This window comes from Gobius niger (genome assembly GCF_951799975.1).
Source record: "Gobius niger genome assembly, chromosome: 13".
NCBI classification, from domain to species: domain Eukaryota; kingdom Metazoa; phylum Chordata; class Actinopteri; order Gobiiformes; family Gobiidae; genus Gobius; species Gobius niger.
The window spans coordinates 30691950-30811182 of NC_136864.1; the positions used below are offsets into that span (position 1 = coordinate 30691950).

At 42.8% G+C, this 119233-nt stretch overlaps 6 protein-coding genes across 6 annotated transcripts; 4 read left to right on the plus strand and 2 right to left on the minus strand.

The window, feature by feature from the left end:
• The first annotated feature begins 10038 nt into the window (after nucleotides 1-10038).
• On the plus strand, nucleotides 10039-13480 carry penka (proenkephalin a). Its single transcript, XM_079569040.1, has 3 exons — nucleotides 10039-10256; nucleotides 11368-11514; nucleotides 12792-13480. The coding sequence occupies exons 2-3, from the start codon at nucleotides 11368-11370 to the stop codon at nucleotides 13350-13352; spliced, it is 708 nt and encodes a 235-aa protein (XP_079425166.1). The 5' UTR covers nucleotides 10039-10256; the 3' UTR covers nucleotides 13353-13480.
• A 14912-nt stretch (nucleotides 13481-28392) lies between these two features.
• retreg1 (reticulophagy regulator 1) lies at nucleotides 28393-49814 on the minus strand. The gene is made up of 10 exons (XM_079569527.1): nucleotides 49559-49814; nucleotides 47997-48091; nucleotides 45281-45411; nucleotides 37355-37395; nucleotides 36276-36387; nucleotides 35458-35542; nucleotides 33444-33554; nucleotides 32811-32881; nucleotides 30233-30395; nucleotides 28393-29163 (listed from the first exon to the last, which is right to left on the minus strand). Exons 1-10 carry the CDS (start codon nucleotides 49714-49716, stop codon nucleotides 28748-28750), a joined length of 1383 nt encoding a protein of 460 aa, XP_079425653.1. The 5' UTR covers nucleotides 49717-49814; the 3' UTR covers nucleotides 28393-28747.
• Nucleotides 49815-51414: 1600 nt separating this feature from the next.
• On the plus strand, nucleotides 51415-59621 carry rnf182 (ring finger protein 182; the record flags this gene model as incomplete). The annotated part of the gene is made up of 3 exons (XM_079569528.1): nucleotides 51415-51522; nucleotides 58048-58203; nucleotides 59160-59621. 3 exons carry the CDS (start codon nucleotides 51415-51417, stop codon nucleotides 59619-59621), a joined length of 726 nt encoding a protein of 241 aa, XP_079425654.1.
• A 9519-nt stretch (nucleotides 59622-69140) lies between these two features.
• Nucleotides 69141-94441, plus strand: ranbp9 (RAN binding protein 9). Its single transcript, XM_079570146.1, has 14 exons — nucleotides 69141-69768; nucleotides 72442-72553; nucleotides 74905-74957; nucleotides 77718-77885; nucleotides 81705-81727; nucleotides 82729-82913; nucleotides 83221-83333; nucleotides 84626-84734; nucleotides 87576-87709; nucleotides 89600-89744; nucleotides 89959-90077; nucleotides 91672-91823; nucleotides 92760-92871; nucleotides 93701-94441. Exons 1-14 carry the CDS (start codon nucleotides 69552-69554, stop codon nucleotides 93829-93831), a joined length of 1773 nt encoding a protein of 590 aa, XP_079426272.1. The 5' UTR covers nucleotides 69141-69551; the 3' UTR covers nucleotides 93832-94441.
• A 5455-nt stretch (nucleotides 94442-99896) lies between these two features.
• Nucleotides 99897-106624, minus strand: nol7 (nucleolar protein 7). Its single transcript, XM_079569529.1, has 8 exons — nucleotides 106390-106624; nucleotides 105707-105767; nucleotides 104523-104578; nucleotides 101993-102018; nucleotides 101871-101913; nucleotides 101579-101694; nucleotides 100270-100347; nucleotides 99897-100026 (listed from the first exon to the last, which is right to left on the minus strand). The coding sequence occupies exons 1-8, from the start codon at nucleotides 106515-106517 to the stop codon at nucleotides 99959-99961; spliced, it is 576 nt and encodes a 191-aa protein (XP_079425655.1). The 5' UTR covers nucleotides 106518-106624; the 3' UTR covers nucleotides 99897-99958.
• A 1713-nt stretch (nucleotides 106625-108337) lies between these two features.
• Nucleotides 108338-111378, plus strand: epdr1 (ependymin related 1). Its single transcript, XM_079569438.1, has 3 exons — nucleotides 108338-108600; nucleotides 110277-110485; nucleotides 111169-111378. Exons 1-3 carry the CDS (start codon nucleotides 108371-108373, stop codon nucleotides 111360-111362), a joined length of 633 nt encoding a protein of 210 aa, XP_079425564.1. The 5' UTR covers nucleotides 108338-108370; the 3' UTR covers nucleotides 111363-111378.
• Nucleotides 111379-119233: the final 7855 nt, after the last annotated feature.

Genomic DNA, 119233 nt, shown 5'->3' on the forward strand with positions numbered 1-119233 from the left:
ACCTTTTAAGTAAAGGTGTTCGTGACCCCCCGCCCGGTTCACACAGTGAAAAATAGGAACATTGGCAAGCATAATTCTTAAAAAACAAAGAAAAAAACAAATGGCGAAATAAAAACTAAACTAAACTACAATCGAATAATAATAATAATTATACATTTTATTTATATTGCACTTTACATTTAAACGAAACCTCATAGTGCTACAACAGAAGATAAAAAATAATGGCCCTCTGGTAAAATTGCACACACATGGTACAATAAAACTTTAGATTACATGCTAATGAAAATATGTATACTTTATCTAAATGATCTGGCGACCCCCAAAATTTGTCTCGCGACCCCCTTGGGGGTCCCGACCCCCAGGTTGAGAACCACTGGCAAAAGCTATAGCCAAATAAATTACTTTGTCCTCAGTGATCAAGTTACAGTCAGTAATTATTCTTTAAACAATACAATATATATAGGCTGATCCATATGACATACTAGCTCGGTACATATCAGAGAAACAACATACTACTGATTGTATAATTATTAACTTTAAAAAATGTTTTATATATATATATTTTATTGAAAATCATGCACATAAACATTAAAAAAAAATCACAATTGCAAGAGGTTGAAGGCTTTCCACTGCCTTCACTTGCTTCAGTCAAGAGTCTCAAGTAGAATCAGACTTGCAGCTGTCGCTGTGTGTTTCTAATGATGCAAAATCATCTTCATTTATTATAGACTCTTTGCTGGTACAACCTGGAAAGAAGAAGAAAAAAATCTTGAAATATTAGTCAGTTTAAACAAAATACATTCTGTAAAAATGCACATTCTGATGACAAATTTTTCTTTACTGTTTGAAAGAGAAAATTCCAAAACATGAATACTCATGTAGCTGCTTTTGCCTTTGTTTGATTAGATTTTTAGAAGTATTTTAAGGTTGGACGTTTGAAAATGTAGCACAATTAAAAAAACGTTAACATTCCTTGTCTGATGAAGGGCGCTTAGCCCGAAACATCACGTTTTTGGTGTGAATAAACATTAAAAATTAAAATCTAATTATGTAGTTGTGCGGACTTCCTTCACTGCATTTGTAGAAGTTTTCATATACCTTTGCTTATAGTAAGTTTGGAAGATGATGACCAGTTGTTTCCACCATTAAGTGCTGGCATTTTTTAGCACTGGTTAATTTTTCAAAAAAGACATGCACTTATGCAACTACAAAGAAGCTCATCACTAACATGTAAATAACACACATTAATTTGATGTTATTGACAATAGATTTTAGACTATTTAGCCACCTGGTGGCAAATGTGTATCCTGATTTGTACCAAAATAGAGTGAATGCATCATTCTGAATGCTATTCTGTTTCAATGCTGTGACATCACTTGCAAGTCCTAGACTTGATTCCTGGAGGTGGGGCTGTTCTGTGTTACCCTGGCAAAAAACAGACTGCTGTGTGCACTCAAATCATTTTGAACTGCACAACAGCCTGGGGACCATGGCCGAAATGTTCTCTTTGATTTGGGAACCAACAGAATGAGGAGGGAGGGCAAGACTCTCAATTACATATTTTTAGAAACTTGCGCTCCCCTCTTACTGATGTGGAAATGACAAACCTGGAGCAACCTCATGCAGTACAGTAGAGAATCTAGTGGACAAACTCCAAATCCAATCTCCTCGATTCAGAAAAGACGTCTGCCTGTCGTTGCACACACAAAAAAAACATTCAATACTAATAATATGTTTACTGCAGATGACAAAACTTCTACTACTACGTGTGTTGTCTAATACAGCAATGACCGACAGATATCCTGCATCCAGTGGTTTAGGTAAAGATGGTCAGGTTCTTGGTTTAATCTTTGTTAGACATGCTTTAGTCTTGAATAAATCTGTTTAGACCCTAATGTAGAGGTTCAGGACTGGATCAGTCTTAGCATTATTAAAAAAATCCGAAATGAAATCCTGTCAACAAAACCTATATGAGTGGGATCCCCGTGTCGTCACGTACGAGGCAAGAAAAAGCTCTTCAAGCTCAGGAAAATCAGCTGTTTGACCACCAGTCACCAAAACATCTGGCGAAAATCGTGGAAATAAACAATAACAGCGATCCTCCCTATAAGGCTCTAGCAAAAAATATACTCACACGCAGCCTACAGCAAGTTATTTCCAGAGCATATGAAATACGACTGAAAAATCCACCTATGTTTAGGAAGCTGGTAAATGAACAGGACACGATTAAAAACAACTCACCTGTAACTCTGCAAAGCCGTGCGGCCCAGAGGTGGGTGCGCCACTAAAACGGGTCCGTGTGGAAATGTTATCATCCAGACTATAAATGTGCTTTTTGGGGGGGCTAACATTTCTGTAACGAAACACCTTCCCAATTAATATCACAGTCTTCACATAATAAATATGGATATGTGATAAGGAAAACGGTACCATACCCTTAATCCTTCAGGCAATGCAAGTGCATTAAGCAGTTTTTGTTTGGAGTCACAGTAAAAAATGTCCGTAGAGAAACGTGCAGCTTCAATTCATTTGCGCGGAACTGCAGTTTTGCCGCCGGAATTGTGAAGATCACTTCATCTTGAGGGGGAAAGAAGAAGGTATGGTATATTCTGTTATCACCGGTTATTTGCACATGACATTTGTCACACTAGGTTATTATTATATGTATTAAATAACACGCAACGTGTCTATTTAGCTGCGATCACAGAAAAGAAATGCCACCCGTGCTTTCTAAGAAATATTTGCAGACTCCTAATGTGCAATAGCCTAAATTAGCATAATCATTTTACAAAAGCACTAACAATACGGACCACAGGCTATCCTCAGCCCTATACACTTCATTGAATAAATTAATATTACTGTATTGCTGGAAAAATCTAATTAATAATAACAAGTACTAGCTAAACAATGACGCACACACGCACGCACACACACGCACACACACACACACACACACACACACACACACACACACACACACACACACACACACACACAAACACACGCACACACACGCACACACACACACTGTTATGACATCATGTGCACACCCTCTACAGCAAATTTCAGTTATATATTATCTTTGGTGTATTAAAGAACAAAAAATGACAACACTGTCCATTCAACATGTTTTTTTTACTCTTATTTACAGAGTCAATATGGCAACAGGTTCAACAATAAAAAAATGTGTGGAGTGCAAAGCATCCATGCATGTGGCAACAAAGGCATGCCCAGTGTGCCACACAGTTCAGCCACAAAAGCTAAGGCTGAAAAAAAGATTACAACGTTTTAAAAAAAAAGAAGACGACTGGGTCTGTAAGAAAAAAAAGAACGTCACTACAACCCATGTACTTGATGAGGCGTCTTTGATTGTAAGTGTGCAAGAATCAAAGTGTCATTTATAAAGTTCATCTTTTGTTGTTGTTGTTTTGTTTTGTATTTTTCAGGTGGAAAAGTTAAATGCCCTGGGCTGTAGGGCTGTATTGTTGCTCGCCAGACGCACACGAAATGACTCCAATTGGAAGGCGTCATTAATTCGCTCGCAGTGGAATCCATCCGAACAGGCCAATAAGTGTCTTGACAGGATTAAGGCCCTATTTAAAGTACTTGTTGATTGTAAGAATATGAATACAACCTTTTTTTGTTTATTGTTATTGAAAAGCATTTTTTACAATCACATTTTTATGTTAAGATTGGGGCACCAATGCTTCATCACCATCCAAAAGTGCCGCTATGCAGCCTCCTGTCATGGTGGCCATGTCGGCTCCTGGCCCAGCTCATACTGATGTGACTCCTCCAGCCAAGGCAGCTTCACCTGGCCCAGCTCATGCTGATGCGACTCCTCCAGCCAAGGCAGCTTCACCTGGCCCAGCTCATGCTGATGCGACTCCTCCAGCCAAGGCAGCTTCACCTGGCCCAGCTCATGCTGATGCGACTCCTCCAGCCAAGGCAGCTTCACCTGGCCCAGCTCATGCTGATGTGACTCCTCCAGCCAAGGCAGCTTCACCTGGCCCAGCTCATGCTGATGCGACTCCTCCAGCCAAGGCAGCTTCACCTGGCCCAGCTCATGCTGATGCGACTCCTCCAGCCAAGGCAGCTTCACCTGGCCCAGCTCATGCTGATGCGACTCCTCCAGCCAAGGCAGCTTCACCTGGCCCAGCTCATGCTGATGTGACTCCTCCAGCCAAGGCAGCTTCACCTGGCCCAGCTCATGCTGATGCGACTCCTCCAGCCAAGGCAGCTTCACCTGGCCCAGCTCATGCTGATGCGACTCCTCCAGCAATGGTCACAATTTCTGGTAATTTCTGTGAATTATGACTGTTTTAAATTACCAATTGCAATGTCCTATCAATTATATGGTTAGGAATGCTCAAATAAACCAAACGAAATTCTAACTAATAACAGCCCAGATATAAAAGCCACCTCCTGCACCCTTAATACATCCATAGGTAGATCTCGAGTCTTGGCCAGTGAGCTGACGTAATCACATGGATTAATTCTGAAATAGAATACCATGTTAAATTCTTTATCTATTTATATATTTTCACATCCATTTTCTCAACAGTTTGTGCTCCAAAGACGCGGGCAAAAAAGAAAAGAGTGCGATCTGCCAACACTGCTGCGCAGTCTTCTCCTGCTACAATGGTGAACGAAGAAGGTATTTTTCATGTGCAAGCTCTGTTGTAGCCTGGCAAGCCATTAAAAACAAAACATTAAATGTGCCATCAAGTTAAACACTAACATAAATCTGTATATTTATTGGAAATTAATTAATATTACATCTATTTTCTCAACAGTTTGTGCTCCAAAGATGCTAGCCAAAAACAGAAGAGTGCGATCTGCCAACACTGCTGCGCAGTCTTCCCCTGCTACAATGGTGACCGAAGAAGGTATATTTCATGTGCAAGCTCTGTTGTAGCCTGGCAAGCCATTAAAAACAAAACATTAAGTGTGCCATCCAGTTAAACACAATTAATATTATCTATTAATCTCTATATTTGCTATCCCTTAACATTAAATGTATTCTGTCAACAGTTTGTGTTCCTAAAAAGCGGGCAAAAATTAAAAAAATACAATCAGTGAGTGCTACAACGCCACCTTCTCCTGCTACAATGGTGACCAAAGAAGGTATTTTAGATAGATAGGTCTAAGAAGTCTTAGCGGACTGGTTTAGAGTGTCTTCATTCTTGCTAATTCCAATTTCAACATCTTTGTATTTAGCCTTTTAAATGTTAAATGTTGAATAGATACAAAGGAATGCCTTCTTTTCTTTTCAGAGTGCAGTCACAAATATAGTGGGGAGTTCTACCCAGTGAAAAGGGTTTTGAAGCGGAAGAAAAATAAGGTTTGATTCATGTTTCAACTATTAAGTTAATATTAATAAATTTACTACAAATAAAGTGTTTGTGAGTTTGACCACAGAGAAAGCACATTAACCAGATGTATAATGTTGTTAATCATTGTAAACGATTGGATACTAAAACGAAACACTATAAATTACATTGTTTTTTGTATATTGCATGCACATTAGTAGTTAACCAGTAATTGGCCATAATAACCCATTTCTTTTTCTGTTTGATCCCCCTCCCTAACCTCAGGGACATCAAATGGAATTGGTTGAGTGGGAACCCTGCCAAATGTGGTATGTGACATCAGATTGAGATTTACATAATACAAGTGCAAACTTTTGTTTGTGTTCCTTTGCAACGTTTGGGTAAATGAAGCAAATTAAAAAAGGAAGCTCCAAGTACAGAGATAATACTGATCCAGCATGTCATATGATTTGTATACAAATTAAGTGCCCTTAAGGTGCATTATAGTTGGTAAAAACATTCCCATCCTTTTAGTTCAACAAGGACTTTCGGAGCAGCACAGAGAACGCCATGATAAATGTAATGAAATGCTAAGGCTGTGATTGTCTCCTGTACAGTTTCACACACTGAGCTTGACATTTTGAAATAATACTTGTCTTTTTAACCAGACTTTAGAGCCAAGCAGCAAAACAGAAAATTGTATTTATTTTTTGAGGAAATAATTGTCTATCTTTTGTTATGATCACAACCCAACAACACAAAATATTATGTATTCGTAAGTAGTAGCAAAAAGGGTAACTATATGGGTATCAGATCACCAGCATAATACATTCCTGCAATTTTAAGTGTGACATGGATTTGACAGGTGCTGTTTCAATAATTGGATTTTAATTCAATTGATCTAGTGACCCTTAAATTGTCTCACAAATCCCATTAAGGATCTACACTTCATATTAACAACAAGTGGTCTACTTTCAACACGTAGTGTTACATAATGGAAAATTTGAAGATAAGATTTTTTTATCTGAGTTATGATGCAATGCTTGAACAATACTTTTTTTCCCCGAGACCTATACTAAAAAATGTGTCATCTACTAGAACCATAAAACAGAACAATAATGTTGTTGTTTTTTCCATTAATTACTTTTTTTATTGTATCATTTATTTGAGCTTAAACAACCATGTCACTTCCTTTAATGCGGTCCTTGGACCCAACAGGCATCAAAACCTTTTTTGCAGCACCTCTTTCCAATACTTATATTATTTTAATAGCAGTCTTACCTAAATAAAATGTGTTCAATACTATAATGGTATAGTTTACCTGAGGTGTGTAATTTTATGTAGCATTTTATAAAAATTGCGTGTGTATAAAAGCTTGCTTTGTTTCATTATACTGCATTACAACTATGTACAGGACTAAATGTAATATTTTCTTTTCTCTTTATAGTGGGAAGAAGTGGCCATTCGAATGGATTAAGCACAAAGTCAAGGATTCCAACACCACATCCAATCAATGCATTGGTTAAACGTTTTTGATTTGTTTAATTATATATTTGAAATTCTGGTTAAAAGTATGGATCTACACCATTTACTTTGATTGTTATGTATTGTTGATTGTTCTTGTTATTAATAAAATAAAAATAAATATGTGAAAAGCATTCTATACATCTGTCAATTGGTGTGTGTGTGTGTGTGTGTGTTTTTTACTTTTTATTGTAGGATAGATTAGTTATAGATTTCACACATTATTTTCCCATTCGCGCATTTGATATACAAATAACCTACACATGGGGGCGCTGTGTGGCCAGAGGGACCAAAATTACGATTATTATTATTATTATTATTATTATTACATATTTTGATGTCTAAACGCTCGTCCAAGTTTGGATTTTGATCAACAGTATAAGTGGACAGGTTTGAACAGAAATCTGGAATTAAAGTTGCGCGTATCCAGGGTGACGCACATCGATCACGTGACCCAACATGAAGCACGAGTTTTGAACTGCTGCACAGCGAAACTGTTGTTTTGTTAATATCCACTCTGCTTAAATGGCTCTATCACGTTGTTGGATTCAGTTTCACAATTTCTGGATTGATGGCTTAGATGTGTGGCGGTATAAGGCCTCTCTGCTGTGCATTGGAGCATTGGAGCAGCATTGTTTTGGATATGAACTACAAGTGGACGTGATGATGGCCAAGAAAACATCGGATTTTTCTGCAGGATTCTGCTTGAGCGCACTCATTCGGCTTGACATCTAGGGTGAGTTCCCTCATGTGTGCAAGTTTAAACGTAAATTTGCTGGTGTAATAATGAGTTAATCAGGAGTCTGTTGTAGCTGTTTTGGTGTCCTTAGGTTACTTGCGCGTTACGCGTTACGCACAGCTGAGCCAAACTCGTGGCACGCAAGCACATTGGTTTGACCGCTATTATTATAATTTATTAATCTTTTTATTGGCGTTGCACTGGTCTGAAGCACCAGAGAGGCATGTGTGCACCTGCAAACTGTCAGGTTTACTGTTAACGTGGCTGTACTAACCTGGCTAACGCCAGACTGCTGTGTGCGCTCCAATCATTTCGAACCGCACTTGTGATTTTAGTCTGGCGTTAGCTATAAAAATATATCACTACAATTTGCTTTTTAATTCAGGAACCATCAGCGTTTTTTTTTCTTTTTTAAAAGGGAAACAATTTGTGTTTCAATACGAGACGCGCAGATGTGTAAATTTTGCGACAATTACACATTTCTGCAGGCGAGACACAAATGATCAATGTAACTCGTAAATCCAAGCACGTGAAATACAAATACACAAAAATAATGATTCAAAGTTACACATTTCTCACTAGATGTTTGATTATATGTGCAATTAAGTGGCTAAATTAGCTATAATATTGCATTATGTCCCCCAAAAAGTCTAAAAGTCCGCCATTTTTTATTTCCAAACGACGGAAGTAGTTGTTAGTCACGTGACCCCAATACAAATTGATGGAGGAGTTAATTGCGACTATTCCACAAATGAAAAGCTTAAAGTGTGAGATAGTTCACATTTTGGTGTGTGGACCACTGTCACATTGTCACAGTCTCGTGTGAGACTGGGTTGCCTGATGACACCAGGCCAATAGATGCACTTTTTAACTGCATTTTAGAATCAAATCCTGGATGGCAGAAAACTTTCTCCAGCTTAACCAGGACAAAACTGAAATGTTAATCATCGGCCCAGAGAGAGAGACTTTTACCCAAACTACAGTCACTGTCTGTTAATCCTTCCTCACAGGTGAAGAACCTGGGTGTGATTTTTTTACTCTGAGCTGACTTATATTCCACACATTAAGAATATCACAAAGATAGGTTTTTACCATCTAAAGAACATAGCCAGGGTCCGCCCCATTCTCTCTCGGGCCAACACGGAGACGCTCATGCATGCTTTTTTCACCAGTCGTATCGACTACTGTAATGCCCTGCTTTCTGGTCTTCCCAAAAAGAGGATCTCAGGTTTACAACTTTTACAAAATTCAGCAGCTCGTGTCCTGACGAAGACCAGGAGGCGGGACCACATTACACCGGTTTTAGAATCGCTGCATTGGCCCCGTGTGTATCAGGATCGATTTTAAAGTTCTTTTAATGGTTTTTAAATGTCTTTATGGTCTTGGTCCTTCTTATCTATCATAACTGCTTTTACCTTATGAACCTTCACGGCCCCTTCGCTCCTCCGGCAGGGGTCTCCTAGTTATTCCTAAAGTCAACAAAAAGACTCATGGTGAGGCGTCTTTCCAATATTATGGCCCTCGCCTCTGGAGCCACCTGAGGAGGAGCTCAGGGCTGCAGAGAACGAGAATGTTTTTAAGAGCAGCTCAAGACCCACCTTTTTAGCTTAGCTTTTAACTGACCAATCTATTTATTTCATCCTAATATATAAAATATATATATGGGAGGTTGTGCCAGGCGTATTGTTTTAAATGTTGCAATCTGTAAAGCCCTTTGTGATACCTTTCGGTGGTCTGAGGGGCTGATGGCGCAGACTGGTTGCCTCGCTTCCGTCAGTCTACCCCAGGGCAGCTGTGGCTACAATAGTGGCTTGCCACCACCAAGCATGGAGTGAATGAATAATGCAATGTAAAGTGTCTTTGAGTGTATAGAAAAGTGCTATATAAAACCAATGTATTATTTTTATTATTATTATTTAAGATAAATATTGACAGAAATGTACCCTGGAAAAGGCTCAAGGTCCATTGAAAAGTGACCCAAAAGACCCGACCCACCAGTTGAGAACCAAATTTGACTCCATTCGCCTGCTTAATTTTTCCAAATTTTAAGAACTGATAAATGCACTGATTTTTTTGCATTTGAGGCAAAGGACACAAGTTCATTTTGTATAAAATGTACAATTTAGTTTCCCAGCAGTCCGGATAGAAGAGGCCTATGTTGTGACCCATTTCTTACAGTGTGTGTGATTTGGGACCATGATGGTAAAGTGTTCCTTGAGGTGGTCTCCCTCATCAGATCATGACTGTTGTAAATCGTTCTTTGTTTAAACAGAGTGAAGGAACACGCTCGTCATCCTTTGACAGAACCAGTAATGACGGTGTTTCTCATGATGGAAGTGGTCGTGCGCCGTTAGCCCCCGGTGCGAGGGGGAGGGGGGCGGCGGGGGCGGCCGTCACGCTCGCGCCACCTCTCTTTTCTAAACAGCCCTGACGTCACCTCTCCAAAGTCCTTAAAAGTGGTCCGCGCGCTCCTCGGCTCGTACAACGGGCTGGCGTTCAGTAAACCCACCACCCCGCCGTCAAGGAAGAGCCAACCCACCGCCCACTGCGCCCGCGCTGCCCGAGGAGAGCGCCAGCTCCGGAGCGACACACCGTGAGGCTCTTCACCCGTGCGTAAAGTCTCTCCAACCGGACAATACGGACTCCACCGGGCTCGAGGCGCAGCAAGTACGATCTTAGAGGTGAGCTTGGGACTCATGCCAAAACTCTTTCTTTCTGCGTTAATCCTGGTGCGCTGTAGAGAGGGGGAAAGTCAAAGAAAAGTGGCTCAGGCTTTGGGAGAAATGTGAAATAATGATGTTTGTATTAAGACGTTAATCCTTTGTTAAAACACACACACAGATGCGTTAGTGTGATTTTTGATGCAGAGATTCTTCATTTAATTCATTGACACTGAAGTGTTTTTTTTACAACATAAATATGGCTTGTCAGATGTGGCACCCACCTGCGGCTGTGCACCCTGACCCTAACCTGTTCTAATCTAACTTTGAATCTATATCACATCATATTGTGTTTAACTGGATACTAGAGAAAACACTTCCATTTATCAAATGCGTTATGTTGTTTTTTTCCTGATTTGTTGGGCGCGGTTTCCTTCTTTATGTTCCGTGATTCTCCAATAAAAGGCCATTATTGTGATGAACAAAGACAAGCACAAAAGAGCCTCTGATGAGCGTCGTGTGTGACAGACGGGATTCTGACAGAGCAAAGTCGACATGAAAATAACAGACTGCGCTCCAGCCAGCAGCTCCACAATACACGCCATACACGCCACATACACCACACACGCAATACATGCCATACACGCCACACACACCACATACACAATACACGCAGTACACGCAATACACGCCACACGCCATACACACTACATACACCACATACACCACACACGCAATACACACCACATACACCACGTACACCACACACGCCATACACGCCACACGCCATACACACCACATACACCACACACGCCGTACATGCCATACACACCATACAACCAACAACAGGCCAGAAAGCATCTTTCATGTTGAGCATTCTTTTGCTTTTTTTGCTTTTTTCTTTCAAATCACTGTGGTAAAGTATTTTGCAGACTTATACAACTGGCCAATTATTGTTATATTCATTTTTTTTTCCTGGACATTTTGCCCATTTTCCATGTTTGGTCTAGGAATCAAACTCAGGACCCTCACTGAGCAGACGATGCTCTGAACGGTCGCAGGGGGGCTGCGCGGCTTCTGGAAACCACATTCGTATCATTTCTTAATGATGTCTGTGTTTGTCCCGGTGCAGATGGCCCTGGTCCAGAGCAGAGCCGTGTGGACGCTGGTGCTCCTCTCCGGCCTGTCCCTGCTCACCTCCTCCTCCGCTGACTGTGGCCCGGAGTGCGCCCGCTGTGTCTACGGTCTCCTGGGGCAGCAGTCGGCCCTGCCCCCTCTGGTGAGTCCCACACCGCCGCAGCCAGTCCCCGTCAGAGCTCCTCCTGCTCTGAACACACCGGGCAACTATGGGACGTAGGAGGGGTTAGAGCCACTATGATATTTCAATCAAATCCAAGATAATAAGTCAGTTTCCTCTTTTGTGCATCTGTACAAATGCAGACAGCCTTGGGTGAGCTAAACCGTGTGTATTTGACATCGTCAGGGCGCTCACGTCACACATTGTCCATGTGACGCACACATTTCACCTTTTAAAAGTAAAGAATGTATGTGTTTGTCGACTTATGCCCTTAAGGACCTATGCCAGACAATGAAAGAGGAAACCACTCAATTAAAATGTTGGTTGAGGTACAAAGTCATCCCCGATCTTCCTCACATATTTGTAGCATCCCAGTTCTTCACAGGAACATGTTTATAGGCACATTTCACGGTCACTTACACAAAAATGCAAGAAAACTAGTTCATAAAATTCATGAAACACCGGGGTAGGCACCATCAGATCAAATACCTGTTAAAGTTCTTTAAAAATGCAGAAATACTGTCAGTATTTCTTACATTTCCTAGCAGAACATCCCACTACGTCATACATAATGTAAACCTCTTCAACACAGCCATTTGCTGCAGCGCCGTCGAACATGCTCTGCCTTTCATCAACCTTTTACTCAAAACAAAGTTCATGACAAGGGTCAGTTAATCCAATCTACTGCCTTTGGAAAAGGCACCATGAAATTGTCCATTAGTTTGACATTATATTCGTGTATAGAGACGCCTTTGAGTCTCTTTCAGGGAAACTAAAGTCTTGATGTCTGTGTAGTTCAAATGAGTGCTCCCTGTGAGTATCATGACAGCAAACGCATTGTTGCCATCTGCACTTTATTGTCCATTACGCACAGTCTTAACAAGAGCACGTCTCCACAGTGACATTACTAAAGTTCAGTCTTGTCTGCAGCTGTGAGCCAACTATTACCAAAGCTCATTAGAGTGAATGGGGTGTCACAGGCGCCACTTAATGCACCTGTTACATTTGGACGGGTTTACAATACGGCAAACCTCACCCTGGGAACACTCTGGGTTAGGCCCAACTCCAGTGCAGTCGAAGTACAGTGGTTAGTGCTTCTTTTTTATAGCTCATTTCAAGTCATTCCCACCAGTGCCATGGGAGGGCGCTGCTCTTCTGACGTTCGTCCTCATGTGTGTCTGTCCAGGTCAGACCATGTGCAGGCTCAGTGATCTGATCCGTAGGTAAGGGTCAGTGTGTTGAAATGTGTCTGTGTGCAGGCCTGCTCCCTGGAGTGCGGTGGCGCGCTGGACGCTCAGACTCTGCGTTCGTGTGGGGAAACACTGATGGAGAATGACAGCCAGCTCCCCCTAGAGGACAGCCCACCAGAGGAGACCTCAGACCCTAAAGACGAAGAAGACACACCCGAGCACCTCTTAGCCAAGAAATACGGCGGCTTCATGAAGCGCTACGGTGGCTTCATGGCACGGCGTTCTCCCTCCGCACCAGAAGGGGGCGCAGAGGAGACCGCGAGCACTGACGGCCAGGAAAACATCCGCAATGAAATCCTCAGAATCCTGAACGCAGCCACGGCACGTGGAGAGAGCGGCGCAGAGGCAGTCAAACGCTACGGCGGCTTCATGCGGAGGGGCGGGGCCGACACACAGGGCGACGCCCTGGAGGCCCTTCTGGGGCGGGGCCTGGAGAAGCGCTATGGCGGCTTCATGCGGCGCGTGGGCCGGCCTGAATGGCTGGTGGACGGCGGCAAGAGCGGAGTGTTCAAGCGCGCCTGGGAGAGCGGCAGCCCACTACACAAGCGCTACGGCGGCTTCATGGACTAAAACAACCTCTTCCACTCACACACACGAGCCGGGGCCGCTGCCGCCAAACCTCTCCCCAGTCTAACACCGTCACTACAGTCACTGCCTGAGCCTCGTCCGGTCTGCTAAACATTACTGACATGAACTTTAATACTCATCATCAAAGATGGGCTGTTTCATTTCCTGTCTAAACTTGGTCCTGTAGGTCAGCACTGTAGAGTTAACTATCTTACAAAGTCCAAAGGCAGCGGATAACCAGCAGAGGGCAGCAGATAGTTTGACTTGTGTTTCCTCTGACTACCTTCTTCTGCTGAAGTATTTACTGAATCATGTTCTGACCTAAACTGCATTTAGCACAACACCATTGATCTGTTGGTAAGTAAAAATGGCGGCTCGCATACTGTTTTTAGCACTAGGATTCCCTCCTCATGACTGCTGGGTCAATCCATTCAAACACAGAATTATCTGAAGTTATGAAACATGAAATATTACTGCTGAAGTGATTTCCCCTAAAGTCATGCACTGAGCTGTTTACAGTGTGTTAGCCTTGAGCTTGAATGTAACCCAACAGTTGCTAAAACAGTGTCTGGATCTCTGGATTCAGGGTCCTGTGAGTGTTCTCGTCACACACATGTTCACGTCCTGCTTCATGTGCTGCTAACCGGCTGAAGGTGCGTTGGTGGCAGCGGCCGCTCCTCTGTCCACACTCTGCCGTGTGCTTTGTTCTCGTGCCTCTCATCACTCCAAGTGGTCGGAAACACTATTACTCACCACGTGTCCACATAACAAATCATATTTTGGCTAATGTTTTTGCTCTGTTATCATTTTTCATTGTGATATTATTTAATAAAATGTTCTGTTGATTGAGAGGATATCCATGTTGTCTTGTTTGAAACATTAGCCTTTATTCTACTGTACATGAGTGTGTACATTTAACCAGGTGAATGCAGGTCTCGTTCACACTTTTAACGTCAAGTACCACCTCCTGAAATATCAGCACCAGCAGGCTTAGATCAAGACCCTTTCAGGAGCAAGCTGAGTCTAAAAAGGGTTCGAAATGTGAATTTATTGGACTAAACAACAATAGATGTAAATAAGGTGACCACCTGTCCCTCCTTTTCGTCACACCTCACAGCCATTTAGATCTTTGTCCCCTGTCCCACCTATTTAGATAATGTCCCACTTTTTCAATCAAGTTAGACTTAAATGAGAATGACACATTATCTATCAGTGCTTCCCATGATTTTGAAGTCATTAAAGGAATTGTTTTTCTGGATACTTTTACTGCAAAGTGCCCATAATGGTCCTGATGAAAGTAAACAAGAGGTGCTACATGAAACGAGGAAGGGACAAACGAGGAGGTATCCGGGGAAGACTCATAGCCAAGCCACACATGCCTCTATCCCTACTATTGTTCTGGCTAATGTACGTTCACTGGAGAATAAAACAGATTAACTGCTAAGCTCTCCCCAGAAGAAGGTGGAAGACAGTTGTGACGCGGAGGGAGCTGCGCAGGAGGTAGAGGAACGAGCTGACCAGTGCAGGACACCACGCTCTGAAACAGGGACGGTGCACCGTTTCAGAGGATCAGAGGAGACAGAGGGCAGCCAGCTGAGTCATGTGGTTCAGTCGCAATAGTTTATTTTACATGGATGGGAGAGAGAGTGAATGGTTGGTGGTGGAGGGAGGGGCTGATGGCGCAGACTGGTTGCCTCGGTTCTGTCAGTCTACCCGAGGGCAGCTGTGGCTACAATAGTAGCTTACCACCACCAAGTATGGTGTGAATAACTAATGCACAAAATTGTAAAGCAACGTTGAGAGGTTGACAGGTTAAAATCACATCAGTCTCATTATAGTGGATTGGGCTAAAGCTCCTGGACTCAGAAGTGGAGCGATGACATCATCACTTAACAAACGTATGGAAAGGTTTTGACATTTTTGGGGATTTTAAAATATAATTCAAAAGAAAACGAGTAATGAGAATGAAGCAGGACATTTCATCTGTCGACCCACACAGCCATAAGTCAGTTACTTAAAAGATGACCTTTAAAAGTTCATGCGTGAAATAAAAAGTGTTTTTATAAGATCAAACTCCTGTCAGTGCAGGACGTTCCTCTGGTGCAGCAGTGTGCACCATGTGGAGACGCCTGAGCTCCGCCTGTAGAGATCACGTCCATCATCAGCTCCGCTCTTCGCCCTTTGTTCACTTCAGGATGCTCGGCTTCTTCCTCTGCTCTTCAGCCAGAGCTCTATTGGCGGAGTCGGACTGGATGGATTCTTTTGCTTTGAACAGGGCAAGAAATATTTATTTATACAAAAGAGGCAAGTCAACATTAATTATACCATTTCATACACGAGGCAACTCAATGTGCCAGAGAAAAGCAAACCTGCTACATTCAAAATATATAGTATGATATTCATTTTGTACAAAGATAATGTACAATGCAGAGCAGACCTAAGTCCATTGATCTTAGCGTCTTCTATGGTTTATATTTTACAAACATTTCATTTTACTCTCCCATTCACTCATTCTGTGACTTATGCACCAGATACATCATCAATCCGATATATGGATTTTGGAGGATCGGTGTTATACGTCCAGTCCTGGACATAACGCTGAGTCCTCGAGCCTCAACGGATACAAAACGCTGAGGCTATATAACGAAAGAAGACCTCATAAATGAGCTTCTCCTGTATCATAAGCGTTTTATTCTGGATATATTTTTTTAACTGATAGAATGCCGTCTTCGACACAGATTCGATTTGGATATTGAATGTCAGATCGGGCTCTTTCGGACACGGTCTTTAGTTTTTATTAAAGACGCTGCCTCAAGATGTTTACACGCAAACATCATTACACTGGATCGTTCTTACCTTGGTTTGATTGAACTTCTCTGCTGAATCATTATGTTGGATCTGATTCTAAAGCACCCAGTTTAAGCTTCACATGCACACCCTCCTATAATTGCTTTCCGTCCTCATCATCATATAAAAATCCTATAACATTCCCATTATTATATTATTTTTATGGAGAGGCAGGAATCAATAGTGTCCGACATTTCAGAGCTCCAGCAGTTTGATTGGATATGGTTCATAAAGTTCAAATGGACTTTCTCTCCTACATGTTTCCTGCTTAGTTGATCAAATACCACACGTTTATTATAATAAAGATGCGTAAGGACTTTACGACTGTGAATGAGACGGTGGTTCCCGGAGCAAAGACGCGAGTCGTGACTGAGCTGGGTTAGACAAAAAAAGAGAGACTTTTTTTGTCTGTGTCTGAGTCTGTGTTTCTGATGGGCTGTGGGAGTGAGTTCCAGAGGGTGGGGGCGGCAATGGCAAAGTCTCGGTCCCCCAAAGTCCGGAGTTGAGTGCGGGTGATGGGAGTGAGGCGGTCGGAGGCGGTCAGAGGCGGTCGGAGGCGGTCGGAGGCGGTCGGAGGCGGTCGGAGGCGGTCGGAGGCGGTCGGAGGCGGTCTGAGGCGGTCGGAGTCGGCTGGGTTGGTGTTGTTGCAGGACTTGCACTTTGCACTTTGCTACTCCACACATATCGGAGTAACTTTGGCCACTTCTTTTTCTACTGCCGCAGCGCTCCGATCTGTATTTGGATTGTGTCAAGTCACAGATCAAACACTGAATTGACCTCTGCATTTTCAAAGTCACACTTTTTTTTATAGTTTGGCAGGGTCTTATACACCGGAGCGATTAATACGTGATTGTTTTTCCTTTTTTTATTCAAATATATAATTTCACATGCCGCTAGAGGGCACTGCAGGCTAATCAAGCTGCAAAAAGAAAGTTTGGAGTGAGTGAGACGCGGAGGTTACTCTTAGAAGAAAAAAGAACAAAGCTAATCACGGGCTAAAAGCTCGAGCCACAGCCAGAGGAACGAGTTTGCAAATGAGAGCTTGAAAAACATGCTGCCGGGAGAGGCTTGTCAACGGTGCAGTGGTATGTTCCTTATGCTTTAGTTATCTGAACTGTTTATGTGACGTTATCATACCAGACACCTATTCAGTTTGTTGTTTAATGTGCTACGTTTGCAAACCGTCCGCTTATTCAGCCTGTTGTTTTATCTCTTTAGGCATTTTATGGCTAGTGCGTCTTATACTCCGGAGCGACTTATATATGTCGTTTTCTTCTACATTAGGCATATTGTGGCTGGAGCAACTTATAGTCCGGAAAATACATTTTGCCGAACGATGTGATATCGATACCTTTTATTCCAATATGGCTACTATTTTAATGACATCATGCATACTAATGAAAGCGCGGCGAGCTGTACATGTGCTAACAAGTGAGAACGGCCACAGGTTGGGATAAACGTCTGTGAACCATCAGTGTTTTCCTGACAGGGGAATCACAGTCTATAGAGGGCAGGGGTATAGGCAAGTTTGCTTGGTGGAGGGACGATATTGTAAAAAGACCAAGGGCTGAACCTGAAACTTTTAGCCAAAAGTAAAGCACCATTTCCTACAATTGCCAGTGCTATGCATAATATATGACCTAATTTGGTGTTCTGTTTGGAAAGTTTTAAGTAATTGACAGTGTTTCTCACATGTTTACAGTACCCCCTGCCTTAACCAAATACACTGTGTTCCAAATGATTATGCAAATGACATTTTTGTCTGATTTTCTAAACTGTCAACTCAAATGAGAGTCAGCATAATTTTCAAGTCTTAACTGGTTGAGGATCATTTAAATGTGGTTGAAAAAATCTCCCAGTGATAACTTTTTCAAAAATAAACAGTAAAAAAAAATTCAAATGTTCCAAATTATTATGCAACTCATCGTTTCAATACATTTTAAAGCTTGTAATTAACTGAAAATGGTCATTTGTTGAATTTGTAGCATTAGGAGGTCATATTTACTGAAATCAAAAGCTATTTCAATCAACAAGCAGCCTCAAAATTCTTAAATCCATTAAACTTGTGAGTTTTATGACAGTTTCTACTTGAATTTCTTTGCAGGATGTTAGAATAGCCTCCCAGAGCTGCTGTTTGGATGAAAACTGCCTCCCACCCCAGATTTTTTTTTGGTTGAGGCTCCAAAGGTTCTCAATAGGGCTGAGGTCAGGGGAGGAGGGGGTCCACATCATGAGTTTCTCTCCTTTTATGCCCATAGCAGCCAGTGATGCAGAGGTATTCTTTACAGCAGGACATGGTGCGTTGTCATAATGAAGATGATTTTGTTAGGGAAAACACGGCTCTTCTTTTTGTACCATAGAAGAAAATGGTCAGTCAGAAACTCCACATATTTTTCAAAGGTCATTTTCACACCTTCAGGGACCCTAAAGGGGCCGACCAGCTCTCTCCCCATGATTCTGGCCCAAAACATGACTCCGCCCCCTCCTTACTGACGTCACAGCCTTGTTGGGACATTGTGGTCATTCACCAACTATCCACTACTCCATTGATTTGACCATCCAGGGTTTCACGGCCTCATCAGTGAACAAGACTGTTTGAAAATGAGTCCTCATGTATTTCTGAGCCACTGCAGCCGTTTCTGTTCATCAGCTTCAATGAACCATTTAGGGGAGGCCGGATAGAAGGTTTTTGCACAACTGCCTACACCTGTTCGGGAGACTCCAGAGGCACCAGCCGCTTCAAATACCTGTATGCTGCTTTGTAGCCGCTGTTCTATTCATCTGATGTATTTGTATTTGGCAGAAACTGTCCTCATTGTGCCTTTATCTGCACAAACCCGAGTGTGCTCTGAATTAGTCACAAATCTCTTAATAATACAATGATTAAGCTTAATCTTTCAAGAAATATCGAAGGTTTTCATACCTAGACCAAGGCGTTCAACTATTTCACACTTTTCATCAGCAGAGAGATCCTTTTTCTTTCCCATATTGCTTGAAAATGATGATCTGCTTAATAATGTGGAACATCCTTTTGCAGTAGTTTTTCCCTTAACTGGACTTAACCTGAAAACTAATCATCCCAGGTCTCTGAGATTAATGTCAGTGATTCAAAGAGCCCTGAGACACAATACCATCCATGAGTTTCATCAATTTTTCTTTTTTTACCTTCTTGACACAAAAATACAATTTGCATAATAATTTGGAACGGAGTGTACACAAAAAACCAAAAAGTTACAAAAACAAAACAAAAAAGTGAATCAAAAATCGTAGATCAGTTTTGTCAGTTTAGCTTTTAAATGAGGCGTTACACCTATTAGATTAGGGCAAAGCAGAACTGGAGAAAATGTGCTTGTTTAGGTTAAACTCTAAAACGATTAAAGCACCTCTGATTTCTATAATAATAATTCTCAAAATCATCTTGAGGGCCAAAGGTTCTATGCTGGAGGGCCGGATTTGGCCTCCGGGCCTGACGTTGCCTACCCCTTATATAGGGGTAGGTATTGATGCTAATGTGGCTAGTGCTAACGTCCGCTCACTAATGCTAATGTGGCTAGTGCTAACGTCCGCTCACTAATGCTAATGTGGCTAGTGCTAACCTCCGCTCACTAATGCTAATGTGGCTAGTGCTAACATACGCTCACTAATGCTAATGTGGCTAGTGCTAACCTCCACTCACTAATGCTAATGTGGCTAGTGCTAACGTCCGCTCACTAATGCTAATGTGGCTAGTGCTAACCTCCGCTCACTAATGCTAATGTGGCTAGTGCTAACATACGCTCACTAATGCTAATGTGGCTAGTGCTAACATACGCTCACTAATGCTAATGTGGCTAGCGCTAACCTCCGCTCACTAATGCTAATGTGGCTAGTGCTAACATACGCTCACTAATGCTAATGTGGCTAGCGCTAACCTCCGCTCACTAATGCTAATGTGGCTAGTGCTAACCTCCACTCACTAATGCTAATGTGGCTAGTGCTAACCTCCACTCACTAATGCTAATGTGGCTAGTGCTAACCTCCGCTCACTGAGGCGGCACCTGCTGAAACATCATCATTGTTGGTGAAGACTTACCTCTGCAGTGCAAACATGTCGCCTTTAGCAGAGTCGCGTCCAACAGCAGTAACCCAATAGAACTGGGAAGGCCTTCAAACGTCTTAAATAGGTCTTAAAGCTCGTGTCAGTCACAGTGAGAGTTATGATGCTGCATTTGCAGCCACTGCTGTGGGGTTTAAAATACTTCATGTTTATGTCCCAGCGAGCTGTCTTTCTCTCTTGTTTGTTCATGCACATCTGGACTCAACGTTGACCAAGCGCGTATAATGTAAGTGAGGAATTAAGAGCCAATAGTAGAGGGCAGCAATGTTAAAGGAATAGGCCACCGTTTTTACATACTAAAATATGTTCTTACCTCACTTTAGTCGAGTTAATATATCCCCGTCTGGTCTTTGTCCGTGCGCTCTGTCAGGCAAACGGAGCACATACGCAGCCTCTCCCACATGTCACATAGCTCCGAAAAAGCTCACGATAGAAGCTACCAAGCTCTTCCACGTGTTCCCTATTTAAATAAAGTTACTTGAAGTTTTTTCATGCGAAGTATATTTACACAGAAATGTAACGTGTCGATTTTATAAGCAAATAAAAAGGGGGACTATATTGTGAGGCGTAATGATACGAGGAGCAAAACGTCCGCGCAGTAACTCCTAAAGGTTATTGACGGAAGTGAGCGGGGGAAGTCTTTAGGAGTTACTGCGCGGACGCTGTGCTCCTGTATCATTACGCCTCACAATATAGTCCCCCTTTTTATTTGCTTATAAAATCGACATGCTACATTTCTGTGTAAATATACTTCGCATGAAAACACTTCACGTAACTTTATTTAAATAGGGAACACGTGGAAGAGCTTGGTAGCTTCTATCGTGAGCTTTTTCGGAGCTATGTGACATACCGCCATACCGCCTTTGCTATGCCCAATCCCGTCAGATCTTGGAAGCTAAGCAGGGAAGGGCCTGGTCGGTACTTGGATGGGAGACCGTTTGGTAACACCAGGAAGCCTGGGGTGAATGTGGTGTGTGAGTGAGTGGTTGGTGGTGGTCGGAGGGGCCGATGGCGCAGACTGGTTGCCTCGCTTCCGTCAGTTTACCCCAGGGCAGCTGTGGCTACAACAGTAGCTTATCACCACCGAGTATGGAGTGAATGAATAATGACGACAATGTAGCGCTTTGAGAAACTTGTTAATACAGGCTTGTAAAGCGCATTACAAGTGTAAGGCATTATTATTATGTGGGAGAGGCTGCGTATGTGCTCCGTTTGCCTGGCAGAGCGCACGGACAAAGACCAGACGGGGATATATTAACACGTCTAAAGTGAGGTAAGAGCATATCTTAGTATGTAAAAATGGTGGTCTATTCCCTTAAGCATTTGGGCCAAACACTGTCACAGTTTAAAAATGTTCAAACTAAGTATTTTCCTCCCCCTACATGTTCCAGCCATGTCCTGATGTGTAGAATGAGCTCAGACCTGCTCACCACAACTGCCTCTGAAATCCTGCACTGTCACTCAGAAAATTGTTAATGCAGGTCCGAAGTGCCATCATGCACAAGCTTAATATAGAAGCTGCAGTTACAAGTATGACCTGAGGTGGCAGTAGTGAGCATAAAATGACCAACTTGCCTATAGTCTTTTTAATGATACATAAGTCATCAGTGAGTCAGGTATTAGTTAGTCACTTTTTATGCTAGAGAAGGGGAACAGTGTACATGAAAACCAGTCGTATAGAAAGTAGCCATGTTAAAAAAGGTTAGAATTTGCTTTAAAATCATGATATGTCATTTTGTTACTTGCTGTACAATATCGTGAGCCATGTATCGTGAATCGTAACGGATCGTGAATCACTCAGAGGTTCCTAGTTGTGATAAATGACCTCCAAACTGGGTTAAATAACACACCATAGGTTTGTTAGCATGCCGTTAGTTAAAAACAAAGGCTAGTTTTTATTTAAAGACAGATGATTCCCACAGCACCCTGTAGAGGGCGCTACAAGAACATCAACAATATTCAAACTGGCACCGTTCTTCAATATTGTAGGTATTGATTAGAATTGTAATGGTAATTTTTGGTTTATTCTGACTAAATGTTTTGAGATTTTTGAATGATTGAAGCTCTTTGAATATCTGCTTTTCTGTAGACCGTCAGCTCCCCGGTGTAAAACTCACTTGAATAGTTACCACAGGCTTTGTCCCGATGATGATTAGAAAAACACCTTATGCACTCTCACAGGCCAGCGTCTGCTGTGAAGAATCAATACTGTCCACTCTCACAGTCCGGCCGCGGGCATCCCACGGCTGTACCGACTCAGCCGTCATGGTCTTTCCCTTAAATGATTGCATCCCTGGGGCACACTAATTCTGAGCTTACAATGGAATATCTGGAAACTCCATCTACCAGAAAAAGTCGACATGAGCGTCATGAGGTTGTTAAAGAGGCTGTTTGTCTTGACTTCATTAAAGCTCACGTTTTACAAACATAAAAGCTCTGGACAAGAAACAATTTCTCATGCCCCTTCATCTGAATCCTTCAAAGATTGGAACAGCTTTGTCGCCATCTACAGGACAAATGATTCTGTGCAGATTTCCTCTGCTGGGGAATCCTTTGTCTGTATCAGAGTATCAGAGAAATACAGTGGGTTGCATCCGCTTCTTTAACTTTTCGACATTTTGCCACACTATGGCCCACAAACATACATATATTTAATTTACATTTTATGTGAAAGACACACACTAAGTGACACACAATCGTGAAGTGAAATGAAATTGATACATGATTTTTAACTTTTTATAAATAAAAAGCTGAAAAGTCTATTAACCTTTCCTTTTAGTGCAAACAATTGCCTTCAGAAGTTTCCTGATGATTTCTGAATGATCACATGTTGACCTAATGACTAAATTGGTGTTTTCAGGGTGATGTGCAATGTTACTTTTACGCCAAACATAGCGTTTTGCGTTCAGGCCAAAAAGTTTATTTTGGTCTCATCTGACCAAAGCACCTTCTTGACATGTTGCTGTGTCCCCCATGTGGCTTCTGGCAAACACAAAACGGGACTTCTCATGGTTTCTTTTTAAAAATGCCACTCTTCCTTAAAGGCCAGATTTATGCAGTGTTCGACTAGTAGTTGTTCCATGGACAGTTTCCCCCACCTGAGCTGTAGCTCTCTGCAGTTCATCCAGGGTCATCATAGGCTTCTTAGCTGTGGTCAGTGCTGTCCTTGTTCGGTCAGTAAGTTTAGGAGGACGGCCGGGTCTTGGTAGGTTTACTGTGATGTCAGACTCTTTCCATTCCTGGATGGTTTATTTAACTGTACTTTGAGAAATGTTCAAAGTAACTTTTTTCAGTAACTTTATCCTGGACTTGTCTGGTGTTGTTGGACTTCATGATGCTTCTGCTCCACAATAGCAGACCTCTGGATCCATCACAGAGCAGCTGTATTTGAACTGACATTAGATTACACACAGGTCGACTGTCTACACAAATTAAAAATAAAGTCAGTTTAAAACTATAACTAACTAATCGTAAAGCCGAGTACATTTTGTAAAAGTAGCTCAGATGGTGGCACTATTTTAACATTTGTAAGTAAGTAATTAAGTAAGTGCTTTATTGTCATTGTACAAGCGTACCACTGTGGAGGACGGGGAAAGGCCGGCTGCCCTCAGTCTCCTCTGAAATGGTGCACCACCTCCTGGGTTTGTCCCTGTTGCTGAGCGTGGTGTCCTGCACTGGTCAGCTCCCCCACCTTCTCCTTCATCTTTCTGCTGCAGCTCCGTCCGCTCCATAACTGTCTTTCACCATCTCCTCGTTTGCCCCTTTTTTGTTTCCTGCGGCTCCTCTTGTGACGCCTCACTGTGCTGCAGGTGTGGGGGCTCTCGGTGCCTCTTCAGTGTCTCAGAAGAAGAAGATTGTAGGTCTCAAATGGGTTTAACTGATAAGTTAGCTTTTGTTTACCTTTTAAAAGCTGCTTTCTTGAGGACTATTTTGGACTCTCAAAATAAACAAATCCACCAAACCTCCACATATTTTTTTTATTTTATGAAGTTGTTTGAAAGATGAGTTATAAGAGTTTCTTTCATGTTTACCAGGGTTTTTTTCTACTCTGACAAAAGGAGAAACGGTTTTGATTAGTTTACTAATAAAGTGAATGTTGAAGTGATCCTGTCCTTGGGTTTGGTCCGTTTTGCAAATGTGGAGAATGTAGTGGGAGTTAGAAGAATCTGAGTCAATGAGTTGTGAAGTTGGACTGGGCAGTTTTGAGAGCGGAGTTACTGTATATGTTATGTGAATACAGCATGTTTGAGGGCTTGGGACAGTGAGACCGGATTTTTTATGGTGCCTTTTTTGTTTTTTGGGATGTGTGGAGATCTGGGGTGTACCAAGGACAGAGGTGGTGACAATTGTATTTTTTCTGGTCGTTTTTGCTGGGGTATAAGTTGTTTTCGTTCGTAATCACTTGTTTCATGATTTGCAAACCTGTATTCACCTAATACATTTTTTACAATCATGTTCATTCCTATGTATACTTCCAAGAGTTCAGTAAGGTCTTGGAGAATTCTTTTCATCTCTGTTGAATTTAATAATAATGCCTTACACTTGTAATGCGCTTTACAAGCCTGTATTAACAAGTTTCTCAAAGCGCTACATTGTCGTCATTATTCATTCACTCCATACTCGGTGGTGATAAGCTACTGTTGTAGCCACAGCTGCCCTGGGGTAAACTGACGGAAGCGAGGCAACCAGTCTGCGCCATCGGCCCCTCCGACCACCACCAACCACTCACTCACACACCACATTCACCCCAGGCTTCCTGGTGTTACCAAACGGTCTCCCATCCAAGTACCGACCAGGCCCTTCCCTGCTTAGCTTCCAAGATCTGACGGGATTGGGCATAGCAAAGGCGGTATGACCTTAATTTACACTCCCCAGTCATCACAAGTCTACAAGGTGCCACACTAATCGCATTGTTTAACAGACGGCCACTACAAATGCAATCAGATTACACTGGGAGCAATCCAATCCAACCGACCACCACCTCCCGGGCCCTGGCGGCATATTTGTTCATCTAGAGTTGCTCTTTTGCCTGATCTGAGAAATTAAACGGCAACAAGGTGTCATCACACTTGTTGATGTCACTTTTTCTCTGGCATCATTACTATTGATTAGTCCCCTGCTCTAAGTTACATCAGTCCAGATGCCCAGTTCATGTGATCTCTTATCCTCCATAAATGCACAGCATAGGACACAAAAGAGGACTGGACCAGTTCAGTTCACTGGAGACCGGTTCATTTAGGGAGGGGCAGCCCCCGCAAGTTTGTGTTTCAAGTGACTTTAGGGTAAAGTGGTCTGGGTCATTATGAGTGGCCAAGGACATTTATATTCATGTGGAAACAACCTGACAAACTGAGCTTTAGTCCTGCATCAAAACACCTTTGTATATGCAGAGCGCTCACCTACAAAAATACGTATACAATTATTCTACATTATGCCTTTTACATTGAACAGCAATAGGAAAAATCAAACACAAATGTTTTATTTTATTATTTATAAAACAGACTGTAATATAGCCTATCTCTGATAGGCCTCTAGGCTCCATCCTTACCGAAGTGTAAAAATCAGCGTTGCCATGTGATGTATGTTCACTTTATTCCGTTGGGTCCAAAATAAAAGTGGGAGAAACGTGACCTCGCTGCTGTCATTTAGGCAAAACTAAAGAATGTACAGTTGTGCAAATCAAACTTGAAAACTTGAGATAGATTACAGACATAAATGAGGAAAAATATATCATTTTATTGAATGTTTCCACATCAAAATGACATGATCCCTTCTCTTTTCCCGCGAAACCGGTCCATTTTGCAAACCGCTCCAGACCCCATGGCTAAAGTGGTCCGAGACTGGAGCAGTCTGGACCGGTTCACTTTTGGCTGTCGAAACACCCACAAACCACTCTGGTCCATTCCAGTCTGGTTCTGTCGAAAAGCCCCTTTAGCAAATGATGGTCCGGTTGCTCAGGGGCTGCTCCCCTCTGGCAACAGGTCCAGACACAGGAAAGAAAAAAAAAAAAAAAAGAAAGAAAGTAGAACCTCAATTCCTTTTAAACTTCATCATTAAGATAAAATCTTGTTATCATGAGTGTCAATCAGTCTGTTATTATATGGGAAATCTCTCAGACGGCGGCACACAGGGTGGACATGGGTGAAAGTGGAAAATTCCCAAATCCTGGCAATCCAAACGTATCAGAGTTGTGCGAAGTACATTAGCAGAGGAAACTTTAGCGCTTGCCGATGGAATTGAAAGAACTCAGCAGATTGTCTGGTCAGCCACCAAAGAGCAGCTCGCGAACTGCTTAACCAAAGAGGGGCCTCCTGAGAGCTCTGAGCGAAGGTTTTTGCAAACTTAAAATGTAAATGTACTTTGTACTGCTGTGTTTGCTTATTTTAAGATCAAATGTATGCTGTACATTCTGGTTTGTTGTTATTTTATTTGTACAATGCATCTTTAAGTGTTCTGTTATGTTAGAAGAAGTTTACTTCAAAAGAAGGGGGAGATTGTTTTGTTTCTCCTACAGCACAGTGCATGAGGTTCACAGTACCGTGTTATTACTGTGGTTTTGGCGGTTCACATGTGGTACTGCAGTGGTATTCACCTGTGTGTGTAATCCATTATTAAACCAAGTCTGGTTAATGAGTCAACAGCGAGGACTGAAGCGAGGGGAGGAAAAGGAGCACAGGGGCATTTTGTGGCAAAGAGAGAGACACATCTTAGTGAAGGCAAGTTAGGATATGAAATAAAGGTCCAGGGAAAGTGTCTGGACAAACCAACGGCTGCAGAGCTTTGTGTCTGTGCAGAAAGAGATGACATCACCAAACGGCAAAAGATGAAGGTCATCCTTCTATCTCTGGACGCCGATGGATGGATGTTCAGGAGTGAGATCAAGTTGGTGTCGTTCGACTCCAGTCCAGTGGAGAAAACAGAAGTGTGTGTGTGTGTGTGTGTGTGATTAAAAAGTGGACAGAAAAAGAAAGGCATTAGTGACTAATGTGTAAAAAAGTAGTATAATCAAAAAATCACATATATCATATAATTATCATAAATGTCCCATTTGCATAAGCTGCTCGTAGCAGCGATCCTATGACCTCTGACTGATAAGAATACTTTGAAACTGCATTCACAGAATACTGAATACTTGCCTTATAATGGATTTTGTCCAATGAGAGAACTGTATTCTGAGAATACTTTATATTCGTGTAAATGTGGCATATTATAAATAACAGAAAAACTTGTTAAACGCCTGTTAGGAACTTAATCACTCTCTAATACGGCGCAGCGGTTAGCGCTAGCACTTCACAGCTAGAATGTCCTGGGTTCGATTCCCACTGGGACGGGGCCTTTCTGTGTAGCATGCATGTTCTCTCCATGTTTACCCTGCCACTAAAAACATGTACAATAGGCCAAGATGAATGAGGGTGGCTTTGAGAGCTCAAGCAGGGGACGACGGATGGAAATCATCCCAAGGCTACAATCTGACGTGGCGTTATTACATGCATGAGTCCCAGTGCATGTGAACATGCAAAGATCCACAGCCCTGTTTATTTACTTATCAATGCTATGATTATGAAATTGAAATGTAATGATTGGGTACTTCAGTGTATTCCTTTGATTTTCAGAAAGTAACTGTATTCTAAATACCATCAAATGAAAGTGTAACTGTACAGTTATATATACAGTTACTTAAAATGAGTATTCCGTTGCTACACAACACTGTAAATAAAACTATAATCTATATATATATGATAATCTATTATAATCTATAAAACTAAAACCTGTGTAAATCCTAAAACTCCAGGGCTGAAATGAGGCCCTGTACTGTGTGCATTTACACGCAGCACATGGGGCACATGGGGCACATGGGGCACGTGGAGAACGTGGAGAACGTGGAGTACGTGGAGCACGTGGAGTACGTGGGGAACCTGGAGAACCTGGAGCACATGGAGCACGTGGAGAACGTGGAGCATGTGGAGAACGTGGAGCACGTGGAGCACGTGGAGCACGTGGAGCACGTGGAGCACGTGGAGCACGTGGAGCACGTGGAGCACGTGGAGCACGTGGAGAACGTTCCTCAGTGTGACGAACAAAAATGAAAGACATCTGTAGTTTCTTTGGTCGCCCGTGTGGAATCATAGGGCTCTGACCAACATGTGGTACATTTTATGTCACTATACTTCTTTTAGCCGCTGTATCTGCGCACATAGATACACAACACAGTATGGACAAAGTAATTCAGCCCTTTACTCCGTGAAAGCAGAAGAGAGTGGCAGTTTGAACAATAGTAGTGAGACAGAGGCTCAAACATGCATGAATGACACAAAACATAAACAGTATCTTTCACAAGGAACAGCATTAGAACATACAGCAGTTATAAAAAACATGATTCAGCAGAATAAGGAGCCCTTGAACGCGTTTGAATGTACCCTTTGTAGATTTGACAGAAAGTGTGTGAGAGCGTGTGCTACTGCCGTCGGAGGAGTCTGGAGATGAACCCGTGGACAGTGTGTCGGCCGCTGGGCTCTGGGCTCTCCTCGGTCTCCTGTTGGACCAGACCCAGCTCTGTCTCACACTGCTCCAGCTCAGACTGATCCAACAGCTCAAAGTCCTCCACGTCGCTGTCAGAGTCCTCTAGACGCCCAGTGCAGAGGCCCAGGCTGCTGCCGCTCAGGCCCAGGGCGGACTCCATCCTCTGCTGGATCACCGCGGACACCAGCTGCCCCCCCAGCTCCGCCAGGCCCATAGCGTCAGCCACGGAGGGGTCAGGGGCGGGGGCAGCCAGGTACAGGTTGTCCTCATCACTGCTGTCGTTTGTCATGCTGCCATTGTCCAGCGAAGGGAATTCTGGGAGATGGTCAGCCAATCCGTCTCTGTCCAGCTCTGCAATGCAACATAAACAGACTAATCAAACAAACAAAGTTTTACTGCAGGCTACAAACCAAACAGGCCCTCGAGCAACACATCTCCGTCATCCAGGAGGAGGAATCTGTCAGCAGCTTGTTTCTAAGATTGTGTCTTTTCGGTCAGGATTCAAACTCATGACCATATCATAGGTCTGGGGGGACAGTGTGAACAGAGCGGTCAACGCCCCCTCCACAGAATAAATGTTAGGCACAAGCTGTAAAGTACCGCAGCACACAGGGAAGGTTCCACTTCACCAACGTAATGAACAGCACCAGTGACAACTTTATTTTCACGTGATAGTTCATGTGATAGTAATTGTTTGGTAACCTGTTTGTCACAGGTCACCAAACAAATACAATTAGAAGGTGAGAGTAAATGAGACCTGCCCGTTTGTCCACATGGGTGTGATCAACACGAAACAAAGCCATAAACTGTTGTGCACAGACTTCAAGAGACCATTTACATGATGCTACAGAACGTGTGTTTGCTCGACTGCCTCGTCTCTATAACAGCACTGTTGTCTGTGGTTAACAGTGTAGAAGAGTTTCAGAGCAGAGACTGTAAGAGTTAAGCTAAAACCGCCTGCCTACTAAGGCTAAAACGTTTTTAAAAACTGAGATATGTTCTTGCAACTGCAGTAGTCCCTTTTAATCCGCTTAGAAAGTCGACATGTTTAACTTTGTGTGACTATACTTGGATCATGTAAAAGCTCATGTAACCATATTTAAATAGGGCCCCGTCTGGAAGACCAGACAGTTACGCATTAACTTGCCTAAGGTAAGGTAAGAACATACCTCAGTATTCAAAAATGGTGGCCTGTTCCTTTAAGGTGAAGAGTAAGTTTGCTCTTTGCATTCAGAGCTGTTCTCTAAACACAAGGTGCTTCTACAGACGAACAAACATGAATAACATGTTTAAAAAACGAAATGTTCAATCCGTTTAGTCCTTTGTTGACTGTGATCTGCTATAACAAGGTCTGTAGCTGGAAAGCTACACAAAATCTCTACACAAAAAAGGAAAGGGAAGTGCTTGAAAGAGTCCTTACCTTCTGATTGGTCGGTGACTGGGGTGTGTCCCTCTGAGAGGGGGGTGTGTCCTTCTGAAAAGGGGGTGTGTCCTTCCGACAGGGTGAAGGCGCCTTCTGTCCAGCTGATGTCTGAAACCTCAGTGTCCGACACACACAGGTCCTGACACTGACTCAGGTCCACCTGAACAAGCACAAAGGGGTGATCGAGGCGTCCAGACATGGGACAGTTCAGACGGACAGATATAAAACTATATGAGGGTCATTTTCATTAAGAATGGACTTCTTCTGGCCTGTTAGAGCATCACCTGGGATGAAACCCAGCGTCTGTTACATCTGTGCCTCTAGACTTCAACCTGTCATTGACTGCAGAGGATTTACAACCAAATATTAAAAAGGAACAAGTTTGATTTATAATTTGTGCTTTGTCCCATTACTTTTGGTCCCTTAAAAAGTGCTCACATACAAACACTTCCTACAACGTTCATCCGATTTGGACGTAAATAGCCTCAAATTAAAGCTGAACGTCTGCTGTTTGACTACATATTTTTTGTTTTATTTCAAATCCATTGTGGTGGTTTATATGGACAAAAACATGAGAAATGATGAGAAATGAGTGGATGTCCCGACATGTATGGACCTGACTATAGATCGTGGTGTGCGTGACGGCGGGAACCAGATATTTACAAACACTTTATAAAAAGACTTTTGAAACCAGAATCAACTTATATTTTTAAAAAGTATGTATTTTTCCTAAATGCCGGAAGAATGAGAGATAGATTTTTTTAGAAATGTTTTTGTTACTTTTTACAAAGTCAGAAATTTACATACACTAACATGACTATACCTTTAAACAATTTGGAAAAGCCCAGATGATGATGTCATGTCTTTGGAAGCACAAGTCTGGTTCATCCTTGAGTGCAATTTCCAGACACTTGAAGGTTCAGGTTCATTGGTTCAAACTATGATGTAAATGTCCAATCATCACAAAGATCAGAAAGAAGGCGGGTCCTGTGTCCCAGAGATGAACGTGCTGTGTCTGAAATGTGAAGATCAACCCCAGAACAAAAGCAAAAGCTCTGGTGAAGATGCTGAACCTGGTACGAGTTTGTCATTATCCAGAGTGATACTTTGACTTTATGTTTGACTGGATACTTCATTTGAACTTTGAACTTATTTTGCTGCGGGACGGACTATTGCTCTTCACAAAATAGATGACATCATGAAGAAAGAACATCTCAGACATCAGCCTGGAAGTTAAAGCGTGGGGCAGATGGATCCAATGGCTACAAAGTGTTTTGAAGTGGTCGTCTCAAAGTCCTGACCTCAGTCCAGTTGAAAACGTATGGGCAGAGCTGGTGACCTACAAATGTGTCTCAGTTACACCAGTTCTGTTTGGAGGAATGGACCAAACTCATCCAACTATTGTGAGACGCTTGTGGAAGGACATCCAAAACGTTTGACCCACGTTATACTGTGCCGCCCGGGTAGTGCTTGGTTCGATTCCCACCCAGACAGGGCCTTTCTGTGGAGTTTGCATGTTCTCCCTGTGTCTGCGTAGGTTTCCTCCGGGTTTCCCCTACCACTCAAACATGTACAATAGGTTCCCATCTGGGACCAGGACTCCCCTGTAAAAGAGATTCTTAATCTCAGAGGGACTTTCCTGGTTAAATAAAGGTAAGAAAGAAATAAGATGTATTCATGAAATTCATGAAATGTATACTTTTGGTCACCTAAACAAAAGTAACAAAAACATATCTAAATATTCTATCTCTCATTCTTCTGGAATATACCAAATAGAAATATTTTTTTCTTTTTATTCTAATTGACCTAAAAAATAAAATAAAAAGTTAATTCTGGCACTGAGAAAAAAATGCAAATGTGTGTTTTTATAAAGTTTATGTAAACATCTGGTTCATGCTTTTAAATGTCAGTCATCAGCTTTTGCACTGAAGAAGTGATTTGGTTAAACACAAAATGTCCTCTGAATCATATCCATATTGAAACTCCAACAGGACCCATCATTAGTTTGGAAACACTTTTTATATTTTGGCTTTTCTTTATCATCAACTATTTCCATTGTGTGATTCTCATTGAAGACATTGAACTATAAATAAACACATGAGATTATGGAGTAAACAGAAGAGGGTCAAGATGTTCCTTTTGTTCTTGGTCTTTTCTCACTGAGCTTCGTCAGGTCATTTCTGTGACAAGATCATGAAGCTCAATGAGAAAATGTTGAAAGTGCAAAGCAGTAATCAAAGCAAAAGGCGGATATTTGGAAGAAGTGAGAATCTACAATAATCTTGAAATAAAACCAAACTTTTGACCGGTGCTGTATGATAACTAGTTACTTTGTACTTTTACACTTTAATACATATCAATCCTGGTGCAAAGGTGCAGCACAATCAAACATTCTTATCAGATAAATCGTCTTAACTGGCACCACACACGAGGAACAAATGACTTAATGCTTAGGGAAAGGCTTATCTGGCCAAACCTCCACAAACTAAACACATACAGTCTGTAGACCTTTCTGACACATGTTTGCAGACGCCAAAGCATCAGGTGTGTGTTCCACTGCAGACGTGGGACAAACCTGGGGCAACATGGAGGACAGGTCTGACTCTGCAGCGCGAGCTTCTTCCTGGGGCTGGGACCGGCCGGACACTGGAACACAAGCACAGCACAGTCGCACAAATGCAAGGATATCACATCGTTTACAGGGACACACAGATGAGCACCATATCCTACTGTATGATGGCTGTCTGTCATTCCTGTTTAATATTAAATAATAATCATTAAATAATAAGTGATGAAAATAAGGAGAATAACTGAATAACATTACTGGGTCTGGGAGATTTACATTTTCAAACATCTTAGCAGAAAAATAATGACATGTTGCTCATATTGAATTTTCTGGAATTTATTTATTTCATGTTATAGAATTCTCTGTGAGAAAACCTTTTTGAAAGACATTTCCAAAAAAGAAAATGTCCAAACGCTTTCCCTGATCATTATTTGGTGATTGGATTCAAACAAACCTGACACATTCTGACCAACTGACCAACATCACGCACCTGTTTTTCAATACTTTCACCACTTTTGGAAGTAAAATTAAAATGAGGAAATAATGAGACCATGTATATTCATATGTGCTGGAAGAGATGACTTTGAACTGTGTGACAGTTTTTATTTCATGCGAATGACAGAGAAATAGAGAGATAGTTACTGTGGTTCTCTTTGATTCTGTGCAGAAAGTTAACGAGGCCGAGGTCCATTTTCTGCAGAAATGGCTCCAGGTCCACAGAGGAGAGCAGGGGCCACAGGAAGATCCCCAGGACTGGACACACAGCAGCACACAAGCAGAGCATTAGACACGCTCACACGCTCACGGTAGAAAGGGCTACATACATTCTGTAATGGCTTTAGCCTTGTCATCCATTGAAGGTTAATAAACGGTCATTTCAGAAGTTTATTTTTGAGAGCGAAGCAGCTGGTGTAACCGCCCATGGGGGGGTTTCCTCATGTACTTTAATTTCTGCATTAGGAATAGATAAAGCTCTATAACTTCCTCCTACCTCCATCCTTACGGTTCCTTATGGCATCCTGGTTTTGGTAAAACTACTACAATTGCTGTATTCAGTAGATAACATAGATATGTGCTAGCCTAGCACTAGCCTAGCACCACTAACTCTTCAAATACAGTATAAGGACTGCATGAATAAAAAAAATAAAAGAAAGTGTCCAGAAATCAACAACACTCTGGATAACTAGGAAAGAAGGCGGGTCCTGTGTCCCAGGCCGTATGTCCAAAATCCTGAAATATCCCTATAAAGTTTGTTTGTAATCTTTTTTTAGTAAAGTATTTTTTACTGTGCGTGTTATTCTGGCCAATCAAATCCCTTTCTGGGTTGTGACTCGTAGTTGCTTCATATGTGCGTTTTGGATGGTTACTGAGAGGTCAGACAGTGGAATTAGGAGTGTTTTGGTTTTGGGATGCAAAGTCACGTTTTACTTTCTCTTCTGACTCGTAGCCATTTACTGACACATAAATAATGTGTGTATGGCGTTAGATTTACGGCATAAGTCCACACGCGCTAGAAATAGACATACGCGCAGTTAAATTTAATTGACATGCATGTAAACTACTCTCCATGTGCACTTTGAACGTCCTACGTGCGTATATTCAGTCCCACGAGCTCTAAAATAACACGCGTGTGCGTGCTCCTGATGTACGCGCTGCGTCTGTGGCCTGTACGCTACAATTATAACAACACACTGCTGTGCGCTCATTGGGGGTGGAGTCTATGTCTCTGAAGAACACACTGCTGTGCGCTCTTTGGGGTGGAGCCTATGTCTCTGAAGAACACACTGCTGTGCGCTCTTGGGGGTGGAGCCTATGCCTCTGAAGAACACACTGTTGTGCGCTCTTTGGGGGTGGAGCCTATGTCTCTGAAGAACACACTGCTGTGCGCTCTTTGGGGGTGGAGCCTATGTCTCTGAAGAACACACTGTTGTGCGCTCTTGGGGGTGGAGCCTATATCTCTGGAGAACACACTGCTGTGCGCTCTTTGTGGGTGGAGCCTATGTCTCTGAAGAACACACTGCTGTGCGCTCTTTGGGGTGGAGCCTATGTCTCTGAAGAACACACTGCTGTGGGCTCTTTGGGGGTGGAGTCTATGTCTCTGAAGAACACACTGCTGTGCGCTCTTTGTGGGTGGAGCCTATGTCTCTGAAGAACACACTGTTGTGCGCTCTTTGGGGGTGGAGCCTATGTCTCTGAAGAACACACTGCTGTGCGCTCTTTGGGGGTGGAGCCTATGTCTCTGAAGAACACACTGTTGTGCACTCTTTGGGGGTGGAGCCTATGTCTCTGAAGAACACACTGTTGTGCGCTCTTTGGGGGTGGAGCCTATGTCTCTGAAGAACACACTGTTGTGCGCTCTTTGGGGGTGGAGCCTATGTCTCTGAAGAACACACTGTTGTGCGCTCTTTGGGGGTGGAGCCTATGTCTCTGAAGAACACACTGCTGTGCTCTCTTTGGGGTGGAGCCTATGTCTCTGAAGAACACACTGTTGTGCGCTCTTTGGGGGTGGAGCCTATGTCTCTGAAGAACACACTGTTGTGCGCTCTTTGGGGGTGGAGCCTACGGAGGACCACGTATGGAGAGATTACATTGAACTGCTCGTGTGTGTGCACTGATGCTGTAATCTCCTCCGTGTGTTGTGTGTCTCCGTACTCACCTAAAGCGTAGGAGATGACCACTCCTGGAATGTAACGTCCCAACACAGCGAAAAACGTGCACATACTGCAGACCAAGAGGCAAAACTGGAACACAGTCAGAGCACAGGTTAAGGGGAGACCATCTTGGAAATGAAATGTGTTACAGTGGTCCCTCATTAATCGCGGGGCTACGTTCCTAAAGTAAGCCGCAATAAACGAAATCCACAAAGTAGTCAGCTTTATTTTTTACAATTGTTATATATGTTTTTATTATCTTACCACACTCTTTATACACTTTTCTCCTTAAAGGAATAGGCCACTGTTTTTACATACTGAGATATGTTCTTACCTGAGCTTAGACGAGTTCATGTGTACCTGTCTGGTCTATTCGCGCGCCCTCAGTCAGCATTAAGCCTCTCCTCCTCTCCACTATAGCTCCAAAACCGGTCAAGATTGAAGCTTCCAAGCTCTTCCACGTTTTCCTTAACTACCAGGAGTAGTTTAAATCCGCGCAGTAAAGTGAAGATATAACTGTGTAGACTCCTAGTATTACACCTTACAATATAGTCCCCCCTTTTATCCGCTTAGAAAATCCACATTGTTTAATTTTGTGTAATTATACTTTGTAGTGGAACACGTAACCATATTTAAATAGGGAAAACGTGATGTTCTGTGTTAGGCCTTTGGTCTGGTTCAGACGTGCTTTAGTCCTGCTCTAGCCCATTCAAGAGTCTGTCTTGGAGATTCACTTCATTTTTGTTTTGTCTTTGGTTCTATTGTATTTGTTACAGTCTTATGACCCCCCACCGCATGAATGAGAGTCGTGCATGTTCCTCACCTTGCCTGGGTGCTGCTGTCTGAAGGCGCACGTCTCTTTGAGCAGCAGCTGGAGGGAGGGCATCTGGAGCACCAGCCCAGAGGAGCACTGCTCCGAGTGCATCATCTCCCAACTGCACACAAACACACACATAGGGCACATTAGACTTCTGACAAGTTCCCATGAGGTGTGGTTATTCAGTCCAACATGTCCAGAGGGCTGTATGATGGAGCAGGTCCTGGAATCTGGATTAGTTCCTCTGACCTGGGTCGACAAACCCAGACATGGAGCCTCAGTGCTTCTACAAAGTACATTATCAGTGGGTTTTAGGGGGACCATACATCCCTAGAATTTCGGGACAGTTCCGAAATCCTGGCTCCTGTCCCGAATCCCAAATTGTCCCAAAAAATATTTTAGAACTCTGAAATGTCAGTTTAGAGGACCGCCACCTGTCCGAGCCATGAGAAGGTTCCCCTTGAGCACAGTGGAGCACAGCCTGGGGCTCCTCTCTCTCCCTGTATACACACACCGCGCTGTATTTACGTGGCTTAAGCATAGTCAGCCTCACACTCTTTGGTTGTTGTTTATCAAGTTCCTCCTTACTCAAGCACCATTGGTTATTTTTATCGGGTGGGAGTAAATGTGCCCAGCACCGCATTCAAGGCTTGTGCCCCGTTGGCCTCGTAGATGCCATAAAAACAAAGGATACATTTGGATTGAAACAAACTTAACAAACTTCTGTGCCCTGAGATGAGACGGACTGCAGACAGAATGAAGCCTGAGAAGCTGCAATGACCAGTGGCGTAGCAAGGGCACCAAGGGGCCCCAAGCAAGAATATCGGTTGGGGTCCCTCTGGTGGCTGCTCGGTGTACTGCACACTGGGAGAGAGGACATCATTTGGGCAGGAGCTGGTCACCTGACAACTCCCATAATGCAGTTCTCTGCATAAGTTTTCCTCAGAACAGAAGCTGAGGTTCTTTAGGTCATGAAGTGTTTCAATAAACTGGTTTCAGTATTAGAAATATAACCTGGTGTAGCCATGAGTAAAACAGTCTGTCCACTGCTCAGTATAAGTTACCATTAGCGAACCATGACTCACTAAAGCAGCAGCAGGATGGGGATGAACAGCGCCACGGAGCACTGGTGGAGAGAAGATGTAACTGCATCACCAAAATCATTCGGATTGTATATCACGTGTTTACTGCAGGCTTCTGAATAACAGGTTGGTTAATTGGGGCCCTTGACTGTTGGGGTCCACAGGCAGCTGCCTCCCTTGCCTTAAGGTGCGTACACACCAAAAGCGTCCACGCCTCCAACTTCCATGTTAACCCTATGTAGAGGTGCTTCAACGCGCTCCGAAATGCAAGCAAAGCTGTCCGCGCGTATTAAGCGTAGCAAACGCGAGCGGATGAGGAAAGACGCGCGTCAAAGCCAGGGAGAACAGCGCGGTGAGCGAACAGGGAGGCCGCGCCCACTGCTTCATGCACTCAAGTAATGATGATGTGATTTCGGTGCGCGTTCGTGTCAAGTGCTTTGTTGTAACGTAAAGCGTAGACTTCCAGGAGTTCGCCAACATAAAGCTGTTTAACCAGTGGCCGAAGCAGCAATGAATGACATAAACTGAGCGTCAGATCTTCTGTTCTCGTAGCCTTTTTTGAAGGCTGTATATGACTCCAAAGAAAGGCTCAGCCCCCCCCCCCCGCCTCAGCTGAGCGGGACAGAGAGACGCGCACTTCTCTATTTCTCTGCTTTATTAAAATCGACTATTATATTCACCATAGCCCTTTTTGTTAAACTGTAGTAAAATGCAAAGAAAAGTGGAGTGAAGAGATTTGACAGGGCTCATAGTAGACATTATTTCACGCAGCTGTTTAGGTTTTTTTTTTTCTTCCGCATTATGTTGCGCTGCTGCTGCTGCTCACGTGCACTTGTAAACAACTCCTCGTGCTCGGCCACGGCTCGGTTCGTTTGTGTAAGTGTGAGCTCGGGCCGTTTGGGGCATCCAGGCCTTTCCTCAAACGAGCTAGAGAGTGGCAGGTTCGGATGTCAAGTGTGAGTGCGCCCTCAACAACCGGTGGCCAGACACGCCTCCTCTGTATGACGCTTGCAAAACTTCACGCGCCAGCAAACAGGCGTTTGTCGTGAGTGTGAAGTATGTGAAGCGGCGTTGTTTGGCGTCCAACGAGAGGCAGATGGGCCGTGGACGCACATATGGTGTGTACGCACCTTTATGGTAAGCTACGCCTCTGGCAATGACAGCATAAGCTCCAGAACATGGAAGTGTTTGCTAGACACTTTGGAAAGCACTAACGGACATTAGCCTGGAAGAATCACCTCTGTAACAGAACTTCAGAGACATCCATCTGTGAAAGTTCAGCTAAATTCTGCTCAAAACTGGGCTTTCATTATTGTGCAGAGGGAAGTTCACAAAGCTTATTATCTTTACATTGGACTGTCGTGATAAATGATATAAATGATACAGTCCAACGATACACTATATATTTCTATGTTGCTGTTTTTTGTTTTTGTTTTTTTTTGGGGGGGTGAACCTCTAGCATTCATGGTTGCGTTTTTTCATTAACCACAGCCGCTGCTCAACTTCCACAACCTACACACTCCGATGGAACACCACGGATTATTACATCCACAGAGCGCACTGCACAAAATACAACTTCAAATGTGAAAATGTGTCCATACTATTAGTTAAAAAGTCTAAAATGATAAGAGCGCTCTGAGACAAAGGATGAGTCTGTTCCGCTCAGGCTTTCATGGACTATAAAGTAAGCTTCATAGATTTGTCTGAGGGCTTATGTGGCTGCACTCAAGGTACCTCGGATTAAGGTGAGTCTGTAAGTTTTAATGTTTTACAAATGTAATAGACTGCCATTTGTCCTAACAGAAGTAATATTACAAAAATCACAAAACATAATAAGAATTTCATTGTAAGCTTTGAATCTTGAATCTTTTATTCGACCAAAGCATCTGGACATTTTGGTCACAGTTTTAGTAAAAAATGATATTTTAGGGGTGGAAATGAACACTGCCGTGAACCCTCTGTCCTCATGTCACACATGTCACCAGAGCACATGAACATGACAGCATATCCTCTGCCTGCTCCGACACGGCTCCGACACGGCTCCGACACGGCTCCTCTCACAGGCCACAGGGAGTTCAATACCACATGTTGAGTCTTGTTTCTTGTTTCTTTTATATAACACAATATATTATTTACTAAAAGTCATCACACAGCTGATCCCTAATATCCCTGCGTGATGATTAAACCACTTCTTGACAGTCGGGAAATGATTTTGCTGAGGTTAATTAGAATAATGAGAGGAGATGAGTTGTGAGTAAGTAGTAGCGCTGGGTCCCACTAAACGACACCAGTAAGGTATCGACAAATAGTTTACGTACTTCTGGTATCGGAAAATTGTCTTTTATGGAATAAATATTATAACAAAAAAATAATATTATTGTTCTGTTTTTTGGTTCTATCTACGATGACAAATATTATCGTATAGGTGTCAAAAAAAGTATTGTTCAGGTATCAGTATCAGAAACCAAGTTTTACCAATATAGTACCAATATAGATTTTAACAGTACCCAGTAAGTACTCCTTACATGAAGTGAAATTGAAAGGCTGGATATAAAAAATATTGAGTGTACATGTAGTACATGTAATACACGTATGCAGTACATGTGGCGCTGTCCAAATGTAGCTCCCGTCCCGTGACAGTGTGACTGTAGTTCCACTGGACCCGGAAGCAGTGCGGTGACATCAGCTCTAAAGGCATTCTGTTTTCCAGGTGACGTCACAGTGTTCAGCTGACCCGGCGCAGAGCGCACAGATCAGGGCTAAAGTTAGAGCCAGACAGCTGAGGGGCCGCACGCTCCACATGAGGAAACACTGCTGCAGTGAGGCAACAGGCATTGCACAAGTGCAGCGGATCAACACACCGCCACACAGGCCTTCACTGAGTCTGCTGCTGTTTTTCACTGAGGACCAAACGTCTGCCCTTGTTATCACAGTCACATCAGTGTGAAAGGCCTGAGTCATGATACATATCACATCGATGAGACAAAAGTCTGTCTCCAACAATCAACCAAACATTTGGTCTTTCCAATGGTCAAATGTTCTCCAAAGAGCATGTGACTGAAACCCAGCCAGCACATTCCATTTCATTAAAGCACATGCCTAACTTCAACGTAAACATGTCAGCGATACCAAACATGTTCCACACAGACAATGCTATTTTTGTAGTGGGTGATCAAATTAAAGCAATTGGAACAGGACCTCATGGAGCCTGGAGTCAAAACAAAGCAGCGACATCTCCATGGAGACGAGCTGGTGATGTCCCGCCCCCAACAAAGTTAGGAGTCATGTCACTCTCACTCAGTCATGTGCTTCCGTTCATGAGCAGACGTGTTTCTCCATCATTAACACATTAAAAGCGGGGGGGCACGGATGTGTAGGATTTAGCATTTACACTTTTACATGCCAATCCTTGTCTAAAGTAACAGATATATATTCAGTCATCATGTCTGACATCAAATACAGAGTTCTCACAGTTTGAGATGTTTGATAGTTAAATGCTTACGGCTAAAGGAAAAATACAGCCAACATGCTAGTAGCCAACATGCTAACTGTACACAAATCTTCTTTTCATTTCTATGTGTAGAACTAAATATGTCCAGGCCAGGTACCACCTCATGAAATAATGGACATCCAAGCCTATTAGGCCACCAGGCCTAGATCAAGCGGTCTTGTAGCACCACAAGCATTAAACTACAAACACGTTTGGAAAAATAATATGCATGTAACTCAATTGTACATTTTTAGTTCAATACAAGTTGAATCAGTCCATCAGTGAATCAGTCTCAATCAGACACCCGAAAGACACGAGTGTTTCAACTGCTAAAAATACCAGGACAAACACTTATCTTTGACAACAGGCCAAACATTCCTGTGCCGTTGTTTTGATAACAGACCTTAATAGCATTGTCACTGCAGCTGTTCATCAGGAGCGTCTGGATCATGGCAAGTTATTGACTTAACAATCACTTATTTGCTCTTTTGACACAGCAGACACTTTCAGACACATGGTCACACTTACTTATAGCGCTTTACATCAAGGAACCACTCCACTCACACTCCCCTTCACACACAAGTGTCGACCCTCAGCTCGACTCTCTGCATCACCATCGCCCCTAAACACTGTGACAATGTAGTGGAGTGTTGGAGTGACCATACCTGGCTCCGGCTCTGAGGTCTTCAGGCAACATCTCTCAAATTGTCAAAAATCAAAAAACCGTGGCTCCTTAAGTTGTTTCCAACACACAACTGTCCCTCAGTGTTTGTGTTCAGAGCCACGCCACTGTATTTGAAGGGGGCCATGCTAAAAATATAACACTCATTTCAACAGAAGGATGGGACACCTCCAGCCCCCATCCTCCACCCTCCACACACATGACCCGACAAACACACCTCCTCTGCCCAATCTTCATCTCTGCGGCACTCCTCTTCAACGAAAGACAAACATTTATTATTGATCCATCTACATTTATACATTTATTTATACGTTTTTTTTTCAAATGCACAAAACTTTGACGAATAGGTTTCAAGGATCTGTTTATGTTTTTTTTTTTTTACCAAATCCTGTGTCTTTTCTTCAGGGGAGTCCTGGTCTCAGAGGAGAAACTACTGTAGATACAATATGTTTGAGATAAAAGACACTAGAGCCTGGAGGAAACCTGTGGACACACGGGAAGAACGTCCAAACTCCACACACTAAAGAACGTCCAAACTCCACACGCTAAAGAACGTCCGAACTCCACATACTAAAGAACGTCCAAACTCCACACGCTAAAGAACATCCAAACTCCACAAACTAAAGAACGTCCGAACTCCACATACTAAAGAACGTCCAAACTCCACACGCTAAAGAACATCCAAACTCCACAAACTAAAGAATGTCCAAACTCCACACGCTAAAGAACGTCCAAACTCCACACGCTAAAGAACGTCCAAACTCCATACGCTAAAGAATGTCCAAACTCCACACGCTAAAGAACATCCAAACTCCACACACTGAAAAACATCCAAACTCCACACGCTAAAGAACGTCCAAACTCCACACGCTAAAGAACGTCCAAACTCCACACACTAAAAAACATCCAAACTCCACACACTAAAGAACGTCCAAACTCCACACACTAAAAAACATCCAAACTCCACACACTAAAGAACATCCAAACTCTACTGCCTAAAAAACATCCAAACTCCACACACTAAAGAACATCCAAACTCTACTGCCTAAAGAACGTCCAAACTCCACACACTAAAGAACGTCCAAACTCTACACACTAAAAAGAACGTCCAAACTCCACACACTAAAGAACGTCCAAACTCCACACACTAAAGAACATCCAAACTCCACACACTAAAGAACGTCCAAACTCCACACACTAAAGAACGTCCGAACTCCACACACTAAAGAACATCCAAACTCCACACACTAAAGAACGTCCAAACTCCACACACTAAAGAACATCCAAACTCCACACACTAAAGAACGTCCAAACTCCACACACTAAAAAACATCCAAACTCCACACACTAAAGAACATCCAAACTCTACTGCCTAAAGAACGTCCAAACTCCACACGCTAAAGAACGTCCAAACTCCACACACTAAAGAACGTCCAAACTCTACACACTAAAAAGAACGTCCAAACTCCACACACTAAAGAACGTCCAAACTCCACACACTAAAGAACATCCAAACTCCACACGCTAAAGAACGTCCAAACTCCACACACTAAAGAACGTCCGAACTCCACACACTAAAGAACATCCAAACTCCACACACTAAAGAACGTCCAAACTCCACACACTAAAGAACATCCAAACTCCACACACTAAAGAACGTCCAAACTCCACACACTAAAGAACGTCCAAACTCCACACACTAAAGAACGTCCAAACTCCACACACTAAAGAACGTCCAAACTCCACACACTAAAGAACGTCCGAACTCCACACACTAAAGAACGTCCGAACTCCACACACTAAAGAACGTCCAAACTCCACACACTAAAGAACGTCCAAACTCCACACACTAAAGAACGTCCAAACTCCACACACTAAAGAACATCCAAACTCCACACACTAAAGAACGTCCAAACTCCACACACTAAAGAACGTCCAAACTCCACACGCTAAAGAACGTCCAAACTCCACACACTAAAGAACGTCCAAACTCCACACACTAAAGAACGTCCAAACTCCACACGCTAAAGAACGTCCAAACTCCACACGCTAAAGAACGTCCAAACTCCACACGCTAAAGAACGTCCAAACTCCACACACTAAAGAACGTCCGAACTCCACACACTAAAGAACATCCAAACTCTACTGCCTAAAGAACGTCCAAACTCCACACGCTAAAGAACGTCCAAACTCCACACACTAAAGAACGTCCAAACTCCACACACTAAAGAACGTCCAAACTCCACACACTAAAGAACGTCCAAACTCTACACACTAAAAAGAACATCCAAACTCCACACACTAAAAAACATCCAAACTCCACACACTAAAGAACATCCAAACTCTACTGCCTAAAGAACGTCCAAACTCCACACGCTAAAGAACGTCCAAACTCCACACACTAAAGAACGTCCAAACTCTACACACTAAAAAGAACGTCCAAACTCCACACACTAAAGAACGTCCAAACTCCACACACTAAAGAACATCCAAACTCCACACACTAAAGAACATCCAAACTCCACACACTAAAGAACGTCCAAACTCTACACACTAAAAAGAACGTCCAAACTCCACACACTAAAGAACGTCCAAACTCCACACACTGAAGAACGTCCAAACTCCACACGCTAAAGAACGTCCAACTCCACACACTAAAGAACATCCAAACTCCACACACTAAAGAACGTCCAAACTCCACACACTAAAGAACATCCAAACTCCACACACTAAAAAACATCCAAACTCCACACACTAAAAAGAATGTCCAAACTCCACACACTAAAGAACATCCAAACTCCACACACTAAAGAACGTCCAAACTCCACACGCTAAAGAACGTCCAAACTCCACACGCTAAAGAACATCCAAACTCCACACACTAAAAAACATCCAAACTCCACACACTAAAGAACATCCAAACTCCACACACTAAAGAACATCCAAACTCCACACACTAAAGAACGTCCAAACTCCACACACTAAAGAACGTCCAAACTCCAAACACTAAAGAACATCCAAACTCCACACGCTAAAGAACGTCCAAACTCCACACACTAAAGAACGTCCAAACTCCACACACTAAAAAACATCCAAACTCCACACACTAAAAAGTATGTCCAAACTCCACACACTAAAGAACATCCAAACTCCACACACTAAAAAACATCCAAACTCCACACACTAAAAAGTATGTCCAAACTCCACACACTAAAGAACATCCAAACTCCACACACTAAAGAACGTCCAAACTCCACACGCTAAAGAACGTCCAAACTCCACACGCTAAAGAACGTCCAAACTCCACACGCTAAAGAACGTCCAAACTCCACACACTAAAGAACATCCAAACTCCACACACTAAAGAATGTCCAAACTCCACACACTAAAGAACGTCCAAACTCCACACACTAAAGAACGTCCAAACTCCACACGCTAAAGAACGTCCAAACTCCACACGCTAAAGAACATCCAAACTCCATCCACACACAACAAAACATGATCCATTTAAAACTGATATACAAGGTTCTTCATCTTATCAAATGTAAAGATAATTCTCCACACAAGCCATTATGGAAGAGAGTGAATATGGAAGAGTGCTTGGGAAGGTGAATGAGTTTGTGAAGGTTGTCTATTCTGACTATTGTAAACCTCTCATTTGATCACCATATCCACCATCTCTGTAAAACCTCATTGTGTCACCTCAGGAACATCAGTGATGCTGAAAGGCTGGTCCACGCCTTTGTCTCTGACCTACTGTAACGCCCTCGTCCTCGGGATCACGGGCCGGAGCGTGCAGAAGCTTCAGCACATCCAGATGTGCGCTGCCCAGATACTGACAAGGAAGCACAAATCCGACCACATCAGTCCCTCCACTGGCTCCCTGCCCTGTAGAGAACAGAGAACAAAATCTGCCTGCTGACTTTTCAATGTCCGCACAGCCACGCCCTGACCTCTTTGACAGAGCTGCTGACCCCTCACACCACCATTCGCCGTGTCCAGTCCACTGATTCTAACATCCTTAGCCGACCCACGACAAAACGGAGCACAATGGGGGACAGGTCTTTTCAGGCTGAGGAACGCCCTGCCCGAACACCTGAGGGCGCCGCATTGAAGAAGCGTCTGAAGACATTTTTATTCAGAAAGGCTTTCTCACTTGGATCTTAAAATGTTAAATGTTTAAATGTTGATCTTATGCTTTGTACTGTTTTTAATCTTGACAAACTTTGTGATTTTGCTTGAAATGTAAAGTGCTGAATAAATAAAATGTACCATTGTTATTATTATTATCTTTAAGGACTGAACCTATGCACTTTCCGGGGCTGGGGAGCAGGGAAACTCCCCCTGCTCCACTGACTGGGAGCAGGAGCTGGAGTTGGATCAGGTTCAGCGGTTCCTGGAAGTAGCACGTGCTCCAAAGCAAATGGGCCTGACTGGAGTTTCACAACAGGCCACTGTGGTTCAATCCCACCAGGCCCTGCTGTTGTGTCATTGGGCAACAGTGTGTAAACACACACACACATGACGGAAGAAGGAACTTTTATTTATAGCAAGCCTGCTGTCTTATTCACAAGCTTATGTTAACCATAGCGCGCGTTATTGAATTCAAATCCCACTGTGGACTCCACCAGGCCATCAGGAAACGGTGACGGTTTAGCTTGAGCACCACCTAGTGATATTTTGAGGTGTTACTGTAAGACACTTGAGTGCATGAGGAGATGATCAGGCACACACAGGATCACTATGGCCGGCCCTGTACACATTACTGTCCCCTCTGCATCGCTGGAGGAAAGACCTGAGTGTACGGTCTGGCTCCTTGTCCTACCTCCTGATGATGGGCGTGACAGACAGGCCGACAAGCAAATCAGAGGTACACGTGCCCGCCAGTGTCACAACATGGCACGTAAAAACAAACAAACACACAAACCTGGCCCAGAGGACTGAGAAAGACTGCTCTTCTGCTGAACCAGCGGTGACCAGAGGAGGACAGATTCAGCACTCTCTTTCCATCATTTATATCATTCTTTGGGGAATTTTTTCGGCCTAATTGTGTAGCGATGCAACACAGGAAACTAGGGTTGGGCGATGTGCCCTTAATTGGCAGTTGACAATGTTTACAGTGATCTCTCATTATAAGCATTTTTTAAAGACCTTTACATAGCTGCATGTTATTTATGTTAAGACAAATGTGAGAGTGCAGGATAAATGCATCTAAACTAAACATCATCTGACCCAAATGTATCAAAACTCGTGCGTAAAAGTCTGAGAGGAGGACGACTTATTCAAGGCATCATCTGCTGCTCAATATCAAGGCTCATATTTCACTGATACAAATGTAAGTCTGAGCTTATTATTTGCATTTTCCCAATTTTAAAATTATGTTTAAGAAACAGGGACAATATTTAGCAGTTTGCTTCGTAGCCTACGTTTTTGAAGCTGCTCCACCCAGTCCGTGCGCTCGTAGCCTCGTACCTCCTGCATCACGTCTCTTCTTTTCGTCTCCTCTCTCGGTCCCTCGTGAGAATATCCAAAGCCATGTGCTCTCAGATAGCTCCCATGTGAGATCCATCACGGCACTTTAAAAGTGTTTAGTCGTGATGTTTTACGGCTAACACATCATGTCTCTGGCAGGCTACTTAAACTAGTCCCTTTTAAAGGAACAGGCCACCGCTTTTCCTGACATATGTTCTTACCTGAGTTGATACGCACCTGTCTGGTCTTTGTGCGTGTCCGTGGAAGAGCTTGGTCGCTTCTAACTTCACCCAATTTGGAGCTATAGGAATATACTGGGAGAGGCCAAATGCTAACAACATCTTTGGTCATTTTGCATGACTGAGCGCACACACAAAGACCAGACAGGTGCGTATCAACTCACCTAAGCTCAGGTAAGAACATATTTCAGTATGGAAAAAACGTAGCCTGTTCCTTCAACTTTTGTACATTTTGCCATAATATGGACCATAAACATAAATGAATTGAATTGAAATTTTATGTGAAAGACACACACTAAGTGACACACAATCGTGAAGTGAAATGAAATGTATGATTTTGAAATGTTTTGAGGCAGCATCACAATGGTTGCTCTCCACTGTGGTGCTATAGACTGTCCTCAAACTAGTGATTTTGAGATGAGGCCTCATGATGATTCCTTTGTTCTTCTGCCCCCGTATGTGGACAAACAAGTGTATTACATGTAATGCATGTGTGTATTATGAAGCAAATCTAAAGCCTTTGAACCTTTGATGACGTCACTGACCCAGTGCGCTCTGAACCACGATTCGCCTGGACTGAGCTCAAACTTCGAAGCCTCCACACAGAGCGTGACATCAACATCACTGCCTAAAAGCATGATGAAAAAATGGAAATTCACTCACCATGTTGCATCGCCCGAGGAAACTTAAAAAAAACACAAACACACATTATCAAGTGACCAGACGACAGCAGAGTAAATCCTCGTGCTCTCAGAGTGACACCTGTGCGACTGGACCAGACGGTGGGAGTGAGGACGGTGACGGCCATCAGGAGGGACAGCACACTGATGCTGCTCGCAGGGCCCAGCGCCGCCAGCCTGTGCAACAAACATCCCATTAGGACCAGTAATCATCATCATGTCCCTATTAACTGGCAGCATCTCTCATTATAAGCATTTTTAAAGACATTTACTTTATATAAGCTGCATATTACTAATGTTGAAATGGGAGAGTGCAGGATCAATGGATCTAAACTAAACAGGATCTGAAGAGAGTCATGGAACACGAATTTAGCAACAGAAATGTGGTGAAACTTATTCGGAGCTTCATCTGCTCCTCGATATCAAGGCTCATATTTCACTAATACAAATGTAAATCAGAGCGTATTATTTGCATTTACTCAATTTCAAAGTTATGTTTAACGGGACAATATTCAGCTGTTTGCGTCGTAGCCTACATTTTTCAAGCTGCTCCACGCGCCGCCCGGTCCGTGAGCTCGTAGCCTCGTACCTCCTTCTCTTCTCTTTCTCTCTCTCAGTCCTTCGTGAGATTATCCAAACCCATGCACTCTCAGTGAGCTCCCATGTGAGATCCATCATGGCACTAAAAGCTGTTTAGTTTCCATGCGAAAAGCAAAGCGAGAGCGTCTTTTTTTGAATTATGGTCTTGTCTCTAGCATGCATATTATTAGTTATATTCATGATTTAATTCACAGTGCAAGTCCTGCAAAGTTGCACGGCATCACAACGGCGGCTCTCCATCGTGATGTTGCTCATCCATCAGGTGGTAAAAAATACTTTCTACTGTTTAACCAATGAAAATGGAGCCAGTCACCCACATACGGCTCAGTCACACTGCCAGGTTAGGACGCTATGGCATCACTGTCAGGAGCCAGGATCCAGTTTGAGCAGTCCAGCAGTGAGCAGTAGGTTTGTTTTGTTTTGAAATAGAAGTTGCATCAACTTAATTGGTCAATGAAATTAATCATAATATTTTTACAACAGAACCCTATGAACATAACTCAAATGAAGCGTCTAGATTTGAGGGGGAACAAATAGCTTGTTCAATACACACGCACACACACACGCACACGCGCACACACACACACACACACGCACGCACGCACACGCGCACACGCACACGCACACGCACACACACACACACACTCGCGCACGCACACGCACACACACACACACGCACGCACGCACACACACACACACACACACACGCACACACACACACACACGCACACACACACACACACACACACACACACACACACGCACACACACACACACACACACACGCACGCCCTCACACACTCTGCTTTTAACAGTCTAGGCACACACTGGGATAATGTGTAGCTACTTTGGAGGTACATAATAATAATAATAAGATAAGACCTTTAGGGTCAGGGTCTTATTTCTTATTACATACAAACTCATTATTCCAGCGCTCTCTACATGACCGCTGTGACACAGTCAGCATAAGCTTTACCTAAATAATCCCCAGCAGCGGAGTGAGCTGAGTCAGGCTGCGTGAGACTGATGTGTCATGATGCTCACCACAGAAGTGCGCTCAGAGCGGCCAGCACCGCGCAGGTCCGGTATGGTCTGCTCCAATCCACCAGCGGCCCCATGGGCCAAAGAGGTCCCAGCGCCGCCAGCCGGGGACCTCCTGCCACGGGCCGGGCTCCAGAGCGGGGGTCCGCCGGTGTGTCCATCCTCCGCTGCGGGGAATGCTCTGAGGACCGTTTTTTCTCTGGCTCTTTCAGAATAAAAGCGGAACTGTTCAGAAAGCTGCCGTGGTTGTGCTGAAACAGCGGCTATCCGGCCTGAAAGATGGACTTTAACTGGACCACAGGTCCGACAGCGGGGCTTGCTCCATTTAACACATTCTTTCTTAAGTTAGTCGTTTGTCATGTCAGGGCTGGAGCTTGTACAGCCTACTCTAACCACACGGGGGCGCAAGTGTTCTGTCTACTGATCCGCTTTGTTTCTGTAGTGGTTGTATTGTATCATTGTAGTGATAGGCCTAATCTTCAGACATGATCCCTGTGCACCTTCCCCAAACAGGTGTCCTGGCTGCTGAGACATACTGCTGCCATGCCTTACTTTATACTATAGATTTATATACTTTACCCTCTATACAGCCCACCATTCATCCCCAGCAGAGGAGTGGTTGAACAGGCTCATACATATTAATCATGCAGCACACACCTCTATATCATACCTGTTTTTACCCTTTCTGCCAGAGACTTGCGAACTGTCGCTGAACTTCACATGTTTTAGTCCTTGAAATTTGATGAAATTAAGGTTTTAGTCTCATTAACTACTTTTCATTAAGTTTTAGTCTCATTCTAATCGGCAAAAAAATAAATAAATAATACTTCAAACGTGCACAACATGTTTACATATTTCACGTTCACTTTTACAAGAGGCTGCATGAGAAACCAACGTTGAGTCAGAGGGCGGCATGTGAGAATTTGAACTTAGTTCTGCTCGACTTTCTCCTATTGTACATTGCTCTATGATGTATTTTGAAAAGCTGGTAATCAGTAGAATTATAATAAATCAGCAGTTGTTTGTGAGGTCCAAAGCAGGACTAAACCTCATTGTTTGCCCACCTGAAATATTTTTCCAAATAGCATCTTTCAACCATACGGAGGAAAAAAGCTGAAGTAGCCCATAGTACAGTACATTTACTTCTGGTCATAGATGGAACAAAATGTTATGTGTCAAAAAGGACACTTCACTTTAGGAATTCACTTCATCACTACTTTCTCCGCGTGCCTGTTCCTTATGTAAACTCATTCCCGGTCAGTTATGTGGCAGGCCTCATAGTTGTGCGCACTAATTGGAGCGGTAACAAAAGAGAGAGTGGACACAGGGCTTTGTCTCCACTGCACCCGGACTGTTCTAGCACTCTCTGCCCCGCCATAACCAGACCCTTCCTGGACTCTCACATCAGGGGAACGTGCTCTTCTCTGGAGGCTTCTCACCCACACGCAGGCAGTACGCTGACAGACCGGAGGGAGTGCAGCTGACCACTGCACACAGATGTCCCGCAACCCAGATTTACAACTAAATAAGGTCTGAAACAAGACGAATGCCGAGACTAATCCAGGACTAAAGAAAGGACTGGACATGGTCAAAACCGGGATTATGACCAATCTTAATCAGAAACAAAAGGACGCCTAAAACCTTGACATTGGACAGGACATATCCACAATCAGAACTAAATCAATCTACTAAAGCAAGACTACATCGAGGCTGAACGCGGCCTAAACCAGGATTAAGAGTCTAAACCAGAGCATGGCGTAAATCATGGATCTAAACCAGGACTAATCTGGACAAAGCTTTAACCGAAGCAGGTCAGACCTAGGATTTACCCCCAGGCCATGGCTGCGACGGAGGTGAGCATGGAGGAGCTGGAGTGTAAGATCTGCTACAGTCAGTACAACCTGAAGAGTCGTCGGCCCAAACTGCTGGACTGCTGCCACAGCCTGTGCTCCAAGTGCCTGCGCAAGGTGAGCCACACTTTACCCTACACCGAACCCATCCAGGACAGTCTACACACAGGGCCGATCCTGGCCAATAAGGTGCCCGGCTGGGTCCTCTTTACCCTACACCGAACCCATCCAGAACAGTCTACACACAGGGCCGACCCTGGCCAATAAGGTGCCCGCCTGGGTCCTCTTTTCCCTACACCGAACCCATCCAGGACAGTCCAAACACAGGGCCAACCCTGGCCAATAAGGTGCCCGCCTGGGTCCTCTTTACCCTACACTGAACCCATCCAGAACAGTCTACACACAGGGCCGACCCTGGCCAATAAGGTGCCCGCCTGGGTCCTCTTTACCCTACACCGAACCCATTCAGGACAGTCCAAACACAGGGCTGACCCTGGCCAATAAGGTGCCCGCCTGGGTCCTCTTTTCCCTACACCGAACCCATCCAGGACAGTCCAAACACAGGGCCGACCCTGGCCAATAAGGTGCCCGCCTGGGTCCTCTTTACCCTACACCAAACCCATTCAGGACAGTCCAAACACAGGGCTGACCCTGGCCAATAAGGTGCCCGCGTGGGTCCTCTTTACCCTACACCGAACCCATTCAGGACAGTCCAAACACAGGGCCGACCCTGGCCAATAAGGTGCCCGCGTGGGTCCTCTTTACCCTACACAAACCCATCCAGGACAGTCTACACACAGGGTTGATCCTGGCCAGCAAGGTGCCCGCCTGGGTTCTCTTTACCCTACACCGAACCCATCCAGGACAGTCTACACACAGGGCCGATCCTAGACAGTAAGGTGCCCGTCTGGGTCCTCTTTAGCCTACACAAACCCATCCAGGACAGTCTACACACAGGGTCGATCCTGGCCAATAAGGTGCTCGCCTGGATCCTCATTACCCCACACCTATCCCGACACCTAGCGACTACTTTAAGGGGTCAATGATTTATTTTCTTTAAATTTGAGTTGTAAAAATACAAACTTTCAGCCATTTCCCCCCAACATAATTGATTCAGTTCAGCTCAATTTTCCCATAAACTGGCACTCATTTTATTTAAGTTTGATGTTGAGACATAGCAATTTTATTAAGCTGTCAATCGTTGTACACTGCGTTCCAAATTATTATGCAAATTGTATTTTTGTGTCAAAAACGTAAAAAAAAAAAACATTAATGAAACTCATGGATGGTATCGTGTCTCGGGGCTCTATGAATCACTGACATTAATCTCAGAGACCTGGGATGATTCGTTTTCAGGTTAAGCCCAGTTAAGGGAAAAACTACTGAAATAGGGTGTTCCACTTTATTAAGCAGATCATCATTTTCAAGCAATATGGCAAAGAAAAAGGATCTCTCTGCTGATGAAAAGCGTGAAATAGTTGAATGCCTTGGTCTAGGTATGAAAACCTTCGATATTTCATGAAAGATTAAGCGTAATCATCCTACTGATAAGAGATTTGTGGATGATTCAGACACACTCGGGTTTGTGCAGATAAAGGCACAATATGGACGGTTTCTGCCACACAAACACATCAGATGAATAGAACAGCAGCTACAAAGCAGCAGACAGGTGTTTGAAGCTGCTGGTGCCTCTGGAGTCTCCCCAACATCAAGGTGTAGGACCCTCCAGAGGCTGCAGCTGTCCATAAAACTTCTATCCGGGCCTCCCCTAAACTGTTAATTGAAGCTCATGAACAGAAACGGCTGCAACGGGCTCAGAAATACATGAAGACTCATTTTCAAACAGTCTTGTTCACTGATGAGGCCGTGTGACCCTGGATGGTCAGATGGATGGAGTAGTGGATAGTTGGTGAATGGCCACCATGTCCCAACAAGGCTGTGACGTCAGTAAGGAGGGGGCGGAGTCATGTGTTGGGCCAGAATCACAGGGAGAGAGCTGGTCGGCCCCTTTAGGCCCTTTTAGGTTCCCTGAAGGTGTGAAAATGACCTTTGAGTTTCTGACTGACCACTGTCTTCTATGCTACAAAAAGAAGAGCCGTGCTTTCCTGAACAAAATCCTCTTCATGCAAGACAACGCACCATGTCCTACTGTAAAGAAAACCTCTGCATCACTGGCTGCGATGGGCAGAAAAGGAGAGAAACTCATGATGTGGACCCCATCCTCCCCTGTCCTCAACCCGATTGTGAACCTTTGGAGCCTTAATAAAAAAAAATCTATGAGGGTGGGAGGCAGTTTTCATCCAAACAGCAGCTCTGGGAGGCTATTCTAACATCCTGCAAAGAAATACAAGCAGAAACTGTCCAAAAACTCACAATTTTAATGGATTTAAGAATTTTGAAGGGCTCCTATGGTAAAATATAACTTGACTTGTTAAGATTTTTTGATTGAAATAGCTTTTGATTTCAGTAAATATGACCTTCTAATGCTACAAATACAACAAATGACCATTTTCAGTTAAATACAAGCTTTAAAATGTATTGAAACGATGAGTTGCATAATAATTTGGAACAGTAGATTTTGAGGTTTTTACTACATTCATTTTTTTTAAAAAAAATACTGTTATCACTGGGAGGTTTTTTCCACCACATTTAAATGATCCTCGACCAGTTAAAGACTTGAAAATTGTGCTGACTCTCATTTGAGTTGACAATTTAGAAAATCTTAGAAAAATGTCATTTGCATAATAATTTGGAACGCAGTGTATAAACACAAACACTTTTTATAAATTGAAAATTTTATTTTGGTGCTCCAACACAATATTTGTGTTCATTTGTTATTTAAACCAAGAACAAGTGCAACTTGGCATTTCACATTGATTTTTAGAGAAGTGGTTCCAAAACTGTGATATACCCCAAGGGTGCGCTCAATGATTCAGGGGTACGTGAAGAAACTAAGACAATGATCATCTGATTTTTGACTTGAAAATAATATGGGAATAATATTTAAGCAAAAAAGAAGTAAAGAAAAAAAGACCACCATATTGAAAAAACAAACAAAAAACGTAATAATTGATACAAATACAAATAAAAATTACAATACAATATTTGCTGATAAAGCATTTCACTTCCTGAAATACCCTTAAAAGCTCCAGTGTAAAAATGTGTACATTATTTTAACAAACCCAAACACTGAACAACTGAAATGACTAAACCTCATTTAAATCTCCTGATGTAAATTGTCCAGCTTGTCCACTTTCAGCCAACATCATCCTCAGGATTTTTGGACGACATTTGACAGTTTTTCCCTAAACGTTGTCTTGAAATTACTGTTGTAATTCGCTAAATAAAACACAGAAATTTGTCATAATGACGGAAATATAATTCAAACCAAAATAAATAGTAACACCAGACATGGAAGAAACAGTGCAGGTCCTCTGTCTGTGAGGTCAGTGTCGGTCTTCAGTTATTACTTCTCGTCTTCATAGAGAGAATGTTCTCTGCATTTATTTATTTTTTTACTTTCTCTAGCTCCACACGTTTTAGAAGAGAAAAAAAAAATACTTCAAAATGACTGCTTTAAAATAAATGTGTAATGTGTATGTAACCAAAGGTGTACTGTTCAAACATAAATGGACGTGTACAAAACTTGGAAAACTCATGCAGGCAATTTAGTAAAGCCAAACTGTTTCAGAGAGTATCAAAGATAAAAAAAAAAACTGACAAAATTCAAAACTCTGTACAGGTAATGAACTAAATATTAAGTACTGTCCCATACGAGGGATTGCGATTTCGTCACATCCGGTATAAAGGCAAAATAACAGGAGATAACAGTCAGTCACCAGTGGACTAGAAAGCAATGTCCACCAGTTGCTGTGCCATAAACGGTCCTAACTGACAGTCTAATGAGTGCATAAAGAGCGAGGAAGGCCTGGGTGAAAGCACTGAGGCTGCAAAACAAAAAACACAAATGACCACCCCAAATGTCCGTCAGCGCTGGTGTGAGGAGTCTTTCATCTGCTGCCAAAGCTCATCAAATCAGTGTAGCATATACTTCTATTCACACATGTTGTTGTTGTTGTGGTTAGCATTTTAAGTAGGAAGATTGTCATCTGATTTTGAGTTGTTTACTTTTGACTACTTTTTGAAGACTTACCAAGGTGACTTTCTAATTTCTTCAAGTTGATTTATGAGCTTAAAGGGGCTAGATGCAAGTTCATCATTTTACACTCACTACTGCCACCTCAGGTGTTATGCGTAACTGCAGCTTCTACATTAAGCTTGTGCATGACGGCACTTCAGACCCGAATTAACTGAGTGACAGTGCAGGATTTTAGAGGCAGTTGTGGTGAACAGGTCTGAGCTCATTCTACACATTAGGACATGGCTGGAACATGTAGGGGGAGGAAAATACTTAGTTTTAACATTTTTAAACTCTGCATAGTCCCTTTAAAGATAACTAATGAGTCATGTTTTGAAATGTAATATTTATTATGGTGGAATCATGCAAAGAAAAACATTAGTTTTGTATAAACAAGTTTGGCTCTTAATTTTGGAAAAATGACTTAAATGCAGTACCTCGGAATGGGTAGTAATGAGTAACATTTACTACTGCGTAGTAAAGGTATCGCAACAATGTACACTTAATCTTTACTTGTGTTGCCTTGCTCTCACTCTGCTGCCACATACAGTAACTCGGGAGTTTTTCTCTCTTCAGTCGACTCTCTAAACATAGACACTGAACTGAAATGTGCCGGAAAATAACCTTTTAACATTTACATGTACATGAACTACAAAACTGCATGTTTTTTCAGCCATTAAACTGACACCAGCATCTACTTGAACATTTATTGTGAACTGCCAGTCGTGGAAAACAAACGCCACCACACGTCCAGAAGCTCTTGCCTACTGGACGCTGCGCATGTGCCGGAAATACAGAAGTAAACAATAACAGCGATCGGTCGTATTAATCCAAAAATATGGGTCTGCTGGTGAAAAACATAAGTTCAGCTGATGTTCATTTGAATCGTTCATGGGCCCTCCCCTTCCTTCTTCTGCCGCCCCTGTAGGCACTGATTCAGCTGATGGTTCCTCGTGCTGCCCCCTGCTGCATATTTATGAACACATTTTTTTTTAAACACTTCTAAACATATTGTTCTGATAATCGATACATATTTAAGATGAGTCACGTTTGAATGGTATGAGCGCAACTCCATCCATCCATCCATTTTCTTCCGCTTTATCCGGGGCCGGGTCGCGGAGGCAGCAGTCTCATCAACTTAAACCAATGACTGATCAAGCTGCTATGAGGTTTTTATACAGTATGATCTTTTCCCATGTAACTAACTGTATAACTAGTTGGTCCTTGACAGGTGTAACAATTCTAAAACCAATTGAAAGACTTAGAAAAAGGCACTAAAAATCCATGATTAAAAAACAACAACATTTAGTTGTATCAATAATATCCTTTCTAACTTATTGAGCTTTGAAAATGTAATAACATTTAAAAACGGTTGTCTTATAAAAGCTCCACCATCTCTAACAAGATATTGAATACAGAACAACTGCCTCGAGAACTACTTGGGCCATAAGCACAGGCGACTGTGAGGAAAACCTCGTTTGGTCAAAATGTCCTATAAGGCTGGGTCCAGTGGAACAGTCTACCAACTACCGTGAGGGAGACCCTAGCTTTAAATGAGTTTAGTTTATTGGTTTATTTGTTATGGACAGTGCATGTTAATGAACAAGCCACACCGGATTGAAGCGTTGGGCTAATTTCATCCAGTGTCCAGCATGCGTACTCATTCATCCTGGCCGATTGTACATGTTTTTAGTGGTAAAGGAAACCTACGCAGACTCGGGGAAAGGCCCCGTCCAGGTGGGAATCAAACCCGGACCTGTGAGCTGTAAAGCACGAGCACTAACCACTGTGTCACCGCGCCGCCCTTAACTTTTAAATCATTTAAAAGTCACTTAAAGGAGTGGCAGATCAACCCAAACTTGTTCTTAGGGCTATGTGCAATGCACCACAGCTCTTTAGTTACTGTATTATTTTAAGGATAAATAGATCTTAAGATATAGCAATCTTAGTGTAATGTATGTAAACTTTTGGTTTTATAAAGAGTAAAACAAAAAAAACATGTAAAAATGTATATCTCTGATATAAATATATGTTTTGAAATTCTAATTGACCTAAAGATTTTTTTTTTTTCTTCTGGTTTGATGTCAGACAGTGAGGGAGAAAATGCAAATGTGTCTGTTTTTGAACGTATGGTTCCCGCTGAATATTCTACTGTCCAATCTGCACTCTATATTTAGCACATATATTCTTGATAAATGTCCCCCAGAGTGTTGTATTAGGGATTGCCATTGCAATTCAATTTACCTTAAACTGCATGGGCATACATTTGTGGACATTCCATATCAAAGGCCAGAATCCAGTTATAACATTTTAATTCTGTACAGGCGCAGTGAAGAAGCCATTGAACAGTGTTCATTCCATAACTTTTACATGACGTGAAATGTTCTTTTCATAAATCAATGTTGCAATCGTTATGAGTAAAACCAATACTAGGTTTCCTCATGTTAGAGCAAGCCTATTAGTGACTATTACTATTACTGTTATAAAAACAAATCTCTGTTTAGATCCTGGATGTGGGTGATGCTTTACCGCGCGAGGCTGTATGTCCCTTCTGCCGGTATCCCACCACCCTCAGGGGCGACTGCATGAGTGAACTCCCCGACAACCGCCACCTGCTGTCAGCTCTGACCATCCACGGACCGGCCCAGAGGAACCTACAGGTAAACCATAGCACCATTAAAGACCAGCCCAGGGGAACCTACAGGTAAACCATAGCACCATTAAAGACAGGCCCAGAGGAACCTACAGGTAAACCATAGCACCATTAAAGACCAGCCCAGAGGAACCTACAGGTAAACCATAGCACCATTAAAGACCAGCCCAGAGGAACCTACAGGTAAACCATAGCACCATTTACAGACCAGCCCAGAGGAACCTACAGGTAAACCATAGCACCATTTATAGACCAGCCCAGAGGAACCTACAGGTAAACCAGAGCACCATTTATAGACCAGCCCAGAGGAACCTACAGGTAAACCATAGCACCATTTACAGACCAGCCAGGAGGAACCTATAGGTAAACCAGAGCACCATTTACAGACCAGCCCAGAGGAACCTACAGATAAACCATAGCACCATTTATAGACCAGCCCAGAGGAACCTACAGGTGAACCATAGCACCATTTATAGACCAGCCCAGAGGAACCTACAGATAAACCATAGCACCATTTATAGACCAGCCCAGAGGAACCTACAGGTGAACCATAGCACCATGAAAGACCAGCCCAGATGAACCTACAGGTAAACCAGAGCACCATTTACAGACCAGCCCAGAGGAACCTACAGGTAAACCAGAGCACCATTAAAGACCAGCCCAGAGGAACCTACAGATAAACCAGAGCACCATTTACAGACCAGCCCAGAGGAACCTACAGGTAAACCATAGCACCATTTACAGACCAGCCCAGAGGAACCTACAGGTAAACCAGAGCACCATTAAAGACCAGCCCAGAGGAACCTACAGGTAAACCATAGCACCATTAAAGACCAGCCCAGAGGAACCTACAGGTAAATTGTCAGGCTTGAAAAGGATGTTCGGTCACTCATCTATCCACAGCTCCACAAATAATTAACAACGTGTTATCATTCTGAAATGCTCTTCCTTGTCTCACCACAGGTGGCCACCGAGCTGCTGCTCAGTCCTCGGGCGCTCACTTCTCTAGTGGGACACAGCTCTCCTCTAGCCCCCTCCTTGTCCTCCAGCTCCTCCAGCACCACCTTCTCGTCGCTCAGCAGCTCTCCCAGCTTTGTGCTCATCACTATCATGGAGCCACGACCCGGCCCGCACCCCACCTCCAGCCTGGACTCTCTGGTATCCATGTCCCGCAGCTGGGGCACACAGCTGTGGCAGAGCTGGGCCCGTGTGCTGGTTTGGGTTCTGGGACTACTGTACTTCAGCTCACTGCCAATAGGAGTCTACCTGCTCCTCCTGCACAGACCCACCATGGGCGTCCTCATGGTCAGCCTGGTGCCTGCCAGCCTGGCTCTGGTCATGTGCTACGGCCTGTGCCAGTGCCTTTGGCATGAGCTGCGGCACTGCTTTATATCCAACACCAGCCTGACAGCTACACAGGCATGACTATGGAAAGACTCTTGTTATACTGACAGTTTCTTATATGTTGGGGCACAAGTAAAATGCTGGTCTGAAATCGCAAGTAGTCATATAATACGACATGCCTACATGCCTATAGACATTTAGTACATATTTATAAGGGTCCACCACCCTGGGCAGTTTTCTCTGCCCACTGCTCCAGACAGGATGCTGCAAGGGCACTGTGGGTCAAATGGAGAGGACACATTTTATTAGGACAGTAGTAAAAAGTACTTTTCAGAGAAGAGAGCTTGCTGACAGAAGCTCACAACACTGGTTGGTGAATGTTGTGGGTGGACACTGCTCAGCCTCCTCAGGCCAGAGGCCAGGCCTCTCTCTCTTCTCGGGTCAAGTAAGTAAGTAAGTAAGTAAGTAAGTAAGTAAGTAAGTAAGTAAGTAAGTAAGTGCTTTATTTGTCAATGTACAGCAAATGGCATAGATCAGATGTTGGGTTGGTCCTGAGCCGCTGCGATTAAGTGCGCATGACCAGCATGTTTTTGGAGGTAGGGGAAGAAGCACTGCCTTCAGTGATCCTCTGAAACGGGGCACCCCCTTGTTTCAGAGCGTGATGTCCCACACTGGTCCCACACTCCTTCACCTCCTCCGTCCTCTTCCTTGTGAGCAGCTCCTTCTGCGTCCACCGCCTCCTCTCGCTCCTGCTCATCTTCATCTTGGTCCTCCTCCTTCTCCCCTGGCTCCCCTTTGTAAATGCTTGTGCTTTTTCTTACTCTGAAAGTTCAAATATTGACCAATTGATGTATAAGCCGAATGCCCATCTCGACTGCGCATGCGTGAGTCAATCAGGCTCCTAATTTCTGCCCAAACAAACCACTCAGCCATTGAAATGTGTGAGCGAGTCCTGGTAGCGGAGCATGAACACTGAAGTATATAGAGCCATAACCGTGAATTATAAGGCTTACGGGCATCGCCACTTTTTAAATCATTTAAATTCGTCTTGAAATCGCAGGGAAAAGTTTCAAAACGGTGTCAAATTAGTGATCGATTAGCCATGTTGTTCACCATCAGATCACTCGTCAAAAATACAAGTCGATTTAGATGGATTTCTTTGGTCACAATAATAATAATTAAAAACAAGATTTCGTATACTGTCCACCTCCTTGTTGACAAAAAAGAACTAATCTACGTGTTTATTTCTCATTCCAGTTTAAATGTTCTGAATATCGGTGACTTGAGGCCACAGTTTCAGACCCTGGACTTTGTCCAACAGTCGCTCTCGAGCGTCAGAAATGTTTTTCTCACATAGTTTTTCCCAGTGATGTACCTGAACGCGTTCATTGAACGAAAGTTCATGAACGCGTTCATATTTTGCAGCAGCGGTTGTAGCCGAAAGTGTGGTCTGGTCCGTGAATATTAAAAGACCGGTCCGGACCATTACGGACCATGACCTCTAGGGGCGCTGTGCACTGGTCCGAGTGGTCCCTGATGGTCCCTGAGATGGTCTCTAGGTCCCTCGAATGGTCTTTGGGCTGAATTAATGGTCCTGTGTATTATGTGTGGCAGGAGTGGAGTCCTAATAGGTCTATATCAATATTTCTCATTCATATTGAGGAAAACCAACGATTTGTTTTGGGAAGATTTTTTATTTGAAAATCATATTCTTTTTCCGGATGGTTTTCGACATCATCTGTTTCAAACATTGCTCTATATTCAATCCAACCAACTGAAATACGCAAATTTGCGACATTAATGATCTTTTTTTAAATTGTACTCATTACGATTATAGACCACATCTACTGACATTCTATAAGTTGTTGTACATATTACGTGGCCTAACGAGTTACGTGCATGACGGCGATGTCAAGGGTTCGAGGTTCGAAAATGACTTAAAGTGTTATTTTTGGTTTCAAAACACAGCATTTTACGGTTTATGATAATGATTCTTAGCATCATTGATAACTGTACAGTTTTTAAAATGATGAACGAATGAACGAATAGTGCAATGTAAAGCGTCTTTGAGTGTCCAGAAAAGCGCTGTATAAAACCAATGCATAATTAATTTATTGAAATAATGTTACACTCCCCTTTTTATACACTTCCCCTTTCATCTTGCTTTACATTTCTGGAATTACATAGTGCAGATGGTCGATGGTTTGATTTCCTGTGTAGCTCTATGAATTTATTTGTTTATTGTGACAATTAATGTGATCTTTGGATGATTTTTTGCTGTTTGGTAATTAGCCTAAACTCATATAAAGTTAATACACTGAATAGTATTTGCTCCCATTTTATAAGTCCCTACTAATAGATCAGTAGTTATCAAATTAAACAGGTTAATTCACTGTTCTCTTACCTCTGGACATTGGACTGGACTCTGCACTAGAGAATTACAGGAGTCACCTTTGGGGATGCTGTTCACTAGTCCGCCAGTGGTTTGTAACAGACCGTGGTCCTTGAAGTGGTCCTTGGGCCCATGCAAGAATCAGGGACCACTGGTCCGAGTGGTCCGGACCAGTCAGGGACCGGTCCCTGAGATGGTCCTTGGTCTGAGTCAATGGTACCTGTTATTTATGACTGGTTTCTGCTTCATACAAGCATAAGGGACCACTGGTCCGAGTGGTCCGGACCACTGGTCCGAGTGGTCCGGACCAGTCAGGGACCGGTCCCTGAGATGGTCCTTGGTCTGAGTCAATGGTACCTGTGGCCTGTGACTGGTTTCTGCTTCATACAGGCATCAGGGACCACTGGTCCGAGTGGTCCGGACCAGTCAGGGACCGGTCCCTGAGATGGTCCTTGGTCTGAATCAATGGTAGAATGGTAGCCTACATGTTACTTATGACTGGTTTCTGCTTCATACAGGTATCACTGGTCCGAGTGGTCCGGACCAGTCAGGGACCGGTCCCTGACATGGTGCTGCTGATCACGTGGATCACGTGGGTGCTGCTCTGCTCAGCGAAGCTCAGGCCAATTTGCGCTAATAACATATAACAATAATAAAATGATTCAAGAACTTGTAAAGCCACCACTCCGTTCCGGTTCATAACATTAATCCATATCTTGTGGGACTGCGGAACTATCGCAAATACTCCTGCTCGTAGGGCTCCATAGGTAGAGCGCAGGGCTCACGCGTACAAGATCGGTGGATCGATCATGTCCCCACCTCTATTTTTTTTTTTTTTTTTGACTGGGAACCCGCTGGGAAAAACATTAATGCTGATCCGTATATTCAGTTTATTTGGACATTATAAAAACTGCACAGTTATCAATGATGCTAAGAATCATTATCATAAACCGTAAAATGCTTCTGTGTTTTGAAACCAAAAATAACACTTTTAGTTATCCTCGAACCTCGAACCCTTGACATCGCCGTCATGCACGTAACCCGTTAGGCCATGTAATATGTACAACAAGTTATAGAATGTCAGTAGATGTGGTCTATAATCGTAATGAGTACAATTAAAAAAAAGATCATTAATGTCGCAAATTTGCGTATTTCAGTTGGTTGGATTGAATATAGAGCAATGTTTGAAACAGATGATGTCGAAAACCATCCGGAAAAAGAATATGATTTTCAAATAAAAAATCTTCCCAAAACAAATCGTTGGTTTTCCTCAATATGAATGAGAAATATTGATATAGACCTATTAGGACTCCACTCCTGCCACACATAATACACAGGACCATTAATTCAGCCCAAAGTACATTCGAGGGACCTAGAGACCATCTCAGGGACCATCAGGGACCACTCGGACCAGTGCACAGCGCCCCTAGAGGTCATGGTCCGTAATGGTCCGGACCGGTCTTTTAATATTCACGGACCAGACCACACTTTCGGCTACAACCCCCTCTCATATTTTGGGCGAACGTGAACTGAACGCACTGGATTACTGCCTGATGAACGAAACCATGAACGCGTTCATTCTGGTGTCTGTGAACGGCATTCCCGTTCTTTTTACGTTCGTTCATTATGGTGCCAGATTTCTTATATCTGTGGTTTAAGACCGCGGATCAGTGAATATAATTATAAAACCCCGCAGCGCCGTCAGAGTTTACCAGCGGGTCTAAACTCTGGCGGGTCCACGGTGTAGCTCGCGCTAGCTCCGCTCCGCCTCCGCGCCCACGGCCCGACTGTGTCCAGTTCTGTGGCGCTGAACTCTGCTGTTTATGGCCCTGGCACAGGCCCTGGCACACGGGTAACCAGCGGGTCTGCACGCTGCCCGTAGCAGCCACAGTGTGAGGTTACGAAGCGAGATTCCCTTGTTTAACGTCTGTCTCTCCAAATCCTGTCTGCTCCGCGCTGCCACTCATTTGCATAAAGTCACAATGCGGAGTTTTTTAACTACAAATTAGCTCCTAAAACATTTTTTTTTTCACATGATAAATTAACAAAATAACACAAATGCAATTGAATATCTGTAGCTTCATTTTCCACTAAGAATTTAAAAATTAAACTTAAAAAAAAAAAAAAAAAAAAAAAAATATGATTAGCAAAGATATCCAAAATCCACTCTGAAAACAGTGACAGGCTGACATGAAATAGCTTTAACACTAAGTGAGGAGGCCATGATATTTTTGACTCATGGCTGAAGTCAACTTTCTCCAGCTCTCCCAAGGTTGGCAAAAATGCATCTCAAAATACTTCAGATTATGTGTATATGGAATTTAAGATATGGAATTTAAAAATATTTCCCTGAGAGAGGAATATATTGTACTTCTCACCTTTTTCATGCCTGAATAATAGCTCGAAGCAAAAAAAAAAAAAAAAGAAAAAAAAAAAAAAGAACTATGAACTAGTTCATTTTTGGAACCATGAACGAACTATTAAGCATGAACAATTATGAACTATGAACGAACTAGTTCATTTTGAAATTTGTGAACTGAACTTTGAACTATAGGAAATGAACTTTCCCAACACTGGTTTTTCCAACTATGTGAAGGACTGGTCGTCACTTTGTCAGCAGCTCTACATATGAACGGTCGTTCAGTTCTTTCAGTCTGTCTCTCTCCGTACGCAGCCGAGGTTGTAAAAATAGACTCTATGCTAATATCGTAACAAGCTCCACGGTGACGACAAAAGCACTTTATATCATCAACTTTCCAGCGGTTAAAACGGTCCAGATCAGAGCTTTCTTCATTGCTTTACGCTAACTATCAATACTGTTTGGTAGCCGAAATAAACTCCATTACCCATAATGCAACGGGCGACCTGAGATGGGCATTCGGCTTGGCCATGTTTTTGGAATCCATGTTTTTAAATATTCCTCCCTTTAGATCAACAACATGCCTTTTTGTGTAGGCTAGTTGTAAATACTAGAACTGCCTCCGTTGTAATAAAGAAAATATGCCTATGACAAGTTCTCTATGAGTTTTCTATTGAAATAAAGATTTTCAAAGTTAGCCAACTGTCTATTTTCTATATTTAAGTTTAAAAACATCTCATCTTCACTATATTCTGTATCTATAGGTAGAAACATATTGGTCGACTACACACTATGCATTTCCCTGCTATTAAGGGATAGGTCCAATATTTTTTTAAAGCCCCTCCCTGGGAAAACCAGCCAGTCCAATGGCCCAAGTAGGAAGTCCACACTTATGCGGGCCTACTGTATATCTGATATTGATTGCCCCTTATATTTATTCATTGTTTATTTTGATATTTACTCTGATTTTGTTAACTGCGGGCCAGTATAGCCAAACATGTCAGGTGTAATGCAGGGCATGAATGTTGACTAGAAAGATTTGTCTGTTCTGGAGCATTTGGAAGTTTCGAGTAGAATCAAATAGACCAGGGGTCTCCAACAGGCTTAGATGATTCAATCTGGCCCCTGGCTTGTCGAGCACAAATTCAAACAAACAAAGAGTATGTAGGGGGGGAAAGTAAGTCTCTAGCCCAAGGGTTCCCAACTGAACAGCTCGAGGTCCTCAAACTTTTCTTTCGTAACCCTCAACATATGTTAATTTTTTTTTTTTTTTTTTATAAATAACCAGAATGCTCACTCCAGCCACTAGGGGGCAGCTTACATAAAGAAAGGTAAGAATTCCACACATGTCCACCAGAGGGCACTGACATAAGAAGAGATCGGGATATAAACAGCACATTATAAACAGTGGACAGTCTGCCCCTGGGCGGCTGTGGCTACAATGGGCGGCACGGTAGCGCAGCGGTTAGTGCTCTCGCTTCACAGCTAGAAGGTCCGGGTTCGATTCCCACCAGGACGGGGCCTTTCTGTGTGGAGTTTGCATGTTCTCCCCGTGTCTGCGTAGGTTTCCTCCGGGCACTCCGGTTTCCCCTACCACTAAAAACATGCACAATAGGCCAGGATGAATGATGTGTGTGAGTGAATGGTGGTGGTCAGAGGGTCCGTTGGCGCAGACGTGTGTAGTCGCGAAAGCGCTTCTGACAGTCTCCCCCAGGGGAAACTGAAGCTACAAACGTAGCTTTCCACCACCGAGTATGGAGTGAATGTACAACTGTCTCATGTAAAGAGCTTTGTGACTATATGTCTGTGAAAGGCGCTATATAAATAAAGATCTTCTTCTTCTTCTTCTTCTACAATAGTAGCTTACCACCACCAAGTGCTGAGTAAATGAATAATGACTACAATGTAGCAGAGACTTGTGGCACAGGCTTGTTAAGTGCAATACGTGTAAGCCGAGGCTACAGTCCTGTCAGGCTCATTATTATTCATGTATGGAAAAACTTTTCCTCAATAGTATATTCCCAATCAAAACATATTTTACTGAAGCTTTTGTTTATGGACCCCGGCAATACACTGCCGATATACTTTGGCCCCCAGCGAAATTAACTTGGAGACCCCTGAAATAGACTGCAGTTCTTATTCTGTGTAGGTCTGTGTACTGGTGTTGTATCAAAGTACTAGTGTGCAGTGTTGTATCCAAGTACTAGTGTGCAGTGTTGTATCAAAGTACTAGTGTGCAGTGTTGTATCAAAGTACTTGTGTGCAGTGTTGTATCAAAGTACTTGTGTGCAGTGTTGTATCAAAGTACTAGTGTGCAGTGTTGTATCAAAGTACTTGTGTGCAGTGTTGTATCAAAGTACTAGTGTGCAGTGTTGTATCAAAGTACTAGTGTGCAGTGTTGTATCAAAGTACTAGTGTGCAGTGTTGTATCAAAGTACTTGTGTGCAGTGTTGTATCAAAGTACTTGTGTGCAGTGTTGTATCAAAGTACTAGTGTGCAGTGTTGTATCAAAGTACTTGTGTGCAGTGTTGTATCAAAGTACTAGTGTGCAGTGTTGTATCAAAGTACTTGTGTGCAGTGTTGTATCAAAGTACTTGTGTGCAGTGTTGTATCAAAGTACTTGTGTGCAGTATTGTATCAAAGTACTTGTGTGCAGTGTTGTATCAAAGTACTAGTGTGCAGTGTTGTATCAAAGTACTTGTGTGCAGTGTTGTATTAAAGTACTAGTGTGCAGTGTTGTATCAAAGTACTTGTGTGCAGTGTTGTATCAAAGTACTTGTGTGCAGTGTTGTATCAAAGTACTAGTGTGCAGTGTTGTATCAAAGTACTTGTGTGCAGTGTTGAATCAAAGTACTTGTGTGCAGTGTTGTATCAAAGTACTAGTGTGCAGTGTTGTATCAAAGTACTTGTGTGCAGTGTTGTATCAAAGTACTAGTGTGCAGTGTTGTATCAAAGTACTAGTGTGCAGTGTTGTATCAAAGTACTAGTGTGCAGGTTGTATCAAAGTACTTGTGTGCAGTGTTGTATCAAAGTACTTGTGTGCAGTGTTGTATCAAAGTACTCGTGTGCAGTGTTGTATCAAAGTACTAGTGTGCAGTGTTGAATCAAAGTACTTGTGTGCAGTGTTGTATCAAAGTACTAGTGTGCAGTGTTGTATCAAAGTACTTGTGTGCAGTGTTGTATCAAAGTACTAGTGTGCAGTGTGTTGTATCAAAGTACTTGTGTGCAGTGTTGTATCAAAGTACTAGTGTGCAGTGTTGTATCAAAGTACTAGTGTGCAGGTTGTATCAAAGTACTTGTGTGCAGTGTTGTATCAAAGTACTTGTGTGCAGTGTTGTATCAAAGTACTTGTGTGCAGTGTTGTATCAAAGTACTAGTGTGCAGTGTTGTATCAAAGTACTAGTGTGCAGTGTTGTATCAAAGTACTAGTGTGCAGTGTTGTATCAAAGTACTTGTGTGCAGTGTTGTATCAAAGTACTTGTGTGCAGTGTTGTATCAAAGTACTTGTGTGCAGTGTTGTATCAAAGTACTAGTGTGCAGTGTTGTATCAAAGTACTTGTGTGCAGTGTTGTATCAAAGTACTAGTGTGCAGTGTTGTATCAAAGTACTAGTGTGCAGTGTTGTATCAAAGTACTAGTGTGCAGTGTTGTATCAAAGTACTAGTGTGCAGTGTTGTATCAAAGTACTTGTGTGCAGTGTTGTATCAAAGTACTTGTGTGCAGTGTTGTATCAAAGTACTTGTGTGCAGTGTTGTATCAAAGTACTTGTGTGCAGTGTTGTATCAAAGTACTAGTGTGCAGTGTTGTATCAAAGTACTTGTGTGCAGTGTTGTATCAAAGTACTAGTGTGCAGTGTTGTATCAAAGTACTAGTGTGCAGTGTTGTATCAAAGTACTAGTGTGCAGTGTTGTATCAAAGTACTAGTGTGCAGTGTTGTATCAAAGTACTAGTGTGCAGTGTTGTATCAAAGTACTTGTGTGCAGTGTTGTATCAAAGTACTTGTGTGCAGTGTTGTATCAAAGTACTTGTGTGCAGTGTTGTATCAAAGTACTAGTGTGCAGTGTTGTATCAAAGTACTTGTGTGCAGTGTTGTATCAAAGTACTAGTGTGCAGTGTTGTATCAAAGTACTAGTGTGCAGTGTTGTATCAAAGTACTAGTGTGCAGTGTTGTATCAAAGTACTTGTGTGCAGTGTTGTATCAAAGTACTAGTGTGCAGTGTTGTATCAAAGTACTAGTGTGCAGTGTTGTATCAAAGTACTAGTGTGCAGTGTTGTATCAAAGTACTAGTGTGCAGTGTTGTATCAAAGTACTAGTGTGCAGTGTTGTATCAAAGTACTAGTGTGCAGTGTTGTATCAAAGTACTAGTGTGCAGTGTTGTATCAAAGTACTTGTGTGCAGTGTGTTGTATCAAAGTACTAGTGTGCAGTGTTGTATCAAAGTACTAGTGTGCAGTGTTGTATCAAAGTACTAGTGTGCAGTGTTGTATCAAAGTACTAGTGTGCAGTGTTGTATCAAAGTACTTGTGTGCAGTGTTGTATCAAAGTACTAGTGTGCAGTGTTGTATCAAAGTACTAGTGTGCAGTGTTGTATCAAAGTACTAGTGTGCAGTGTTGTATCAAAGTACTAGTGTGCAGTGTTGTATCAAAGTACTAGTGTGCAGTGTTGTATCAAAGTACTAGTGTGCAGTGTTGTATCAAAGTACTAGTGTGCAGTGTTGTATCAAAGTACTTGTGTGCAGTGTGTTGTATCAAAGTACTAGTGTGCAGTGTTGTATCAAAGTACTGATGACATGATGACCACTGGAATGAGTGAGCCGCTCTGGACCAATCAGCGCTGAGCACAGCTCTCCAACAACAAACAAAAGATAGAGCTAACTGAGTCTGGAAAGGGGACAGCCGTTTACTCCCGACCAGCGCTATCCATCCGCCTGTGGACAAATGTTCAGCTGTTTCGCTTCGATCCACCGCCACAGTTCGCCTTGTTTACTTCAATCTGAGTGTCTGTCTTTGTGCTAGCTCATGTCAGTCTCTGCCCTTTGAGCGATCGCTATACCTTTACCACATTAGCTAGGTTAGCTCTGTGCTAACGGTGGCTAGCGAAGGCTCTGCCCATTCTCTACCACATTAGCAAGGTTAGCCGTGTGCTAACGGTGGCTCGCGAAGGCTCTGCTCAGTCTGTCTGCGATAAAAGCTGACAGTGACGGGGACACTGGCCTCGGGCTTGTGGTGACAAGCTCCGAGAGGTGAGTGGAGTGGTAAAGATGTCAGGACAGTCATCGGGCTGTGGGTTCCTCATGTCCGTGGTAGTTCACGGAGATTCAGCCCTCAACGAGCAGGAAAAGGAGCTCAACCAGCGACTACGGAGTCTGTACCCCGCAGTGAATGAGAACGAGACCCCGCTGCCTCGCTCCTGGAGCCCCAAAGACAAGTTCAGCTATATCGGCCTGTCCCAGAACAACCTCCGCGTCCATTACAAAGGTATGACACACATGAATAGTTTATTGAGGCTAACGCAGTTTAAGCCTGACTGTTAGCTGTGACAGAGGAGCAGGCTGCTGCGTCAGGCCTCTGTTCTCTGGGTAAACAACATCACATAACACGGTTTGGACTGGCCCGTGTCCTGTGTCCTGAAGGGAGGGCAACCATGGATGAAAAAACTACAAAATATAGCATTACGTGCATCAATTTGTACAAGGCACATTAAACACTTTCGTATATTGTATTTCGGTGAGAAGTGCACCTTAAGCCTCCCTGTCCGCCAGCAGAATGAAATCTAATGGTTGAAAGCACTTAACCAACACTGTGGACGCAGTACTAATGTTGGAGTAGCAGCACTGTCATGTGCATGTTCTTAGTGAGGACATCAGGGCTGTAGAGAAGGCCACATTCTCAACCTCGGAACACTACAAGGTTGTGTTTAGAGCTAGCGTTAGCTGTGCCAGGACTGCTTTACTGTAATGTTGACCATCACTGGCCACTACATCATCTTCTTCTTAAACTCTCCACCAACAATACTCATTATATGCCATATGCCCTTCCTGTTGAACCCTGTCTGAGGGGGTGCAGGGTTCCATCCAAGTTCCCACCTAATTCCAACTATATCATATCTTCATATCATTATCTTTTTGAAACCTCATAGATGTCACTGGTCAGCAAGGAGGCATGATCACCAAGGTATTCACTGGGAAACCTGGGGCAACTTTAACCCCTCCCCAGGAAGGATCCAGGAATCATCCTCAACAGATGTCCAAGATTTCCCAAGCTCTTCTCTATTTGATTATTTGTCTGGACAGAGCATGGGCTTAGTTGCCCTGCATTAGAACCTGGCATGGGCCATTGATATAACAGTACAAATAATGTTATGTTATCATTCTGGGATTGTGGAGGTTTGCACCTTGTTTTGGTCAATCACACTCACCAACAAAGACACAAAACAGCAAACTTTAAACAAATCAGTCCATGTGTTTGTGATCTCACAAAAACAGCAAGAAGTCACTTACAGTCACAAATGCACTCTCATTATTAGTGTACTAGTTACTGGTCGTAAGGCAGGCCAGGTGTCTTTCCCAAGGCACTGGGATTTGATCTGTCAACCTGCTGATCCGCTGAAAAATGCTCGAACTACTCCGCTGCTGTTGGGGGCTGGCCGCCCTGTCAAAGTGGTAGAAGAAGCACTAGGAGGGCTGAGTGATTAATCAACTTTCAATTTATAATTCTATGAATGAGAAAATCGATTAGAGAAATCACAGTAAGTCAGGTCAGTACAATTCTATAGTCAACTGTGACCTATTTAAATAACTAATTTCAATTATGCCAGTTGGAAGTAGGAACCAAAGGGAAGTGGATTCAAAAAGTGCCTGCTCCTGGATTGTAGCAGGATCTAGTGGAAAAGCATAACGTAGAATGTGGACTATATTTAAGAAGCTATGGGAAAAGCCATCCGTGCAGAGTGAAACCTCTGCATTTCTTCACAGGCAAAAAGCAAATTACATTAGAAACTAAATCATTTGTCCTTTTTATGAAAGAACAAATATGCTTTTTATGAGTGATTTAAGAATTTGTGGAAGAATGAGCTCTATATAAACTGATTTCAGAGGTCATTTGGCTCAGCCTCCGGGAGAAGTGCTGCTTTGACCAGTTACCACAGCAGGCTTGAGATCAGCGGGGACTAAGGACACCTGTCTAATGCCAACTACAAAAGAGATTTGTTTGTGTGTGCATACGTCATTGAGTTTAGTACCACGGTTTCTGCATCTGAGCCCCTCACAGTGCACACTCCTGACACCAAGACAACTACATCAGTTTCACTAAAATCAAACCACAGACCCTTCATGTGTCACAGCACCACCCACCAAATCTACTCTTTAAGCCAAGATGCACGAGGGCACACGCCTTTTGTACCGGAAGTTCTCAAATCACATGAATCCACAAGAAAAGCCCTGAAGTGTTGTCAGCTCTGTCATGTCCAAAACAGTCGGTTACATTGCCACATTCTGCATTTAAAACATGTGCACGGTGCCACACACCTAATCCATATGACACAGGACTTAACGTGTAATGTGCCGGTACCATATAAGGCTAGTGAAAAAGCGCCGCAGTTAAGCTAACAGACTCAGCTGCTACAGTGGCAATAAATGTCTGAGCCAAACTCTCACTTTGCAAACAAGTGCACGGATGCACATGCTTTTTCTGGAATGGGATTGGCCAATAGACCTGCCAATTAAAAAGCACAACACAATTATCAAGATGGACCTGTATGAAGATTTAATTCAAGTAGGATTGTTTGTACCTGCCTAATCTCAAACGATCCACTGCCTTCATGACATTCCTGGTTAACGGGCCCACCTGTTGTAATACTGGCACTCAAACTATGTTGTTGTTGAAATGAACAATACACACAAATGAATATAAATTACAACAAAACAAACCATGGGTAGATGAGGGGGAAGCACACAATTATTGCATTACAATTGTTCTCCGTACTTATGTTCCATTTTAAACTCTATTATATATTTATGATTATTTGTTATTATTTTTAACGTACATAATTGGTTATTAAAGCAGAGGCAGCAGTAATAGTATTTTATTCTTGTTGTTGTGGTCCTGCGCCAGTGTGAGAAATGGGGTTTTTGATTTTGTCTTGTCACTCAGGTCATGGCAAAACTCCTAAAGACGCTGCGTCAGTGCGAGCCACACACCCCATCCCTGCAGCCTGCGGAGTCTACTACTTTGAGGTGAAGATCATCAGCAAGGGCCGCGACGGGTAAGACCCCTGCCTCTTTCTGTTCTGTTTTGGATCATGAGGAGTAGGGATGCACCCATCTGATACTGACTGGTATTGGATATCTCAGCTGATCCTGGAAAAACTACAATACCGGCTATCGGTTCCAAATAGCTGATACTGAACCGATACCTGTTTTGGCTCTCACCGTTTTAAAAGCGCAACTTTCACTAACTTAATCTAAGAAAAGGCCGTGCTCTACCTCCACAAATGTGTTTTTTGAGCAGCTCAAAGAAGTGTAGCTAGCAGCAGCATGCTAATGCCAACCACAACTCAGTGTTAATTTAGGTTATGATTAACTGGTATAACTTATTTGTAAAGCACAAGTTGTAATGATAAGATCACTTAATGTTGTGAGTTGTTTTAAAGTGGACATATGCAAAATCGACCTTCTTTGAGCTTTAAACCATGTTAATGTTTCCTTGTCAAAGACGGACCTGGAGCAGTATTTCACTGCATTCACTTAGTTTGGAGTATTCCTCTGGCTAAGCTGTCTCACTTAGCTGTTTCTTCTTCGAAGGTGTCCACACTTCGTTCTCTATTTTCTGGATACAATTGCGTCATTGTTGAAACAAAACTCCACATTTTAAAAGCCTATAATCCAACATGACGGTGCTGAGCCGTTCTGCTCAGAGTTTAAACCATGGCGTAAACTAGACTTCAGTGTGAAGTTTAGTTTTTGAATAGGTTATTACTACAGCTGCCAGCAGGAGGAGCCCTAGTCAAGGTCTTCACCAACACATGTTTCTGCTTTGCTGGAAAAGAATGGATACAAAGTACATTGCGCTAAATATGAATAAAGGATAATTACAACGGGGTATTTGGATCGAACCAAAAATCGCTTACCTGTGTTTGTAGCTCCTCCAGTGTGTCAGTGTCTGGCACAGACTGTTACTAAGCTGCTCCTCTTCCTGAAATCAACTCTTTAGCTTTAAGCTCTGTTTACGTCTTAATTATTACAGTTTAATCACAATCCACCTTTTGTTGAAAGTTATTAGCCTTGTTCAAATGTAAAACTATGCGCATCAGAGGTTACATGAAAGGAAAATTCTCAGTCATTTACAGTATATTCTTAGCTTTGATGGAAAATCAAGCCGTAATGTAAGTCCAAACGCAGCACTGCCCCCTCTCTGTGGCCTCTTGACTCCTAAAGCAGCTACGACACTTTGCATTTTCGCACAGCAACTTGACAGCCTTTTACTGCATCTATGGCCAACATAATGCACTCTCACATTGGAGCTGAGCGTGCATGGATTTGGATGAAAAGGACGAAGCCAGGACAGGGACTGGGTGAACTGCTGAATATTGTCCTCTTCACCCTTTGTGTGTCTTAAACATGTAGCCGAAATAGAGGAAACGCAAATGACAAGATCCAATTTGGCATTTCTAATGTGAAATAATCGCCTTAATACCTGAATAAGTCGTCCTCTTTGAGACCTTTACGCGCGAGTTTAACACATTTGTTCCAAAATTCACATTCCATTATTCTGTTCCGAAATCATGTTTAGTTTAGCTCTTAACATAAATAATTGGTATATCGCATTAAACGCCTAAAAAAAAAAGAAGCGTATGAGAGATGAATTAATGGGGGATAAAAATGGCTCATGACAGATTTTTTATGACCCTGTCTGTTAAAATGTTAAAATGACGGAGATAAATTATCTCTAGCGAAGCCACAAAGCCTTTATTTCTTTAGAATCAAAGAGAATTGATGACCATGAAATCAGAGGAATTGTCAATGGCCCTGATATTGATAAAATCTTATCAATTGCCATCCCTATTACTGTGTTAATTTTGTTAAACAATACAATTGTGGACAATGGTTCAATACAATGGAAAAATAAGACGACGTTATTTATTATAGCAATTTCTTTTAAATGAACGTCTCGTGCTCGTGAGATCTGTATCTCGGCCCACCCTTATGAGCCTCCTAAAATAATAAGATTTTGGTCAAGAAAAGTCCAGCTGTCCTTAAATGTTAAATGATTTTCTATTCCGTTTATTAGTGGAAAACCTCTTGATATGTAACATCTCGCTTGTAAGATAAGACAAGACTTCAATGATCTCACAAATTGAGATATTCCCTTGTTACAAAAGAAGACTGTTCAGTGTTCACTTATCACTAACATCAGCTACTTTTAAGAAAGTCTTGCATAATCGTGGGTGTCGATAGATAATCAAACCCCAGTATCTGCATCAGAAGCAAAAAAGCTGGATCGCTGCATCTCTGAGGATGACCTAAGCAGTGATCGCCCATGGTGAATGATCTGTGTTCTCCTGTGTTCTCCCCTGTTCTAATACTGAGATGATGTGTGGGGGCTTCTGTGTTTCAGGTACATGGGCATTGGCCTGTCTGCTCAGGGCGTCAACATGAACAGGCTGCCCGGTAAGAGGACACTGCTCTGGGTGTGGTTGCACCGCCGACCCTCCTCCTGGGTCTTTGTCTTGTCTCTCACTGTGCTCACGATTTTAATAAGCAGCATGCCTCACTACACTGACTTATGCTCTACGTTCAACACATGGATAGGTACTACTGTGGGAAAAAAAGACATTTTCTGATGTCTGCTTAGTCCTGAGTCGGCATTTAAGAAAGTTGCTTGTTTTTTCTTCAGCTGAAATAAAGACTTTGTGCTGTAAAGACAGTGAACCAGAGCCACAGCCTGTGATCTTCTTCGCGTTGTCAGTGTGTCCAGTGGGTTAAGATCAGACGTGGGAGTCCGCATGTGTGGGAGCGTTCTGTGGAGAATTTAACTCCTGATAAAACTCTTACTTGTGAATGAAAACGAGGGCACGTGGCTCAGACAGCGCTGCTCAAGTTTGCACAATGATCAGGTGAGAGTATTGTCGTCTCACGGTGGAGACGTTCACTGGTAACATCAGCTCTAAAGAAATGACCACCATAGCAGCCAAATCGGTTGTTCCCATATGTAAAATGTCCCTTATCTTGTTTAATAATGTGTTTTATCTATTGTAATCTAAAAGGCCCCTATGGACAGGTGTTGAAAATTAGCACATGTTCTATAACACTTAAAACAATGCATCTGGTTTGTCCAGTTTGGGGGTCACTGCCCCGAGTGCCCCAATGACCACGGGCACCACTGATGCCTTCACCCTCCAGGTTTTCTCCAGCTCTTCTCTGAGCCCCTGGTATTTCTCTAGTTTCTCGTGTTCTTTTTTCCTGATGTTGAAGTCGCTTGGTATTGCTATGTTGACCACAACGGCTTTCCTCTGCTCTTTGTCCACCACCACAATGTCCGGTTGGTTCATTACCATTCTGTCCGTCTGTATCTGGAAGTCCCACAGGATCTTGGCTCGGTCATTCTCTACCACCTTTGGAGGTGTTTCCCACTTTGACCTTGGGGTTTCCAGCCCATACTCTGCACAGATGTTCCTGTACACTATACCAGCCACTTGGTTATGGCGCTCCATGTAAGCTTTCCCTGCAGCATCTTACACCCTGCAGTTATGTAAAGCTGGATTGTCTCATTGGCCTCTTTGCACAGTCTACACCTGGGGTCTTGTCTGGTGTGATAGATCTGGGCCTCTATTGCTCTGGTGCTCAAGGCCTGCTCCTGTGCAGCCATGATGAGCCTCTGTGCTGTCCTTTAGTCCGGCTCTGTCTAGCCATTGGTGGATTTCTGTATATCCGCCACTTCAGTTATGTTTCGCTGGTACCTGCCGTGTATGGGCTTGTCCTCCCATGACGGGACCTCCAGCACCTCATCTTCTGTTCCCCATTGTCTGAGACATTCACTGAGCACGTCATCTGTTGGAGCCTTGTCCTTGATGTACTTTTGGATCTTGGATGTTTCATCCTGGATAGTGGCTCTCACACTCACTAGTCCTCGGCCTCCTTCCTTACGGCTAGCGTACAGTCTCAGGGTGCTGGATTTGGGGTGGAACCCTCCGTGCATGGTTAGGAGCTTTCGTGTCTTAACATCTGTGGTCTGTATCTCATCCTTTGGCCAGCTTATTATTCCTGCAGGGTATCTGATTACTGGTAGGGCGTAGCTGTTTATTGCCCGGGACTTGTTCTTGCCATTGAGCTGCTTCTTAGGACCTGCCTTACTCGTTGGAGGTATTTGGCCGTAGCCGCTTTCCTTGTCACCTCTTCGAGGTTGCCATTTGCTTGTGGGATTCCGAGGTACTTGTAACTGTCCTCAATGTCTGCTATTGTGCCTTCAGGAGCGAGACCCCTTCTGTGTGGACTACCTTCCCTCTCTTAGTATATATGTGTGTGTGTGTGTGTATATATATATATATATATATATATATATATATATATATATATATATATATATATATATATATATTAGGGCTGTCAACATTAATCGCATTAATCGGAAAAATAATTAATTGCGATTAATTTAATTAATCACAATTAATTTAATTATCCTATTTCAACAAAAAACATTTTAATTTTGTCCTTAGATTTTACTTCATGAACCTAAAAGTTTGCAGTTTCTGTCCAAAAGGTTCAGCACAAAAGAAAATGTCTCTAAAAAGTGAGTTATCAATCCCGGGATCTTCTGAAATGGATGAAGATCCCGGTTATCAGCTGTTGGGCTTTTCACATAAATGAAACTGTGGATTTGGTCAATGAAATGTGCAATCAGTAATCACGTGCTTTAAATGTAAGTGTTTTATGTTGGATAAGGATTAAAAATGAATATAATTATTAGAAAAAAAATTAACTGCGATTAATCGCATTGAATCGCGATTAAAAAATTAATCTATTGACAGCCTTAGTGTGTGTGTATATGTGTATATGTATATGTTTATTTATTGCCTTCAGTTTCAAGTTCATCGCTCACATTAACTGATGTGTAACATATTCTCTGCTTTCAAGTAAATATATGCCTGCAGGAATTGAGCAGCAAGGGCTGAATGACCAAATATATGGCATTGAGATTTTTTAAAGATTAGCAAGTTGTATTTTACATTTTACATTCACAATACAACCAGGAACATTACTGTGAGCATGATATGACATAATAAAACACCTGATTAGTAAGGACTAAAGCAGCAAATGTATACTGTGGGAGGAAAAATTTGGCCATAACATCCATCTGAGCTCCTTTTTGTTTAGGTAGTTCTTGCAAGTGCTTGTGTACTGACATAGTGCTGACCTCTGCTTTGACTCCAGGCTGGGACAAGCATTCATACGGTTACCACGGAGATGACGGCCACTCCTTCTGCTCCTCTGGCACTGGCCAACCGTATGGCCCCACCTTTACAACGGGTGACGTGATTGGCTGCTGCGTCAACCTGATCAACAACACCTGCTTCTACACGAAGAACGGCCACAGTCTAGGTATGTACAAGACACATGTTGTAGCTTAGCCCGGAGTTTAGCATGGTGTTGGATTTACTACAGACCGAGGCAGAAACAAGCACTGGTTTTAACAGAGGAAAACCACTCTGTGTGCTAATAAAACACACCGGCCTTAGTACAGTCACAGAGAGACAGTCGCTGGTGTTATATGATAAGATTAGCCTTTATTGATCTCACAATGCAGAAATAATTCACATGTTACATTCAGCTGCCAGAAACACTCAGGGTGTCCAGAATAGGCAGGACATGTGCAAACAATTAAAGGTAAATTAGGTAAATAGAGCTATCATATATACAATGAATAGCAAAAAGGTTTAAGGGGTAAAAAGTAGGAACAATAGCAAAAGCACTAGCAGTGTAGGCTTACAGTCATAGTGCAAGTGGTTGATAAAGTGAAGCAGATATAGAGATTATTGCACGTTATTTATGAACAGTCGCCATGGAGTTGTGTGAAATGCTGCGTAATTGGCCGCACCGCACGGGAGGCGGACACGGAACGAGTGACCCAATTTTATGAATTAGCAATTTTCCATGTCGTTGATTTTTTTCAGAAATAAATCAGATGAATTAGATTCATCGCTCGGCCCTAATTCACATATTCAAGTCACTTTGAGAAGACCTTGATTCTGACCTACTTTCTCTCGTCTGCACTGGCTTAGATTCGAGAGTCTTTCATCTGACACTTATCAGTATTGAATTTGACGGTTGAAAATAACGTCATATAACAGGGGTCTAGACTTTTTCACCACGAACACTGGTGTAACCTATTGTTTCAGTCGCACTGAAGTGCACCAAGTCACACACACAGTCCAGAAAGTTTAGAGTGCAACATTAAACGGGCCATTATGGTAGTAGTCACACTGGCTTCTTACTGTACTGACTCGTATACATTTCTCAAACAAGCAGCTAGGGATGGGTACCGAACCCCGGTATCATAACGACCCCGGGGCCCACGTGTGCTGGTCCACCCGGACCGATAAGCTCCATCCTTACCAGTCTTCTAAACGGGGCCGCTGCATTGACGCATTAACCACGTGCGCTCAAATAGGCACTAAAAAGGTTCTCTGTGCTCTACGGGATGCATTCACTGCGTCGCATCCGTTCATCCCCACTACCCGCATGAGAGCGCCCGGTGTCGGATCATCCTACCTCCCTCCACAGCCGTGTGCGCAACCGCTTGCGTGGCCGTGTGCGCAGCCGTGTGCGTGGCCGCGGCGGGACATGTGCATGTGTGGGAAGGACACGCGGTGTTGTTAAAAATTCATAACTTGTTATTATTATTCTCTCAGAAACCCCCAAAGCAATTCTGAAAGATGAGGACCAAGACCATTAGACATTTAAAAAACATTAGAAGTGTCGTCAGGACACGAGCTGATCTTCTTTTTGGGAAGCAGGGCATTACAGTAGTCGATACGACTGGTGATAAAAGCATGCATTAGCGTCTCCGTGTTGGCCCGAGAGAGAATGGGGCGGACTCTTACTATGTTCTTTAGATCTTTGTGATATTCTTAATGTGTGGAATAAACGCCAGCTCAGAGTTAAAGATCACACCCAGGTTCTTCACCTGTGAGGAAGGATTAGTAGACAGTGACTGTTAGTGATGCACAGGTTGTGGGTTGCACTGCGGCCTGCCCGCGGTTCGGGTCGGGTCGTGAAATTCTCCTTTGATCACGGGGCGGGTTGGGGCGGGTCGAAAAATGCCGGTAGCGGGCACTCTATGCCTCTGTACGTGCATTCATTGAATTCAGTCACAACTTATTCCGTCATCTTTACAGCAGGTTGGCGTAATTATACGGTGGATTTTCATAAAACAAGCAATGTTTTGCAGCTTGTTATCCAGAGAACGCTTTTGTGGAGCTCATGTCTCCTATTTCCCACGATATGTGCGACTGTGTGTGACTTTGCGTTAGGCCTACCTCTGCTCTCTTCCTCTCTCTCCCTCTTGCACAGCACTCTTCGGAGGGAGAGAGAGAGACTGAGCGAGCGTGCGAGGGTATGACACGCCGGGCCCGGTACTGTTCATGCGGATCACCTTTGTAACGCGTAATTTTTTGAATGGTTGCGGGAATGCGGGTGCAACCGCGGGTGCGGGGCGGGTTGTAAAAATAGAACAATGTTGCGGGGCGGGGCGGGTTAGAACCTGCCCCAAATGCGGGACCCGCGGGTTAAAAAAAACCCTGATCCGCGCATCACTAGTGACTGTAGTTTGGGTAAAAGTCTCTCTCTCTGGGCCTCAGGGCCGATGATTAACATTTCAGTTTTGTCCTGGTTAAGCTGGAGAAGATTTTCTGCCATCCAGGATTTGATATCTAAAATGCAGTTAAAAAGTGCATCCATTGACCTGGTGTCATCAGCAGAGGTGGGCGACTCGACTGAATTTTCGGGACTTGAGACTTACTTGACCAAAGCTCCAAAAAGACTTGACTTGATTTGGGACTTGCTGTTTGGCCTCAAGTCCAAGTTAAGTCTCAAGTCACAATGACTCTCAATGACTTGCTGTGACTTTATAGTTATTATTTATTTTAGTGAAAGTGCTGAAAGATCAGGATTAATTTCGTAAGCGCTGATTAATGACAAACATCTTGGGGGCTTTTTGGTGTTCTCAGGAAAGTTTAGAGACTATTTTCCGCAGCCACACACAGCCCAGTGACAGCAGGGGCGAATCAGAGTATACAGGGGCTGGGGCATTAGAGGGGAACCACTGCCAGAAAAACTGCCAGAAACAAACAAAAATGAAAAATATTATTTTATACTTATCTTTCAGACTGCAGGGAAAAGCAACTAATGTTTAAAAGACTGTTTCCATTTTTTTTAAGTAGGCCCCCCAGGCCCGCTTACTTAAAATACATATTAATTAGACTTTAAATCCAAATGAGAAAGCATTTTATATTTTCAAATAGATACATTTTGAAAAGAAGAATTAGGCTTAAAGCAGTACTAAGTAACGTGTTTACCTTAATAAATCCTTTCCGTAGTCCCTGTGGGGGTAATACAAGTGTTTATGGGATGATTGGAGGGTCTTTCATCGCCCCCTGGTGTCTCTGGCCAGAAAACCATGTTTGCAACTTGACTGCCACCGGTCCGGAGAAAGCAATACACACTAATGGAATCACGAAGAAGAAGCTAACATGCTAACGGGCAAAGCTAACTGCGGGCTAACGTCACTTTAAACAGTATTTACAGCCAAGTTTGAGTGAAAAAAAAATACTTCCGTTGTATAATTGGATGCACAGTAACCCTCTCTCCCTTCGCCTTTCCTGTCAGCGTAGTATTTACTCTCCAAGACAATTAATAAGTTAAAAAAATCGTAACTTGCTACTACACCTGCAGTTGCGCTTATGGCCTCTAGGGGGAAGAGTTACTAAGTACTGCTTTAACGCTGACGTTTGTAACTTGAGGTGACTTGCCGGCTAAAGACAGGCTTGACTTGACAAAAGCTATGACTACTTGATCCCATGAACAATTGACTTGGACTCGGGACTTGCAGTTAGTGACTTACTCCCACCTCTGGTCATCAGGAGACATAAGTGCAGCTTTGTGTCAATTAAAACTAATTAGTGACAAATGTTGTGCGGGTGTTCAGAGAGGCTTACCCGTCTGCATCTGTTGCAGACGACCCAAGCTCCTCGCTTTCTCTTCCCCTCTCTCGCTTCTGCTGATGAAGAGCTATTGGAGAAAATGAACGAATTTACGCACAAGCTCTGATAGTCACATATGCAAACACTTACGCTTGGAGGCCTATATAGGGCATTTCAGTATGTCAGTGTGTGTACTAATGTGCTTGTGTTGTTTCTGCAGGTATCGCCTTCACAGACCTTCCAGTAAGTACCTTCATTTGCACCATCCCTCAATCAGCTGTTTGTCCTACACCGGGCCCACAACAGGTGTCTTTCCACATAGAGGCGCATATCAGCCGAATGGCTCTTTCACCCGCTTTGTCGAGCTTTTCCATAACAAAGGCCAGGGCCAAACCGGTCTGACCAGGTATAGGTTTTGGAACCGACCTCTGGCTGTGGCCAAAGCGCGCTAGTCCGTGTCTGATGTGACGAGAACAGACTCTGGCCTCTGATTGGCAACGATAGAGTGGACAGCCCTCACTATTAGCACGCAGGTCATATGGATTTAATATTTCACAACTAAACATCATACCACTGTGCTAAAAGGGGATTTTGCCGATAATAGCATTTAGCCGCTGTTAGCGCAGCTTTAGCTGATGTTAGCATAACATTTGCATGTAGCTTACCTTCATAGTTGTATTTTAGCAGTTTCTTTTCTGTTTTAATACAGCTTGGCTCCTCTGAATGATTCCATAAGTCCCACCAGAGGGCGGTATTTGTCCACATTTGTTCTCATTGCGGCTCTTAAAACCTTTAATGACGATCTGTACAGTGTGCTCCTCTGTGGGGCGCCTCCCACAACAAATGCGGGTGTGTGTGTGGTGGAAACAGAAGTGCGGGGTACGTGCACGTAGATGGCGAGCGCGGTCGGGTCGGTGCTTTGTGGAATGCCGGCTAGCATGCCCGCACAGGGCCCACACCAGGCCCACCTGTTCTATCTTTATATGGAGGGTGTACCATGGGCAATGGATCTTTGGTAGAGATATGGCTCTTTTTTCCAATGGTCTATAATATTGCATTTTTAATTTTATTATGTAAAATATATTGAAATAATCTTGCAACCCTAGCTAAACGCCATGTAACATTCCTGGGGGTCCCGACCACACATTGGGAACCACTGTGCTACAGAAAACAATATGTAGGATTTCTGAAGCATTCCACTCTTAAGATCAATGATGAGCGCTGTGTGGTCATTGTGTCTCCAGCCGAACCTGTACCCCACAGTGGGCCTGCAGACCCCGGGCGAGGTGGTGGATGCTAACTTTGGTCAGCACCCGTTTGTGTTCGACATCGAGGACTACATGAGGGAGTGGAGGACCAAGATCCAGGCGCAGATTGAGCGCTTCCCCATTGGAGAGCGGGAGGGCGAGTGGCAGGCCATGATACACAAGTCAGTCTGCTTTCCACCTTCACAAACACTTTCATACATATTTTTTTTGACACCTATACTAGCATATTTGTCATATAGACCCATAAAACTGTTTCATTGCATAAAATTCTATTTCTTTAGAATTTCTTTTTTTTTTTTTTCCTGACAGCATACTGGTGTCATTTAATTGTACCCAGCCCTACTTATAAACATCTGTTTATAAGACAAAAGAGAAAATGTGTGTAATTGAGTTATTATCCTATACTTGACGTACTTTTGAACATTTTCTTTCTATCAGTTATGCTTGTAATTCCCTCTCTGTCCACAGGATGGTGGCGTCCTACCTGGTGCACCACAGTTACTGTGCCACTGCAGAGGCCTTCGCCAAATCCACAGAGCAGGCAGTGCATGAGGAGCTGGCATCCATCAAAAACAGGCAGAGTAAGGCCGTTTATTTCACTTCAGGCTAAATCTTCCAGCTTGGTATGTGACCAAATCCTGCTTGAGGTCTGGAGCGGTGTATCGGCTTTATTCACAAAATGATTTGTCAAACTATAGTCACCAGTTTGACATCATCCTCTAAGGCAGTTGTTCCCAACCTTTTTAACCTAAATCCCCTCCCAGTCCAAAACTGTGACCCCACAAATGTACTGAAACATAATTGGCAGTACGCATTTATGTCAAGCAAATAAAAGGAAATTGGAGTGTTTCATGCACCTGTAATCATTTGTCTGTCATAGTGGATAATTTTTAACCATTAAATTTGCTTAATCAATATCACTTATGACCTGACCCTCTGACCAGACAAAGTTCCGGGTAGAGGTTGAACAATATGTTTTCGCCCATACCTATATCTAGTGATGCACGATAATGCCAGTTTGACCCGATAACCGCTAATTTCCCATGTGCCGATACCGGTAACCAATAATGACAGCCATAATTATGTATATATATTTGCACTTTATTTTGTGACATAAATCAATGTAACAGTTCACAGTTCTACCCAAAATGTTTAAACTCTACCAAAAAATATACAAGTGTATTAAAATACATCACTAATAAGTTTTACTTTACTACATCTCCATCTTTTTCTTAAAGCTCAGGGTTTTTACTGTTCCATCATCTGAGCAGATCTGTTTCTGCTCATCTGTGTCACATCTTCTTAGTATTTTTCTTTTTTGTTGATTTCATACTAATGAATTCTTGGATGCACTGGTGGATGAACAGAATATTTCACTGAGTCTGAGGTGTGTTTGTTTTTTTTCCCCTCCCCTGCCATTTAGTGCGGTGCCGCTGTAACCTGTCGCTGACATGAGAGAGAAGTGATGCCTGTGCCTGTGACAGATTTAAGTTAGCATTGCGCATTAAGTAGATAAGATAGCACATTTGTGCGTTGTACGGCCAAAAAAAAAAAAAAAAACACGAGCTGCGTGGCTCATTTGATCAATGTAAAACTTCTCTCGCTAGTGCTTTGACCGCAGGGCTATCGTCTTTATTTTATCAGAAATACAAAGATAATACATCAGTTCAAGACCCGCTCTGTTCGAGTGTTTAAACTTATGTGAGCATGGGTCTGCGGTTCGCATTGAAGGCGCATTGAGTTGCCTTGTGTACGAAATGCATGGTATAAATAAAGTTGCAGCTGATAGTAAGCGTTGTTTAAATGTTGTGTATACTGACTCTGGTTGTAAATGTGTTCCATAAAAACTGACACTGATGCCTTTGGCCTACAGAGATCCAGAAGCTGGTGTTGTCAGGGCGGATGGGAGAGGCCATAGAAACCACCCAGCAGCTCTACCCCAGTCTCTTAGAGAGAAACCCAGACCTGCTCTTCATGCTCAAGTTAGTCCCACACACAGTGACGTCTGGGCTTAGGGGTTTCCTACACATTATGTACGTTTTGATTAACTTATCATGATCGATGCTTCAATCAACAGAATTTTGTGAGGACACACTGTATTTTGGCATTTTAAAGCAGTGGATCCAAACCTTTGTTCCTTGAAACCCCCATTATGCATGTTGCCTTTAGCAATAACTAGGAGACCCCCGCCGGAGGAGCGAAGGAAATAGTTGAGGAGTAAGACCATGCTGTGCCACGAGCTGCAGCCTATCAGGTCGAGGCGTGCTACATGGAAACACACTCATATTTACAGTAACTTATTTCACATTTCACATGGTTACCAGTTTGTACCTCGTGATCTCAAAACATGACCATCTTTCAACCATTTCTTGAAGTTAAATTCAAATGAGTTGTTCTGAGTTCAGCTTCTTCACTTGATTTCACACTTAAAGAGTTAATTTATTTAGAATTTTATATCAATTTCATACTGTGTGTCATCATTTGAGCCGAATAAATGTTTAAAAAAAAAAATAGATCTCCTATGACCTGGCCCTCTGACCAGACAAGGCTCCAGGACCCCCTGCAGGCCCAGACCCCTTCTATGCTTATACGCCGATTAGGGATGTTGGTTGGGAATCTACAGTGGTATGCATAAGTATGGGCCCCCTTTAACTATTCGACATTTTGCCACACTATGGACCATAAACATAAATATATTTAATTGAAATTTTATGTGTGAAGTGAAGTGAAAGTGAAATTTATACATGATTTAGATTTTTATTTTATTTTATAAAAACTGCACTAAAAGGAAAGGGGTATTGATACTTTTGCACACCCCACTTTTTAAGCAACTGCCTTCAGAAGTTTCCTGATGATTTGTGAATGATCACCTGTTGACCCAATGACTAAATAGAGTCTACCTGTGTGTAATCTAATGTCAGTTCAAATACAGCTGCTCTGTGGTCTCAGAGGTCTGTTAAGAGACTATTGTGGAGCAGAAGCATCATGAAGTCCAAGAACACACCAGAATAAAGTTACTGAGAAGTATAAAGCTGGGTTAGGTTATAAAAAGATTTCCAAAGCTTTGAACATCTCTCAAAGTACAGTTAAATACACCATCCAGGAATGGGAAGAGTCTGACATCACTGTAAACCTACCAAAACCCGGCCGTCCTCCTCAACTTACTGACCGAACACTGACCACAGCTGTTACCAAGAAGCCTATGATGACCCTGGATGAACTGCAGAGAGCTACAGCTCAGGTGGGGGAAACTGTCCACGGAACAACTATTAGTCGAACACTGCATAAACCTGTCCTTATGGCAGAGTGGCATTTTTAAAAGGAAACCATGATAAGTCCGTTTTGTGTTTGCTAGAAGCCACATGGGGGACACAGCAACATGTGAAGAAGATGCTTTGGTCGGATGAGACCAAAATGGAACTTTTTGGCCTGAATACAAAATGTTTGGTGTAAAAGTAACATTGCACATCACCCTGAAAACACCATCCCCACTGTCAAACATGGTGGTGGAGCATCAGGCTCTGGGGGGACTTTTCTTCAGCAGGGACAGGGAAGATGGTTGGAGTCGATGGGAAGGGCCAAATATAGGGAAATCTTGGACACAAACATTTTGGAGTCTGCAAAAGACTTGAAACTGGGGCGGAGGTTCACCTTCCAGCAACAACGACCCTAAACATAAAGCCCGGAAAAACGTATCCATGTGTTAGAAAGTCAAAATCCAGACCTAAATCCAATCGAGAATCTGTGGAAAGATCTGAAAACTGCGGTTCACAAGCGCTCTCCATTTAATCTAACTGAGCTTGAGCTGTTTTGCAAACAAGATGTGCAGGACTGGTAGAGACAAACCCCAACAGACTTGCAGCTGTAACTGAAGCAAAAGACAGTATTAACTCGGGGGAATAGATACTTTTGCACATGCCACTTTCATTTTTTTATCCATTAAAAAAAGTTCAAAATCTTGTATAAATTTCACTTCATGATTGTGTGTCACTTAGTGTGCGTCTTTCATATTACATTTCAATTAAATTTATTTGTTTGTGGTCCATAGTGTGGCAAAATGTTAAAAGTTAACGGGGGACGGATACTTATGCAACACACAAAGGGCCCGATCTTGTGCATCAAAACGGAGACGATAGCGTGACATTTTGCGCTCAGTCGGAGCGCACTTTGTGATCTTGCCACTCCAGACTTAGCGCATTTTAGTGGGTGGAGACACAGACATTTTCCTCCAACCAGATCGACTCCGTGTCCAGGAGAGTGGTTGTGTGGGATGAACATGTGCTTTTGTTTTGCTTCGCGTTCACGCCAAGCGCGGGCCGATCCGCGCCACAGCGGACGCTGTAGCTCTTTTTCTCTGGAGACGTGAACATCGTTTAGCTCACGATGGGGTAAATAAAGTTTTTAGTTTGACCTGTGAGAGCCTAAGGCTTAAGAAAGAACGCAAGACAGCGCAATGTAAACGAGGAAGTGAATGTCAGCTGTGTTTCCATCAGTGCAGTCACCTCCTCTTGTGACGCCCCCTCACAGGTGGCGGAGGCGAATGGCGCATATAGCGCAGCCACTCGGAAAATAATTCGCCAAGAGCCTGCGCCGCCCCGTGCGCCGCCACAAGATCTGGCCCTAAGTGTATAAGTGTATATGGGTCGATTTGCCAATTAATTCTGAGGAGTTTCAATCATCGTGGGGTTGTGTCATGGTTAGGATCAATGTCCCACTACACCCATAGAGGACCGCTGTTGTAAGAAATGCTTTCCTCACCTTTGTCGTCTGCACAAAATGTCGGTAATTCTGCTCTGAGTCGTCTGTCCTCTGGTCTGTTGCAGAGTTCGCCAGTTCATCGAGATGGTGAATGGCACAGATAGTGAGGTGCGCTGTCTGGGCGGTCGCAGCCCCAAGTCTCAGGACAGTTACCCCGGCTCACCACGAAACTTCGGCAGCTCTCAGCCATACCTCACAGGTACCACTCTACCTTCCCTCCTGGAAACTGCCTTGTTTCTTTCACCTCTATGTCATTAGGAGGGGTGGGTAGAGTAGCCAAAATATTTACTCAAGATTAAAAAGCTACTTTGAGTACTGAGGAACTGTTTGAGCATAAAAGTTTAATTCAGTCGTGACATGAATTATGAGAAACAAAACATGGAATAATGTGAAAATTGTAATATTTTTGATGGTGTTACAATAAAAACATAAAATAATAATAACAATAATAATACATCAAATTTGCATAGCGCTTTTTTGGACACTCAAAGACGCTTTACATGGGGAATAAAACAAAACAAAAAAGGGGGTTTAGGATAAAGCTAGTTTGAACAGGTGGGTTTTAGCGAGTCAGCGTTTCTAATGGGCTGTGGGAGTGACTTCCTAATAATTATTATTAGGCTAATGATAAACAAGTGATCTTTATGAAACAAGCTGTAGGCCTAAACAGTGTATATAAAACATGGTATAGAAGCCCACATTAAAAGCTCTGTCAGGAGCCGGGGCAGGACTGCACGTCTGAGCAGTTTCCTCCGAGAGGGAACAGGTGTGCGGAGAGCTGACAGTCCGGACGGATTCATTAGATTCCGGTTGACTGAGACTGTAGTCTTGTTTCATGTTTAAATCACTAATGAGGATTATATGTGATGTGGCAATGCAATTCATGCTGTTAAACGTTTTCCAGTGCTGTATCATGTGCACCACCTCCTGTACGGTGCGCTCAAATTGATAAATGCCAAAATAGCCGGTGATTTTTGGTATACGTATACATATGCTCTGATTTCACTATACACAAGTTTGATAAATGAGGGCCATTGGCACTTGTTGTTTTAAATTTTACTTAAGTTAGAATACGGATACTTCACTTTAACATTACTCAAGTAGAAGTAAAAAGTACTGTATGAATAGAACTACAGTGGTCCCTCGCTATAGCGCGGTTCACTTTTCGCCGCCTCGTTGTTTCGCAAATTTATTTTTAGTGCAATTTTGCATGCTTTTTTACGGCGTATAGAACACCATACGCTCTTTGTGTTCTGTGTCCTGATTGGCTAGTCGCAGAGTGAGTCCTCCTCTCGCTGCACAGAGGATCTCTGTCAGCAGAGTCACAGCAACACAGGCCAGGCATGAGTGAGTGCACATTCACTTTCTCTGCACAAGAAACACAGCTAGCATGTGGCACTCGCCTGGGCTAAACACTCGCCTTCTGAAGCTGAAACTGCTACCATTAACTTTTAGTTTGAACAAACGCTCAGCGGAGACGAGAGCAGCTCACGATGTTTCTATACCCACGTCGGTAATGTGAATCTAAAAATCTTATTAGACAAAAAAATGGCACAGTGTTTACCATGTATAAGGGAGAACCCGTGTGAACTAGTGAGAAAATTGTACAGTGTATGGTGAGGGGTTTTACAGCCTTAAAACAAAAAAAATTAAATAAATAAAGCTCACCACTTTGCAGATTTCGTTAATTGCGGGTTATTTTTTGAACGTAACCCCTGCGATAAACGAGGGACCACTGTGCTTGTGAAAGTACAATTACTTCAAAAAGTTACTCAGACATGACAAATATAACCGAGTACTACCCTCCTCTGGTCATAAGCTTAAAAATTCAAATAAAAATCACTTTTCTTCCCAACATTTCTGCTTCACTGGAATAAAATGATCATTACCAAACTACCAATCTAAATGTCATATTTTATTTATTTTATTATTTATTATTAAGCATTAAAACTGTCATATGCACTTTAAGGCTCATGATACTGCGCAGATGTGACGGTTCAAATATGTGACAGGTGTTGTATGTAACTGTAACAACTCTTGAAACGGCCGTTTCCAGGAGCTCACTGACAAAGGCTGGTATGTGTTGTAGGGTTTGACAGTAACTGCTGTAATGGAGTGACGTCAAAGGCCCACAGCTCTCCTCACAGTCAAAAGCCCTGCCCGGGCCCCAGCACTGGCTCAGCTCCAGCCCTGGACATCAGTCTCAACGGCAGCCGCACACAGACCTTCTCCAGGTGACCTCACCGCTCACTCTGCTACAGCTCCATTGGCCTGTAGCTAAAACATGAATAAGAAAGATGGAATTAAACAAATCAACGCTAGCTTCAGTAGTTCCACAGTAAAACGCCTGTCTAAAGTAGAGGTTAAAGTTCTTTGTGTCTGGCCTAGCTTGGCAATGACCTGCTGATGTTTGCGACTGTGTACTGACCTGTCCTGGTTGTGTCTCAGTAATGATGTGGACATGGAGGTGGACCACTTCACCAATGGAGTGTCTGAACCAGCCAACGGCTTCCTGAATGGCAGCACCCGACACACCTTGGAGCCCGACGACTGCGACGCAGATATGGGTCAGTCCCCACCACCACGGCTTTAGCTCAGGAAAAGTCACCATTCAGTCCACAATGTTCTCATTTAAAGACCTCGAGAAGTATTTCATTTTAGCTCGCCCAGCCGACCCCAACTTTCTTTTTGATGAATACAGAAGTGATGTGCAATGCGTCATCCAAACAAGGAATTCAGTTCAATTCACTTTGCAGGTGCTTTATGTGTGAAAATATTGACAAAGGGTTAGATTTGTGTTACTTTCAAACCCTTGGTGCTAATAGACCTTTCGCCAAGCCCTTAGTTACTGTTGCTACGCCCGAGCAACAAATGGTCAAGCACGACTAGTGCAACAGATTGCCATGACGGGAAGAGACCCCGAGTGTGTCCATGACCTTTTTTTGAGCAATACCTCCGCAATACCTCCAGATCGAGCCAAAAGGGTTACAATATGCAGTGGATATTCAAGATATTAAACCAGGGGTCCTCAAACCTTTTTTTCTGGGGGCCACATTATCGTTCCTGACAGTGATGGGGGTAGTGCTGGGTTGGCTATAACATAGAATGGTATGACCCAGACCACAATGCTACAGGCCTCATTGTGAAGTAGAGATTACTTGCCTGGCACAGTCATCCCCACTACTCATAGTCCTGTGGTTCCCAAACCTTTTTTGCCCAAGTCAAAATCTCATAGCCCACCTATTGTGCCAAATAGCCTTTAAATCACGCCTTTTTCACTCATATCGTGTAACACAATAGTTCTGAAACTTTTGTGAGTTGTGAGCCCCCTACTGATGATTGAAAACACTGAATATCACATATATAATAAAATGTTATAAAAAATGTATCCATCCATTATTATAGTGAACTTATGAAGGTTTTCCACATTTAAACCATTTTTCCTCATCTGGGTTTTGAAAACTCAGTGTTTTGCGTTATGATCTTTAAAAACTGCCACACTTTCTTTACAGATGAGACAACCTTGCACTGAACAAAACAACAATCCACTGTCCACTGTTCTTTGAACACTATTATCTGTCAGCTTTTCGTTTGCTAGCCATTTTGCTCTTCTTAACACACAGTTCTCTGCACATGCCTTGTCTGTCACCGCCGCATATCAAGTGATGAAAATTCGTACCTCACACCTCCTGCACCATGCCTCTTTCTTTCCTCTCCCTCCTCTCTCAGTCCTTCGTGAGAATATCCAAACCCATGCACTCTCAGCTAGCTCCAATGTGATATCCATCGTAGCATTTTAAAACTGTTTAGTTTCCGTACAAAAAGCAAAGTGAAACCGCGCGGTGTTCAGCTTACCCAAGCCGCTCGCACAGTGCAAAAGGAAGCTGTGCGTGTACAACATTTATGTGTATGGGTGATAGGAAAGCAGGCAGTTCCACAAATGGCCACTAGAGTGTAGTAAAGGGCACGGCGTCTCAAGGAGGCATTTCAGACCATTGGATAGTAAAGTTAATGCCTATTTTTACAGTTTAGACTTGAAGCTTTTTTAAATTTAATTTAATTTTTTATTTGATTTATGCAACCACTGCTTGCTTTGTTTGTATGGAAGGCACGCCACTGGCGTGTGCTGTATGTTGACACACGTGTACCTTCTGTCCACAGAGGTGGAGTCTGTGCAGTCCAAAAGGCAGCTGTGCGGAGGCAGCCAGGCCGCCATCGAGCGCATGATCCACTTCGGCCGAGAGCTGCAGAGCATGAGCGAACACCTGCGGCGCCAGTGTGGCAAGAACTCCACCAACAAGAAGATGCTCAAGGTGCTGAGAGGACCACATGCAGTTGTAGAGATCAAAACAGACCATGACAGTGTGATTTCTTTCCTGCTCGTCGATTATTACTCATTTCCGTATTTTTCGCACCGTTAGTGCATTATCAATGATAATGTTTATTTTCAGAAATAAGGCGCACTGCAATACAAGGCGCATTAGTTAATCCTTGCTTACCTGTAAACCTAGGTGTGTAAACACAGCCTGAAATTGATGATGAAGATTTTTATGTGCGCCTTATAGTGCGAACAATACGGTACATCATTGTGATTGATAGGGTCCACCGTGAGCTCTTTTTAAGATTTTTATATGCATTAACAAAAAAACATGAAGAGGAAGCCATTAAACCTAAGCTAGTGGCGCCACATGTTTAGAAGATGGAATCAATCCTATATTTGGAGGCGTGCGACACGCACAGGCATTGATTTGACAGGAAGCCTCTTCTCCTTTGTGGCGCGGCAGAACGCTGCTGCTGCTGCTGGTGTGGCCACTCTTGCGTCATCGCCCCATCGCTTCGCTCGCAGGCTGTGTGGCCCCCGTGTCAGATGGTCAAGCAGAAGGTCTTACAACCTAAAGGATTTTCATTAGTTTATTCATAAATATAATTGATAATTGATCTGTAACATCATGACTAGACTTTATTGATCTCACAATGGAGATAAGAGGACCATTCCCTTTTTTACTCAGGGAAAGACGCTTTAAAGAAAGTCTCTTGGTATCGGTTAATATCGGATATCCCCAGATACTCAAACACCCCAATATCAGTATTGGAAGCAAAAAAGCTGGATTGGTGTATCTCTTGTCTTTAATCCATCAACATGAAGGAAATGAAAATCCATCAATGACAGACAATTGCTGGTTAAAGTAACTTCTGCACAAAAAGGCTTGAGTGTGACGTGCGTGTTTCTCTGTGGCGTTTGTGTTCAGGATGCCTTCAGTCTTCTGGCGTACTCGGACCCATGGAACAGCCCTGTGGGATACCAGCTGGACGCCATTCAGAGAGAGCCAGTCTGCTCCACGCTCAACAGTGCAATATTAGGCGAGTGTGTCTCAGTTTATATGCTCGGAGTTGCTTTTATCTGTTTTTCTTACAATACTTTGCTAAAATGTCCAATCACATTTTAAAAACTGTGCACAACTGAATAATCTCTGACTTTTTGGCATGTGCCCTTAATGGTCTAAAAGTGCCTCTGCAACTCCAGTTGGTCCTGGTTTCCAATCTTTAAAGTGTTCCTGAAACTACTCATTCATGAGTACTGAGGTTAAAGCTTTACTCTTCTGTCCCACACTGGTCACCTGCCCCCTTATTCTTCTGTCTGAGGTTAAAGCTTCACTCTCTGTCCCACACTGGTTGCCTGCCCCCCTTGATCTTCTGTCTAAGGTTAAAGCTTCACTTTTCTGGCCCACACTGGTCACCTGCCCCACTTCTTCTGTCTGAGGTTAAGCTTCACTCTCTGTCCCACACTGGTCGCCTGGCCCTTTGTTCTTCTGTCTGAGGTTAAATTTCACTCTTCTGTCCCACACGGGTCAACTACCCCCCTTGTTCTTCTGTCTAAGGTTACAGCTACACACTCTTGTCCCACACTGGTCACCTGGCCCTTTGTTCTTCTGTCTGAGGTTCAATGCCTAACTCTCCTGTCCCACACTGGTTGCCTGGCCCTTTGTTCTTCTGTCTGAGGTTCAATGCCTAACTCTCCTGTCCCACACTGGTCGCCTGGCCCTTTGTTCTTCTGTCTGAAGTTACAGCTACACACTCTTGTCCCACACTGGTCGCCTGGCGATTGTTCTTCTGTCTGAGGTTCAATGCTTAACTCTCCTGTCCCACACTGGTCACCTGGCCTCTGAACATGTGGTGTGTTTGTGTGCAGAGACCCACAACCTCCCGAAGCAGCCTCCTCTGGCCCTGGCCATGGGACAAGCCGCCCAGTGTCTGTCTGTGATGGCCCGCAGTGGCACGGGCTCCTGCGCCTTCGCCTCCGTGGACCACTACCTGCACTAGCCCTGAACTCACTGTCCCCCGCCCCCTCAGCAGCACCACGCGCCCCGCTGCCTCCCACCGGCCTGACGAAGACCCATGCCTGGGGGCCACAGGACCTGTCTCAGCTAATGTCATGATTACCTCAGTGTCAGAACAATGTCTTCTCCAAAGGTTGGGCTCATGTCACCATATAATACAGCGCTATGTTCAGACGTGTGCTTTTCAAGTGACATCTGAGGGCGGAGCTGCACTGTCTGAATTTACTTTAACTATTGTGCAGTTGTTTTGTGCTATTAAGAAATCCCTTTTCCCAAAAGCCTGAGTTGTTACAACTTTAACAGGAAATAAATCTCATTGAATTCACGAGTTAGCATTAGCTAACTGTTAGCATTAGCTAACTGGTTTATTTCTGTTATTGTCTCCTTTTATGGTGAAAAACTGAGGCCCACAAAATTTGTAGTTTTAATTAATATTCTGTTTTCTTTGTAGCTTTGTGTACTGTGCATTGCCATGGTTACTACTTACCTTCAAGTGATATCCCTGAAAACTATGATTGAACATTGGAGGTGGAGGGCAGATAAGAACTCCATAGTAAAGTCGGTTCTTTTAAATCAAACATCTGGATATTTCAACAGCAAACGCTGCCCAAAGTAGTGAACATTGGCCATAAAAGTGGAAGAGGAAAATAAAAGAGTGTTTGAATCACCAGAATTCGTAGAGACAAATATACAAATAAAAAAAATTACAATTATTTCAATAAAGGCTTGAAAGTGTTCAAAGATATGTTGGTTTATGGTTAATATCTGTGTCATTTCTGGGCCTGTTCACAAATCCGAGTGGCAGAAAGGTCATGTTCTCTGTCTGAACAAATGACGATGGAATGACTTTAAAATGGCGTTAAAGTGTTTTTTTTTGTTTTTTTTCCAATTTGTGTTTATTTTTTTCTTCTGATTAGTACTGTGTGTGACATTTGAGTTGGAATTTATATAGTGTGGTCAAGGTTCAGTTCACTAGGCACATCTGAGCACCATTGAGGTTTATTAGGATGTATTGGATATATTAAGACCCCAATGGGACTGGATGTCTTTTGTTCACACAGAACATGATAATCTGAAATGCTAGTTTTCTGATTGCAAGGTACAGGTTCTCGGCCCGATGCTCCCTCAGACGTGTGGTTGTCAGGCAGGAAGGACGCGACAACGGGCCCCAACACTTTTGTACATCAGAGCCAGTCCGCCGCCTTCTCCAGGGCACCACCCGGCGGGGGAGGGGGTGGGAGGGGGGCGTGGGCTGCACCATGTCCTCTTCTCTTTGACCGGTGGGAAGCTGGCCTCGTGGCCAAAACCAGAGACGAAATGGACTCCCGAGCCAGGACCCGCTCCAGACTCTGTTCGTTATGAGACGTGTTTCTTATTGGAGCCTCTATCGGACCCCTCCCTTTCGATCCAATGCGTAGTGACTAGTGGCTTCTGTTTGGATTTAATGTATGTAAAGTTTGACAAAGACGCATTATTTCAAAAGAGGTAATCCCCATTCTGATGTCATAACGGTGATCCACTAACAGGAGAAAGCTGCGTTCATGGCCTCTCACAATCTGACATCCAAACCTCCAACATCTGGATTATATCTCACTAAACGTTTCTTTATTGACAAGAAGACAAGAAGAAGAAAGGCAGAATCTTTGAGTTCAATTTGAACATTTGAACACACACACAAAATGTTGTTGCGTTTCATTTTCTTTTAATCATTTTATCTGAGTGGGATGATGCTTATTAACGCTGTAAATGTGTCAGATTTAGCTCAGGGCTAATTTACATCCGCAGTCCCATGGGGTAAAAACACATCACCAAATTTACAAAAACTATAAGATTCATGACTGACTTCTACTTTTTAAATATACTCCCTCTGCAGTATGGCATGTAAATACTGGACTTCCGTGTGTCCGATGTGTGAGCCTCGTCTGCTCTTTACAGCTGAGATTCTGAGGCGACATGAACGCAGCAACAAAGCTCCACAAACAAACCTAAAGAAACTGTTGACGATGAACCTGGAAATGTCCCGGTGGAATTGACCTTTCGCAAAAGCACTGCTCCCTTATGTATGTTTGCTCGCTCCGCCAAGAAGTGGACAGGTATCATAACTGGGGAGAAGTGCGTGTTAGTGACTTTGTAGTGTAATGCCAGCACAGCATCCTCCAGATTGAAGCAAGATGGGTTGTAATGTGAAGTGGAGTAATATATTTAAAATATGCAACAAAGGGGACACTCCACTATCGTCACAAATCGGAAAAACGCTGCCTTGCCTGAAAGCGGCAGCGTCATGCGGACTGGTCATGCTCTTGGTAACTTCTCTTCTTATGTCAGTCCAGTATTGATTCAAATCTGTCCAGTCTGGGGTCTGTTCTGCAGAGAGGCTGCAGTGGCTTTGTCTCCCCCGTGGAGGCGGCTCGTAACGTAAGAGTCATGGTTCCCCAGTATAGACATAATATATTTGCCCCATGTGCTTCAGTGCAGTGACGAAAACAAATCCACCCGCGGCGGAAATATCGAAATGCTTCTGTAGAGTAAATGTGCCAGATGTTCCAGCGGCAGAAACGGCTTTTCTGTGACGATGACGAGCAACAACAGCTCATGGAACCCCTGGTGGATGATAGACGGGTATTAGCGCGGCTCGGTGTGTTTTTAGCTTGTTTGTCAAGGCGAGAAACGAGTCCATTAGTTTCAATGAGAGGTAATCTGGGAAGTGTCTGCTAGCAACGGTTGCTATGAGGTTTGGACATTGACCTTTTTGGGGCGGGGTTTTGCGAAAGGTCAACAGAGAAAGGGCCCTCTTCCTCCCTCCTAGCCCAGTGCGGTGTTGGGGGGGGGGGGGGGGGGGTTACATTTGTTTTCCGTTACACAGCTTGGGGGCGTGTCTCACGGCTGTGGGGGCCTGTCTCTCAGCTCAGTTTATTTTCCTGAATGAACAGATTATTATGTTAATTATTGTTACTTGCATTGACCATATATTTGTTGAATGCCAGGAGGACAAATTCCACAACTTATTCTAATAATAAAGGTCCCACTTCCATGGAGGCAGTTTGATTTACTGTGTCTGGAGAGACTTTCTTCCACACGTTTGTCCAAATGACGGAGTGTGCCCAGAAGTGTCATTTTAACATATTTGTTCAAGCTGAATATATTTTTATGAATATTTGTTAACCCTTATAAGGTCTATGGGACTTGTTTTCCGTTTTTAGCTGAGCCTTTACCAGAAAACATTTCTTCTAATATTTATGTACAGAAAAAGTATGGAATCACTTGAGTCTGTTCAATAAATAAATAATGCTTATTTAACAACATTTTTTTGAGGAAAAGACAATATTTTACATCATATGTTACATATTTGGGTTACCAGAACCACTGCTTTCTATGACATACAAATATAATATCCAGTCTTTACAGGCCAGGGGCCTCATTTATAAAGCTCACGTACGGACAAAAGGAGGCCAAAACCTTCCGTACGCACTGTTCTGCGCCAAAGGTGGTATTTATAGAAATCAAACTGAACGTGACATTACGCACCGCCACACACACACCTGTCGTACGCAGTCCGCACTTTAGAAACGCGGCACAGACGCGAGGAGAGGCGAGGGAAAGAGCCGAGGGGAGATCTCACTGAGGAAATGAAGTTTTGTGCACATGTTAAACGCTGAGCTTTCTTCTTTATTTAATCATCACCTTATTCATCAGAACTGGTTGGTAATAAAAATATAAAATATAAGAATTCAACCATAGGCTTTGAGTAAAGCGTTGAAATATTTTCTTCTTATACTTGAGCGTGCACGTCTTTGACAAATCTGTTCGTACTCTGTGACGCTCCATGTCCTACGGTCATGCACGGACACCGGAGCCGCTGCCGCCTCCTCAGAGCCGGAAGCAGGAAGGATCCGAACAGAACCGTTTTAACCAGAGTCTGAACTCCTGCAGAGGCCGCGCTGAGGGCTGGTCCAAGGCACAAGTCCATCTGAGACGCTGCGTAATTACGCGCTGCAGCTCCAAACCCTCCTCTCTCTCACCAACCCGGAATCTGCTCCACATTCACGCCCAAAGCGAACCGCTGCCTCGCCCCCCAACCCTGACTACACGTACAGCGAGCTCAAGAAACAATATCTGAGTGATTAAGAGCTTATTCTGTAGTTTCAGGATGTTTGAGCTCCGTGAATGGCACTGGCAAATATCACAATCAGCGTCTAAGAACGTAAAGAAGGTCCTTTAGAGTGTTTTTCCAAATGTTTTATTGATGACACTGCATGATATGTGATAAACTTCTGAATTAGTTTTTCCATTGATGATGGCACGTTGTCCAGGCCCTGAGGAAACAAAACAGCACCACACCATGATTCTCCTGCTCCAGGACTTCACAGGGTTTTGATGTTGGTGCTATTCTATTTTTCCAGGGCCTGGACAACGTGATAATCAATAGAAAAAAATGTTCAAAGATATTTTGCAGAAAAGACCTGAGACATTCACAACAGCGTGGAACCCCTGTATTAAATATCTGCTGACTCTTTTTTTTTCCAGCAGTAACTGCTTTTCTGTAGTTTCAGGACTTGGATCATTCCTCTTCACAAAACTGCTGCAGTTCAGCGAGATTCAGGGGGTGTACTTACTTATCCCTCCCTGTCCTGTGAAGGTGTACATGTTATGGCCAATAAAAATATGATCAAATGTAAATATTTGGTTGGTGTTAGTTCAAGCTGACAGTTTAATCATTTTTATGATGTAACTGTGCTTTGAGAGACGTATCCTGGACCTGTGTTCTTGGACTTCATGATGCTTCTGCTCCACAATAGTCTATAACAGACCTCTGAGACATTAGATTACACACAGGTAGACTCTATTTAGTCATTGGGTCAACATGTGATCATTCAGAAATCATCAGGAAACTTCTGAAGGCACTTGGTTGCACTAAAAGGAAAGGTTAATAGATACTTTTGCACACACCCCATTTTTTTTATTTATAAAGAAATTCAAAATCGTGCAGAAATTTCATTTTACTTCGCGATTGTGTGTCACCTAGTGTGTGTCTTTTATGTAAAATTTCAACTAATATATTTATGCTTGTGGTCCATAGTGTGGCAAAATGTTAAAAAGTGAAAGGATACTTTTTCAACCCACTGTATGGAGCTTTAGTTTCCCCTCAGGGAGACTGACAGAAGTGCTGTTGTGACTGCACACATCTGCGACCACCATCATTCATGCACACACATCATTCCTTCTGGCCTGTTGTATTGTACATGTTTTTAGTGGTACCTGGAGGAAACCTACACAGACATGGGGAGAACATGCAAACTCCACACAGAAAGGAGATGATCGTGGCCTTCAGGAAAGACACAGCCCAGTCTCTCCCAAACCCCCATCTCCATCGTGGACTCACCATCACCCAGGACCTCAAATGGGAGCCAACCATCAGCTCCCTCATCAAGGAGACCCAGCAGAGGATGTTCTTCCTGTTGTAGTCTTATAGTTTAAAGTTTGTATTGTTTATTTATTGAAGTTAAGTGTTATGTTTCATGTTGCACGATTGAACCGGGGAAAAAAATCCTAGTAGTGAACCTGTTCTTAACCATGGCAATAAACCAGAAAACAAATCCACTTTTGTAAAACTATGGTGTTATAAAGCAGATGTTCTAGTTAATGTTGATGGCTGGGGAAACAAAGCTCAGTTGTGCATGTGTAAATCGCATAGAAAAGCGGAGTCTGCCTTCATGATTCCACTGCACAGACTTGGATCATCTTTACAGGAAAGGAATAGATTCATGTTAGAACACAAATAAGGTAAAAACCCTTGATAAACAGCAGGTTAATAATATGTCCAACAAGTCTGTGGCAATGAAGTATTTAAAAGTTCATGTCCTCATTCCGAAGAGACTAAATAAATGCTGTAAACTGACAACTTTCACATTGTGTAGTAACGATTTAATCACAATTACAAAACAGTTGAACAATCTCACTCATGTTAATGAAATATTTACAAATCCATCCTGCGGTGAGCTTGGACTCCTTCTCGGCGTCTGACCTGAGCTGGATTTTAGAAATCTGTTCACACCTCCGGTCCTCCACGTACCAAAGTCCAGGTGAGTCTCTCCCTCCTGAGGCCCGGACCTTCACACCGTCTGCTGCTTTTGGATCCAGCGCTGCTTCAGCTTCTCCGCTTTGGCTTTCTTTTTAGACGCTGCAAACACAAGTCTGTGAGGAGCAAGCTGCAAAAACCTCATGGAATTAAGTCCTATACTTTTAATGCCCAAATACTAGATTTTTAATGCCACAAGCACGAACTCCTGAGGGGACACTTTTATATCCAAAAGCAAATGGGTTCAGCAGGCAACTTTCATACAAACATTTGCAACAATGTAAATAAACGTAGGAACCAAACCTAAACACGCTCTTTACACGTAAGAAAAGTGCGGTCACTCACCCCAGTCCTTCCTGGTGAACTGCACCGCGGCCCGTTTGTGAGGGCCCTTTTTGTTCTGCAGCGACAGCAGCTCATTATCTAAGGAGACAAAGTGACAGTCGCTTTAGGGGCTGTGCAGAGAGAAATCAAACGGAGCATCTCAGGAGGTGTTAAAGGTCTGACGAAGAGGTGATGATGAAGGGATTCATAACATACAAGTCACTGTTGTCACATGACTCTTTTAAAGGCTGACTGTGATGTTCCCTTTAAAGTGCCATGCGGTTAGAACAGCACATGATCAGCTCAACAAAGAAACTTTTGCTGCTCGCGTTGTGACAGTCTCCACCTGTTTCAGCAGCTTTCAGGCGCCGTCCCTTTGTCTGCTGTTTACTCCGAGACGCTGAGCTACATCAGCCGTGCCATTGGCGCTACCGCAGTGCCTCATGGGAAACTGGAACATCGACCTGTCATGGAACTGTGGGTGGATACAAGCTATAACTGGCGCATGACATCTCTGCTTTTTTAGACTAATGTCTAATGCATTGTCCCTGATCAAATCAATACAATTCTAATTCAAAATGTGGTTCTAAAGAGTTTAAATAACGCAATTTATCATCAGGCTGCACATAATATACACTGTAATCCAAATGATTATACAAATTGTATTTCAGTGTCATAACGGTAAAAAATAAAAGTTTTTCATGAAACTCATGGATGATATTGTGTCTCGGGGCTCTTTGAATCACTGACATTAATCTCAGAGACCTGGGGTGATTAGTTTTCAGGTTAAGCCCAGTTAAGGGAAAAACTACTGAAAAAGGATGCTCCACTTTATTAAGCAGATCATCATTTTCATCATAGTTGAAATATCGAAGGTTTTAATACCTAGTCCAAGGCATTCAGAAAGATTAAGAGTAATCATTGTAGCTGTATCAAAGAGATTTGTGGCTGATTCAGAGAACACATAGGTTTGTGCAGATAAAGGCACACTGAGGACAGCTTCTGCCAGACAAATACATCAGATTAAGAGAACAGCTGCTACAAAGCAGACTTGAAAATGATGCTGACTGTCATTTGAGTTGACTATTTAGAACATTTGAGAAAAATAAAATGTACATAATAATTTGGAAAGAAATGATCTCGCATTACATCACAGACGTCCGTTTTGACAAATACTTGAATTAGTATTAGTAATTTCCTATGATTCTTTTTTTGTATTAAGAGCCAGATCACATTTTCAGACGTCCAGGAGAGAATACTGATGCATTGCTAATATAAGTCTGAACTCCAGGGTTAGCGGCGTTTCTCATGGAGAGGCTCGGTGTCTCACTTGTGGTGCGGCCGCTCTGAGGTCCGTACAGCCTGGACTGGAGGAAGTCCTGAGCCGCCTGCTGCTGGGAGGACGTCTGCTGCGTGGCTGTGGTGACTGTGTACGTGTCCTTCAGGCTGAAAGAGCAGATACAGTTATCCACAATCCATGTATGTTATATATAAACTAACCATCATTCTGATTCCAGTTACGTCTCTGAAATTAACCTTAAGAAAAGCTGTTTTCCCTAAAGTAGAGTGTGGTGGTGAGAATGTTGTAGACGTTTAGAAAACAGACTAATTTCCATGCATACCTTCGTGAAGATGCTAATTTGGTTTGCTCTGGTTCCACTGGATCTGAAAGTGAAATATGAGCCAAAGTCAGAATTTACCCAAAGTCAGCTTTAAGTTAAGTCCCGAATGATCAAGAAAGTACCTTCATCTCTGGCGTCTTCCTGCGTCCTGAGGGAAGAAAACAGAGATTGAAAACAGTGGACTTTGACACAGCGAGGATCGGGGCAGAGTGTGAAGTATTACAAATGTTTCACACACTTTTGACTGCTTCTTTGGCGTTTTTTTGGTGTATTATTTATCAGAGTGGTGGCGGTGATTATACTAATCCATTTTTTCAACAATCCAAAGTATTTAAAGACTTCAAAATGTGAGTGCGTAGAGGGAGAACTTTGCAGAGCTACACAGGACAGAACCACGACGTCACAGAGATCTACTCGCAAAATAACTGTCATTTACATTTTTAAGAAACACTACAAAACAGCTACATTTTACATGTATATTTACTGTGCTTTTTTGTACGGAAAGAATTCCAAACTGTGCCCTCCAAATAGTTGCCTAACTGTTAGACCCCGAATGATCAAAACATACACTCCTTCTCCCTTGGACCTCCTTTAGTTGGATAAGCAATAGCTCCGCTGTAGCAGAATTAGGACTTAAGTTTGAATGTTCAGTTGGCAATTATGTCTCTGGGAAAGTCGCACTGAGATCCAGAGTCCCAGACCTAGAGCAGAAGCAATAACTAGGGGTGGCCGTCTTGAACCAGTGATTGGGCATTGGTTTGAAGTCCCATAGCGTTTCAAAACACGCATGTCACGTGACCCGGGCTGTGTGTTCATGATACAAACACTTGACTGTGTTGAACCTCGGTCAGACCTTTCTCCATGTCTGTGGAGTGTTTTAGTGCGATGCGTGAGTGCGCTCAGATGGCGTAGTGGGTAAAGGTGCTGCACGGGTCAGGTCCAAGCTCTGACAGATCACTAAAACGACAATTTCAACTTAGGGCCTCCAAGCTTTATGTTTAAATAATTGTCAATACATGTTTTATAAAAACAAGAAAAATAGATTTGCAAAAAGAAGCATCAAGTTGAAAACATTTATGACAGTTGCTTCATTTATCTATTTTTTGAGTATCTCAGTAAGAACAATGTAACAACAATAAGAGAAATGTTCATATTTCAATGGGAAATCAAATCAAACAGAATGTGGTTTTATTTCAACCACAGGCATATCAATAACATGGTTAAATCCTAGGGCTGAAACAACTAATCGATTAATCGATTACTGAAATAGTTGACAACTATTTTAGTCATCGATTAATCGTTATCTGGTTCAGAGACCCAAATAGAGCAAAAATGACATGAAAATGTGGTCATTTTGATGAAAACCTACTTTGTAAATATAGGGCATGTAGCGTTTTGTACATTGCACATTTCATGAATATCTGTCTGTGCCTCATCCAATCAGAAAGCAGATTTAGCATAAAAACCCTCAAACCCACAAACACTTACTTTAAGTCCACTTTACATGTCCACTTAAAAATAAAGGACTTTTAACCAGGTGTCGGAGTGCCTCAGATTTTTCCCTTTTTTGCAAACACTTACTTTAAGTTTACTCCTTCAACACGTCCTCAAGCGGCGCCATTTTAGCTTAATGTGATAAGTTATTTGAAAAAATAACATTTTTATACACCATTCTCAGCCAAGCGATTAATCGCAAAAATAATCGGTAGATTAATCGATTACCAAAATAATGGTTAGTTGGAGCCCTATTAAATCCTGAAACACCGTAAATGCGGTTGTAACTGTGGAGTGATTGTTTCAAACTGTGATTCTGGCCCTGGCACAATCGCTTCAACTGCTTCATGAGGCTTCACTTTGCCCATCCCGAGCAATAACAACAGAGCTTTGTCCTGTCAGTAGTTTTTAATAGTCTTGGGCTGCGTCCGAAACGAGCAGATTGGTAAGAGCTCTTACGCCAAACCGGATGTGCGTCAGCGTCCGCCATGGCAAGAAGCTTCCGAATTGGTAAGTCAGTTAGGAAGTGGTTAGTAAAAGGAGCCTTGATGCTAACTATCATAGCCACTTTAGCATAGGGACCTCTGATGCTAACTATCATAGCCACTTTAGCATAGGGTCCTCTGATGCTAACTATCATGGCCACTTTAGCATAGGGACCTCTGATGCTAACTAACCGGTGATTAGGAGCTATGTGCCATCCCACAAGCCACTGCGCCAAACCCCCCCACCCCCCTCGACCCCACCCTCGAGTGATTCATGCGCAACCACTGTTGATTGACAGGAGCACATTTAATAATAAAAATAATAATAATTAAAAATTAAGGTTCTGCACAAGCCAAACTTTACAAAAGTGACAAAATCCATGTTGTCGTCCCCACAGCTCAGTCACATGTCAGTGTTAAAGAGGAAACTCAGGAAACGGATTAAATGCTTTTGTTTCATTTAGTAGAAACTTAAGCCACATGGATCATTTGCATAATGTAGCTTTAAGAAACAGCTGTTGAAATAAAATAACACTAAAAGGGAAATGTTTGGATCATTTGGATTTATTTTTCTCCTTAAATGTCTTTGTTTAGACTAACTAACTAGACTCACTAACTGCATAGATCTAACAGTCGACCCATGAAAGGTTAAGGAGTTCAGACGCAGCCTTACTTTGGAGCAGCAGAGTCCACTTGATCCAACACATCTGCGGGGAGGAGCCTTCTCTTCTGCAGGAGACATAGGAACTGTTATGTCACACATCCTTGACATGATGATCTCTATGAAAGACTGAAATACTGTAAGGCCGGCTGCACCGTGGACAGTTAAACCATCTACATAATGCAGATGACCATCATGTCACTGATGGAGCAACAGCGCCTATCAGTCACGTGTTTACCGTGTGTGTCCAGACCCACCGTCTTTCACACAGAAAACAAGTGGGTGTGGTTTACCAGGCTGGTGCTGGGACCACCATGTTTCCTGTGTTCTTCTTGTCAGGGGGTAGCCTGGCTAACACAATCACAAGTGATATTCAGTCTGGGGACCACCAATTCATTTTCTCGTAGGAGAGGTGTGGTTTACGACCGTCCATAGCCGTTTATTGGGCGCTACACATGTCTATCATCGATCTGCACAAGGCCACAGCCAATCGTATCATCGTATCAGATGACGTATGACGTACCCGCTGTAAACTTTTGAGCTAAACGATTTAGAACACGGCCTAAAGCTTGATCGAAAAATAGCATCGCGTCTGCAGCTGTCATGTTTGATCCGTAAATAAACTTTTTTTTAAATCCGTAAATAAACTACAAGCTTCCGTATATTGAATAGCTCGTCATCATCTTGCCGTCCCTCCTCGCTCTGTGATTGGTTCCCAAATCCATGCGAACATTTGGGCCATGGTCCCCAGGCTGCTGTGCATTTCCAAATGATTCGAGCGCACACAGCAGTCTGGCGTTAACCAGGTTAGTCAGGGGGAGCTTCTGTGATCATTAGGAGGGATCTAATGATAATGACCTCAGAGATATTAGGGGAGAGCGGGAAGGGTTGGGTCACAACCTGCACACTCTCCAAAATATTCAATAAAAACAAAATAATATTCACCATGACCTGGGAAGGTTGGGTCGGTATTCTGAAGGGTAGAAACTTAACTGTTTTTAAAAACATAGTTTACGATGTGAAGGACCTGTTTCATATTTCAATATTCTAATATTGGGGGGGGGCTTTGTGCTCTGGAGGGTAGGAGCCTACTCCCTGGTTGTCTGTTTGTCTTTTATGTTTGGTGGCCTTCTTAGAGCGTGAAACATGACCTCCTAAATGGGCCACTGTGTGTGAGGGGATGCAGTGTGTCGGACCTTCTGCTGCTGAAAGAGCTCCTGTCTCTTTCGCCTCCTCTCCTTCAGCTGCTCCTTCTCCCTGAAACAACACACCAACATGCCATTAACACTTCCTGGATGACTGAGAGCCATCACAACAATGCCGTCAACATAACTTTATTTATCATGTGAAAAATGAAACGCAAAAAAAAGCAAACTAAAAGTGATCCAAAAGACATCCCCAGCACAAACCTGGATTTATAATGACGAAGGTTCAAGCACTTTGCCCTGTGCTATAGCACACATGTCCAATATACCAAGGCTCCAGCTAAGTTGCTCAAAAATTTGAGCTCACCTATTGCCTTAAATCAGAACATACTAAAACATTTTTCAGTGGACCAAAGTCAAAGGTCTGCCAGGTTTACAAGAGGACATGTGAGCAGGCAAAAAATAAGCTCAAATAAATCATCTTTTACTAACTTCAATGGACTCTAATTTTGGAAGACACACTCAAGCAACTCCTACACCTTCAACCAATGTGGCAAATCAACCAGTGCGATGCCATTTTAACAACAAACAAGGTGGAGAAGATGAAGAAGTGTGTAGGATAGACCTTTGTGATTTGCTTGAGATCATTAAATCTCATATTGGCCGAACCATGACGAAGGCAGTAAGTTGTTTTTCCTCCACACGGCGGCCAGAGCCTGAGCAAGCTCGCTCACCTTTTGGCCGTGTCCAGGGCGCTCTTCACGCGGCGCAGGGCCTCGTTTCTCGCCGATTCAAAAGTCATTTCTTCAGGCGCTTCATCGTCAGAGAGCTCCAGGGACAAATCCAACTCTTCATCGGTCATTTTCAAACTTCAACAGTATTCCCCGATATTATAATACGCTATTCACCCACGAACCCACGTTTCCTCTGCGGCTGTGGCTCGTGCGTCATCACCCTGCGCCAAACTTGGTTTGGTTTGTTTACGCGCAACAAACTCCGGAACAACAGCGCCTCCCCGCGGCCAAAAGAATTATAACTCACATTCTATATATTACAACAAAGACCGTGAGATCCAGGTTTGCTCAAACAACTGGACAAAAATAAGAAATCAAATTTAAATGTTTACGTTAATGTAAAATGCTCCATGATAAATAGGAGTTAGCAAGTTTACAGCAGCTGATTGATGATGATGATGATGATGATTATTATTGATGATGATGATGATAATAATGATTGATGATGATGATGATTATTATTGATGATGATTGATGATGATGATTGATGATGATTGATGATGATGATGATGATTGATGATGCTAATAATGATTAATGATGATGATTGATGATGATAATGATTGATGATGATAATGATTGATGATAATGATGATAATGATTGATGATGATTGATGATGATGATTGATGATGATGATGATGATTGATTATGATGATGATGATGATGATGATTGATGATGATGATGACTGATGATAATGATTGATAATGATTGATGATGATTGATGATGATGATTGATGATGATGATGATGATGATTGATGATGATGATGATGATGATGATGATGATGATGATGATGATTGATGATGATGATGACTGATGATAATGATTGATGATGATTGATGATGATGATGATGATAATGATTGATGATGATGATGATGATGATGATGATGATGATAATGATTGATGAGATTGATGATGATGATGATTGATGATGATTGATGATGATGATAATGATTGATGATGATTGATGATGATGATGATGATGATGATGATGATAATGATTGATGATGATTGATGATGATTGATGATGATGATGATGATAATGATTGATGATGATGATGATGATGATGATGATGATGATAATGATTGATGAGATTGATGATGATGATGATGATTGATGATGATGATAATGATTGATGATGATTGATGATGATGATGATGATGATAATGATTGATGATGATTGATGATGATGATGATGATGATTGATGATGATTGATGATGATGATGATGATGATGACTATGATGATGATGATGATGATGATGATGATGATGATGATTTACAGTTGGATTTTTTTTTTTTATTGACTTTTTTTTTTCAATAAAAACAAATATAGGCCTAAGCATGTTTTCCTGTTCACTTCTAAATAGATTATGTGGCAGTTTTGTGAATCCAAAAAACGATCAGTTTTCGGATTTTTTTCTCTCAAAGAGGCTTTTTCTTTTGGTATCATTATTATTAGGCAGAATGTATAAAGACAAATACAAAATATGCCAGAAGGTATAGCCGTACAATTTCAAATACTGCATTTTTTACAAATATTGACAGTTTTCAAAGCCTTTTTGTTATCACATTGAGTTTCTGCTTGGGGTACATTTGCGAATATAAAATGTGGATAAAAGTAAAAAGAGTAGATTAATAATGATTTAGTCATAATTGACAATATGTCTTATGTCTCATTTCTTTACTTTCTGAAACAAAAAATACAAAATTCCCATTTAATGACCTTTAATGACAGACGTGTCTCTGGATGAGTTATATCGGCCCCGCTCTTCATCACATTCTAGAACGTGAACGCGGATCGGGCACGGCTTTACGCGTGAATCCAACGCCGGAAGTTCCTCCCCCGCCCCCCCTTGTTACTCCACAACGGTCCGTTATCCCGCACACAGCAGGTGCACGGTAACGGGATAGGCAGCGCCATGTCCAGACTCCCGCCTCTGATCGTGTTCCTCTCCGCGGTGCTGCTGGCCTCAGAGCCCCGCATCGCCGCCGCGCCCTCGCCCTGCCTGGCCCCGGGACAGTGGGAGGGCCGCTGGGTGCAGTACGACCACAGCACCGGGAGGAACAGCCGCGCAGCCGTCTCTTACGACGCCCCAAACCAGCGGCTCCGAGTCCTGCAGCAGCACAAACGGCACACGCCTTGTCAGAGGTACGATCCTCATCCATGTAGCGCCTTCCCTTGATCTTACTGTGGGCTGCGCAAAACTGCCACATCCTGGAGGATAGAAATGCTTAATACATGCACGAACTCCTACAGAGGCGTTCTATCAACATGTTAATGTTGTGTATATGACGCAACGTAATTACGCACACACACCGTGCGCAAATCAAACGGTTTAACCTGGAAGGCAGTTCATGAGTTGGCAATCACAGGTTAAAGGCACTATAGGCCTACCTGATTTTTTTTAAAGTGATGGAACAAAATGTGTCCTTTCCTCCTTTAGTATATTGTAGACGCAGACAGCTGAAGGAAAAACGCTCACTAAGCATTTGGATATAATTTATGAACTTGCAGGCTACTTTTCTAGTATTTTTGTGACAGTAAGTTGTGTCATGTGTCTATAAGAGTGTTTTTCAACCACTGTGCCGTGGCACACTAGTGCGCCGTGAGATATTGTCTGGTGTGCCTTGGAAAATTATCCAATTTCACCTAGTTGTGTTTTTGAAAAGAAATTCATTATTATCCGCAAATAATGTACCGTTTTCGAGTGTCTGTGCTGTCTAGAGTAACCATGTAATAAATACTCCATGTTAGGTCGCTCATTTCTTTGAAACAAGAGAATTAGTGATGCATGGATGCGGCAGGTGGCGGTGACTGTGGCACTGTGGCCAAATCCGGCCTTCCAGCACAGCACCTCTGGCCCTCAAGATGATTTTGAGAAACATTATTACACTAGTCAGAGAGTATTTTTAACATTATTAGAGTTAAATGGGAGAAAGAAAGGTAGAAATACTGTGAATACACCCAATGAGGTCATATATTATGTACAACGCTGGCATTTGAAGGAAGTGCACTGGGAAAAGAATAATCGTTTAAAGGAAGAAATGACATAAATCTACTTGAATTAACAGATTAAATCTAAGATTTCAGTAGATTTGGTCTGGTTTTAGACAAGATAAAACCGTAGTAGTAGTTATTCTCTTAATTCAGATAAGTTTGTCTGATTTCAGGTGGGTTTTATTCTTGTTTCATGGCACTACAGCATTTGTATCTTGGATTAGTTCAAATCGACTCAAATTCAACAAAGAAGAACTTTAATTCTAGCAATTTTAAGTCATTTATTTAATTTAAGATGGTCATTTTTGCAGTGTTGTGCTTTACTTTGGGCGAATAATCAGCGGCTTCGGCCCTCGGTCTGTTTACAATAAACAGCTATACGGTGTTCCTACATCACACTCTGATGTGAATGACTGAATATAGGCTACAGGGTTACATTTTTTTTATATTTTCTGCTGGTGGTGTGCCTCGTGATTTTTTCAATGAAAAAAATGTGCCTTGGCTCAAAAAAGTTTGAAAAACACTGGTCTATAAACTCCTCTCTGTGAAGAATTGGGACGCTGCCAATGTCTTCCGAAAGTAGGAATTAATTTAGACAAGTTAACATTTTCATTTAGTGGCTTCGTCTTTCATTGTTTGTCATAAAAAAAAACAAATATAGGGAATTAAAGTTAGATAAGTTAGTGAATTTCACAAGTCTGATATAACAAATATCTGGAAGCACTATAGGCTACTAGTCATTATTATTCATTGACAATCGGCGGTGGTAAACGTGCACTTTTTCACGAGCGTTCAGCCACACGGTCACTGTTGTGTCTGTGTCTCAGGTATTTCGAATTCATCTACCTGTACCAGAGCAGAGTGTTGTTCCAGATCGATCAGAAGACCAAAGAGTGTGCTAAGCTCCCCCTCAGCCAGGCCTGGGACCCATACGATGTCCCGGACAACTCCACCTTCGAGGACCAGTACACAGTGGGGGGCCCAGGGGACAGCGTGGAGGTGCAGGAGTGGTCCGATCGCAAGCCAGCTCGCCAGCGTGAGTCCCGCCCCTTTTCTCCTATCAGTTAACATGGGACTGGAGAAGTCCAGATAAAATCCGTTTCTACACGAAAACAAGGCTGGTTTTAGGCCGTGCAGAGAAACGGTGCAGAGTTGACATGTTGGGCATTTTACACAAATCAATAAACTAAACATCAGATTTGAGCAGCGAACATTTTCCCTCGTTCTCCGCTTAAATAAATGGAGTGTCTGCTGATATTAAATATAATATATAAGTAGTTCTCCAGTAAGTTTCTTACAAACAAGATGATCTATTTATGAACTGTAATGGGAAAACATTAACCAGGAATAACTATTAGAGTGAACCTGGCCCCCCATCAAACTCAAATTTAAATGAAAAATATGTCAATCGTTTGTGCTACGTTTGTGCTGTTTTGTGCTGTAAAAAAAAAAAAGCATGCCCATATTTTAGTTGGTGAAAGTTGTGTTTTTAAAGCGGTGAAAGACAAAACTGGTATTGATTCAGTATGGGATATCTGTGACCGATAGCTGATATTGTATTTTTTCGGGTATCGACTCTGTTATCTGATACCAGTATCGGATCAGTGGCCCTGTGTCCACTTTAAAACTCATGCCATCCAAACATGAGCATATACTGTATTAGCATAGTGATTTTATGGACCTACATATCTGACAGTTAAATGTCTTTGTGTATCTCAGATGAGACGTGGGTGGGCGTGTATACGCTGAAGGACTGTTACCCGGTGCTGGAGACCTACACTCTGAACAGCAGTGTGACCACCTCCACGCGCTTCTACGACCTGCGCCTCGGCATCAGCGACCCACAGGTGTTCACGCCTCCGCCCACCTGCGGAGCGGCCCGGCCACGCCTCCTAAACCCCGCCCACTGCTGAGCTCCTGCCCCGCCCACTGCCGACCTCCTGCACATGTGCCTTAGTTCTGGACCCGGGGTAACTTTCAGAGCTGCCGGGCGGGCGTCGTTTCTGTCACTGCTGCTCCGTGTGTGGCCCATGCCATAGATTTGTGTCTAAGGTGAGACATATATTGAGCCGGCCGACTAAAAGAGCCACAGGCATGATGGGAACTGAAGCAGTGTCAGCAGTGAATACCGAGTCTCCAAGTGTGTGGTCATATATAGTAGATAAATATCAATGGCTTGGATCGTTCTCTCTATACAAGCTTGAAATTCCTCTTAAATTGCCACAGTGGAACATTATTCTTTCACTGTACACGCAATGCCATAACTGCCCTGGAGCTAATCCGTGCCCTGGGCTCCCCCGGTCTCCACCAAACGCTCCCTCACACACCACATTCATACACTGGCAGGGGAAGTGGTTTGCCATGTTTTTGAGTAGAAATCCATTGTGAGCTTTTCTAACGAAGCAGGCAGAGCTCTTGGTGATGATTTAAACCATGTTAATCTGTAGTGTTTTCCTCTTCTTCATTCTAATGTAGTGTGCCCCCACTAATCCTTTTTTTAATAAGAATTCTTTCACTTACCGCTAAAATCTTTGTTGTACTGTTTGTTTGAGTAGAAGTCCCAGGGCAACTGTCATGGTCAGGTCTATGCTCAGTGAGGCCTCATCTCTGTGCTCAGACTGATGTTACAGTCTGTGCCCATGAATCAGGCTTCAGACCAATAAATGTCAGTCATTAGAACCTTTGTGTGTGTTGGTTATTGTCACGGTAAATGCTTGTATACATTACATATGCACCCTGTGCCTCTGCAGGTCATCCACCATCTTTTTTTCAAATGTTCATTGTAGTGACCCAGAGTCCAGACGAGGGTGCTGTGGGATTGGACTGAAACCAGAGGGGGGTAGAGCTCAGCAGGGGTGGGTAGAGGAGCTAAAACATTTACTTTAGTTAGAGTAACTTCACTTTGATATAAGTTTTGCTTCAAATAGTAACTCATGGAAGAGTAAAAACGTAACTGGAAAATTCTGCTTGAGTCCTGTGAATATTTGAGTGACTTAGTGATTTACGATTCAGGCGTGACGTAAATGATGAGAAACACAACATGAAATGATGTAGAAATCAGAGTATTTCCAAAGGAAATGTTTGTGAATACTCTCATTCATCCAGGGGGTATGCATCATAGAAAAGGTTCAATCATCGACTGGGCTGGGTTTTGGTAAAGTTGAGGACGTTTCGCTTTAAGTCACAGAAGCTTCTTCTTAGCTCTTCAGGTCAGAAAAGACACAAGTCCACTCTTTTCTGACCTGAAGAGCCGGAGGGATAAGCTACTTTTACTGGAGTAAGAGTACAGATACTTCATTGTAATTTTACTCAAGTAGCAGTAAAAAGTATGCTAAAACTACTCTAAGAATTACTTTATAAAGCTACTCAGGTACACGTACTTAAATGTAACTGGGTACTAATCACCTCTGGTACTCAGTACTCAAGTACTCAACAAACTCTTTGTTTGTTGCTTTATTTGTCATTATACATCAACAATACAACAAAATGTGTGTATTTAGCCCATCCCTGCTCCATACAGGCCGACCCGGCCCCCCCTCCTAAACCACTGCTGACCTCCTGCACATGTGCCTGACCGGCCGGCTACAAGGGCTACGGGCATGACTGTCAGCAGTGAACACCGAGGCTGGAGGATTCACCTATTGAATGTGTTTTTTTGTGGGGGGGAAACCAGAGTACCCGGAGGACACCGACGCAGACATGGGGAGAACATGCAAATGCCACAGGAGGGTCCTGTCCAGGTGGGAATCGAACCCAGGACCTTCTAGCTGTGAAGCACGAGTGCAAACCGCTGCGCTACCGTGCCGCCAATACATAAATAACTTTATGAAGAAACTACATCTTAGAGTACTTTTAGAAAACAGTATTTATGTAACAGTATATTCCATTATGACTCAGTAACAGTATAATCCATTATGACTCAGTAACAGTATATTCCATTATGTCTCAGTAACAGTATATTCCATTATGACTCAGTAACAGTATATTCCATTATGTCTCAGTAACAGTATATTCCATTATGACTCAGCAACAGTATATTCCATTATGACTCATAACAGTATAATCCATTATGACTCAGTAACAGTATATTCCATAATGACTCAGTAACAGTATATTCCATTATGTCTCAGTAACAGTATATTCCATTATGACTCAGTAACAGTATATTCCATTATGTCTCAGTAACAGTATATTCCATTATGACTCAGCAACAGTATATTCCATTATGACTCAGTAACAGTATATTCCATTATGACTCAGTAACAGTATATTCCATTATGACTCAGCAACAGTATATTCCATTATGACTCAGTAACAGTATAATCCATTATGACTCAGTAACAGTATATTCCATTATGACTCAGTAACAGTATATTCCATTATGTCTCAGTAACAGTATATTCCATTATGACTCAGCAACAGTATATTCCATTATGACTCAGTAACAGTATAATCCATTATGACTCAGTAACAGTATATTCCATTATGACTCAGTAACAGTATAATCCATTATGACACAGTAACAGTATATTCCATTATGACTCAGTAACAGTATAATCCATTATGACACAGTAACAGTATATTCCATTATGTCTTAGTAACAGTATATTCCATTATGACTCAGTAACAGTATATTCCATTATGTCTCAGTAACAGTATATTCCATTATGACTCAGTAACAGTATATTCCATTATGACTCCGTAACAGTATATTCCATTATGACTCAGTAACAGTATAATCCATTATGACACAGTAACAGTATATTCCATTATGTCTTAGTAACAGTATATTCCATTATGACACAGTAACAGTATATTCCATTATGTCTTAGTAACAGTATATTCCATTATGACTCAGTAACAGTATATTCCATTATGACTCCGTAACAGTATATTCCATTATGACTCAGTAACAGTATAATCCATTATGACTCAGTAACAGTATATTCCATTATGACTCAGTAACAGTATAATCCATTATGACTCAGTAACAGTATAGTCCATTATGACACAGTAACAGTATAATCCATTATGACTCAGTAACAGTATATTCCATTATGACTCAGTAACAGTATAGTCCATTATGACACAGTAACAGTATATTCCATCATGACTCAGTAACAGTATATTCCATTATGACTGAGTAACAATATATTCCATTATGACTCAGTAACAGTATATTCCATTATGACTCAGTAACAGTATATTCCATTATGACTGAGAAACAGTATATTCCATTATGACTCAGTAACAGTATATTCCATTATGACTCAGTAACAGTTTATTCCATTATGACTCAGTAACAGTATATTCCATTATGACACAGTAACAGTATATTCCATTATGACACAGTAACAGTATAGTCCATTATGACTCAGTAACAGTATAATCCATTATGTCTCAGTAACAGTATAGTCCATTATGACTCAGTAACAGTATAATCCATTATGTCTCAGTAACAGTATGATCCATTATGACTCAGTAACAGTATATTCCATTATGACTCAGTAACAGTATGATCCATTATGACTCAGTAACAGTATATTCCATTATGACTCAGTAATTGCCATGGGGTGTGCTATTTCACCAATCCTGTTTGTTGCTGCCTTTGAGATCATTCTCATAGGGGCAAGGCAGATGGTGGGAGGGATCAAACTGCCATCTGGCCAGAGGCTTCCTCCACTGAGAAGCTACATGGACGATGTCACTAGCCTCCTTCACACAGCAGCATGCACATCTGGACTGTTAAAAAGGTTTGATGAGTTGATGTCATGGGCCAGGATGAAGGTTAAGCCCGCCAAATCCCGTAGTTTGTCACTCAGAAGGGGAGCCATAAACAACAGCACCACCTTTGCTGCCGGGGGAGAGACAATCCCTCTTCTGTCCGGACAACCTATCAGGAGTTTGGGGAGGGAGTATTCTGCAGAACTCTCTGACAAACAGATGGGGAGTACCGTCATGAAACGGCTTTCGGACGGCTTTGCAAGGATCGACCAAAGCCAGCCCCCCGGGAAATACCCTCATCCACTGTGAGGAAGATGGATGGAAAAGCCAACACCTTCATCAGAAAGTGGCTGGGGCTACCACGGTGTCTCTCTGATTCTGGCCTCTTTGGGAAGAACGCACTGCAATTGCCACTGCAGTCCCTAAGCGTGGGGTACATGCGAGAGAAGACCAGGTTGGTTCTCAAGCTCAGGGAGTCCACCGACGAGTCAGTAAGGAATGCCAACGCCAAGGTTCCCACTGGCCGGAAGTGGAACACAGAAGCTGAGGTGGGCCATGCGGTTTGCAGGTTGCAGCATCGAGAGATCGTGGGCAGAGTTCAGACAGGAAGAGCAGGTCTAGGGTGGGGCGAGGCACCACGGTTTTGGTCCAAGGCTACCCGCAAGGAGAGGAAGGAGATGATGGTGGCAGAAGTGACGCGGATGGAGGAAGAGCGCTATAAGATCAAGGCCGTCTCGCAGGGCCGGCAAGGAAGATGGACAACTTGGGAGGGAGTTGTCAACCGTAGCATCAGTTGGTCTGACCTGTGGAAGATCCCGCAGGCGAGGCTCAGCTTCCTTATCCGCTCAACCTACGACACGCTTCCCTGTCCTCGTAACCTGCACCAGTGGTTTGGTAATGAGGAATGCTGCTCACTCTGTAATGCTCCCAATGCAAGCCTTCAACACATCCTGTCAGGCTGCAAGACTGCGCTCTCCCAGGGACGCTACAAGTGGCGCCATGACCAGGTCCTCAGGAAGCTCGCTGAGGTGCTGGAAATGTGCAGACAGGGTAGCAAACGGCTACCACCAGCAAAGAACCACACCAACTTTGTCAGGGAAGGAGATGGGCAAAATTACACCAGGCCAAAGGAGAGACTGCAGCCTTTTACCCCCAACCTGGAGTGGAACATGAGGGTTGACCTTAATAAGCAGCTCCAGTTCCCCACTGAGATCACCATCACATCTCTCTGCCCTGACATTGTGGTTTGGTCTTCGAAAGCAAAAGTGGTGCACCTCATTGAACTCACAGTTCCATCAGAGGGGGAGATCGAGGCTGCCTACGAGCGCAAGAAGAGTGCCGGGAGGCTGGCTGGAAGGCCGCCATCTACCCTGTTGAAGTTGGCTGCCGAGGCTTTGTGGGGCTGTCAATGACACGGCTCTTGAGGGACGCAGGAGTCACGGGTGGAAAGCTGCGCAGGGCCACAAGTGAGCTTTCAGAAGAAGCGGAAAAAGGTAGCTTCTGGCTCTGGTTGAGAAGGAAGGATAGGAGTTGGGGGAAAAGCACTTAACCCCAATGACAGCTGCAGGGGATAACATCCTACAGCTGCAGGGAGTGACAGGGAGACGTCCTTGTCACTGCTCCGCCACCATGAGACGTTCCAGGATTAAAGGGGCGAAACGTTGGTGATTGGTGGTTCCTGGCTGATGACCCTGCAGCTGACCCATGGGCACCGGAGAGGTGCGACAGGCAGTAATGCCAAACAGGAAATTACACCTACCTGTATACATCAACTAATCCATTATGACTCAGTAACAGTATAATCCATTATGACTCAGTAGCAGTATATTCCATTATGACTCAGTAACAGTATATTCCATTATGACTCAGTAACAGTATACTCCATTATGACTCATTAACAGTATATTCCATTATGACTCAGTAACAGTATACTCCATTATGACTCAGTAACAGTATACTCCATTATGACTCAGTAACAGTATAATCCATTATGACTCAGTAACAGTATACTCCATTATGACTCAGTAACAGTATATTCCATTATGACTCAGTAACAGTATATTCCATTATGACTCAGTAACAGTATATTCCATTATGACTCAGCAACAGTATATTCCATTATGACTCAGTAACAGTATATTCCATTATGACTCAGTAACAGTATATTCCATTATGACTCAGTAACAGTATATTCCATTATGACTCAGTAACAGTATATTCCATTATGACTCAGTAACAGTATAATCCATTATGACTCAGTAACAGTATATTCCATTATGACTCAGTAACAGTATATTCCATTATGACTCAGTAACAGTATATTCCATTATGACTCAGTAACAGTATAATCCATTATGACTCAGTAACAGTATAATCCATTATGACTCAGTAACAGTATATTCCATTATGACTCAGTAACAGTATATTCCATAATGACTCAGTAACAGTATAATCCATTATGACTCAGTAACAGTATATTCCATTATGACTCAGTAACAGTATATTCCATTATGACTCAGTAACAGTATATTCCATTATGACTCAGTAACAGTATATTCCATTATGACTCAGTAACAGTATAATCCATTATGACTCAGTAACAGTATAATCCATTATGACTCAGTAACAGTATATTCCATTATGACTCAGTAACAGTATATTCCATTATGACTCAGTAACAGTATAATCCATTATGACTCAGTAACAGTATAATCCATTATGACTCAGTAACAGTATATTCCATTATGACTCAGAAACAGTATACTCCATTATGACTCAGTAACAGTATAATCCATTATGACTCAGTAACAGTATACTCCATTATGACTCAGTAACAGTATATTCCATTATGACTCAGTAACAGTATATTCCATTATGACTCAGCAACAGTATATTCCATTATGACTCAGTAACAGTATAATCCATTATGACTCAGTAACAGTATATTCTATTATGACTCAGTAACAGTATATTCCATTATGACTCAGCAACAGTATATTCCATTATGACTCAGTAACAGTATATTCTATTATGACTCAGTAACAGTATATTCCATTATGACTCAGTAACAGTATAATCCATTATGACTCAGTAACAGTATAATCCATTATGACTCAGTAACAGTATATTCCATTATGACTCAGTAACAGTATATTCCATTATGACTCAGTAACAGTATAATCCATTACGACTCAGTAACAGTATAATCCATTACGACTCAGTAACAGTATATTCCATTATGACTCAGTAACAGTATATTCCATTATGACTCAGTAACAGTATATTCCATTATGACTCAGTAACAGTATAATCCATTACGACTCAGTAACAGTATAATCCATTATGACTCAGTAACAGTATATTCCATTATGACTCAGTAACAGTATATTCCATTATGACTCAGTAACAGTATAATCTATTATGACTCAGTAACAGTATATTCCATTATGACTCAGTAACAGTATATTCCATTATGACTCAGTAACAGTATATTCCATTATGACTCAGTAACAGTATATTCCATTATGACTCAGTAACAGTATATTCCATTATGACTTAGTAACAGTATATTCCATAATGACTCAGTAACAGTATATTCCATTAAGACTCAGTAACAGTATAGTCCATTATGACACAGTAACAGTATATTCCATTATGACTCAGTAACAGTATATTCCATTATGACTTAGTAACAGTATATTCCATAATGACTCAGTAACAGTATATTCCATAATGACTCAGTAACAGTATATTCCATTATGACTCAGTAACAGTATATTCCATTATGACTCAGTAACAGTATATTCCATTATGACTCAGTAACAGTATAATCCATTATGACTCAGTAACAGTATATTCCATTATGACTCAGTAACAGTATATTCCATTATGACTCAGTAACAGTATATTCCATTATGACTCAGTAACAGTATAATCCATTATGACTCAGTAACAGTATATTCCATTATGACTCAGTAACAGTATATTCCATTATGACTCAGTAACAGTATATTCCATTATGACACAGTAACAGTATACTCCATTATGACACAGTAACAGT

Bases quoted from the DNA above. Each gene is read 5' to 3' on its own strand.
- penka (XM_079569040.1), top strand. From the start codon at position 11,368: ATGGCCCTGGTCCAGAGCAGAGCCGTGTGGACGCTGGTGCTCCTCTCC. The intron at 11,515-12,791 runs GTGAGTCCCACA...GTCTGTGTGCAG, and splicing joins AGTCGGCCCTGCCCCCTCTG to GCCTGCTCCCTGGAGTGCGG.
- epdr1 (XM_079569438.1), top strand. From the start codon at position 108,371: ATGTCCAGACTCCCGCCTCTGATCGTGTTCCTCTCCGCGGTGCTGCTG. The intron at 108,601-110,276 runs GTACGATCCTCA...TCTGTGTCTCAG, and splicing joins CGGCACACGCCTTGTCAGAG to GTATTTCGAATTCATCTACC. The intron at 110,486-111,168 runs GTGAGTCCCGCC...TGTGTATCTCAG, and splicing joins TCGCAAGCCAGCTCGCCAGC to ATGAGACGTGGGTGGGCGTG.
- ranbp9 (XM_079570146.1), top strand. From the start codon at position 69,552: ATGTCAGGACAGTCATCGGGCTGTGGGTTCCTCATGTCCGTGGTAGTT. The intron at 77,886-81,704 runs GTATGTACAAGA...TTGTTTCTGCAG, and splicing joins GAAGAACGGCCACAGTCTAG to GTATCGCCTTCACAGACCTT. The intron at 84,735-87,575 runs GTTAGTCCCACA...GGTCTGTTGCAG, and splicing joins GACCTGCTCTTCATGCTCAA to AGTTCGCCAGTTCATCGAGA.
- retreg1 (XM_079569527.1), bottom strand. From the start codon at position 49,716: ATGGACACACCGGCGGACCCCCGCTCTGGAGCCCGGCCCGTGGCAGGA. The intron at 37,396-45,280 runs GTAGGTCAGAGA...TCTCTCCACCAG, and splicing joins CCGAGGACGAGGGCGTTACA to TGCTCCGTGGCGCTGTTCAT. The intron at 30,396-32,810 runs GTTTGTCCCACG...GTGCTTGTTCAG, and splicing joins TGTCCTCCATGTTGCCCCAG to GTGGACCTGAGTCAGTGTCA.
- nol7 (XM_079569529.1), bottom strand. From the start codon at position 106,517: ATGACCGATGAAGAGTTGGATTTGTCCCTGGAGCTCTCTGACGATGAA. The intron at 102,019-104,522 runs GTAAGGCTGCGT...TTCTTCCCTCAG, and splicing joins GTGGACTCTGCTGCTCCAAA to GACGCAGGAAGACGCCAGAG. The intron at 101,914-101,992 runs GTACTTTCTTGA...TTTCACTTTCAG, and splicing joins GGAAGACGCCAGAGATGAAG to ATCCAGTGGAACCAGAGCAA.